Below are 107,241 nucleotides of genomic sequence, written 5' to 3' on the forward strand. Positions count from 1 at the left end.
AAACCCCGTCTGCTGGTTTATGGCAGCTGGAGCAGCACCGAGGGGTTCCGACCCTGGAATGCTGCTGGAGCCCCAAATCCCCAGGAGTTGTTTCCACAAGGATTGGGACCCCGAGATGGATGAGGAAGGTGACCCCAGTGTCTGTCCCCAGATCGCCCGCTGTGCCTAGAGCACTGCAGTGGTCACCCAGCAGTGACACCCAGAGGGAAACTGAGGCAGGGACACGGCACCGTTCCCCGGGACCGGCCGGCGGTGCCCAGGTGGAATATCCGGCGGTACCCGGGACTGCCAGCTCCGCTGTCCCCGGGGCAGGAGCGGGTGGGGGTCTCCCTGCACCACCCCACCCCCCCAAAGAGTACAGATGCCCAGCAGGGGTGAGGTGCAGGGGCTGTGCCCTCCCAGTGTCCCCCCAGGCTTGGGGGGATCCTGTGTGCCCACTCTGCCAGGGGACACAAAAGGGATGCTAAAGGGTTGGGGGGCTCACAACCCATGGAGGATGGGGGGGCTGGCAGCCTCTGCACACCCCAGACCCCCACTCTGGGGGGTAATGGGTGCAAGCAAAGACCCCAAAACAGAGAAAAGTGACACCTGAGGGTGTGTCAGTGCCGGGAGATGTCACCTTCTGGGTCCTGGGGGTGTCACTGCCGGGAAATGTCACCCTGTGGGTCCCTGGGGGTGTCACTGCGGGGAGGTGTCCCCATGAGGGTCCTGGGGTGTGTCACTGCCGGGGGATATGCTGGTGTGGGTCCCTGAGGGGGTCAGCGCCCCCCGGGCCCGGCGGGCGGGGCAGGCCCGGTGCCCGCCATTTCTCCCTCAGGGGAGCTATTCCCCGTCCCATCCGGGCGCTCCCCCGTCCCTCTCCCGTCCCCGTCCCGCCCCATCCCGTCCCTCTCCCGTCCCCGTCCCGCCCCACCGCGGCGCTCCCCGCTCAGGGGCGGTGCCGGTGGCGGCGGGGCCGGAGGAGGCGGCTCTGCTCCCCTCCCTCGCTGCGCCGCCGCTTCCGCCGCCGCCGCCGCCCTGGGCCGGGCGGGCCCGGCGGGGCCGAGGCCGGCCGGGCACCATGAAGCCGGGCGGAGGTGAGCGGGGACGCGGGGGCGCTGGGGATGTGAGGGGTGACGGGGTTTGGTGGGCTCTGTGGGTAACGCGGCCGTCCCGCCGCAGAGGAGCCGGTGCTGCTGGCGGAGCTGAAGCCGGGCCGGCCCCAGCGCTACGATTGGAAATCCAGCTGCGAGACCTGGAGCGTCGCCTTCTCCCCCGACGGGGCCTGGTTCGCCTGGTCCCAGGGACACTGCGTGGTCAAGCTGATCCCCTGGCCCCTCGGGGAGGCCGAGCTGTGAGTGCGGAGTCGTGGAATGGGTTGGGTTGGGGTGGGGTGGGAAGGACCCTAAAGCTCATCCAGTGCCACCCCTGCCATGGATAGGGACACCTTCCACTGTCCCAGGCTGCTCCATGCCCCAGTGTCCAGCCTGGCCTTGGGCACTGCCAGGGATCCAGGGGCAGCCACAGCTGCTCTGCGAATTCCATCCCCACCCTCCCAGGGAACAATTCCTTCCCAACATCCCATCCATCCCTGCCCTCTGGCAGTGAGAAGCCATTCCCTGTGTCCTGTCCCTCCATCCCTTGTCCCCAGTCCCTCTCCAGCTCTTCTGGAGCCCCTTTAGGCCCTGGCAGGGGCTCTGAGCTCTCCCTGGAGCCTTGTCCAGGTGAACACCCCCAGCCTGGCTCCAGAGCAGAGGGGCTCCAGCCCTTGAGCATCTCCTCCTCTGGACTCACTCCAGCAGCTCTACATCCTTCTCATGTTGTGGACCCCAGGGCCAGGGGCAGCACTGCACGTGGGGTCTCACCTGAGCGTGGCAGAGGGGCAGAATTCCCTCCTCCTTTCCTGCTGCCCACATTGAGGGATCAGCTCAGGGAGTTTGTGGGCTGGAGCATGGCCAGCCCTCACCCATCAGCACTGAAGTTCTCCAGTGCTGCTCTCCATCCATTCATTCCCCAGCTTGGATTGATCCCAGGGGTTGTTGAGGGGTGAAGATGGTGCATGGAGCTGGGGTGGGGGTCTGGGGGTGAACACTCCACCCATCCCCGTCTCCCTTCAGCAGCTGCAAAACCTCGGAGCACAAGAGCCGGGGTGGCAAAGCAGAGACCTGGAGCCGTGGGGCAGCCAAGGAGAGGACTCTGGAGTGTGGGCAGATTGTGTGGGGCCTGGCCTTCAGTGCCTGGCCAGCAGCTGAGGATGGGGACACAGATCCTGCCTGTGCCATGGGGCTCCCCTGCCTGGTCCTGGCCACTGGGCTCAACGACGGGCAGATCAAGGTGTGGGAAGTGCAGACAGGTGAGCAGGAGCTCCCATCTCCCTCTTTCCCCAATACCTGTCCCAGGTGAGGCTGCACGAGGGGCTCTGCCTCATTCCCCATGGATGGATGGCACTGAGCACAGCTCCTCTCCCCAGGGCACCTCCTCTTCAGCCTCTTGGGACACCAGGATGTCGTTAGGGACCTGAGCTTTGCTCCCAATGGAAGCCCCATCCTCGTGTCGGCCTCGCGGGACAAGACCTTGCGTGTGTGGGACCTGAGCAGGGATGGTAGGAATGGATCAGGGGAGAGGGAGGAACTCATCTTGGGAGAGAATCTTTGGGGACAGTATTTGAGGCAGAAGGGGACAGCCCTGTGACAGGGAGCAGAGTCTAACCTGGGAGATGCAGAAGGGCATTGCCGTGGGATCTATCCAGGAAATCCCCAGCCCAGTGTGAATTCCCACTGGGGAAAGGGAGGGAGGGCAGAGCCAAGGGGTCCTGTTCCCCTCTGGTGACACATTTCTGCTGTCCCCAGGGCGGCAGGTGCAGGTGCTGTCGGGCCACGTGCAGTGGGTCTATTGCTGCTCCATCTCCCCAGACTGCAGCATGCTCTGCTCTGCTGCCGGTGAGAAGTCGGTGAGTCCTGCAGGATGGGAGCCACCCCTGTGCCTGCTGAATCCAGCCCTCTGTGTCCCCAGAAACGCCCCTGGGAGAAGGGCCAGGCCATCCTGCTGGAATGTGGGAGCAGAGCCCGTGTGGTTTAAACCTTGGGATGCTCCCAGGCTGATCCCCTCCCCAAATCCCGCAGGCACTGCTGTGGAGCATGAGATCCTACACTCTCATCCGGAGGCTGGAGGGCCACCAGAGCAGCGTGGTGTCCTGTGACTTCTCCCCAGACTCTGCACTCCTTGTCACCGCTTCCTACGACGCCTGTGTCATCATGTGGGACCCCTACACCGGGGAGCAGCTCAGGACACTGCGGTACAGACCTCAGAGGGGGCAGAGCAATGCCAGAGAGGCTTTTAGGGCTGGATGTGGCTTTCCCTTCTCGCTGGGCACAGCCATCACCCCTCCTCTGCTTCCAGAGGCAGGATAGGGATCTGGCTTGGCAAGTTTGGCAGCTGTGCCAGCCTCAGCTGGGGAAGGGGCTGGTGGCAGCTCAGAGCTGATGCTGGGATGTTGTTCTCACCCCCAGCCACGTCCCGTTGTACTCCATGCTGGATTCCAGCAGTGAAATCCACACCAGCTCCTTGCGCTCCGTCTGCTTCTCCCCTGAGGGGCTCTACCTGGCCACTGTGGCAGATGACAGGTGAGTGAGCCCCTGTGGGGAGCCAGAGAGGGGCCAGAATGAAGCAAGAGCTCAGGAGGTGGGGAATAAATGTGCCAGTTTCTGGAATAAGTGGAAAGGTCAGATCTGTGGGAACACATGGCTTGGCTGTGACAAGGGGTAGCAAGGCTGTCACCCTGAGCTGAGGTCCTCATCCTGTTGGGTGCTGTGCCACCCTCAGGGACAGTCCTCCCTGGGACACTCCCATGGGAAGAAAATCCTTGTTTGTGTGTCTTCAGGTGATGGCAGAGGCCTTATTTTGGCAACAGGCATTGCATTGTGTCCTCTCCCTTTCTCCACAGGCTCCTGAGGATCTGGGCCTTGGAGCTGCGGTCCCCAGTGGCCTTTGCCCCCATGACCAACGGTCTGTGCTGCATGTACTTCCCACATGGAGGATTTATTGCCACAGGGTGCGTAAACAGGAGAAAAGGGTGGAGAAGCACTGAGCTGCTTCCTTCTCCTGAGCTCAGCAAATTCTGGGCTCCCTTTGGGATAGTTTTCCTGGGCTGGGGAGGGAACATATGCTCTTAGCAAGCTTGGGAATATTTGGGAGCAGTTGGAATTCCTCGTGTCCCTCTGCCCTGTGCTCAGGGTTGTTTGGATGCCATTGCAGGACCAGAGATGGGCACGTGCAGTTCTGGACAGCCCCGAGGGTCCTCTCGTCGCTCAAGCACTTGTGCCGCAAAGCCCTGCGCACCTTCCTCACAACCTACCAGGTGCTGGCGCTGCCCATTCCCAGGAAGCTGAAGGAATTCCTCACTTACAGGACTTTTTAAGGCAGGAGGGAGAGCAGAGCAGGGAGGTGAGCCCTGGAGCTTGGCCTGGGCCGGCAGCGCCGCAGGAACGCCGAGCTGTGAGCCAGGAGCGCTGCTGCTCCCGTGGCTGTGGGGCTGTGGAGGGCTTGTTTTGGTGTCATATAAAAAAACCCAACAAAATCCCGTGCAGAGGGCAAGGGGCAGAGCTGTAGTGGCCCCAGAGGGGACACAGGTCCCCCTGTCCCCTGCTGGGGTTGGGTCAGGTACTTCTGCTTCCAAGTGCAATGGTGTGAGGTGATGGTGGAACAGCTGCTGTGGGAGCAGAGCTGTTGTCACCTGCACAAATGTGGGGCTGACCCCCCCCCCCAAAACACCCACCTGGGAATGTCCCTCCATCTCAGTGGGAGTGTGGGCTCTGCTGCTGTCCCAGCGTGGGCAGGAGCAGGACAAGCCCAAGCAGGTCTCAATAAATAAAAATTGATTCCTCATGATTGCCCTCCTGGCTTGCTCAGGTGACCTGGGAGTGCCTGGCACCGCCCTGGCTGCCAGGGAGGGGTGGCAGAGGTGTCCACCTGTGGGAAGAGGCAGCTTCACTCCACCCCCTGCTCCCATTCCTGTTGTTTTCTCTCCGTGCTGGAGTGTGGCACTCAATCAGCCAAATTCCCAGACGTGCTGAGTATGCAGCAGTGTTTTGTTTGTTCCCATCCTCCAGCTTAGCTGGTGGCTGGAGCAACAGCGCATTCCCTGTGTGCTGGCAGGCTTTGTGGAGCCTCCAAACATCCCCAGGATGCTGTTTTTTTTCCTTGGGAACAGCTAAACACAGAAAGCTGGTGCTTCCCTAACCCCCCACCTCCCTTCAGGAAGGAAAAGCAAGGACCAGTGCAACCTGCTGGGCTTTGGAGGCACCTGTATTTTCCCATGGAGCTTGGGAATAATGCTACTTTTTAACAACCTTTTTAGCCTGCCTGTGCACTCAAGACTTCCAGAAAAGAACTGGGAAGCTGCATGGAATAGCTCTGGGCATGAGGCTGATGGTCCTTCCCAAATCCAGCAGCAGATCCACCTGGCAGGACTCAGGCTTCAGCCACCACCAGGTCCCTGGTGACCTGGAAGGCGGCGATGAGGGAGCTCAGCTGGATCTTCTCACTGGTGCCAGCAGCCAGGCGGTACCTGGAGAGGGGCCAAGGGCAGCTTTGGGGATTTCCATCACTGTGGGTGCCCCCCAAAGACATGGGCTGTGTGCCAGCAGTGCCCAGCAACCACCAGGAGCCACCCCAGGGTGCCCAGAGTGGGGGAGTGACACTTACTCGATGTCTGCCAGCTTGATCAGCAGCTGCATGCGGATGGAGGGGGGGAAGTCGACTGTGGAGAGAAGGAAACACTCGGTGAGGGCCAGGGGCAAGTTTGACCTCTCCAGGACCACCCAGAGCCAGACCCCGTTCCCACCTCTGTGCACAAAGAGATGGATCTCAGTGAGGATGTCCTGCAGGGCCAGGCCCTTCAGCGCCTTCAGCTCTGTGATTTCTGGGATGAGAGCGAGTCAAGGTCTTGCTTCCAGGTGTTTCCCTGCCAGATCCTGCTCCTCATCTCTGCAGCTCCCCAGCGAGCAGCACCTGCCCCAGACAGAGATCACAGAGATCCCTGGGAAGACCAGGATTTATCCCAGCTGGGAATAACCCCCAGGGCAAAGGATACTGCGGTAGGCAGTGGAAAAATCCTGGTTCAGCATCCAGTCGAGGATGTTGGCAATGTCAGCCTTGAGGGGATGTCCCGTACAGGTGTAAACATTCTCCTCTGTCACCTTCCCAAAGGCCATGGAGGTGCTCTGAGGAAGAGGAGGGAACAGGAAGGATGAAGAGGCTCCTCCAGCTCAGCTGGCCAGGGGCTGATGGCCACAGTCCCACCTGCAGGATATTGAGGGCCCTGCGCATGTCCCCGCTCGAGAGCGTCACCAGCGCCTTCATCCCGTCCTCGGTCACATCCACCCTGCAAGGTGGAACCATGGGAATCCAGCCTGCTGCTCCTCCCTGGCAGGGAAGGGGACAGGGGGGTGTGGAGGGTCCCCCACTCACCCCTCCTCCTGGATGACGTGCTGCAGCCGTGGCACCATCAGCTCCGGGGTCAGGGGGCCAAAGCGGAAGCGGGTGCAGCGGGACTGCAGGGCGGGAATGATCTTGGAGAGGTAGTTGCAGATGAGGCAAAAGCGAGTGTTTTCTGTGAACTTCTCGATCACTGCAAAAAGGAGCGAGGGGAGGAGGGTCCTTGGCTGCTGCCCCGTCCTGATTCCCACCCTGTGCAGGGCTGGATGAGGCTGATGGCTGCCCACAGTGTGGGATTCCCGTGGTGTGGGATTCCTAGTGCCACTCACCTCTCCTCAGGGCGTTCTGAGCATCTTGGGTCATGGCATCAGCTTCATCCAGGATGACGAGCTTGAAGCCTTTCCTAGGAAAAGGGTGGGCTTGGTGCTGGAGAAGGAGGAGCTGGAGTGTTTGCTCCCAGCCTGACTCCTGGGAAGCCCATCTTGCATCCTCCTCGCTCCCAAATCCCCTTCCCAATCCAAGTGCCAGGGCAGGAGGGTGCCAAAGAGATGGGGAGCTTTGGGAAGCACAGACCCACCACCTACTTAAAGATGGTCCTGGTGCTGGCAAAGCTCAGGATGGGCCCTCGGACGATGTCGATGCCCCGGTCATCAGAGGCGTTGAGCTGGAAGGGAATGGTGTGGATCTGCATCCCTGCATCCCATCCCAACCTTTCTCTTCCTGCCCATTCTCATCTTGTCCCATCCTGTCCCATCCCATGGCATCCCATCCCACCCCACCCCATCCCGTTCCCGCTCACCTCCAGCACCATGGAGCCGAACTCCCGTTCCCGGTAGAGCTGCCTGGCACAGGCCAGGATGGTGGATGTCTTCCCGGTGCCGGGCGGCCCATAGAGGAGCAGATGGGGGAGCCGGTCCTCGCTGATGAAGCGCTGCACTGCGGGATAACGGGATAATAATGGGATAACAGCGGGATAACGGGGCTGGGGAACACCCGGGACCGGCGGGTTAATTACCGGTGCTGAGGATGTCCCGGTGAGACACCAGCTCGGACAGCGCCTGCGGACGGTACTTCTCCACCCTGCAGCGGGGAAGGAAAGGAGCGAGAAGTCAGCGGCAGGGCACGCCCCGCCGCGGTATCCCGGTATCTATCCCGGTTTCTATCCCGGTATCCCGGTACCCTCCACCCCGCTCCCGCCCGTACCACGGCAGATTCGCGCTGCCCGCCGGCGCCATGTTGGGAAGTCTCGCGAGAGCTGCGCCGAGCGCGGGAGCGGCGGGGCGGGGCGGGGCGGGGCGGTGTGAGGGGCGGGGCGGTGTGAGGGGCGGGGCGGTGTGAGGGGCGGGGCGGTGTGAGGGGCCGGGCGGTGTGAGGGGCGGGGCGGTGTGAGGGGCCGGGCGGGTCCGGCTGCCCCGGGACGGTCCCGACCCTGCCCACACAGCCCGGGCCGGGCCCGGCCCCTCTGGGCGTCTGTGACGGGGTCCCACCCTTCCCGATATCCCATCCTCTGGCAGTGGGAGCCATTCCTGTTTCCTGTCCCTCCAGCCCTTGTCCCCAGTCCCTCTCCAGCTCTCCTGGAGCCCCTTTAGGCCCTGGCAGGGGCTCTGAGCTCTCCCTGGAGCCTTCTCTTCTCCCAGCCTGGTTCCAGCCCTGGGAGCATCTCCATGGCCTCCTCTGGACGCTGAGGAGCACTCCCTGCTTTTGGTTTTCATCCAGTGCTGGACACAACATTCCCACTGGGATCTCACCTGAGCGGATAGGGAGAATCCCCCCCGCATGCTGCTGTCCCTGCCCAGGGCAGGGTGTGGAACGAGGTGACCTTTAAAGTCCCTTCCATCCCATCCCATCCCATCCCATCCCATCCCATCCCATCCCATCCCATCCCATCCCATCCCATCCCATCCCATCCCATCCCATCCCATCCCATCCCATCCCATCCCATCCCATCCCATCCCATCCCATCCCATCCCATCCCATCCCATCCCATCCCATCCCATCCCATCATTCTGTGACTGTGGGAAGAGCACAGTGCTGATTTTGCCAGAGCAGGGTGGTGCTGGTGATCCTGGGGAAACCTGGGCAGCAGGAATTGCTGGGTCAAGGCTGTCAGTAAGGTTTTGGGAAAACACAGTGTCCCTGCCCTTGGAAAGCCTTTGGGGTGAGAGGGGCACCTTTGGGTGTGGGGTTATTTGTGGGGTTATTTGAGGAGAGGAGATGTGGGATCCTCCCAGTGTGGCAGGACCAGCAAACTCCAGAGGTGATGCCAGTGCAAAGCACCTTCATCCCAGTGCCTCTGGAAAACCCCTGGAGCCTCCTTTAGAGAAGGAGCTTAGAGAGGAGAATTAGCCCAGGCTGCTGGAGTGATGCTTGATCCTAGAAATGAAAGCAGGCAGGACTGAGAGGCACCAGCTTGGAAAACACAGGTGGAGTGAGGATGGGAAGCGATCCATTGGGAAGCAGAGGTGCAGGGCAGGCAAAAAATCCCTGGAAAAATATCATTGCTGACAAGGGAAGTGAAAACATCAAGAGCTCTAGGCTGGATCCTATAAAAACCCCACAATCTGCTCGAGGGCAGGTGCTTTCCTGTTTTTCCCCCTTTTTTTCCCCATAAAGGACAGCAGGAGCTGGAAGCTGAGGTCAGCAGGCTCAGCTGTGACAGATGGCCCTTCCCTCCGGAGCCTCCAGGTCCTTCCCAGGCACCTGGGAACAGCCACGAGCTGGGATTTTCCTGCACAGCCAGAGCTGCTGCTCTCCCCCTGCATCTGCCTTTGCCTGGGGCAGCCTCTTGCCCTTCTAAATGGGTTTTTCCAGGCGTTTTCTCTGTCATTAATAAATCCTGAGCTCTGGAGCAGGGAAAACCTTTGGGGTGTTGTTTAATAGGGTTAAAGTTATGGGTGCATCCCCCTGATTTCCCTCTTGAGGGGACAGAGGTGATGGGACAGGGATGACGGGACAGAGGTGATGGTGACAGTTTTGATGGGACAGGGGGATGGTGACAGGAATGATGGTGGTGGAGATCAGGAGACAGATGATGGGACAGGCATGATGGTGACAGGAATGACAGAAGTGACAGGAGAACAGAGATGATGGTGACAGAAGTGATGGGGTGGAGGTGATGGTGACAGGGCTGATGGTGGCAGGGATGATAGGACAGAGGTGATGGGATGGAGGTTAACCAGGTGCTCCCTGAGAGCTGAAATCCGAGGGATCCTCCCACCCCAGAGCTGAAGAACTTTTTTACCATATTAATAACCAAGAAATCCCAATGCTGATATCCAAAGGCTCCTGTGAAGCAGCTCCCCCTGAGCTGGAGCAATGAACCCTCGTGGGGTGATTTTGGGGGAATTTGGTGGGGATCCCCTGCTGTGGTGCAGTGGTGTTGGTTTCCCAGGGTGGGAAATGCCAGGGCATTCCCCCTCCCTTCCCAGCAGGATGTTGTGCCTGGAAGAGCACCTTTGGCACTGAGGGAACATTAACCCAGTTTACAAACTCTGAGTCACTCCAAACTCTTTTCTCCTGGAGAAAACCAACACAAGTAAATTAAAATATCACCAGGTATTTTTATATGGACTGATTGTGCCATTCCCACTGCCTGGAATGTTCATCCACCTCTCAGACCATGGCCAGCTCCAGGCATGGCAACTATCCCACAGGCTGCTGTAGGGTTTTTTGGGAAGCATGAGGTTTGGCAAACATCCAAAATCCCTGCAGCTTTGCTGCTGCAGGTTTTTGGGATGGGTGCTTTTATCCAAGTAGAGTCTCCCTGCTTGCAATTTATTTTCTATTCCCCTTCCCTTCCCTTCCCTTGGTAGAAAAGGGACATCCCAGCTTGGGAACGAGCCTGGAAATGAAAAAAAAAATTAAATTTAAAATTTTGATTTAAAAAAAAGGCAAAAATCAGCAGATTTCCAGCTCTTTTAGCCACATCCCAGCTCGGAGGGAGTCAATCACTGTGAGCATGGATAAAGCTGTTGGTAATTTGGCTTGTGCTCTCCCAGAGCCAAGAGGGACTGGGATGGGGATGCCAGCTGGGAATAAATTCATATTTCCAGAGGCAGGGAGGTCACAGTGAGGACACTGCCTGGAGCAGGTGAAGGGTCTGGGAGCATCATCCTGGCTCCATCTCTCTGGAATAATTCCTGGATATTGGCCAGGTTTGGCCCCCATTGCCCCAAGATCAGCATTCCCTCATTGCCCTAGACCTTCCCATTTCCCCAGAGTCCCCCATTTCCATTCTCCATCAGGCCCCATGATTCCCCATATTCCCCCCATTTCCTCAGGTCCCTCACATTCCCCAGCCATTATCCCCTTCCAATTCCCAACCTCCTCTGTCCCCCATTTCCAACCCCCCTAATTTCCCCAGGTCTCCCTATTGCCCCAGCCCCACAATGTCCAAGCCCACCATTCCTCGCTGACCCCCCCCCCCTTATCCCAGACCCCCCATTTCCAGCCTTCCCGTTGCTCCAGACCCCATTTCAACCCCTTCCCCCCTTCTTCCTGTCTCCCCTCCCTAAAGCAGCATCCCCCCCTTCACCCCTGGTGCTCCCCTCCTGTCCCACTCTCAGGGATCAGAGAGATTGGGATGAGCATGGAAAGAGATGGGGGTGGGGGGGATGGATGGGAATGAGGGGAGGTGGTGGGATGGGAATGGGGAGTTCTCATGAGGATGGGGAGGTGTGGGGATAGGGGAATGGGGGCTAAGGGGGCAGTGATGAGGATAGAGGGATGTGGGGGTTTGTGGGGTGGATGGGGATAGGGATGGGTGGTGATGAGAATTGGGGTGTGTGGGTGGAGGGGGTGGCAGGAAGGTGATGGGGATGGGGTAATGGGGATAGAGGGTAGTGTTGGGGGTGATGAGGGTGGGGGTGTTGATAAGGTTGGGGAGTGTTGATGAGGGGGTGATGGAGATGGCAGGAAGATGATGGGGATGATGAGGATGGGGGTGTTGATACAGTAGGGGGGTGTTGATGAATATGGGAGGTGAATATGAATAGGTGAGGGGGGCACAGGGATGGTGGGAAGGTGATGGGGCTGGGGGTGATGGGATTGAGGTGATGAGGATGGGGACGTTGATAGGGTTGGGGGGGATGTTGAAGATGATGTGGGGGTGATGATGAGGATGGTGATGTGTGGTTGTAGGATGATGATGAGGATGGAGGTGATGAGGATGGCAATGTGTGGCTGTAGGGGTGATGATGAGGATGGCGATGTGTGGGGTGATGAGGATGGCGATGTGTGGCTGTAGGGGTGATGATGAGGATAGGGGTGATGAAGATGGCGATGATGAGGATGGCGATGTGTGGCTGTGGGGCGATGATGAGGATGGCGATGATGAGGATGCGATGATGAGGATGGCGCTGCGCGGCCGCGGGGGCGATGCGGATGCCGCGGCACTGCCGGGGCCGGGGGTGCCGGGCCGGGGGCGTGCGGGGGTTCCCGCGCGGAGCGGCGCGCAGCGAGCGCGGCCCCGCGGAGCCGGAGCGCGCCGCCCCCGCCCCCGCCCCGCCGCGCCCGGGGGGGGTAGCGGCGGCGGCGCCGCGCTGACGGCTCGGTGGGCACCGCGATGCTGCGGGCCGCGGCCGAGCGGGGCTGAGCGGCGGCGGGGGCCGAGAGCCGAGCCCGGGGAAGGGGGGGCCGCGGCGGCGGCGGGCGGAGGGGAGGGCGGGCGGGCGGGGAGGGGGGGGGGCGGCGAGCGATGGATGAGGACAACATGACGAGGAGCGAGGAGCAGGAGCTGAGTCTGCAGAAGGCGCTGCAGCAGTGCGAGCTGGTCCAGAACATGATCGACATCAGCATCTCCAACCTGGAGGGGCTCCGCACCAAGTGCGCCGCCTCCAACGACCTCACGCAGAAGGAGATCCGCACCCTGGAGGTACGGGCCCGCCGACCCCCCCCCAACATCAACATCCCCCCATCGGTCCCCCCCCAACCCCCCCGGGCCGCGGCGGGTTCCCCCGCGGCGCTGCGGTGCGCCCGAGTGAGGCTGCGCGCTCTGCAGGTGGCCCCGAGGTGGGTCCGGGACCACCGAACCCTCCTGCCCGGACCCAAAGAGGGGGCCCGGCCCCGTCCGCAGCGCCCCGCTATCCTCCCGCTATCCCCCGGCATCTCCCGGCCCGGCCGCGTCCCTCTCCCGGCTTCCGCCGCCCGGCAGGCGGCATCTCCCGGCCCACCTGCACCTCCCGGCCCACCTGCATCTCCCGGCCCACCTGCATCCCTTCCCCCTTCCTGCAGCCCCCGGCCCGGCCCCATCCCTTCCTCCCGGCTGCTGCTCCAGCCCGACTGCATCCCTTCCCCCGGGCTGCATCCTATCGGCCCACCTGCACCCCTGACGCCTGCCTCCATCCCCCCAGCCTGGCTGCATCCCTCTCCCTGCACTCCATCCCCTCGGCCCACCTGCTTTCCTTGTGGCAGGCTGCATCCCACGGGCCTGCCTGTATCCCTTCCACCAGGCAGCATCCCCTCAGCCCACCTGCATCCTTCCCTTCCACTGGGCTGCATCCCCTGGGCCTGGCTGAATCCCCTTCCCTGAGCTGCATCCCCTCAGCCCACCTGAATCCCTTCCAGCAGGCTCCAGCTGCCCCAGCTGCCTGCATCCCCCTGACCCACCTGCATCCCCCTGACCCACCTGTATCCCCCTGACTCACCTGTATCCCTCTGACCCACCTGCATCCCTTCTCCCCATCCTGCATCCCCCTGACCCACCTGCATCCCTCCCACCAGGACCAGCCCTCCAGCCCAGCCCAGCTGCCTCCTCCCCTCCCCACTCTTGTCTCCAAGGGGATGAGGCTCCCCTGGAGCACTCTGAGCCCTCACTGGGGTGAATTTATGGTTCAGTGGGAGGCTGGTGGGCTGGGATGGGCAGGGAACAGCCAGGGATTCCCAGGGCTGAGGGGGATCCCTGCAGCTGGCACAGAGTGAGAAGAAGCGAGGCCATGACCCTGGGGAGATGCCAGTGGAGCCGTGCTGGTGCTGTGGGGGTGGCTGACGTGGAGCTGGGGCTGTGGGTGGGGGGATTTCAGAGCCTGATCCCACTCAGCCCTTCCAGCTGGTCCTGCAGCCCCTCTGTGGGGCAGTTGTTGGCTCTGGACCACCCTGTCCTGCTGCTTTTGCTCCAGAGTACTGTGGGAACAATTGGGGCATCCCCATGTCACTGCTGTGCCACTCGTGGGGAGAGCCCAGGTTTGGGGTGCAGCTCCCTGCTCTGCATTCCAACATGTGCTCATCCTGCTGTTACCCCCCCTTTATCCAAGCCCTGTCTCATCCCAGCTCTCTGTGTGAGGGGCCGGAAGCTGCTGGTCCTAGAGCAACCTCGGGGTAGCAGAGGTTTTGGGGTGTGCTGGAGACTCTTTGGGATGCAAGCAGGCTCCAAATCCCAGGAGAACCTGCCAGGAGGTGCAGGACTCCAGGAGCTCATCCCACATGGAGTGATGGCCTTGCTGAGGTCAGCACTGAGGATTCCCTGCCTGTGTCCCATGGACATGGAGGGGAGCAGGGGTGTGTTGTGGAGCCATCCTGGTTGGATGCTCCTTCCCAGCATCCCAGTGCCACTGGGGCAGCCCAGGTGGGACTGGATGAAGGTTTTTGGAAGTTTTTGGGGGGATGCCATCCTGGTGGGATGCTCTTTCCCAGCATCCCAGTGCCACTGGGGCAACTCATCTGGGGTTGGATTAAGGTTTTTTGTAGGTTTTTGGGGGAATGCCATCCTGGTGGGATGCTCCTTCCCAGCATCCCAGTGCCACTGGAGCAGCCCAGCTGGGGCTGGATAAAGGGTCTGGTGGTGGCCAGGAGATGTTTTCCTTCAAATGCTCACAGGGAAGCAGCTCTCCAGTCCCTATGGATCACCCCAGCCACAGGGAGCCCTGGCATTACCATCCCTAAAACTCCCCCAAACTGTGAGCTTGGGCTGCTCCAGCCAAGGACACTGCTGACAATCTCTGGTTGTTTTTACCTCAAACCCAGGGTGATTCCCACAAGGGGAGTGAATCCAGGGCCAGATTCCCAATGCCAGCCCTGTTCTGGCTCCTGCTGTTGTCCTGGGTTGCCACCAGCGTCAGCAGGAGCAGAGCTTGGCCCTGAGTCCCCAAGTCCCTGAGTCTCTGTGTCCCTGAGTCCCTGCTGCCACCACCATGTCCCAAGGATGTGACACAGATTCTGAGGCCTCGCTCAGCACCTCTTCCCCTCCCATCTGGTGGCAGCAGTGCCATGGCACATGGAGTGGTGGCCTGGGATGTGGCACTGAGACAGTGCCCAGCCCTTGTGTCAGCACAAGCCTGGAATAAAACAGGAGAATCCATATTTTTTGGTCAATCTTCACAGGCTAAACCTTGATTTTGCTGGATTAATAGAAGTTTTTCCCTTTTTTTTTTTTTTTTTGGGTTTTTTTTTTTTTTGTTTTTTTGTTTGTTTGGTTTTTTTTTTTTTGTTTTAAGCCATGTTAAGGTAGACGTGAGCTCCCATCCTCCTGCATCCTGCTGTGCAGTATTTTTGGGATGGGTACCACAGCTGCAACCTGGTTTCAGTGACAATCCTTGGAGCTGGGAGGAGTTTTGGGTCTTGCTTATTCCTTGGGACAAGTTCCAGTGGGAACTAAGGCAGCAGCTGGGATAAAACACTTGGAGTGGGAATTGAGACTGGTTTGTTGCCTATGGGGCAGCATCCAGAAGGAGCTGAGTGTCCATCCCTCAGCCCTGCCTGGGCTTTGGGGTTTTATCTCTGCTCAAGGTGTGGCAGTTGGGCTTTATGGCTCTAAATTTGGAGATTTGGGCTTGGGGTGTAAATATAGATAGGCGGCGCTGTGTTTGGTGGAATTTGGAAACAGCAGAAAGAAAATTTGCTCAGATCTGGGTGATTATCCCCAACTGTCCCCAACAGCATTGTTCTGTCTGTGGGGTTAAACCCCATCCCAATGTCAAAATGTGGGACAGGGCTCCCAGGAACCAGTGGATGGCTCCAAGGTAACCCCAGGATCACACTTCCCTCTCCCTGGGCTCCTGCCAGGAACAGGGAGCTCTCCCAGGATTCTTCTGGCTGCTGTGTGGTGAGGATGGGAAGAGGCTCCAAGGAAAGAGCTGTGGCCATTCCCAAATCTCCATGGGCTGTGGAGATGTTGTTCCAGCACTGGGATTTGCCCAGGGGAGCTGTGGCTGCCCCTGGCTCCCTGAAAGTGTCCAAGGCCAGGTTGGAAAAAGCTCAGGGCATCCTGGGCTGGTGGAAGTGTCCCTGCCTATGGAGTGGAACTGATGAGCTTTAAGCTCCTTTCAACCCAAACCATTCCATGATTTTATGATTTTCACTGCCTGAACAACTGGATTCTCTGGTGTCTCATACCACAGTGCCCTTCTCCCAGAGCTGGATCCTCCCAGGATGCTCGATGGAGACTTTTTGGCTCCTGTGTTCCCAGCAAAATCCCCAGGGACCATTAACATGTCCCAAAATAAAGGATGTGCAGAGCCAGAGACATCTCACAAGTCCAACAAGACCCTGAGAGGGAAAACAGAACCATGTCAGGGAATTCCCCTGCCCCAGTCTGCTCCAGGTGCCTCTGGAATAATGAGCCCCTTGGTGGAAGCAGGGAGAGAGTCACTCCACTCTCATCTCTTGTCGTGGAAAAAAGAAATTTTGAGGTGCAGAAGAACTTCTCACCTCATGGCATGTGGCGATCCAGTCGGGATGGGGTGGGGTGGGGTGGGATGAGATGGGATGAGATGGGATGGGATGGGATGGGATGGGATGGGATGGGATGGGATGGGATGGGATGGGATGGGATGGGATGGGATGGGCATTCCCCGCCCTCACCGGGTGCCAGATGAATGACATTCCCTCCCCCTGGATTTTCCGCCGCCTGTCCCGGTCTCCAGGCAGGGCCGGTGCTGTCGCCAGCCCGGCTGACGTCAAGGATCCCATTCCAGGGGGGAGCAGCCGCCCTCTCGCTCCTTGGAGACCGGCTGGGAGCTGCCGGGGCTGGGGCGAGCGCCGTGATGGGTTTGGGATGAGCCGAGGGAAATTCCTGCTCGGGGTGGTGGGAAGGGTTGGGATTGGGAAATCCGGCTCCAGCCCCTCGCCTTGCTGGGGTCACCCAAGGTCCTGTGGAGTGACGTGGGGTGGAACATCCCTCCTGTGCCAGCAGCCGCCCCCGGGGCAGCAGGGACGCTGCTTTCCAAGGAGCTGGGGGGGTTCCAGGAGCTGCTGGATCCTCCAAAAGAAGAGAATCACTCCTTCACAGCAGAACATCGTTCCTGCCTTTCCCCCGGACAGAGCTGGAGCAGGGAGAGGCGCTGGAAAGGTGGGAAAACAACCCCAGCTCCACAGGGAAAGTTTGGATCCCCTCCAGCAGCATCCCCAGCTGGAACAGCAGCAAATTCCAGCAGCAGGAAGAGGGAGATCCGCGGGATTCCCACCCACCTCCCTGTGCCCCCTGCCCGCTTCCAGGTGGGGAAACTGAGGCACGGAGGAGTGGGGGAGAGGCTGTGCCTCAACAGGAGCGCAGCATTTCCCGCATTTTCTCCATCCCGGGATGAGCGGGACGCAGAGCGGCGCCGCAGCCGCGGGATGCGGGATGGGGCCGCCTCCGACCCTCCCCTTTCCAGCCCCAGCAAAACAACGGGGGCTGTCGGATTTTGGAAAGGTTTTTGGGGCTTCTTTTTCCCTGGCTGGAGCAAATCCATGGATCAGAGCACCTGGGGGTCCCGATGGGAGATAAAAATGACCCCTCCTGTCACTCAAGGGCTCTGTGGGGGTGTTTCCTTCACCTGGAAATCGATTTTTCTCCGTTTTTCTCAGTCTTTCCCCATTCCCAGCTCACTTCTGTATGATGGTGGTGGGGGCTGTCCTGTTCCCAGCTCCGTTCCCACCCTGATTTTGGCGCTGCTGATGCCGTGGTGGCTCAGAAATCACCTTTGTTCTTTTTGGGACCCCACCTGGAGAGGCAGAATTGTGAACAGACAGGGAGCATCATGTGGATTTTTTTGGAATTTCTTTTCCTGGTGTTTTGCTGCAGTCGTTTACATACAAAGACATTTTTTGGGAGGCAGGAGCTGCCTCTGGGCTGATCCTTAAACCTTAGATTGTCTGTTTTGGGAGTATTTGTCCTTAAAAATAGGTCCTGGAAGTGTAGCAGGGTTCTGCAGAGCTGAGAGCTCCCTGCAGCCCCTCAGGTCCAGCTTTACCATTCCTGCCTCATTTTCGGGGGTCAATTTTCAGGAATTACTCTCTGATTAATTAATCCAAGGTGAAGATGAGGAGAAGTTGCAGGGGGGGGGGGACAACCCTGTCCCCAGCTCCTGGCAGGGCCATCACCCAGATGGGGGAAGATTTTGGGGGTGATGCATCACGAGGGAAAGGAGAGGGAGAGATGGGAAAACTCCCAAATCCCACAGTGGGGTTCTCCCCTCTTGTACATCCCAAACCATCCCGTCTATTTTTGGGGTGTGCAGGAGCACAGCACCATCTAGTGCTGCCGGTGCCGGGGAATCTCCCGGCTGGAAAAGCAGGAGCAGGAAATCCCAGCAGCTCCCCAGCCCTGCTCTATATTCCCGGGAAAGGAGGGCAGGAGCTCAGCAGCTTTATTTTGGGAGCTGCTGGGCTGTGCCTGGGAACGGCTTCAGCCTCGGGGTGGGAGGATTTGGGGGATGATCCGAGCAGGGATGGGGTACAAGGGAGCAGAGAGGGCTCTGGATAGAGGAAGGAAAGAGGAAGATTTGGTTTGGTGAAGGAGGAATAAGGAAAAAATGCCACATGCCAGCCTTGGGATGTGATGGGATGTGATGCTGTGGCTGGTCCCCTTGTAGGGTTTTTGTGGGGAGTAAAAGAGGGGAATGTGGTTTTTGAGGGATGTTTGGGGCATCCTTGGCATCGAACCTGGGTGTAAAAGAGGGGACTGTGTCCTTTAGGGGTCCCTTGGCCCTGAGGCTGGGAGTAAAAGTGGGAAAAATGTCCTGTGGGATGGGACAGTGTTTGTGGGAGAAGTGATGCCTGTACCTTCTGTCCCACCTGTCCCACACCCTCGAAGGCTACCAAGGGCTGTCCACCCCCTGAACGAGACCCCAGCACAGATAAAGGGATTTTTTGGGAGCAAAACTCCCTCTTGGACACCAAACCTCTATGCTCTTGGCTGCAGGAGCTCAGCAGGGGGATTTTGGGGCAGATTTTGAGCTTTGGGATGGGGCAGAGAGAGAGCTGAGCTGCAGATGCCTGTGGGGGATCCCATGAGGGTTTTCCCTTTTCTTTCCAGAGCAAACTGGTGAAGTATTTCAGCAGGCAGCTGTCCTGTAAGAGGAAGGTGGCCCTGCAGGAGCGCAATGCCAAACTGGAGGGTTTCCCCCAGCTGCTGCACTGGTTCCGCATTGTCGACATCCGTAAGGAGGTGATGGAGGTAAGAGCTGCCTTTCCCTCCTGGAAAAAAAAAAAAGGGGCTTTTCCCAGGAGTCTGTGGATTTCTGACCTCACCCAACAGCCAGGACACACCCATCCATGGGTGTCCTCTGCAGTGGGGACATCCCTCATGTCCCCATCAATGTCCTCTGCAGCTGTTGGGGGTGGCACCCAAAGGCAATCCCACTTCCAGGGAAAAGGGAATTCTGCAGTGCAGCTCCCAGCCCTGCATGTTTCCAGTCATGGGATGGAGTTTCCTGGTGCTCCTAGATGTTGAACTGGGTCTGGATGTACCTAAAACAGGATGAAACTGAAGTTCCTCCAGGTTTTTTTGGAGATTCAAGCGGAAAATGGATGATTTGGTCCATGGCCTAAAGAAAATGGATTCTCACTGGTGTTCCCTGAGGTTTAGAGGATAGTCCAGGGTAGTTTATTGTTCCTTCCTCATTCCTGACCCATTCCTGCCCCATTCCTCCCTCAGGAAATCGCCCCTGGGCAGCTCAGCCTGGAGGATCTGCTGGACATGACCGATGACCAGGTCTGTGCCACTGTGGAGAAGTTTGGGGCCAATAGTGAGGAGTGTGCCCGGCTGAACGCATCCCTGTCCTGCCTGCGCAGCGTGCACAAGTCTGGTGAGTGACCTCTGTCCCTCTGTCTCTGTGTCCCCATATCCCTCTGTCATTCTGTCCCTGTGTCCCCGTGTCCCTATGTCCCCATGTGCCTGTGTGCCTCTGTCCCTGTATCACTATGTCACTGTGTCCCTGTGTGCCTCTGTCCCTTTTTCACTGTGTTCCTGTGTGCCTGTGTCCCTCTGTCCCCGTGTCCCCGTGTCCCTCTGTCCCCATGTGCCTGTGTCCTTGTGTGTCCCTGTGTACCTCTGTCCCTGTGTCCCTGTGTCCCTCCAGGCTGGGTGGCACCATCCTGTTGTAGTGGCATCAGGACTGTGGCTTTAATGCAGGTGCTGGCAGAACTCCTGCACCCTTGGGGCTGCCTGGGAACTCCTTCCCTTCAGGGAACATTTTGAGAGTGGCACTGGGAAAAGGATGTGGGGGTGTTGGTGGGTGAGAGCTGGGACCCCAAACCCCGCTTTCCTGGGCTGAGCCCCCAGCAGGGGCAGCAGGAAAGGAGGAGGGGATTCTGCCCTCTGCCCCACTCGGGTGAGTCCCCACCTGCAGAGCTGCCCCCAACTCTGGGGTCCCCAACATGAGAGGGATGTGGAGCTGCTGAGTCCAGAGGAGATGCTCCAAAGGCTGGAGGCCCTCTGCTCTGGAGCCAGGCTGGGGGTGTTCACCTGGAGAAGGATTCAGGGACAGCTCAGAGCCCCCTCCAGGGCCTAAAGGGGCTCCAGGAGAGCTGGAGAGGGACTGGGGACAAGGGATGGAGGGACAGGACACAGGGAATGGCTCCCACTGCCAGAGGGCAGGGCTGGATGGGCTGGATTGGGAAGGAATTGTTCCCTGGGAGTGTGGGCAGGCCCTGGCACAGGGTGCCCAGAGAAGCTGTGGCTGCCCCTGGATCCCTGGCAGTGTCCAAGGCCAGGCTGGACAGGGTTTGGAGCACCCTGGGATGGCTGAAGGTGTCCCTGCCCATGGCAGGGGTGGCAGTGGATGAGGGCCCCTCCAAATCCATCCCATTCCACGGCTCTTACAGGGTCCCTGACCCCCCGTGCCTGCAGGAGCTCAGTCAGGAGGCTCAGGGCAAAGCTCTGGCACCCGGCAGCTCCAGCATCGCTGGCTCAGGGCGGAGTCCCCCATTCCCAGACCCTTCCCCGGGAATGCCCCCAAAATAGCAGGTGCGCGGTCCCGGTGCCGCGCGGTGCGGGATGCGCGGCTCCCCGGGCGGTGGCAGCAGAGCTCCGCAGTTCCATCGCTGCAAGAACCGCTGCGGCTGCAGGGCGCCGGCACCGGGACAGAGCGGGACCAGAGCGGGGCCAGAACGGGGAGAGAGCGGGGCCAGAGCGGGGACAGAGCGGGATCAGAGCAGGGACAGAGCGGGACCGGGGCCGCCCCTGCCCGGGGACTGCGCAGGGTCCAGCTGTGCCGGAACCGTGTCCCAGCCGAGCCCTGATGGGTCCAACAGAACCTTTTGAGTTGGAAAAGATCCTTTAAGAGTGAACTCAGCCATTCCCCAGCGCTGCCAATGCCACCACTGACCTACGTCCCCAGGTGCCACATCCACAGATCTGTTAAACCCCTCCAGGGATGGGGACTCCAGCACTGCCCTGGGCAGCTGTGCCAGTGCCTGACCACCCTTTCCATGATGTAATTTTCCCAAAATCCACCCTGAGCCTCCCCTGGCCCACCCTGAGGCCGTTCCCTCTCCTCCTGTCCCTGTTCCCTGGAGCAGAGCCCGACCGCCCCCGGCTGTCCCCTCCTGTCAGGGAGTTGTGCAGAGCCACAAGGGCCCCCTGAGCCTCCTTTGCTCCAGGCTGAGCCCCTTTCCAGCTCCCTCAGCCTCTCCTGGGGCTGCAGCCCCTTCCCCAGCTCTGTCCCTGCCCTGGACACGCCGCAGCCCCTCTGGCACAGCCCATGCCCATTGGGGGCACCACAGAACCGGAGCTGCCAACTCAGGAGGTGCCTCCGGGGCATCAGCAAACTGATTAGGGGACCCCCAGACCCCCCTCCCTGCTCCTGTCCCCTCTAGAGGGGCTCCCCCAGCGCAGCTGCATCCCGGGGTTTGGGGGGCTGGAAATGAGCCCTGCTGGGTTTTCATCTGGAGTGGAAGAGCCCTTGGGGACAGCAGGGGACAGTGCAGGTGATGTGACATGTTTTCAAGGAGTGGCAGCTTTGAGGGACCTGCAGTGTCCCCAGGGCACGGAATGTCCCAGAGAGGAATCCCAGCTCCTGTCTGAAGAGACCTTGGTCACATCCACCAGTTTTGGCTATGGGATCTTCTCCAGGCTTCCCACACGGGACAGAGTGGCAGTGCCACCCCGTGCTGGGGACAGTGGCAGTGGGGCGAGGTGGGGCTGTCTGAGCCCAGCCTGCTGTTCCCTAGGGAGCATCCCCCCACCCCAGCTCCCTAATCCCAGCTCCCGACCCCTTCCCTTCGGCATTTCACTTGATAGAGCCCCGGGGAAGATCTCAGCTGCTCTTTGTTTAAACACCTCTGACTTTTAAAGGCTGCTCTGCCCGCTCGGCCAGGGGAATTCCCTGCTTGGGAAAATCCTCCTTGGCCTTTGGCTCGGCAGCTGCAGGGAAGTTTCTCTGCTTGCTCCGGAGTTTTCCGGCTGGAGAAGATGGAAGCAGCGGAGGTCTGTGGGATGCCGCTGCTCCATTTGCTCCTTAATGGGGCAGCTGATGGGGCTGCCAGCATTCTTGGTGGTCCATTGGGTCCCGGCAGGAGGAGCCAGCCGGGCATGGAGTGTTTGTCTTTCCCGGTGCTCCATTTAACTCCATCCATCATCCCTGCTGCTCTGCAGTCCTTGCGGTGCTGCCGTGGCCATTCCTGCTCTGCCAGAGCTGCAGGATCAGGATCTTGGGAATGCCAGCTGCTGTGGGTCCGTGCTGTGATGGGGATGTCCCATGGATGACACAACCTTGGGGATAGGGGGTGACAGGCAGAGCCCTGAGGGGTGCAGGAAATTGCAGGAAATCCCAGGCAGTGGAGGAGACCAAATCTCTCTGAATTTCTGGAGGATTTGGGTGCGGGAAGCACCACCTGCGATGCCAGATGGGCTCCCTGTTCCCTGCCTCTGCCAAGCAAATGGCTGCATCCCAGGAATTTCCTCTCTTTTTATCCCCTGGGAGAGCAGGAGCAGAGTCCCTGTCCCTCTCCTGGGAGCTGGAAACAGTGGATTTTCTGGCCAGGATACTCCCTGGATCTCAGCCTTGGGCTGAGGGTGGGTGGTGGGAGCCGAGCATCCCTCCCAGCCAGGCTGGCTCCAGATTCCCTACGGTCCAGGCAGCGTGTTTTGGTGGGATGTGGGATTGGGATAAGCAGAGCAGCATGGCTGGGACCTTGGGAATGTCCCCCTGGGCTGGTGGGGAGTGAGCAGTGATGGGGTTGTGGCTTTGGGGGTGCTGTGCTGCTTTTATCCATCCATCCATCCATCCATCCATCCATCCATCCATCCATCCATCCATCCATCCATTCATCCATCCATCCATCCATCTTCCATCCTTCCATCCATCCACTGGATTGCAAGGATTTTGAGCACTGGCTGGCTCCGTGACAGTGATGCTGTCTGGGAGTTTCTGGGATGGGGATAGAAAAGCATCCCAGGACAGCAGTGATGCTCACTTTGGATGCAGTGTTGGGATTTTAAATCCATTGGGAAATGACACCCCCCCTAAAAGGAGCTCCAGATGCACCAACTACCCCAGAAATGCCTTTTAATCTGTGTTTTAGCTTCATTTTATCTCCTGGTGAAGCAAGAGATTGCCCTCATCCTAAAAATGTAATTAATGAACAAGTTGCATCCTCCTTAAAAGCTGGAATTCCTTGGCAGGAGCCACAGCAGCCAATTCCAAGATGCCAAGATTTGTATTCATAAAGCAGGAATGAGGTTCAGGTTTAACCTTCCCCATCCATCTTTATTTATTGAGCCATTAATTAGAAGCCTTTAATTTCCCAGGCTGCCCCTGTCTGGGAGAGGCTGTTCCATGGAGATGGATTTTGCCAGGATGGGCTTGGAAAAGGACAAACATCCTGGGGGTAGCAGGGAAAACCCTGGAGCATCCCATAAATCAGAGTGGCAAACCCACATTTACCCCCCTGCTTTGTGGATTGGATTTTCCTTGGATGTGGATCCTTGGGAGGGGGGTTTTGTTATCAGAGCTGGATTAATTTAATATCAAATCTGAGGAGTTGATGGGATGTGACTGCTGAGGGATGTGTGGAGCTTATTAAGTGTCCTGCTGGGAAAAAGGAGCTGGGATGGAATTTTTATGAGCCCTGGGAAGGCTGAGGGTGGCTTGGGGACAGCTCAGAGTCAGGCAGGGTCAGGAGCAATGAGGGAAAAGCAGGAAAAATCCCAGTTTGGAGGGAATTTGGTGTGATGGGGAGGAGGGAAGAGTTGACTTTCCCAATATCCCTGCACTGGGGTATTCCAGAGTTTATTCCAGAGGCTGTTGTCCTGGGACCCTGGGAGCTCCCAAAAAACCTTGGGCATCCCAAAATCTCCAACTCTCCCAGGGTCACCTGGAAGCAGCTTTTGGGAAGGGAAGGAGCTCTCAGAGCATCCCAAGGAGCAGCTGGGATTCAGGGGTGCCCCAGCAGCTCCCATGGGAACATCCAATAATTCCCAGTAATTCCCAATATTTCCCTAATTTGGAGGAAAACAAAGCAAACTTTGCTGTTTGTTGTTTGGAGCAGATGGAATTTTTCCATCTCTGGATCCATGAGCTGCATCCCAGTGCTGCCTCCTCTTCCCAGGAGTTTGTTTTCCTGTTGGTTTTCCATGGAGCAGTTTGGGAAAAGTTTCCCTGATGAAACGGGGTGGGGGGAGGGGTCTGAGGGGATCCATGAAACACAAAGGGAGAATCCACAGGGACAGGACAGGGACTGGGGGGCAGCTGTGACTGATACCCAAAAATTAACTCATAATTTGGGATGGAAAAAACCCAAAAAATCTGTGAGGAGCAATCAGAGGACAAAGGGGCAGAGGGAATTTTCCAGCAGCCTTTGGAGCAAGAGGAGCTTTGGGATATTTTTGATGATTTTTTTTTCCCTCTTGATTTCCAGTTTAAGCTGATCCCATCAATGCTTGCTCCCTGCTGGAATAGTGTTTATTTTATTTTATTTTATTTTATTTTATTTTATTTTATTTTATTTTATTTTATTTTATTTTATTTTATTTTATATTTTATATTTTATATTTTATTACAGGGACATTCTCACCCCAATCTTCATTAACGCTGCTAATTAGCCCCGGGCCGGCTCGGCGTTATGCAAATCAAGCGGCCAATAGGAAGATCCTAATTTGCTTAAGGACGCTCTGATTTGCATACGCGAGATTTTTCAGATGTTTAAAATTTGTTTTTAGCAAATATTTTTGTTATTCTTATTTTTCGTTTCAATTATTTTTATGTATTCATATCTCTAATTAATTGTTTTATTTTTACATATCTATAATTTTTATTTTAATTTCTTATATATTCTAATTCATTTTAATTTATAATATTTTTACTTCTTTCATTTATTTGTACTTCTTATTAATTCTAATTAATTTGTTTTGTTTTCTAGAGTTCTTTATTATTATTTTTACTTTATTTTGCTTTATTTTAAATTTCAGTTAAATAATTTTAAAACATTTTAATTATTATTTTAATTATTATTTTAATTCTATTTTATTCCAATTAATTAATTCTAATTCCTAAAATTATTTATTGAATTTCTTATTCATTTTAAACGTTAAGATTTTAATATTATTTTTTCTTATTATTCTTTTGTTATTTATATTTTTATATTTTTAAACATTTTAAAATAATTTGGGAATTGTTTATTGCGATTTTAAAAATATTTTACCATTATTTGGGAACTGTTTATTGTTATTTAAAAATATGCTACAATTATTTGGGATCTTTTACTGCTATTTTTGTCATATTTTAATTATTTGGGGATTTTTGCTGTTAATTTTTTCACCTTTTAATTATTTGGGAATTTTCACTGTTAATTTTTTCATATTTTTCGTAATTATTTTTGGGTTTTTTAACATTTTATTTTGATGTTCTGCTCCTAGAAAATGATTCCAGCAAACTGCTCATGCCCCATCCTCCACCTTTTGACTCAAAGCATGTTTTCAACCCAAAATCTTTTCCTTTTCCTCTGGAGCTGGAACTGAAACATTCCTGTGAAAAAGGAGAGACTCCAATTCCAACCCAAGCAGGGAGTGGGAAGGAGGCGCTGGAAAATGAAATTTCCCAGATTTCCAAATGAAATTTGGGGTTTCAAGGGGCCCTGAGCTGGGATGGAGGCCCAGACTCCACCCGGATCATCCCTGGGATGCTGCCAAGGGCTCTTTGCCCCTGGTGCTGACGGATAATTAGGAGTGCAGAGGAGCCTCTGTTAATTACAGCCCCTTGTTATGCAAATGAGGGTGGGGCAGCAGCCTGGGCCACGTCAGGGGTGTCACTGTCCCAGGGGGTGTCACTGTCCCGGGGGGATGTCACCATCCCAGTGCCGCCGTTTGGGGTGGCACTAAGAGGATGAGGGGGCACATGGGGACACCTCCAGCCCTGGCAAATCCCCTGCTGGGAGTGGTGAGGGCTCCACTGGGGCATCTCCAGAGAAGATCTGGGGGTCTCATCCCTGGCAGTGTCCCAGGCCAGGCTGGAGGGGGTTTGGAGCAGCCTGGGACAGTGGGAGGTGTCCCTGCCCATGGCAGGGGTGGCACTGGATGATCCAATGGGAATCTCTGGGGTCTTCAAGCCACCCATCCCTCTGCTCTGGAGCCAGGCTGGGAGAGCTGGGGGAAGAAAAGGATCCAGGGAGAGCTCAGAGAGGGACTGGGGACAAGGGATGGAGGGACAGGACACAGGGAATGGCTCCCACTGCCAGAGGGCAGGGCTGGATGGGATATTGGGAAGGAATTGTTCCCTGGCACAGGGTGCCCAGAGCAGCTGTGGCTGCCCCTGAATCCCTGGCAGTGCCCAAGGCCAGGTTGGATGGGGTTTGGAGCAGCCTGGGATGGTGGAAAGTGTCCACTTGGAATGAAATGATGCTTAAGGTCCCTTCCCACCCAAACCATTCCAAGATTCCATAAGACAGAGAAGCCCCTTGCTGTTCAAGTGCTTGGATAGAATCAATCATGGAATAATTTGGGTGGGAAGGGACCTTTAGGATCCTCTCACTCCACGGGCAAGGACACACCTTCCACTAAACCCAACCCTCAAACCCTTCCAGGCACGGGATCTTTTACCCCTCCTGGGCCGAGCAGGGAATTCCCAGCTCACGGCCATGTCTCTGTGCTCTCTCCAGGCGGGAGCCTCTCCAAGCAGGACTGGACCATCCAGTGGCCGAGCACGGAGCCGGGCAAGGAGAACAGCCCGGGTTTATCCCCGGAGCCGGGCCCCTGGGGCAGGACGCACCCGAGCCCCAAGGTGCAGCCCAAGTGCGGGCAGCACCACTGCCACTCGGGCTCTGTGTACACCCACGTGGACCGCCTGACCGTGGAGGGTCACCCGGGGCTGTGCCCACCGCTGGAGTCCGGCCACCGCTCGCTGCCGCCGTCCCCTCGGCAGCGCCACGCCGCGCACACCCCACCGCGCACCCCCAACATCGTCACCACCATGACCCCGCCGGGGACACCCCCCGTGCGCCGCAGGAACAAACTGAAGCCCCCCGGGACCCCCCCGCCCTCCTCCAGGAAGCTGATCCACCTCATCCCGGGATTCACGGCGCTGCACCGCAGCAAATCGCACGAGTTCCAGCTGGGGCACCGCGTGGATGAGGCGCACACTCCCAAGTAAGTGGTGTAGCTGCCTGGGCTAGGGCGGTTCTAGCTTCGGGCTGCCATGGGGTCTGGATAGCTCCAGGCAGAAGCTCAGCTTCTCATCTAGCCAGGAATGAGACTTTGGGAGCTGCCGTAGAGGTTCCAAAAGTAGCTTTATTTCTTTGAAGGGTTCTACCAGCAAAATCTGGATATATAGCACAGCAAGGGGTTTTTATAGGTTTTAGGAGGATTGAAATTCTAACCAGTAAAATTACAAGTTAAGAACTGTCCGATTACTTTAAGAATCTAGGTGAGAAAAGACCAATCATCTAGTAAAGGGCAATAGAAATCATAAATGATAACAGGGTTTTCAGTAGGGAGGGGGAGCATTTCTCAGGTTTCATTGTCTCAGGGTATAAGATCCCGAGGGCCTTTTTCAGGGACAGTTGTATCATCCACAAGTGGTGCCCCGGGTGCTCCCAGCCCCTTGGGAAAAGCACATTTATCCCTAAATGTCCGTGTCTTGTTTGGAGGTTTCGTGTGGAAATTCCTTTTCGCGGCTCCTTGCAGCGGGGATGTTGTGGGATGGTGTCGGTTCTGCCCCCCCAGTCTCATTTTGGGGTGCGTGGTGAGCACCCAGCGGCTCCAGGATCGTTGGCTGGCACACCCCGGCATGCGGGAATGTGCGATTGTGGAGAGCTGGATTTTTGGATTTTCCAGCAGCTGCACGGGAATGGCCGCGAGAGCTGCGCGGGGGAGCGAGTGCGAGGTGGAGAGAGGTGGGGATAATACCCTTCCAGCTGAAAAGTGGACACAGGGATTTATAAATCCTTATGGAAAGGACAGTTTATGTTCCGTAGCCCCCCGGGATCTTTCCCATCCCTGGCGGCGCTCGGAGCGCTCTCCGGGCCCTGCCTCATCCCCGCCGCTCCTGCTCTGCGGCTCCGGTGCCGGCAGAGGCTGCTGCTGCGCAGGGAAAGGATTCCCTGGCATCACCACATCCCCTCTCCATCCCTTTCCACCCCTTCCGCTGGCCCTGCTCGGAGAATCTTCCTCCTGCATGGCATGGGGTGGCAGAGGGGAGTGGTGGCCACTTTGGGACATCACCTCCTCTCCCTGAGGGTGTTTTGGGATGGAGCTGGTCCATGCTGGCTCTCAAAACAGGACCCCAGGACAAATTGCTCTTTCTGTCCCAAAATTTGGGGTTCTTGAGGGTAAAAAGGCTGTGCCAGAATCATGGGAAGAGTCACCTGAGGGCTGTGGAGGGAGCGTGGATGGCACAGCACAGACCCTCTGGCCTGTCCATGATATTTGAGCAGCTCCAGGTGGGACATGCAAGGGTTAAATCCATGGGGGTGCTCCCAGTGCCTGACCTGGAGCTCCTCCTGTTGGGGCAGAGGGAACCAGAGTGGATTTGGGGGTGGCAGATGTGTCTGGTGTCACTTGTCCCCTGGTCTGTGGCAGCCTCTGTTGCACAAGCTGAGGTTGATCATCCACCCTCCTTTTCCTCTGAGCTGGGAATTTTTGGTCTCCAGAGGCTTTTAGCTTTTGGAAACAAAGCCATTTCAGCTGGAAAATATCTCCTGGAAGGCCACCCTCCCCCTTGTGCTCAGGCACTGGGAAAAAGTGTTTGCTCTGTTGGGTCCCCAAGAGCACCCCAGTGTCCCCAAGGGTCAGCCTCTCCCTGCTCCTGATTTTGTCACCATTCCAGCCCCCAAACCATGCTCTGCCCTCAGCTGGAGAAAGTCTCACTTAGGGCAGAGCTTCCCCAGGTTGGTCATTGGATATTCCCTGATGATCCTGAATTGAAATTCCCAGCACCACAGGGAAATGAGCACTGGGAAAACTGGCTGCAGTCGGGCAATGATCAAAGAAATCCAGATTTGGGCTGGAAGAGACCTTAAAGCTCATCTCATTCCCAGGGCAGGGACACCTTCCAGCCCTCATGGTCACCCTGACACGGAGCTGGGGCCAGGTTTGGGCACATCAGATCTTCTGGCCACTGCTTCTCCCTATGGAGATGGGAAATGTCAGGCAGGGTGACACAAACACAGTGATGTCCCCTCTGCCTTTGTTGCTCTCCACTTTCCTGGCACAGAGCAGCTGTGGCTGCCCCTGGATTCCCTGGAATGTCCAAGGCCAGGCAGGACAGGGCTTGGAGCAGCAGGGACAGTGGGAGGTGTCCCTGCCCATGGCAGGGGTGGCACTGGATGAGCTTTAAGCTCCCTTCCCACCCACCCCATTCCATGATTCCTCTTCCTGACTGCAGCCAGTTATCCCAGTTCCTCCAGTGCTCTCTTCCCAGTGCTGCTGGGCAATTTCAACTCCCGATTAGGGAATTAATCAAGGAAAGATCTAATATTGACAGGACCCCATTGTGCTCCAGGGGCTGCTGGGGTTGGATCCGGATTCCTGCAAACCTCTTGGAGAAGCAGGGAAGTTCATTTTCTCTAATGGCACTTAATGATTTTGCAGCAGACAACCACTAAATCCTGCCTGCTAATCCCATTAGCGCTTCGGGATTGTAATTAGTGCATTAAAGAGGCAGCTTCTTCTTTTTTCCCCTCTTTTTTTCCAGCACAGCCCTGTTGGAGTGGGAGCTGTTTATTAGCCTGGGTGAGGTGGAAAATGCCTGGCGTAGATAAAAAGTGAATTAAAATTGAAATATTTTCAGGCCCTTCTCAGCTAATTGTTACTGTATGACTGTGGCCATGGAATTTGAGGATGGGGGTTTTTTTCAATGCCACAGTTCCGTGGTGTACCTAAAGTCTGAGCCCTCTGTGCTTCCTGAAGGAGCTCATGCCTGGAAGAGGATTTGGAGCCTTCCCTGATCAACCTCTTCTGTTTTAGTTGTGGATTCTTGGGCTCCTTTGGATTGGGGCTTTCTGTTCCCCATGGAAGGGAACATGTCCAGTTCCAGTGTGGAAGGAAGGGCTGGATGTGGGGAGCTGAGAGTTTGAGAACACTCCTGGGGATCCCAAGTGCTGGGTGGGATCTCCTGGGGTGATTTAGGGTGGAGATTTAACCCCATCCTGCCTGTTCTCTTCAAGGACCCTTCAGAGACCCTCCCAGGAGAGAGCCTGGTGTCCCTCAGGCTGATATTTGGAATGGTTTGGGTGGGCGGGGACATTAAGGACCATCTTGTGGGATCATCCCTACCATGGACAGGGACACCTTCCACCATCCCAGTCTGCTCCAAGCGCCATCCAACTGGCCTTGGGCACTGCCAGGGATCCAGGGGCAGCCACAGCTGCTCTGGGCACCCTGTGCTCCCACCCCCCCAGGGAGCAATTCCATCCCAATATCCCAATATTCCACCCATCCCAAAATCCCAATATCCCATCCATCCCTGCCCCCTGGCAGTGGGAAGCCATTCCCTGTGTCCTGTCCCTTGTCCCAAGTCCCCCTCTCTCCTCTCCAGCTCAGGACAGGGTGAAATGGGCTCTGGGGAGCCAGGGGTGACTTGGGCAGGAGGAGAAATCTCCCTCCCTGTGAGCTGTGGGTCAGGATTGATACAGTGGAACCCTCAGGGTTCTCTGGGGCTGCTCCCCCTGGATTTTTCCCCCTAGGCACAGAGAGAAAATAAACCAACACCATTTATTTGTGACAGCAGCAGCAGTGACCGGGTCCCCTCCAGAGCAAGGCCACCGTGTACTGCTTGATTCCTGATGACAGCTCATAAACTCCTTTGAATATTGTGCTTCAGATCTTATTCCCAGCATTTAATCCATCATTTCTGTGTGCCAGGGGTTAAATTTGCTGGCTTTTATTTTATTTATTTTTTGGAGCTCCTAGCCTCCAATTTTCCTGCCTGGAGTCTCCAGCTGCTGACCGTGACTCCAAGGTATGGAACATTACTCCTGAAAAGATCCCCTGGCTTCCATAAATCCACAGCCCATAAACATCTCAGGAAGGCTCCTGAAAAGGAAACCAAACATTGAGAGTGGCTGATAATGTAATGCCCATTTAATTCCTCATGAATTCCACGGGCCATTGGAATCTCTCATGGGTAGTTAATGATTATCCATCAGCCAGGAAAGAAACAAACTCAGAATGGGAGGTCTTAAAAACTCATTAGCTGGGGAGCAAAAGTCCAGCTGGCTAAGGGGGTGTTTAACCCTTGCAGGGGATGGTCAGTGGGTCTCTGGAGGCAGGATCTGCCCTGACTGGGAGGTCTTTACCCTTAGACCCATTCTTTGGCCTTTGACCTCTGCCTGGACCCACCCATCATCCTTGGACCCATCCTTCATCTTTAAACCTGCTCTTGAATCCATCCTTTATGCTTGGACCCCTCTTTAGACTTGTCTTTCATCTTTAGACCTGCTCTTGAGCCCATCCTTCATTCTTGGACCCATTCTTAGACCCATCCTTCATCTTCAGAACCTGCTCTTGAACCCATCCTTCATCCTTGGACCCATTCTTAGACCTGTCCTTTGGCCCATCCTTGATCCTTTGACCTGTACTTAGATGCACCCATCATCCTTGAACCTTAGACCTGTCCTTCTTCCTTAGACCTGCTCTTGAACCCATCCTTCATCTCTAGACCCCTCTTTAGACCTGTCCTTTGGCCTGTCCTTTGTCCTTTGGTTCATCCTTCATCCTTTGGCCCGTGCTTAGACTTTTCCTTTGTACTTAGAACCATTCTCCATTTTTAGACCCATCCTCTGGAAAGCAGCTGGAAATTGTGGATGGGAGCTTGACCCAGCTGGGCTGAACCTGAAGCAGCTGCTGGACAGGACAGGACATTTTTCTGCTGCACCTTGGTCAGGTTTGGGCTGGGATGAGGCTCCTCCTGCTCAGGGCAGCTGGACTTTGCCTAAATTTCCCATTAATTCATCTTATCCTGTGGTGTTGCAGTGACATTCCAGGTGTGGATTTTCCTGGTGGAAAAACCTGTTGGTTCAAAGGCTTTGGAGGTTTCATTTCCTTCCCTTTTGCCCCACTGGGGAAAAGGTGGTTTTTTGGTGGGATTTTTCCAGACTGTGATGAGGATTTCCTAGGTGAAGTTCAGATGTGAAGTTCAGATGTGAACTGGTGATTGAGCACACCTCCATTTTCTTATTTTCCTTTTTCCTTGTATTATTTCCAACTTTAACTTCAGACACTTTCTGTCCTGGAGGTGTTTTTCTCCATCCCACATTACAAATTCCAGACAAAGGAATATTCCCTGTGGTACTTGGCCAAGTCTTGCACCCAACTGGGGCCATCAAGGCAAAAAGGTGAAAAACTGAATCCCAAAACCTGGGAGCAGAGTTCTTCACCATCCCCACCCCACTGAGCAGCCCATGCTTAGACTGTGCCTCAGATTTCATCATTTAATCTGCTCCTAAATAGGCCCTGATAGGTCATTAATTCTACCTTGATAATAATGATGTTTTCCCTTGTAGCAGTTCCCATGCACCTGGTGGATCGATGACTTGATGTTCCACACGAGTGGGATTTGGGGAGAGAGGTGTCCAGGCAGCTCCTCTGACATTCCCCAGCTTTGGAAGGGCAGGTGGGCTCCTGGCACTGGGGATGAGCAGGAGGTGGATGTTTGCAAAGCAGGTGGAGGCAGCAGGATGTTGCCAGCACGTGGAAATATTCCATATGGAGCATGTTCCCAAGGTGGGACTGGCAGCTGGGCTGTGCCAGCTCTGGGGTGGCAGCAGGAGCAGGGCAGTGCCCATCCCTGTGACCCACCTCAAATCCTGCGTCCAGTTCTGGGCCCTTTATGACAAAAGAGGCTGGAGGGGCTGCAGTGTGTCCAGGGCAGGGACAGAGCTGGGGAAGGGGCTGCAGCCCCAGGAGAGGCTGAGGGAGCTGGAAAGGGGCTCAGCCTGGAGCAAAGGAGGCTCAGGGGGCCCTTGTGACAGGAGGGGACAGCCGGGGGGGTCAGGCTCTGGGAACAGGGAACAAGGACAGGAGGAGAGGGAACAGCCTCAGAGGAGGCTCAGGGTGGATTTTGGGAACATTCCTCCATGGGAAGGGTGGTCAGGCACTGGCACAGCTGCCCAGGGCAATGCTGGAGTTCCCATTCCTGGAGAGATTGAAAAATGTGGTACTTGAGGCCACATGGATGGACTCCTTGATTTCAAAGGTCCTTTCCAACCAAAAGGATGCCATGATTCCATGATCTGTGTTATTTATCCTGAAAACAGAGCACCAACCTGGAACTTCTGCCAGGGGGAGAATGAGGAAAGGCAGGAATTTGGAGAGCAAAACGAGCAGCATTTCTCCCTGTGCTTCCAAATCCTCCCGCTGATCAATCTGGCTGCCAGGGCTGAGGACCACAGCCCCTGGAATGTGCCCAGCTCCCTCACAGGATGCTTTACACACCAGGAGGTGACAGTGATGAGTGGCCCCCGTACCAACCTGGCTCGGTGCTGGAATTATCCCACTGCTCCGGGCTCTGATGCTGCTTAGGAGTGTCATTAATGTTAATTACAGCCCTGCTATTCCATCCAGAGGCGCTGGAGCTTTACAGTGCTCAGAGGAGAAACTTCTCACCGTGTCCTTTAATGAGCAGTTGAGGGTCCTTTCAAAGCCAGACGGGCGTGAGGAGGAATTTAGATAAGGATTAACATCCTGAGAGAGGTGGCACCGCATTCCCGGTGCCTGGTGTGGAGAGGAGGGCACAGAGCAGGCAGGGGATGGGATGGTGGCCAGGACAGGGGTGACCACTGCTGGTCACTTCTCTCCCTCCTGCCATCCCACCCCTGGCCTGCTGTGGTGGCTCAAGCACTATTCCTTGGCAATAATGGGGTGAAAACCAAAAGCAGGGAGTGCTCTCAGAGTCCAGAGGAGGACACAGAGACACTCCAAGGGCTGGAGCCCCTCTGCTCTGGAGCCAGACTGGGGGTGCTCACCTGGAGAGGAGAAGGTTCCAGGGAGAGCTCAGAGCCCCTGCCAGGGCCTGAAGGGGCTCCAGGAGAGCTGGAGAGGGACTGGGGACAAGGGATGGAGGGACAGGACACAGGGAATGGCTCCCACTGCCAGAGGGCAGGGCTGGAGGGGATATTGGGAAGGAATTGTTCCCTGGGAGGGTGCGGAGACTCTGGCACAGGGTGCCCAAGGCCAGGCTGGACATTGGGCTTGGAGCAGCCTGGGACAGTGGAAAGTGTCCCTGCCCATGGTAGAAGGTGGAATTGGATGAGCTTTAAGGTCCCTTCCATCCCAACCCATTCCGTGATGTCCCAGTTTGGCGGCAGATCTGCCCCACCTGGCTGAGACTGTGTTGTCTGGAGATGTTTTAGGGTGTCCCAGGGGGGCTGAATCCCTGTGGAAGCTTCTCCATCTAAAGGATCTCCACCCGCCCAGCCCTGGCTGGCCCCAGCTCACCCTCCCTGCCCTGGTGTGGCCCTCAAAGAAACGTAACGGTGGCAACCAAGAAAACAGAAAGGGCTTAATGAGAAACAGCTCCAGCTCCAGGATCCTGGCAATTACCTCCTACAGCTCCTTCCCCCCCTGTGTCTGCTCCCAGAGCTGTTCCTGCAGCCCCCTCTCCCATCCCAGGGGATGGGGGGGAACCTGTTTGCCTCCAACTCCCTTCAAAGAATCCCTCAGCTTTCTAATTTGCAGCTGTAATAAAAAAGTTCCACTTGGTGCTTGGAAAAGTGAATAATAGATCAGTCAGACTCCAGCCTGGAAATTCAGGCATCCAGGGAAGTGGGGACAGGCACTTGGATAAATATTTAACTGCTGAGGCTTTGATTTGAAGGAGCTGCTTTTCCTCTGGCCAGGGAGGAGAGGGTTTGCTGCCTCTTTATGGGGATGAGGAGGATAAATGACACATCTGGAGTATTTTCTGTGTTTATTTCTTTACCTCAAGCCCAGCATTGTGTGGAGCTTGCTCACGTTTGGGTGGAGAATGAAGAAATTTCAGGTCCTCAGGCAGGTTCAAAAAATCCACTGCCTTGAATCCTGGAAATCTTACAGAAGCTGCACAAGGATTTGGGGTGTGACATTGGGCACAGGAGCTGTGTGTTTATTCTGGTGTCAAAGGTGGCCTGGTGCCTTCTTTCCTGGCTGAGATGGCTCCAGCTGTGCTGGTTTAGATCCCAACTCCCCAAGGCTGTTTGGGAATGCTCAGACTCCTTAGCCGGGGTTGGGTTTTTTTATGGTTTATTTAGGAATCTTTGAAGAAAAAGGTCAGATTTTGCCATTTATGTGCCAATATGGGAACTGGAAGGGACAAGTGCCAGAAGTTCTGGAGAGGGACTGGGGACAAGGGATGGAGGGACAGGACACAGGGAATGGCTCCCACTGCCAGAGGGCAGGGCTGGATGGGATATTGGGAAGGAATTGTTCCCTGGCACAGGGTGCCCAGAGCAGCTATGGCTGCCCCTGGATCCCTGGAAGTGCCCAAGGCCAGGTTGGAGCACCCTGGGACAGTGGGAGGTGTGGGATGAATAAAATGATCATCAAGCTCCCTTCCCACTAAATCATTTTTACATGAAAAAACTCCAGAGTGAATCTGAGGGGTTTAATCCTTTTTTTTTTTTTTTTTTTTTTTGCCATTCCAATGGATGCTGCTGGAGCCTCCTGCCCGTGGTGGAGGGGGCAGCACTTCACCTGCTCCTTGCTCTGATTTAATCAGGAATATTATGCAATTAAACCACTCCAAAAGCCATAAACCTTCGGGTTTATGATTCCCAGCCAGGCAGCAGCGATCCTTAATCCTTTGCAGCTGAAATACCGATGAGAGGATTTTATTTTCTTTTTTCTCCCACTCTATTTCCCTTCCTTTTAGAGCAACGCTTGTGTGGAAATTGGTGTGTGCTGACGAGGAGCAAAGTGGTGAATAAAACATCACCTGGCTCTGGCGGCTGCAGGGGCAGCTCCTGCCTTGTGGTTAAATTTTAAATTAAACCCCTTTTAATTTTTTTTTTTTTTAATGGCAATAAGAATGTGACAACAAATGCCTGCAGAGCAGGTTGTTACTACTCAATTTCCAGGTTTTTTAAGAGTTGGGAATGGAGGGTGATCTCTGCCAGGGGCTGGGAAATGGCTGGGGTGTCCCCTTTGGAACACTTTTTGGGATGAACCACATTCCAGGCGCATCACAGCCCTGTGACTATGGGATTTTTGCTCCGTGTGACATGCAGATCCCACTGTGCCCATCCCCATATCCCAGCTTCTCCCAGCCCATCCTGCTCTTTCCCATCATCCCAGCAGGGCAAACCTCCTCGCCGGGTCCTTTCTGTGGAAATCCTTTAAATCCCACGCCCTCCCCGCCCCGCACGCTGCCCAATCCCGCGCTCCCTCCGGCTCCTGAAAGGACTGACGGGCCCTTTGTCCCGGTGTCTGCTCCTGTTTTTCACCGCCTGTTGAAACCCTCTATTTTTTCCTCTTTTTTTTTTTCCCCCAAAGCGGGTGATAAGCGTTTGACTGATCCCACCGAGCAGGCGGGGATGAGCCATTCAGGCGGGATTGACACCTCAAGGGATTTGCATTAAACGCTTCAAACTCGCTCCGCTTTTTTTTTCCACCTTTTTTTTATTTTTTATTTTTTTTTTTAATCCATCATTATATATTTAGCGAAATTCCTGCATGAAATCACGGCCCTCCTCTTTGGCATTCACTTATCTGAGAAGGAGTCTCTCCCTGTGAGCTGCACTGATTTTCCCGAGGCAGGAATTAGCCCCAGGGCTCCACGAATTTTGCCTTGGGGGGTTGGTTTGGGCTCTCCCTACCAAGGGGTGCACGGGATAAAGAGGGAAAATAAGAAATTGTGGAAATCGGTTCTCTCTGCTCCCTGAAAAACCTTTGGAGCCAAAATAGGAAATATTTACTCCATAAGCATCTACCCACCCTTCCCTCACCTGGAGACTCGTGATGGATGATGGATGGATGATGGATGGAGGATGGATGGATAGATGAATGATGGATGGATGGATGGATGGATGATGGATGGATAGATGAATGATGGATGGATGGATGGATGATGGATGGATGGATGGATGGATGGATGGATGGATGGATGGATGGATGATGGATGATGGATGGAGGATGGATGGAGGATGGATGGATGATGGATGGATGATGGATGGATGGATGGATGGATGGATGGATGGATGGATGGATGGATGGATGGATGGATAGATGAATGATGGATGATGGATGGATGATGGATGGATGGATGATGGATGGATGGATGGATGATGGATGGAGGATGGATGATGGATGATGGATGGATGGATGGATGATGGATGGATGATGGACGGATGGGATGGAAGGATGGATGGATGATGGATGGATGATGGATGGATGATGGATGGATGGATGAATGATGAATGGATGGATGGATGGATGATGGATGGATGATGGATGGATGATGGATGGATGATGGATGGATGGATGGATGATGGATGATGGATGGATGATGGATGATGGATGGATGGATGGATGATGGATGGATGATGGACGGATGGGATGGAAGGATGGATGATGGATGGATGGATGATGGATGGATGATGGATGGATGGATGATGGATGGATGGATGGATGATGGATGGAGGATGGATGGATGGATGATGGATGGAGGATGGATGGATGGATGGATGGATGGATGGATGGATGGATGGATGGATGGATGGGTGATGGATGGATGGATGAATGATGGATGAATGATGCATGAATAGATGACCCCTCATGGCACCAAGTCCTTTATGAGCCCATGACTGGCCTCATTTTCCATCCCTGCCCCAAGGATGGTTTTTGACCCATTTTTGCCCAAGCAGCCCCAAACAGGACTTGTTTTGCTCCATGTCTCTCAGGCACTCCTTGTCCCCACCCAGAGGATGGGATCCCTGTGCCAGGGGTTTTTCTGTGGGTGAGGATGCTCCTGTTCCTCTCCACACTTCAGTTCCTGCTCCCCTTCCCTCAGGATTGGGATCCAGGCCATGGGTAGGCAGGCAGCCAGCCCAGTCACCCACTTGGATCCTGCTGTTTATTATTCTTTATTATTTTTTCTCCTTCTGAAGAAACAGAGAGAGGAAAAAAAAAAATCTCTCTGTCCAAAATCACTCATCCTTCCTAATAATGAGAGCTGTCAGCAGCTCTGCTTGGCGAGGAAATGATGCTCACAGTAAATATTTGGTCTGGAACTGATTTATGGGTGGAAAAAAACGAGATCAGTGCTTAATCACTGCCTTTCAGGAAGGGCTTTGGGCTGGGGTTGAGCTCAGGGGGACCTGGGTCCATGCCAGGGGAGCAGCACTGGGCTTTTGGTGGTGACCCTGTGATTTTGTTGGGATTGAACAGCAGCAGTGGAGGGGATGGACTGGATTTGGGGCCACCAGGAAGGGATAGATGGGATTTTGGGAAGGAATTGTTCCCTGGGAGGGTGGGCAGGCCCTGGCACAGGGTGCCCAGAACAGCTGTGGCTGCCCCTGGATCCCTGGCAGAGTCCAAGGCCAGGCTGGATGGGGCTTGGAGCAGCCTGGGATGGTGGGAGCTGTCCCTGCCCATGTCCTTTAATGAGCTGTGGTGTCCCTTGCCACCCAGCCTATTCCATGACTCTGTGACCATCAGCTGTGGGGGTGACCCCAGGGAGTTCCATCCCAGCCAGGAGAACCATTCAGCTGGACCAGCCTGGAATCATCCACCCCATCCTGAGCCCAGCACACCCAGAGGTCCTTGCAGCCACCCTAAACACAGCAGTAGCTTTCCTGTGTGAGGAAATAATTAACTTATTAGAGGATGGTTTAATTTTCTTCATTAAAGAGGCCATTTCCTACAGCCTGGCAGGGCCAGATGCCCCTGGCACTGCTGGGAGAGGTGGGAGATGCTCAGCTCTGCAGCCTCCCCACCCTCCCAGGGAACAATTCCTTCCCAATATCCCATCCATCCCTGCCCTCTGGCCGTGGGAGCCATTCCCTGTGTCCTGTCCCTCCATCCCTTGTCCCCAGTCCCTCTCCAGCTCTCCTGGAGCCCCTTTAGGCCCTGGCAGGGGCTCTGAGCTCTCCCTGGAACCTTCTCCTCTCCAGGTGAGCACCCCCAGCTCTCCCAGCCTGGCTCCAGAGCAGAGGGGCTCCAGCCCTTGCAGTGTCTCTGTGGCCTCCTCTGGACTCTCTCAGCAGCTCCAGGTCCCTCCTGTGCTGGGACAGAGTTGGGTGCAGTGTTCCAGCTGGGATGCATGAATTATGGATGGACCATTCCTTGATCACCATGAGCTGCCAGGATGTTCCTGAAGGATCCCAAATAGTCCAAGGGCTGATCTGCCTTTCCCAGGGCTCTCTCCTCACTCCATGGCAGCTGGAGTGGGAGCAGCTCCTCAGTGCCAGGATCCTGCAGCCCAGCCCATCTGAGCTGCCAGTGTCACTCTGCATCCCAAATCCTCCCAGTCTGCTGCAGCTTTGGGATCCTCTGAGCCAGCAGAACGATGGCTGGGCCTTTTCCCAGAGTGGAAAAATGGGCTGAGGTGGAGAGGCAGGCAGCTCCTGCCCCCTGTTCTGCAGAATTTCATTTCTGAGGAACTTCTCCCAGTGTATTGGGCTGTCCACACCACAGCCCTGTGCTGTGACAAGCTGATTCCTGGGAATCTCTTGGGGTCCCTCACATTCCCCACTGCAGCCCACCCTTGCTTGGGCCCTCTATTGGATGCAGTGACATTAAATGTGATCATTTAGGGGATTTGACAAGGTCAGCAAGGCTAGGACTGATGAGCTTGTGGACCAAATAATTTTTTTTCACACAGGTTCTCAAGAGGAAAAGCTTTGGAATGCTCCTTAATGAAAATTGGCAGGGAGGGATTGGGAATTCTCATGGGGAAGTGGAATCAATTACCACATGGGAGATGATACAGCAACCCCCCCATCCCACGGGTGCCACCAACCCATCCCCATCTCCTTTCCCTTCACTTTTTCCTCCTTTTTCCTCTCTCCCCTCCCAGAGTCAAGAAGAAGAACAAGCCCCTGAACCTCAAGATCCACAACAGCGTGGGGAGCTGTGAGAACATCCCAGCCCAGCGCTCCCCTCTCCTGTCCGAGCGTTCCCTGCGCTCTTTCTTCGTGGGGTACCCGCCCTTCCTGCCCTCCACCCCGCCCGTTCACACCGACTCTGCCACCTTCTCAGCAAGTAAGTGCCCTGCCCCCCCTGATCCCTCCTCCCAGGGCTGGGAGATGGCCAGGAGAGGATGGGACTGGGGAGTTTTGGAGTCAGTGGTTTGGAGGATGTTGCTTGAGCACAACCCTTGTGGAGGTGCCTCGTGTTGGTGTTTTGAGATCTGTGGGTGTTTCTGGGCAAAGATAACCCCAAAAACTTGATTATTTCTGTTTTTTGGGAAAGCCACGAAGTTTCTGTGCTGTCTGGGTGGGTGGCTGTGCCAAAAGTGACTTTTCTGAGGGTTGTAGTTTTACCTCTGTGTTTAAACCTCTCCTGCTACCTGTATTTGGGGCCGATGTGGAGTTTTGGGAAGCCAGTCCTAGTGCACATCCCATGGAGCTGATCCCAGCAGCCAGCCTTGATCCTACCAGACAGGGGTTTGTCCTCTCCCAGGAGCTGCTGGTGGTGACACTCACTGAGCTCCATGAGCTCACCCACCTCTGGGAGGAACAGCCTGACCCTCATTTCCTAGTCCCAGACCAGTGCTGGGATTAATTCCAAAGAGATTGAAACTTTTCCAAGCCAGGAGTGGCTCTTGGCCCAAGAAGAACTTCCCTGGAAACACGTGGCAGCTGCTGGGAGCAATTTCCAGTCAAGCTGAGGTCCCCTCACCTCTTGTTCCTCAGCTAAAGCTTCCTCCAGCTCCACATCCAGGCTGGGTTTCTATCACCTTCCCTCCCCTGGATTTTTCCATTGTTTCCTTTCTGGAAATGTCTTCCTGGCTTGTTCTGGGGTCTTCCACTCATTCTTCCTGCTCACCTCTTGGCTGAAGAAGGGTTTGCAGCCAACTCCCTTTCCCTTTCCCTTTCCCTTTCCCTTTCCCTTTCCCTTTCCCTTTCCCTTTCCCTTTCCCTTTCCCTTTCCCTTTCCCTTTCCCTTTCCCTTTCCCTTTCCCTTTCCCTTTCCCTTTCCCTTTCCCTTTCCCTTTCCCTTTCCCTTCTCCCTTTCCTTTCCCTGCCCTGCAGTTTGGGATCACTGAGGACTCATCCAGCCCATCCTGCTGCCCTTTTCCTCCTGTCCCTTTGGTTTTGGGGGGCAGTGGCACCTGGCAGGAGGTCTGCAGGAGGACGATTCAATTCCCAGAAAGATCCAATACCCAGATTTCAGAATTCCCAGAGCAGAGATGATTTCTACCTTGCTGTTTCCCACATGGAATTGTCTGTGCCCAACTCACAGCCTGGACCAGCAGAGCAGACACCACAGCCCAAACCCCACTCCCAGCCACCCCAGAGTGTCTCTTTGGATTAGTTTTCCCCACGCCTCAGTGTTGGATTGCATTCCATGGTGTGACACCCTGATGGAACATGGCAGGGGGATGCCATGGGAAGTGATGGGCTGGCAAGTGACTAATGCTGCTGGAGAGGTGTCTCCTCTCATTTCCCTCTGGCTTCCCTGGCTGCTGGGGATGTTTTCCAGGCTGGATGGGAGCTGTCTTTGCCCAGCTGGTTGATCCTTGCCTGGAGGTTTTGCTATCAATGGAGCTGTTTGGTCCTTGCAGGATCGCCATCCTTGTGGGAGCTTTGCCAAGCATGGCAGACATTTGTTTGCAGGGAGTAGAATCCTGGAATGATTTGGACTGGAAGGGAGCTCAAAGATCCACTTCACACTAGAGCACGTTGCTCTAAGCTTTCCCTGCATCCCAAGGATTCCCTGTCCCCATCCTCGTGGTGTTCAACAGCTGAGCTCTCCCCAATATCCCATCTCTATGGGCTTTTCTAATAACCCTTCTTGCCTTTTCCCCCTGTGGGAGTAGCACAGCAGCACCCACACGCTCTGGATTGATGTGGAATTACTTCCCCAAACACAGAAACACAAAAATTGCTGTTGTCAGCTGGAGATGGGTGAAGGGAGCCCTCCCTGGCTGTCTCTCCATGATTTCCTTCCCACAGCCTTGCTGCTCCTGGCAGGAGCACGTTCCCACCTGAGTCATCCCTGGCCTAAGTCAGGAGAGGGTTTGCATGCTTCCCTCTGATTTTTAACATCCCTTTGTCCTGATGGGAATGAATTTTCACACACGACTGGGGTGAAGGAACCTCTTCCTCTGGCAGAACAAATCTGGCTGGGCTAATCACAGGATCATGGAATATCCTGAGTTAATCCACAAGGATTATGGATCCAACCCCTGTCCCTGTACAGACACCCCAAAATCCCACTCTGTGCATCCCTGGCAGCTCTGGAAGCTCTGGCAGCCTCGGGCTGTGCCCATTCCCTGGGGAGCCTGGGCAGTGCCAGCACCCTCTGTGGTAGGGAAGAACCTTTCCCTGAGCTCCACTTAAACCTCCCTGACACAGCTCCAGCCATTCCCTTTCCCTGTCCTGAGCTGCCCCTCATAAAGAATTTGTAGAATTTGTAGGTTTAATGTGGTCTCCAGGGATGTCCCCTCCCTGCCCAGCCCTGAGTGACAACTCCATCACATCCACTGTGCTGCTCTGGCTCCTAATTCTCCTGAATCCCAGTTCTGCCTCTTCCTCTTGGCTTTGTGAGTGAGGAATTTGCAGTTTATGGTGTTGAGCATCAGCCAGGGATGGCCAAGTGATGAGTGCTGAGATGCCACCAGAGCTCATTGAGCTCCTGAACCATCTGTGCAAGAGCCCCTGCAGGGCTGAGCTCAGGTGGGTTTGGTGGGCAGGGATCCAGGATAACGTCCAGTGGGTCAGGGTGGGAGTCCTGCAGCCCCAAATCCAGAATTTCTGCTGGAAAGCACCAGGCTGGACCCAAGGACGTGACAGTTGTGATGGCGACATGGGGAGGTAGCCAGTGCCACCCAAACCATGGCCCCTCTCTGTGACCATCCCCTTCTCAGTGCTGGGGTGGCTTTTTGGGGGGACACTTCTTCCTAACTCTGTCCCAGCCCCACCCACCACCTCCAGGAGGGGCCTTCCCAAAGGGAACCTCCTTTCTTGGGGAGCACCGGTGGTTCTCTCCTCCCTGGACCTGCTCTGCATGAGCAGGAGCACTCCCCAGCTGTGTTGTTGCAGCCACAGCTGGCCACAGCTGGCAGCAAGGCTGTTTCCCACCCCAGCAGAGGAGGGCACAGCTTTGTCTGGATAAGCCCAACTGAGCCTGCAAGTCTGGGAACTGGGGGGGGAAATCCCACTGTGAGACTTTGAGCCAGCTGAATATGATATTTGAGCTGGATAAATGGGATTGCCATGCTGGAAAGGGGAACTGCCCAGATTAGAAAGGGACTCTCCTTACTGGAGAGATGCTCCTGCTTTGGATGATTCCCTCTGCTCCAGCTCAGGTTTGGATCCATCCTGGATCATTCTTCCACCCTCTGGACCTGGCTGTGATCCACAGGGTTGGAAGGGACCTTAAAGACCATCCCATTCCAACTCCTTGTACAGACAGGGACACTTCCCACCAGATCAAACTCCATGTGGAATATTTGCCACCTGCACTAATGGAGGGAGCAGGTGACTGCCTTTGTAGCTTGAATGCTGCATGGATTTCTATCCTGGGGAGGGAAAGCTGCTGAAGCAGCTGCTCTGGGATCTCTTCCATCCTGTTTCAGCTCTAAAAGCAGCACGAGCAAGGCCTGAGATGTCTCATGAAGGACTTTGCTGCAGAGCACCTCCCTGGGGTGCTTGGTTCCCAGCTGGGAGCTCAGGATGGTGGGGAGACACTGGGACAGTGTCCCTGGAACTGCCACAGGCTGAGACATTGGAATTCTGGCACTGGAGCTGGCACAGGGTTCTCAGAGCAGCTGTGGCTGCCCCTGGGTCCCTGGAAGTGTCCAAGGCCAGGCTGGACAGGGCTTGGAGCAGCCTGGGATGGTGGAGCTGTCCCTGGCCTCGGCAGGGGGTGGAACAAGTTCATCTTTAGGGTTCTTTCCCACTCAAACCATTCCATGGATATTATGTTTTGCCTGGTGGTAGAGATATTCCTGATCCTGGATATCTGTTGCTGTTGAACTCCTTTGGGAAGAGGCTCCACCCCTTAAACTCTCCATGGGACTCACCCACCTTGGGAGCATTTTGGTGATAGTCTGGCATGTTTGGGAAAGGTGCAGAGCCTCCTGGCCATTTCTTGGCTTTGCAGTGACTCATCCCAGGACTCTTACCACTTCCACTGATTTTATTTGTCCCATTCATAATTGAACATCTGTTTGCTGTAGTAGAGAAGGGGATTTGCTTATCAGGCTGTCTCCATGATGGATAATGTGCTCCCACCAACTCCAGGGGCCAGGAGCTGAGGAAGGGGCACTTGGGACAAAACACAGACCCCACCCGAGTGGTTCAGCACTGCTGCCACCCCTGGAAGATGCTCCAGGTGTGCTCGGCGAGGCTTTGGAGCTCTCTGAGGGCCCTGCCCAAGGAGGGTGGCACCCCAAACAATGAAACAGCCAAGCTTTTCTCCATGCAGGACACGCCCAGGCATCCCAGCCGGCATTCACCGGGATGGCAGCGGGGGCAGCCAGGGCGTCACGGCAGCGCTGTCCCTGTCACCTCGGAGGCGCGGGTGCCACTCAGGAGCTGTCACAGCTGCCTGTCACCGCCGGGGTGCCGGCGCTCCGCTGCCGTGTCGCCTGTCACGGACACGCCGGAGGTGGCTGTCACCCTTCCCCTGCTCCGTTCCCCCCTTGCCGGCTCTCCTGGCACAGCTGATCCCATCAAGCGCCGCTGTTGATTTTGGGATGAGCTGTGCAGGAGCCTTGACCTTTGCTGGAGCGGCGGAGGAAAAGGCGGAGGCGGTGGAAGGAAGGTGGCATTCCTTGGCACCACATCGGGAAGCGGGGTTTGGCTTTTGGGACCCCCTCGGGAGGCAGGAATGGGGTGGGTGAGCGGGAGAAGTGTCCGTGGGGCTGCTCAGTGCGAGCCACCCGTCGAAATTCCACCTGTGCCCTGTTAAATGCCAGCTCGGAGCGGGAGAGGGGGAATTACGCCAGGGGAAAAGTTTGGATTTTGGAGGCAGGCAGGAGGTTGCTGGTGATAAAGGTTCAAGTAATGACTGGCACAGGGGCAGCGGAGATCGGGAGACATCAATGGGCAGAAGGAGGGAACAGAGAGAGAGGGAAGGAAGAAGAGAAAGAAGGAGGATGGGGGAGAGGCAGCCGCTGGCACACTTCAGATCTTTCGAGGATCAACCGATCCCCACGGAATCCCCCCGACAAAGCCTGACCCTCCACCTTGAAACAAGATATGCTCGTGGGTTTTTTGGTTTTTTTTGCCTTGTAATTAACGCTAGTTCTGGCAATTTATATCAGAATATTCCTCCTGTGCTGGGCAGAGGCTGCTCCATCTCCACCTTCCCTCTGGGCATCCCCCCGAATTAACACTGCCAGCTTTTCCTCCGGCTGGGAATCCGGGAAAAGGGCAGAACCCCACTTAACTCCGGAGCCCCCCAGCCCTCGGGGCTGATCCCCGGTGCCTCTCCCTGCCCTCCTGCCCCGCTCCGCTGCTTTTCCCTCCTGCCGACAGCGGCTCTATTGTTAAACGCCATGATCCTACGTGGCTCGCTGCCGCTAATGAAGGTAATTAGCAGTGAGTCACGTCGGGCTCATTTATGTTACGAGGTCAAAATCCCCGCTACACTTCAATACATTTTTGCAGCGAGCACATTTAGAAAGTAATTAAAAGGCTCAGCAGCCACCGTTGCCTCCATCCCCTCTCCCCCTCGCCAGGCTGGCAGGATTTAATTGAGGCCAGCCGAAAGTTAGTGGGAATAAATTGTGGCTGATAACGCGGAGGTTGTAATTTAATTCCGGCAGAGGAGCAGTTCTGGCCCGGGTGTTTGGTTCTTCAGGGAGCGGCGTTGGAGGGGGGATGATGATGATGATGACAACTCAGTTCTGTAACGCGATTTAGGGAGGGGGAATGGCACACAGGGAGGATTCAGGCTGTGCAGGGAGGGGTCACTCGTTAGAGCCTCACTTCTGGGATTTGTGGACCAAATTATCACCCCTGGGAGGTTGTGGGTGTGGAGGTGGTGGAGGGATGCTGGTCCAGCAGCCCAGGGTGAGTTGTCACGAAGACAGGTGAGAAAATACCAAAATATTGGCAATGTGGTGCTGGGGACATGAATTCCCCTCCTCGGCTTTGAAGGGAGCTTATAAAAAACAGGGAGAGTGACTTTTTACACAGGTGGATAAAGCCAGGACACAGGGAATGGCTTCCCACTGCCAGAGGGAAGGGATGGATGGGATATTGGGAAGTAATTGTTCCCTGGCACAGAATTCCCAGAGAAGCTGTGGCTGCCCCTGGATCCCTGGAAGTGTCCAAGGCCAGGCTGGACAGGGCTTGGAGCAACCTGGGATGGTGGAAGGTGTCCCTGCCCACGGGAATGAGATTATTTTAATGTCCCTTCCACCCCAAACATTCCATGATTCCGTGATTCTGACATCTCATTTGCTGCCTGTGGAATGACCAGAAGAAGAGAAGCATCCAGAGCTGCTGCTGCTGCTCGGAGATGCTGGAGCAGGATGAGCTTGGGATGCTCCCAGGATTTCTAACCCAGGGTGGGATGTAAATGTAACCTTCAGCTGGCGAGTGCAATTAGAGCCCCGTGCCTGGCGCTATATTAAAATGGGATCTGAGAGCAAACAGCGGCTCTCCCGCTCCCAGGGATAATATCCAGCGCCTGTTTAGCCAGGGATTTACCGGCACTCTGAGCAAACAGCCGGGAGCCACCGCCGGGGCCCGGGAAACCTCTCAAACCCCCGAGTGAAAATCCAGCCTTTGGATCCCGGCACGGATCCGCTCCCGGGGCTGAGCATCCTGTGGGGCAGGACCTTTCCCGTGGCCAGGAGGAGGAGGAGGAGCTTTTCCACCCTTGCTGAGGCTGAAGGAGGATGTGGAATCCAAGCATGGCCGTGCTCCTGATTACCCTCCTGCTCCAGGAACTTCCCTCCTTTTCCTCATCCCTCCTTCCCTTGGAAGGAGAGCACTGGGACTGCTTTTAACTCTATTCTTACCTTGGAATATGAATGGAATCACCTTGGGAGTGGCTCAGTTTTTCCTCAGCTGCCACCCCAAGCTGTGATGTCTTATTAAAATCTGGAGATGAGGCTATTCCAGCTTTATTTTCTCTTTCTTGTTTGGACATCGTGATGTGATTCCAAAAATTTTGCAATCCCACCCTGCCTGCACATGGATGCACCCTCTGCTCTCCCCTCCCTGGTCCAAACTGGGTGATAAGATCCGGTACAGGAGACCCACAAAACCCAAAGGTCTCCTGCTTTCCAAACAGTGAGGCATTCCAGGGGGAAACAGCAGGACAATCCCATTTTTTGTGCACATCCTTAGCTCCTCTTCCCAAAAAACTCGAATGGCAGCTGTTGATGTTGTCACCAGTGCTGCTTTTCCTGGTCTCTCCCTGCAGATACGCTGTCAGTGCCTCGCTGGTCCCCGCAGATCCCTCGTCGGGATTTAGGAAACTCCATAAAACACAGGTACCCACCCTGCTGCCACGGGGATGAGGGATGGGCATCTCCCTTCCCATCTCTGCTCCAGGACACCGAGACTGGGGACATTCCCCCTCTTCCCCATGCTGGACTGTGCTGTCCTCCGAGCCCATTTCAATTCCATTTCAGTTCAGATCCGGTTTAGATAAGGCTCCAGTCGCTATCAATAAAAGCTGGGTATTATCTGTGACCTTGCCAGTGGATTATAACCCTTCCATATCTCCCTGAGGAGGGAGGAGTGCTGCTGCTTCTCAAGGGGCTCCAAATGTCAGTCCCCAGGGCAGGGAGAGATTTTGGGGGGTGCCTGGGGTGGGCAAAGCTGGGGAATCACGGGGAGCTGGGATTGGATTCCCTTCAGAACAAGCTTCCAGAATCAAAGGATGGCTCAGGGTTATGTTTTGGCATCCCTAGAAAAATTCCTCAACACCTGCAGGGGAGTTTGAGGGCAGCAGAGAGAGGATAAAGCAGAGCTTGAGAGATAAGTGAGGCTTCAGCTCTCCCTGGCCACTCTCTCCGTGTTTCTCTCCACAGGTTTTCCACCAAGTACTGGATGTCTCAGACCTGCACCGTCTGCGGGAAAGGAATGTTGTTCGGCTTAAAATGCAAAAACTGCAAGTATGGCACCAGCCCGGAGCTCTTTGTGTCCCTCCTTAAAATCGTGAGGGGATAATCGGGGTTTGGGAGCAGGGATTTGGGCATGGAGAGACCAACCAGGCTCTCGCTAGCTCATCCTCACAGGAAGCTTTAATGAGATGTGAATTGGGTGAATAACACCCCAAAGCAGGGCTGGGATCGTGTCTAGGATGGGATCAGGCTCCTCGGGGAGGATGTGCCTGCCAGACCTCGGCTCTGCTGGCTCCAGAGCTCTGAGTCAGATCCTGACAGCCCCCCTGCCCTAAGCCTGGTTTAGATGCCCATGTTAGGGAGATTCCCTGTGGAATTATCTGCAGGACATGGGGGATGGATCTGCTGGACCAGGCAGGGTCAGCTCTGGGCATCAGGTGAGTTTTGCCCACGGTTTTGGGCTTTAGGCTCTATTTCTGCCAAGTTTTGGGAACCTCTGCATCCTGGCAGGGTCGTGGCCCCGAGAAGCCAACCCACCCCAAATCAATTAATCCGTGGTGAAAGGGAGGGGGGAATAAAACGGGACAGGACCGGGAAAACAGCGAGGCAGAGGTTCAGGAAGCTGCTGCTGGAGCCGGGAATGCCTTAGCTAGGGCTGGGAGCTGGGAAAGTGTGATTGTCTGCGGGTAACGGAGCGATAACATCGCTGCTGCCGCTGATTAAGCGCTGATGAGTTGGTAAATTGGGATTTAAACCTGCCGAGAAGCGCTCGGTTACTCCACAGCTGGTGGGGCTTTTCTGGAAGGGATGTTATCAAATAGAGGGATTTTAAAGGGGTGATTCCCGTTGTATCCATGCTCAAGGAACTGGAGGCTTTTCCTGTGAGCTCTCCGTGCTAGAGGAGGGATGTTGTGCCTGCTCCCTGACCAGGATCAGGGATGCTGTGGCTCTGGCTGTGCAAATCCTGCTCCCTGCAATCCTACAGACAAGAACAAATCCATTTCCTGCCAGTCAAAAGTTGGGAGCCAACACAAGGCATTTAGGTTTTTCCAGCCTTGCCCTGGCGCTGCTTTCCCCGGAAAGCAGAGGGGAACCAACAGGTAAAACAAACAACTAGACCCCAAACCCCCCGAATTAATTCCTGCCTTTCCCTCAAGGAACAGCTTTGTAATAAAAGCTAACACGGGCAGCTCCTGAATTTTCATTACCCAGCTCATTGGCTTGAAGCTGCCGTTCTTTTTTTTTTCCCCCCATCATTTCCCCTTGTTTTGATAAATCCTTTGCTCCTTCTTCCCTTTTTCCCCGTGGCTTTCTGCCGACCTGGCAGAGCGTGAGCTGGGGATGAGTTTCCATCCTTAATTAAAGAGGAGTGGGAAGGATTTGGGAGTCTGCCTATGCATGACCCGGGGGTGAAGCCCTCCAGACTCCTGCCCTGTCTCCACACACCGAGAAAAGCTCTGCAGAATATCCAGAGGCTGTAAATAATCTCTTTATTTTGTCTAAATGTCCTTAATAAAGCCAGGAGAGGAGGACACAGTGACAGGGACATATCAGGCACCAGGGCAGCCACTTCCTCCCCCTTTGCTGCTCCTGAGTTTAATAAACATCCAGCAGCAGGATGGTGGGAACGGGGATTTCATGGAATCATGGAATGGTTTGGGCTGGAAAGGACCTTAAAGCTCATCCTGTCCCATCCCTTCCAGCAAACCCTTTCCCCAGTGCAGAGCTCTGCTCCTTTTATTGCAGCCAACTCCAGCAGAGGTGACAATTTGGGGTGTCCTCAAGCCTGGCTGGTCCCCCCAGCTGGCAGAGGAAGGGGTAGCTGGGCAGAGACCCCAGGTTTGGGAATTTCTGTGCTGCTCCATTGGGATGGATGTTTTCCATGTGTCCTGCCAGTCAGCCCCTTCTGATTTTCCAGGATGTGCATCCTATACTGTTCCTAATCCCTGAGTCTACTGCTTGGGAATTGCAGGAAGCAGGGAGCCAGGAAGGTTCACTCAGAATGAACAACCAAACCTTGTGTCAGGAAAGTTAATCCACAAACACCAGAAGTTTATGTCCAAAAAGGAGACAGAGGAGTCCTTTTTGCTTTATTCCAATAAAGGGAGAGGCCATGGGATTTTCCCGTGGGATCTCTCAATTTTTTGGAGGACACAGCCCCCCTTTTCATCCTAATTTCTCTCTCTCTCTCTTTCCCCATTGTCTCAGGTGCTTGAGAGGCATAGACTTCCCTGAACACCTGATACCTAAGATTCCCCTCTAATGTATAACTCTCCCTTTTAATTTTTAATTCTTATAGAATTCATAATTTTCCCCCTTGCTTCTTTCATCTTCCAATATCCAGTTTCATTTATCAGCAAACCTGCAGTTTGTTTGTAAAGGCAAATCTCTTTTTCCATTCATCAATCAGTGGAATCCATCCTTTGTTTCTTTTCTCTCTCTCAATGCTTGCCTTATCTACCAGCAGACCCACAGCTCGTTTGTAAAGACAAATCTGACATTGCTCTCACTTGCATCCAGGGAAAAGGGGGAAAAAGCCCTGAGCTGCATCACAGAATCCAGAATGGCCTGGATGGGAAGGGACCTTAAAGCCCATCCCATTCCATCTCTGCCGTGGGCAGGGACACCTCCCACTACCCCAGGCTGCTCCGAGCCTCAATGTCCAACCTTCCTTGGACACTTCCAGGGATCCAGGAGCCTCCACAGCTCCAACCTCCCTCACAAGGAGCAATTCCTTCCCCAAACCCCACCTAATTCCGTCCGGCAGTGGGAAGAAGCTCCCCCTTATCCTGTCTCTCCATCCATCCATGTCCCGTTCTCACTCCTTTCTCTGTCCCCCGCCAGGCTCAAGTGCCACAACAAATGCACCAAAGAGGCCCCTCCGTGTCACCTGCTGATCATCCACCGCGGAGGTAAGGGCTCTCTCCTCCCAGCTCCGTGCCTCCGGGGATGTTGCCAGCGGGTAAATCTTTCAAAAGCCCCCCGGGCGATTCGGGAGCCGGACCCAGGCGGGGTCCCCGGCGGGACGGAGGCTCCCGAACCGCTTGGGCGCTCCGGGGAAATGTTACCCACCGTTTTTTCCGCTTGTAGGGAGACGAGCCGGTCGGGGCGAGGCAGATTTGCATTGCAAACCACTTCCACCCACCCTCCCCCTGCCTCCTTTTCTTTTCAGATTCCCCACCGCACGGGGTAAGTCCAACCAGGTTTTAGCCTTTTGCTTCTGTCGAGAGCTCAGGGCGGCTGTGGGACCCCGAACCTCCCGGTGCATGCGGGGTCCCCGCGCCGGGGATGCTCGTGGTGCTTTCGGAGCTGCGGGCCTAGAATCCACACAGAGACAGGCAGACGCGCAAGGAAATGTGAAATTATTGTCTGGAGCATTCCAGGATTCTGTTACAAACTGGAGATCTTGTCGTTACCAACTCTTAGCAGGACGGCGGGGCGGAGCTTCCCACCTCTTTTCTTCCAGATTTTGGCTCCCTTGCTGCCCAGAGGACCGCGGCTTCCAATCGCTCTTGCCTTGAATTTTGAGCCCTTTAAGCTGTTCCTTTGTGTTAAATATCCCACCCTAGACCCCCTCCGTGGTTTAATCCCCGGGAAAAGGATTGTGCTGGTGACACTTCATAGGGGGCGATTTTTACAGCCTCCAGCCCCTCGCTTGCAGCAAATTTTGGGGATGAGGTTGAAGACCCCCCCCCACCCCGCCCCACGTCAGGCTGTCAGGCTCGGAGCTGCTGCAAACCCTGCCCGGGAGGCAGGGAAGGGCTCCTGGGCTAGGCAGGAATTGGGATTTAGGATGTTGCAAGAGCCGGAGCTGCCCGCTGTGTGTTTTAGGGGCAGCATGGCTTGGGGGTGGCCTCAGCATCACTGAAATGCCTCCCCACCCCCCCAAAAAACCCCAAACCCAGCTTTTAATCCATTATATTTGAGTCAAAGCATTCCTGAGCCCCCCAGTCTCCAGGCTGGTTTCCCCCCCCAAAAAAATCCTTGTTAAGAGTGTTGTGAGTCGGCTCCTTCCCTTCACCCCAAAAAGCTCCGGCAAGAAACAGTACTGTGCTGGCTGAGCAGCGGCTCACAGCGGGGCCGTGGCAGCTGCTGGACCCCCCCAAATTGCTGCCTCACACCCCGGGGGGGTTGGCAGTGGCCGGGGTGCAGGAGGATCCCGAAGTTCAGCCGCCATCCCAGGCTGGAAGTGCCGCGGGAGTCGCTTTGGAGAGCGGTTTGCAAGCACGGGGTGACCCTGAGAGCTCCTGCTGATCTTTGATGTCCTTCCCTCTCTCTTCCCATCCTCTCCATCCCCTTGTCCCTCTCTCCCTTCTTAATCCAGCAAGGTTAGTCCGGACAGAGTCGGTGCCCTGCGACATCAACAATCCCCTGAGGAAGCCCCCGAGGTATTCGGACCTGCACGTCAGCCAAACGCTCCCCAAAACCAACAAACTCAACAAGGTGAGCCCCGAGCCCCCTGTGTCCACACCCTGTCACAGGGACAGGACCCCTGCACCCAAATATCCACAGCTTTGCAGAGAATCGTGAAATTCTTCAGGCTGGAAAAGATCTTGTAAGAAAATTGAGTGTGATTGCTCCTCCAGCACTGCCAGGACCACCACTGCCCCATGTCCCCAAGTGCCACATCGCTGCTGAATGATCCCACCCCTGCCAGGGCTGGACAGCTCTTTGCATGAAGAAATGTTCCCAAAATCCACCCTGAGCCTCCCCTGAGGCCGTTCCCTCTCCTCCTGTCCCTGTTCCCTGTTCCCAGAGCCCGACCCCCCCGGCTGTCCCCTCCTGTCAGGGAGCTGTGCAGAGCCACAAGGGCCCCCTGAGCCTCCTTTGCTCCAGGCTGAGCCCCTTTCCAGCTCCCTCAGCCTCTCCTGGGGCTCCAGTCCCTTCCCCAACTCCATTCCCTTCCCTGGCCATATATCCAATGAAGTTATTTCTTTTAAAAATTAAATGGGATCAGCTCTTCCAGAACAGCCTGGATCCTGCTGTCCCAATCCTGCTCCATTTTGACCTCTGAATCTCCAAGTCCAAGCTGAATTTGGGGTGATTTGAGGTCTCTGCTCCCAGTGGAGACTTCAATAAATAACAAATTTATTGTTGCAAATAAAACAAGCCTGGGATTTGATTGTTCCTGGCAAAGCTGCTCAAGCCAGACCTGACAGAGCACCTGGCTCACTCCTGCTCTGCCTTGATACAATAAACCCATCACAGGGTTGGTTCTGATGGAATTTAAAGCCTGTGTGCCTCCAGTGGAAAATTCCTTGGAGGAAGGGCAGGGTGAGGGGTTGGCAGGCTAGAAGTGCTTAGAAAGAGGAATATCACTGATGTGATGGGGAATGGATCAACAAAACCCTGAATTCCCAAAGCCTGGCTCAGCTCCTCCAGCCCTCAGCATCTTCTGTCATTGGGAAAAATCTGGGTACCAAGATGTTCCTGGAATTGCTGATTTTAAACCTAAATCTTTTTAGGAATTTCTTAGTTTAGGGATTCACTCTGGTTTTGTTGTTTTGGGATGGTACTTTTTTCCTAAACATTCCCATCCAAGTTGAAATTTCCTCTATAAATATTCTCATTTTAGCAAGATTCCCTTCTTATTTTGGTATTTCTAAAAGCATTTCTTTAAAGGTACCCTAAATAAAAATCACAGAATGGCCTGGGTTGGAAGAGACCTTAAATTCCTCTAATTCCAATGCCCCAGAAAACCTTATTTTTGTGACCTTCACTAGTTGCTTAAAAAAGAATTTGCCTGACCAAGGTGATTGAGCATGGAATGATGACCAATATGGGTTTCCTGGAAAGCCCAGCTCATTCAGGAATTAATTAATTAGGACAAAATTACCTGATGGGGAAGGCTTGTGCAGATTTTTTAACCTTGGAGGGAGATTCTGTGGGGGGGAGGGTTCCCTTCCCACCCATCCCAGTGGGCACTCAAAATCGGAGACCTTGACTGGGAATTGTTGAGGAATGTTATGGGATGCACTGGCTGCTCCTTCCAGATCCCCCTGCTCCCTGCAAGGCCCTGGGGTTTGGCTCCAAGGAGCTCAGCAGGAACTTCCAGGACCTTGTTGTCCCCAAGGTGGTGGCCCTAATTGTGGCCTTGGTGGCCATGGCTGTGCAGAGCCAGAAGATTTCTGGAAAGTAAAGGAGCCAATTTATGGTGGGAATTTGGGGGAATTGGGCCTTGGAGAATACAAGCAGCTTTGGAAGAAGCTCTGGGTGTTTTCTAGGACATGTGGAAGAAAGGGGAGGTGTGGCTGCCAGGGCTCTGCCCCAGGCTGCCACAAGCCCAGATTAATTAATAGAACAGATCTAAAGGCAGAAATCAGCTGCAGAGTGCTCCAATGCAAGCCAGGCCTAGTCTTAGGCCATCAGCTCTTTTGTGATTTCATTTTGCTTGCAGCACTCTCTTAGCCAGCAAGAGAAATAAATCTGGGAATGCTGCACAGAAATTCCACAGGCAACTTTAATTCTGCTAAGGGGTCAGACAGCAAATCCAAGTACACAGAATATCAAAGGGGTTTATAGGGTTGGGGTGGATTGAGAAGTCACCAATAGTTATAAGTTGAAAGCTACCCAATTACTTTAAGGTTTTAGGTAGAAAATGACCAATTACCTAAAAGAGTTAAAGATCAATTATAACTCTAAAAGATAACACGGGGGTCTGCAGGCGGGTGAACATTCTCTAGCATGAGTCATCCTAAGGAAGGATTTCTTATCTTAGGGGGGAAGATTCCAAGGGGGCCCTAAAGGGCAGGGTGAAATTGTTAGGAAAATTAATCCACAAACACCAGAGGTTTATGTCCAAAAAGGAGACAGAGGAGTCCTTTTTGCTTTATTCCAATAAAGGGAGAGGCCATGGCGCATTCCCCTGGGATCTCTCAGTTTTTGGAGGACACAGCCTCCTTTTCATCCCAATTTCCCTCTCTCTTTCCCCATTGTCTGAGGTACTTGAGAGGCACAGACTTCCCAGAACACCTGATACCTGATTCCCCTCTAATGTACAACCCTCCCTTTGAATTTTTAATTCTTACACAATTCATAATTTCCCCCCATTTCTTCTGTCATCTTCCAATATCCAATTTCATTCATCAGCAAACCTACAGTTTGTTTGTGAAGGCAAATCTCTTTTTCCATTCATCAATCAGTGGAATCCATAAATTGTTTCTTTTACCTCTCGGTGCTAGTGTTACTTGCCAGCAGATCTCTTTTGTAATGACAAAACGCGACATTGCTCTCAGGATGAGGTGGCTGTCACTTGTCACCTTTACACCTCGGGGTGGCACCATCCAGCGCTGCTCTCACCGTGCCCTCTCTTGTCCCTCAGGACCACATTCCGGTGCCCTACCAGCCCGATTCCAGCAGCAACCCCTCGTCCACCACATCCTCCACGCCGTCCTCGCCGGCGCCGCCGCTGCCGCCCAGCGCCACCCCGCCCTCCCCGCTGCATCCCTCCCCGCAGTGCCCGCGGCAGCAGAAACAGTTCAACCTGCCAGGTACTGCCACCCCTGCCCGTGTCCCCACTGCCCCAGACAGCCTCTGGGGTGTCCTTGGCATGTGGAGCAGCTCCGTCTAATTCCCTCCCTTTTTTTGAGCTGGGTTTGCGCTGGGGCGGGGAGAAGGTGGGAGGGAATCAGGGGGAAAGATGAGTTTGGGATAGTTCAGGTTGGGAGTGTCAGGACAAACCTGCTTGATCCAGTCCTGGAAACCTCCAGGGTGGGAGCCAGCACAACTTCTGCAGCTCTTGAGGCTGCTAAACATCTCTAGGAATGGATTTTCCGTGGCGTTTCACCTCAGGTGCAAACAGGAACCAAGGGCTGACCCCTCCATAAGGGCAAACTGGGGTGACCCTGCCGTGTTTTTGGGGTGATGGGTCCCCAGCAGGCTTGCTGGCAGCACGTGTGGGGTGACAGATGACTCTGGGAGTGTCTGATGTGGCTTGTCCTGTGGAATCTGGACCTGGGATCTACCTGCTTTGGGAGGTTTGTCTCCCCAGGGATGGTGGGAGAGGCAGAGTGGTCACAGTGGCTGCAGCACACAGAAGTTATGGAAGATGGCGCAAGAAGCTCCTCCTGGGCTGGGGATGTATCAAAGCCTGTCCCTGCATATCTGCCCTCCTTTGGGATGCCCTGCTGCTCCAGGAAAGGTGCTTCCAGGAGGAAATGGCTCAGCATCACTCCTGGAAATGTGTCCACCTGCTCCCAGAACAGAGCTGGTGAGGAGAGAGATCTCTGGGATGCTGAAGCATTCCTGGCTGTGCTGGAGGCACTGCTCCATTTCGCTGGAGGAGCTGGAAGGTTGAGGGCCCCAAAATCCCAGGATTAATGAACTGGTGGGGTGGGAAGGAAGGTCAGGATGGCTTCTCCAGAGGAACCAGGCAGAATCTTTGTGCTCCACTGTGGTGCTTCCATCCTGACAAGCCTTCAACTAGAGAGGAGCAGGCAGATGAGGAGGAGGAGGCTGCCTGCTAGAATCCATCACCACAACAAACACTTCCAAAAGCTGGGAAACCCCCCAGCAACCTGTCCTTGTGTGCCTGGAGAGCTGGCAGTGCTTTGGAGTGCCTGGGATTCTGGCATAATCCTGGGATGGCGTGAGGAAGACAGCAGAGGAGCTGGGAGGGAGCCCTGAGCACTCCCAGGAGTGCTGTGACCCATCCAGAGGGTCAGGATTTCACCAGGCACAGCCCTGGAGCCTCTAAGAACTTGTGACCCAGTCCAAGGAGTCCTTCCAAAGCTGAAGTATCCTGGTGTCTCAGCATCCCAATCCACCTGGAGGATCCAGCCTTTGGTAACCCCACCATGGGGCACTTCTGGAGCAGACACCGCCCTCTGGGGTTTTTTTGGGACATCATTTCATGTGGTTTGAAGCAGAAACTATGGATTTCACCCCCACTTTGGGGGCCTGGAGCACATTCCCATCTGGCAGAGATAGAGCAGGGCAGGATCAGACCCTGGCATCCCTGGGGGCTGTTTTCTCCCTGATCTATTCCTGTGAGGAGCAGAATGGGATCTAAAGCAGGACTTGCCCTGCTTTCATCTTCCCAGCCAGGAAGTTTGCTGTGGTTTATCCCATCAAGGTGGACATCTCAGGGATTAGGATTTGAGCTTGGAAACTGTGACATGATGACCCTCTCCTGCTGGGATTACCATCCAAGCTCCTTTGATGTTGTCTCAGGTCCTGCTGCAGGGCTGAGGTCAGGCTGTGGGGTCTCCAAACTGGAGGGGGAAGCTGAGGATGGCCTTGGAGATAAGAAGGTGACTTCTGAGCTGGTGCCAACCTCTGGTGGCCTCAGCAGCTCTGAGTTCCTCACACCCATGACCTGCCTGCCCATGGAATTGGATCAATCCTTGGCTGGAGCTGGGAGCCAGTGGATGTTCCCAGCACCCAGAGCCTCTCTGAGCTCTGGCATTGGACAGCAGCCCCTTCCAGGGACTCCTTCCAGAGCTCCAGAGCATGGAAAAAAGCTGGAATGTGGCACAAATGGTTCCAAACCCATCACTTGGCGTCTCCATGGTGCCAAGAGGTTCCCAAATTCCACCTGAGGGCCAGCACTCAAAGCCTGCTGGCAAACTGGTGTCCAGACCCCTGCAGTGACTTCATGGATGGCATTGACACCCTCCAAAGGGTGCTGGAAAGTTGATGTGGGGAGAAAAATCAAATTATAATCCAGGAAAGGTCTTAATGTTTTGGCCTGGGCATCCCATGTGCCATTTTGGAATATTCCATCTGGGAATTATGGAATATTCCATCGGGGGATGTGGGAGTGGGGGAGGTTGGATCACACAGGAGGGGTTCCCCCAACTGGGGTTGAGGTTTCCTGCTGAAGAACTGGGCACAGGTTGGAGCTTTCCCAGCTCCACAGGTCAATGTTGGACCCCTTTTTCCTCTTTTCCAGCCTCCCATTACTACAAGTACAAGCAGCAGTTCATTTTCCCAGGTAAGGCTCTCCAGAAGGTTTTCCTGGGATGCTGGGATTTCTTTTGGTGAGGATGGGTGCATGGCCAGCTCTTCAAACCCCTGGATTTGTGCCAGTGCTGGGGTGGGATTTCTCCTCAAAACCTATTGATGCTGCAGGATTGGGTGGCCCTGAGTGACACCCAGCCCTACTCAGGTGTCTTGGTTGGAAGGACAGGTGTCTGCCAATAAAGGCAGAAGTTTCTCTTTGAAATGGAGAATGTAAACCCTCTCCCTCCAAATTATTATAATTCTGAAATTAAGGGGCTCTCAGGCAAAAAGATGGGATTTAGGAATAACAGTTCTTTACTAGGAAAATTAAAACAGAAATACAGTATTACAAAGAACAATCCCAAACCCTCTCAGAGTCAGAATCCAAGCTGACACCCATCAGTCAGTCAGGGTGGTGGTACAGCCCCATTCAATGGTGGCTGCATCCTCCTGCAGTGGCAGATGTGGTTCAGCTGGAGCAGTGCTCCTGGACAAGGTGCAGTTTTCCTCTGAAGGTGCAGGGATGATGTGGAAGGGTCTGGTTTTCCTCTGGAATCCAGTGGGAAAGGCTGCTCTGATGTTCCAAATCTCAGTTTTTCTCTGGGTAGGAAAGGCTTGGCTCCTGCCCTGGCTGGAGCATCTCCCAGTGGGATGATGGAATTTTATCAGCCATGCACTGGGACTCACTGGCCATGAACAGGAGATATCTCCTGGAGGGAGGATGGGCTGTGGGAAGATAAAGATGATTGCCCCAGCTGGTTTAAAGATGGCCCATTAGCAGATAATATGTGCCAGGAGATCAGGGTCACTGCCTCACCTGGTTTAACATATGGGGACAGAATCCACATTTCTGGCCACATCAACCCAACACATCAGGGTGTCACTGAATGGGCCCTGGGAGTGAAGGGTGGGGAATTCAGTTCCCAGAGCTCTCTGACTCCTCTCTCTTGCTCCTAGATGTGGTGCCTGAGACGCCGACCCGAGCCCCACAGGTCGTCCTGCACCCCGTCACCTCCAACCCCATGTGAGTGACTCCCCCTCCCACCCCTTTCCCTCTGCACCCCAAATCCTCCAGGCCCCAGGGGTGCTCAGGTGGTCCTGGTGATATCCTGGAGCACTGGAAGGTTGAGAAGGATGGCAGGGTTTCATTTATAACCCATGTCTCTTCACTAGGAAAGAAAAAAAAAAAAAATTCAGTCTCAGTCCAAAAAGCCCAAGGGATTAATTAAATTATAATTAAATTAAAAGCAGATAACCAGGACACCTTTACCACTTCCAATATTTCAAGCCCAATAAACTTTGAGCTGAAAATTGGGAAAAGCAGCATCTAATCAGTATTAGAACCATCCCTCCTCAGCAGGTTGAACCCAAATCCATCATTCCTTGATGTCCTGGTGCTGCTCCAGCAGCAGATTCCACTGCTGTGCCCTTCCTCATCCTTTCTCCAAAGGCCATTTTTGAAGGATTTCACAAGCAGGGGTTTAAGGGATCAGGTCTGGCTCCAGTTTGTGGCTGGCTAATCCACACTCTCCAAATTCCACTGGGGTTCCTGAGAAGCAACAGGTGGAACCACTGTCCCTTGAGAATTCATGGAAAAATGGGGAAGTCAAAGCCTGTTTTTTCCCCCCTGCCTAAAGGAAGGTCAAGGCATAAGATTTTTTGAGGGGAACAGCTTCCAATATCCAAAATCTGTGATTCCCTCTGGCTTTCCCCACTGAAAAGATCCCATGGGAGCCATCCTGGGCTTGGCTGGGTTAAACACCTCTGGATCCTTGGGAGACAGGAATTTGTGCCTGGGATGGCAATGAGGAGCTGGCTCTTCCTGCAAACCTCCATCCAGGGAGATGTTTGGCAGCCACCTGGGCTTCCCAAGCTGCTCAAAATACCAGGACTGACTCCTTTTGTGTAGGATCCTGGGATGTGGAGTCTTTCATGGCTGTGGAATGGGATGGGACTTGCAGGATCACTGTGTCTGAGTGAGGAGCAGAATTCCTCTGGGAAGGGATTTTGTTATTTATGCGAGCAATAATAATTATTTATAATATATTTATATGGTTTTTGAAACTACCCAAGCTGTTCCAGCTGATCCCTCATTCAGAATTTCCCAAATTCCCTGTTAATTGTCAGGAGCAATGAGACTCCAGTCATGGGTGAGAGGTGCTGAGTGAACAGGGAAGGAAAAGAACAGGAAAACCAGTCAGGACTGGGTGCTTGACTGCAGGGAGAGGACCTTTGAACCCTTCACTTCTCCAAAATGATTGAAAAACTCTTTTTTTTTTTCCCTTTTGCCTTTCTGCTTTGGCTGGTGTTGGTTGTGAAGAAATCTTTGAAATCCCTGAAAGCGCCTCGAGTGTGTGGGGGGGTAAATCTGTCCCTTTCCCTGGGTTGGTGACACCTTCTCCTCTCTGATGCCTTTGTCCCTGGGGCAGGAAGAGGGACTGCTCCCCAGATCCCAGTGCTTTTCCATGGTGTTAATTCCATAATTCTTTTAACAGCCTGGAAGGAAACCCATTGCTTCAAATTGAAGTGGAGCCCACCTCGGAGGTGAGATGGCTCCTGTGCTTAATGGGCCTTGGTTTTAAGGATATCTTGGGGCACATTTCCTAGGAAATGGTAACATTTCCCATCTGTGCAGTGGAATTGCTGATAATTGAATTAAAGTCCAGGCATCCGTGTCCCCACCCCATGGAGAGGGACCCTCCTGGGCTTCGAGTTTGGAATTCAATGAGGTTTTTCAGGATGCATTAAAATGCACTGAGAGGGAAGGAGGGGAGAGGGAAGATGAGGATGGAGCTTTTAAAGGGTGCTGTAAATCCTGTAGGAAGTCTAAATGGACCATCAAGGGGTCTTGGAATAATGGGAATTAACAGAGCACAGCTCAGCCAGGGGAGGATGAAACTGTTTAAAGACAAATTAATTAAATCTCTGATGAGTCACAATCTTAAATTTAGCCCCGGGGTAAATAAATAGCTTCACAGGGAAGCAATGGAGTCCCAAAATCTGCAGGGATTGAAAACTTGGGGATGTGGGTTTGTGGTGGGGTCAGTCTCAGAAATCTGGGAATGGAAATCTGGGATTTTTCCAGTTCTGTGGAGAGCGAGGCTTCTCCATTGGCGTTGGGAGGCGCCTGCCTGGTTCCTGTGGGCCTGGATCAGTGTATTCTCCCCCACTCTGTCCCCGTTTCATTGCCCCCTCACCCTCTGCCCCCCGCAGAACGAGGAAGGCGCCGAGGAGGCGCAGGAATCCGAGGACGACTTCGAGGAGATGAACCTGTCGCTGCTGTCGGCGCGCAACTTCCCGCGCAAGGCCAGCCAGACCAGCATCTTCCTGCAGGAGTGGGACATCCCCTTCGAGCAGCTGGAGGTGGGCGAGCTGATCGGCAAGGGCCGCTTCGGGCAGGTGTTCCACGGCCGCTGGCACGGCGAGGTGGCCATCCGCCTCATCGACATCGAGCGCGACAACGAGGAGCAGCTCAAGGCCTTCAAGAGGGAGGTCATGGCCTACAGGCAGACCCGGCACGAGAACGTGGTGCTGTTCATGGGGGCCTGCATGAGCCCTCCCCACCTCGCCATCATCACCAGGTTGGAATCGTTGCTTCTGTTCAAACTACAGAATTTTGGCGTTTTTTCCCCGTTGGTTTTTTCCGCCAGTCCAATGGTGCTGTTGGGTTGAGTTTTCCACCCTAAGGAAGGGATGTTCTCCTTGTTCTCCTTGAGTTGTGGTTTGTGGTATGGAGGACACAGCAAATCCAAAAGTATGTCCAGACAGGTCATTGTTCTGTAGGAGGGGGGCTCTGGACAGGAATGGTTTGTTTTATCCGGCTGCTGGAAGCATCATGGAATCATGGAATTGGTTTGGCTTGGCTTGGGAGGGACACCTTCCTCTATTCCAGGTAATTCCAGCCTGACCTTGAGCACTGCCAGGGATCCAGGGGCAGCCACAGCTTGCCTGGGCACCCTGTGCCAGGGAACAATTCCTTCCCAATATCCCATCCAGCCCTGCCCTCTGGCACTGGGAGCCATTCCCTGTGTCCTGTCCATCCACCCCTTGTCCCCAGTCCCTCTCCAGCTCTCCTGGAGCCCCTTTAGGAGCTACAAGATTAGGAGGCTCCTTGCAGCTTTCAGGGGAGCAATTTGGGATTTGGGGGCTCCCAGACCATCCAACACCTCCATGGATTTCTTGGTCCCAAGGCATTCCCAAATACCTGCCCTCACCCCATTCCCAATGGGAATGCAGCACTGAGTCTCCCAGTGCAATCCATGCTTGGTTGGGCAAAAAATCCCACCTGGTCTGGAGGTAAAGAGGCTGCAACTGCTCCTAGAGCAGCTGTTGTCATGGGAAATACATTTATTCCAGGGAATTCCATGATTTCCTTCACCTCCAGACCGTGCTTTCAGCCATGGGACTGGACATGGTCCTGCTTTTCATCCCACCCCAAGAAGTTTCCCCAAGGTGAGGTTGAATTTTCCTCCTGGCAGCATTTCAAAAAGCAATGGAATGGCACTGCTTCCAACAGCCATCAGTGATGAAATATTGCATCATCTTTTCCTAATGCTCCTAATTTTCCCCTGAAAGTGGCACCTCCCAGATGGGCTCTGCAGGTGCTCTGCTCCCTCCTTGTCCTAAACAAAAGGATTTCACCCCAAATTTGTGTTACCTCATCCCTTGCTCCCTGCTCTGGTGGGTTCATGGATTGGGAATTTCACCCTCTGGGGTCAGGGTGACTCCAGAGTGGGGCTGGCTCTCCCCAGCTGGCAACTGGAAAAAATGCCTTTTATTCAGGACCAAAAATGAGCCATCTGGGGGAAAATTCTGCAGCATTTCCATCTATTGGGTAGCTCCAGGCCAAAAGCTTTTGGAAAAGTGTGCAAACACATGTATTGATGGATGAGTCAGAGCCCCATCCATGTGTCACACTGTGTTCCCAGAGGAAAGGTGGTGTCTCCATCCCCTCTGCAGCCCCCATTTTCTATTCAACAGCAAAACCTGGGAAATTTATTCCTGGAGGTTTTAATTATTTTTTTTCTGAGCCATGGGATGTTTTCTCTTCTATTTTCTGTTCTAATGGGTCTTTCTATAAAAGCAGAAAGGTGCCATTTTTGACAGCTGGACAAAATCAGTCTGTGTGCTGGTGAATTAATGTGAGGAACGTGGAGCTCTGCTCATCCTGTTCCTCTTCCACCTGCACTTGGTCCTATTATTTTTAAGGTCAAAATGTAAATTTTTTTAATTGCCCAAAATATTACCCAAGCTCACAACATTTCCAGGCACCATTTGTTTGTTCCTACAACACACTTTCATCTCCACCCTTCAAAAACTGAACCAATATCAGCTTTAAACCAAAGGACAGTAGGGATGGATGGGATTTTGGGAAGGATTGTTCCCTGGAAGGGTGGGCAGGCCCTGGCACAGGGTGCCCAGAGCAGCTGTGGCTGCCCCTGGATCCCTGAAAGTGTCCAAGAAGGGCTTGGAGCACTGTGGAAAACTTTTTCTTATGTCAAATCTAATCCCTGTATCCAAGGATGCTTCCCTGCTCTTGTGCTGGCACTCCTTGTCTGGTCAATCCTCGGCTGAACATTTTTGGGAAGTCTCTGGCCAAACACTTGGCTTTCTCCTGTGGGGAGAAACCTTCTCACCACGTGGAGGTTTCCCTCCCATCCACATTTCAGGTTTTTTCTAAGGAATAGGACGATCCTGGGGACTTTACTACACTGAGAGCTGCTGCTCAGGTGTTGTAGGGAATGAGGCTGGGAAGAGAGGTCAGTGTAGCCTGGGTGGGAAGGTCCAGGATATTGGGAATGGTATGGGATGCTGATAATGGTCCAGGATATTGGGAATGGTATGGGATACTGAGAATGGTCTAGGATACTGGGAATGATATGGGTTACTATAGAATGGTCCAGGATACTGGGAATGGTCCAGGATATTGGGCATGTTCCAGGATATTTGGAATGGCATGGGATGCTGAGAATGGCCCAGGATATTGGGAATGGTATGGGATACTGAGAATGGCCCAGGAGGTGGCACTGGGGGAGCACTGCTCTTCCAACCAGACTTTCCCAAAGGGACCCAAGTTTTCCTCACAAGTTTATGGGAATAACTTTAAACCAGGCTTTGCTTGGAGTGGGGGAAAAATTATTCCCAGCTGCCTGAGGAAGGGATTATGCCTCTAAACCCAGAATATCAGGATTTCCTCACCCTCCCCGTGCCCATTCCCAGGGCAGCACTTCCTGTGTGTGGAAAAGGCCACTTTTCTACTGGGAGCCCACAAGTGGCCACTCGAGGCTGTTTTATCCACAAAATCCCAGCAATTCCTTGTAGTTGGTAGAGAAATCTCTGTTTCCCTGCACGTCTGGAGCAGCTGTGTGTCCCTGGGAAGGGGCTTCACCACTCTGTGCCACCGGAAGGGCGTTATTTATAGCCGGGTTTATTTTTGCTTTTCCCCATCCCGATGTTTTCCTTCCTGATTGCCTGTGTGATATTCAGGGATGGTCTCGTTAGCAGAAAGAAATTTCCCCATCCAAATGGCACAACCCACAGGGAGAAAAAAAAAAAAAATGGAAGGGGAAACTGAGGCAGCAGCTGGCTGAGGGTGGGATGGTTTGGGATAAAAATCTGATTTTCCTTGTATTAAACATTTTTGTGGATAAATGGGACCAGCAGCCCCAACGATGAAAACAATGGGATTGAGACTGGAAAAGAGAAGGATCCAGGGAGAGCTCAGAGCCCCTTCCAGTGCCTAAAGCTGCTCCAGGAGAGCTGGAGAGGGACTGGGGATGAGGGATGGAGGGACAGAACACAGGGAATGGCTCCCACTGCCAGAGGGCAGGGCTGGGTGGGATTTTGGGAAGGAATTCCTGGCTGTGAGGTGCTGCAATGGATATTCCAGAGGATGCTCCATCCCTGGCAGTGTCCATGGCCAGGTTGGACAGGGCTTGGAGCAGCCTGGGACAGTGGAAGGTCCATGGCAGGGGTGGCACTGGATGGGATTTAAGGTCCCTTTCCACCCAACCCATTCCATGATTCCTGAGTTGTCTCTTAATGCGACAGAAAATCAGAAATCCGGCATTTTTCAGCAGTGGGAGGTGGTTCCATCAGAGCCACTAATGGGTTTTCTCTTGGGTAATGAGTACTGGGGACAATTAAAATCCATCTTAATTGGAGCAGGAGCGGGTGTGAGCCTCGGTGCTCTGAGCGCTGCTTAATGGAGGGCGGGAACGGCAGCGAAACCTCGGGAATGAAAGGGCTGCAAAAACTCCCTGATTGTTGGAATCACGAGTTGTTTTTGTCGGTGGGAAATGTGACAAAGCCAGGCCTGGGTAAACCCAGCACCATGGAGCTCCTGGTCCTGCCCTCAGAGCAGGAACAGAAGTAAAGCCTCAGCCACCCGGGGGCCCTTCCAAGGATAAAATCCTTTCCTAATCCTGCTAAAATTACTCCAGCCACCCATGAAAGCAGAAACTCCCACATTTTAGGATTATGGGTGTTCCTCCTGGAGAGAAAAAAGGGGGATTGGAATCTTATTGATGCTTCCCAAGGCTGCAGGTGCTGCCTGAGTCTGGCATGGAAGCAGGGAATCAGCACTGCAGGCAGCTTCTCGGGGCTCCTGTTGGTTGGAATATTTTTTGGGAGAGGGGAGTGAGGTTATCCTGGGTGGGAGAAGATCTGGAGTTTGCCTGGGCTTTGAGCTCACTCTGGCTTGTGAGGGGGATTTGGTGCAGCTTTTCCAGGATTCCTTGGGTTTTATTAAAAGCCCCAACGTGGCTCTCAGAGTTTGTGCCAGGAGTCTGGAATTTGCTCCCTGGGATTTGCTCCAGACTGGGTTTTGTCCCTTCTCTTGTCATGCCAGGGTGATGCCACCAGGCCTGTGTGACCATGATTTATGTCCCTGCTGGGAAGACCAAGGAGAACATTGAGGAACATTTGGAATTAACCTGACCTTGGGCAGAACTGTGTAAAGAGAATTAATTTGTGGAAGGTGCCTTTGGAGCAGAGGATTCTGGAATGTTTCTGCTGGAGAGGGAGCATCTCCTAAACCCTTCCCTGGAGCTGTTGGTGGGGGGAGGGTGGAGATAAACCCAGTCCCTGTCCTTACCTGAGACAGCAAAGATGAAATAAGAGTTTGCTCTTTTTTCTCTGTGGAAAACAGGTTTTAATGACAGGAATATATTCCCTGGCACCAATTAATAGGGAAGGCATGAGAGCAAGGGATGGGGAAAAAACATCCAAGGCACTTCAGCTGTTTATTCATGGATAACTTCAGTGCATGGACTAAATATTGGGCTTTACTTTGATTTTATAGTAGATTTCCATGCTGGGTTTTGCCAATATTTAATGTTTGGCTCTGCTACTGGGAGGAACAAGCCCTTCACAAGGGAAACTCTCCCACCCCTCACCTTGTGTCTGGTGGGCACAGAAGAGCTCTGGACAAAGCTTGGCTTTAAACTCTGCCAGTGCCAGATCTCCTGACATTTACAGGCACAGCCCAGCTGGGAAGGATTTGAGGCTTGTAAATCTTAATGCTTGAGAGGCTGGGCATATTTAACCTGATCTGAAGGATGGGAGGAAAGGGGAAAGGTGGAAACCAAACACTTAAGATGGAGCAGATTGGGAGGGTCTGGTTTTTCCCTGTTGTCATGGTTTGAAGGGCAGGTGTCTGCTGGGGGAGGCAGGATCAGAGAATGCAAACCCCCCTCCCTCTGAATTATGATAATTTTGAAATTAAGGGGCAAAGATATGAGGGTAGAAATAACAGATTTTCTTGTATTCGTGCTTGGTTGTTTATTAAATCTTATTTGAAGTACTGAGAGTTCAGCACCACTTCTAGCTACCAGCTAAAAGTGAGCAAAATGGAGCTGAATCTAGCTAGTTACAAGGTCTCTTAAAGCTAAACAGTCCAACAGAAAATTAATATTTATACTATTTACACTTTTAACCCAGTAACAAAACTCCTGTGACCTGTAGTGCAGCACTGTCCAGCCAAAAACTACTGCCTGAAACCATGAAGGAGGAGGAAGAAAACAAAAAGGAGATAACACCCAAAATCCTCCATATTATCCCATGATTATTGCTACATTATAAAAACCTCAAATTTAATTCCCTTCTCCATGTGAAATCACACACTTCTATTTAACTATACACCTCTGATTTTAACTCCATCACTAAAATTTGGAAGCTTCTCCAAGGCCTTAGGTCAAAAGCAGTGTTCTTCAAGGGGTCAGTGCCAGAAAGCACAGAAAGCTCAAAAATCCCATGTTTCTGGGATCTGACAGGGTGTGTCAGGAGTTCCCAGGATGGCAGGGGGTGAGGGTAGAAACCCAGAACAACAGAGAATAAACAGCGTGTTGGGCCAGCAGGGCAGGGAGAGGCAACATTCAGGATTCCCGGGCACAGAGCAGAGGGTGACAGGTCCCTCCCGTGCTGGTGACACCCTGGCCGCCCTTCTGTGGTGCCAAAGATCCAGAGCAAAAAGACCCACAGCTGCCCCAACCCCTGTCTGGTGGCTCTTCCTCCAGAGAAACTCCCAAAAAACAGAGGAGTTGCCCCTCCCCGATGTCTCAAGCAGTCAGCCATCAGTGCCTCTTAGCAGCTCAATGGGAAAAAGTTCCACAAGTAACAAGGAATGAAAAAGGAAAAACCAATCCCCAGCACTTGTGGGTGCTCCGTGGTGCTGGCAGCAGCTCCTTGGCCCCTCCAAGGCATCCAAATTGTCCTTCGAGTTTAATTAATCACAAATTGAAGGAACAAAGTCAGGTGGGATGGAGCCCTGGGCAAGCCGAGTGGCATCACTGCCCATGGCAAGGATTGGAATTGAGAGGATCTTTAAGGTCTCAATTCCATAAAATTGGATCTTTCTCCTCAATGGACCTTAACTGCATCCTCTCAGCCTTCCTGCCTGTGCTGGGAATTGAAGGAGAAGCTCTAAATCCTGTTCAGTGGGAGGGAAACTGAGGCACAGAATCACCACCCTGTTTTCCTCCATGCCAGGCTGGAGCCATGCACTGATAGGACACAGGGAATGGCTTCCCACGGACAGAGGGCAGGGTTAGATGGGATTTTGGGGAGAGATTCTTTGCTGTGAGGCCTTGGGACAGGCTGCCCCATCCCTGGAAGTGTCCAAGGCCAGGCTGGATGGGGCTTGGAGGAACCTGGGATAGTGGAAGGTGTCCCTGCCCATGGCAGGGGGTGGGATGAAATAATCTTTAAAGTTCCTTCCCAATCAAACAATTCCAAGATTCTCTGATTCTGGAACATTTCCAAAGTGCCTTTCAGGTCCTTGTCTCTCCACTCTTTGCTGTATTTTGGGAAGGGAAGCCATGGATTCCTGCATCCCCAACCCCATCCGTGTTCAAACACTTCCTTTGGGAACCAGACCCTTCTGTTGTGCCTCTGTTCTCCCTTTTCCTGCTTTTCTGCCACATTCCCTTCCCTGGCAGTTAAATAATGGAACTCGTAGATCATATAATAAATAGGGATCGACTTCATGCCAGGAGCTGGATCAGAATGGATTGACCCGTGGGAATACACTCCCTCCCGATCGATGCCAGGCCATCAGGCCGGATAAATCTTGATAACGACTGACAACAGCAAAGTCAATACGTGGATTAATACACACATTAAACCTGGATCTATCTTCCACCGGCAGGCAGCAGCCTGGGGAGGGGCCTGGAATATCCCGAGCCAAGAGGGTGGCTGGGAATGGGGAACAGCAGCAGAGTGATCTCCGTGTTTGATGTGGAAACAGCGGGGCTGGCTGAGCTTTTCTCACCCTAAAGTTTTCCTTTGTGTTTTAAGGGTGTTTCCAAATGCCATGGAAATTTTGCTGGTTTGGCCCTGATTTCTCTGGGAAAGTGCTTAACACAGTGGGATTCATTTTGCTGGAGGGGAAGGGATTTAGGGAAATGCCTTTGATTAAGTGTCCTGCTGAGAGATTGTCCCAAGAAATCCTTCCCTTGTGCCAGCTCTTCCTATCCCTGTTGAGTGACATCCCTGCATCATTCCTGATTTTTTCTGAGCACCCTCAATACCTGGGATCATCTCTGGAACAGACCAGAGCTGCCTGTGGGGAATCCATGTGCTGACACCCTGCCTAGCCACAGCAACAGATCCTTCCTGTGACAGCAGCATTCACTTTCCATTAATAACAATCATTGCTGCTATTCCAAAGTGGAGCTGTGTTCCAGGGAAGCAGCCAGCTCAATCCAAAGTTTCTTTCCTTTCTCCAAAAGGATTTTAAAAAAAACACCTTCTGAATTTCAAAGCAGCCAGAGGAGCAGGGTGCAGGGAATATATCAGAGACGAGGAGGTGGAGGTGCCTGCACTCATCCCTGTGCACCCAGCCTTCCCTCCCGGAGCCGATCCTTTCCAAAGGCAGCGAGTGGCACCTGGAGCATGGAGTTTTTTCGGATGACTTGTTTGCAAGCCTGGCTTTAGCTAAGCCCCAGGGGCTGCTTTGCATTCACCTGGCTCCGAGCTCTTCTCCCTGCAGCTGGAGAAGAGCTCTGTCTCTTCTATTTCCTCCAAATAAAAATGCATGGAGTTGGCTTTTTCCAAAGGACTTGTTTTTTTCCGAGGCGACGATGGAGTTGGAGCTACTTTTCGGGGAGGCTGATCCCCCTCCTCCTCCTTTTCCTCCTCCTCCTCCTCCTGCAGCCCTTGTGGGTTGGCTGTAGTTATCTTGTGTGCCAGCTGCTGGCAGGAAAATTTTGCTGCCTAAGTAATATCCATCAAAAGCGGGTGCTTCCATCGGCAGGAGATAACGGGATGAGGGGAGCGTTGGCTCTCCAGGGCTTTTCTGTTTCCTCCTGCTGGTTTGGCTCTGCAGAGGCTCCTCCATGAGGAGCAGGAGGGTCTCTCCCATCTCTCAGTTTGGGATATGGGCTGTGCTTGAAACGGCAGGAATTGAATTCCCTGGCTGCCCGTTGGGTCTGCTCTGGGTTAATTTGGAATGGGGTTGGATGGGATGAGTATTTCCAGCCTGGAGGGGCTGGCAGCTGCTGGATGCTGGTGCCTTTCTTGGCACTGAGTTTTGGCTGTTGCTTCCATACAACCACAGAATTGTTTAAATTGGAAAAGATCCTTAAGATTGTCAATTCCAGCCATTTCCCCAGCTCTGTCAAGGCCACCACTGATCTGTGTCCCCAAATGCCACATCCACATAACTGTTAAATCCTTCAGAGGTGGGGACTCCAGGCATGTGCCAATCCTTTCAGTGAAGGAATTTTCCCTCATATCCTGATTTTTCCTCCCTGATCATGGCATTTGGATGTTGAGGGCTGAGGAATTTCAGGATGGATGGTGCCAGTCCTCTCTCTGGCATTGGCAGGGAATCAAGGGGGTGAAATTCCTTATCTATTTAGAGGAAAACAAAACCCTGGGATAAAAATGAACCCAAAGCTCTCCGTTTACTGCTCTTCCAGCCTTGTTCAATTTTCCTCTCTGTGAAACACCTCAAGAGCTGTTGAGTTCTAAAAGTACCACTGCCAGACACTGGGAAAAAGAGAAAAACAAGCCAATATATGGTAACAAACAGCTGAAAAACTTCCCAGTCAGGAATGTTCAGAGCTCCTTCTTTTCCTCTGCTCAAATGAAATCAAATAAGTCCCGGCTCAGTGGTTCCTGTTGCTGTTTCTTTCTTAACATTCCCCAAAGGGTCCTTTTTCCATGAAAATCTCAAAGTGGGTAAACTGCTGGGGATTGTGGGAGCATCCAAGCATCCTTTGCTGTGTCTTTCTTCCAGCACAGATGTAAGCTGGGAGCAGAGGTATTTTTATATTAAAGCATTTTTTATTAATTCCCCACCTTGCTCTCTTCTCCAGAGTCTCCCCTGGGTCTGTAGTGCTGGCTGTCTCCATGGTATCCAAGCTGCTTCCCTATAAATCCATATCCAGGCAAGGAATGAACTTCCCTGGCTCTGGCATTTATCACCTCTTTAATTGAATGGGCTTTTATGTGGATGGGAAGAGGGAAGCACAAAGCTCCTGGAGTGTTGAAATGTGCCCTACAACTGCCAGGCCTTTGGGTCAGGATGATCCCTGCTCCTGAGCTGCAGCCAGGATGGAGTCTCCACTGATGGAGAGCTGTTGGCCCTGAATGTAGCACCATGGCCATCAGTATAGGGGTGGTGGCCATCAGTGTGGAGACAATGACCATCAGTGTAGAGACAATGGCCATCAATGTAGAGGCAATGACCATCGTTGTAATGTCCACCAGTGTAGAGGTGTTGGTCACCAATGTAGAGGCAATGACCATTGATGTAGAGGTGATGGTCACCAGGACAGAGGTGATGGCCATCAAGGTAAAGGCAATGGCCACCAATGTAGAGGTGTTGGCTACCAGTGTAGAGGCAATGACCATCAGTGTAGAGGTGATGACCATCAGTGTTGAGACAATGGCCATCAGTGTAGAGACAACGACCATCAGTGTAGAGGTGATGACCATTAGTGTTGAGACAATGGCCATCAGTGTAGAGACAATGACCATCAATGTAGAGACAATGACCATCAGTGTAATGTCCACCAGTGTAGAGGTGTTGGCTACCAGTGTAGAGACAATGACCATCGGTGGCTCTCAATGTAGAGGTGATGGTGTAGTGGTTTTGATTCACCAATTTGAGAGTTTCCCAGCCAAGGTACTAATTTATATGGTGGGTTTAGTGTTGGTTAAATAGCTCGTGTACCTACCACAATTATTTACCAATTTCCTGCTGTGAGATAGGATTAGGAGAAAGGCAAAAGTAGGGTCAAACTTTGAAGGGTATAAAGTAAACTTTATTAACAGAAAGTAAACCCCAAAATAATAATCATCAGAATAAAACTGAACATTTTCTCCTCCCCCCACACCTTTTTTCTTTCACACTTACAACATATAGAAACAAATCAGTCTGTTTACCATCTCTGAAATAGTCTTTCTCAAATTTACTTAGGGAGAGGAGTTTCTCTCCTCAGTCTTTGGAGACTTCTCCACAAGAAACTGTTCTCTTGTGGTTTCAATGTCTCAGTGAATCAGCCTCCTAGGAGAATGGAAATCTGATCACTGTGTAAAAATCCCTTCCTCAACTAACAGTCTTCCCACAACTGCTATCAAGGGCCATGTCAACTTCTGGGGTACCATTTTTTAAGGATGAAAACTATTCAAAAGCACATGTTCTCTTCATCTAACTCTGAGATCATTTTCAGCTTTAGAAATAGAGATCTTCTTCCCTGGGGTCAAAGGGTCTCCATCACTCTCCTCTCTCTCACTCTGTTCAAACTTCTCATGGGATCACATCTACTTCAACATCTGCTTACTTCAGCACTGGTGCTTCTGCTCATGACTGTGCTTAGAACACTTTGATGCCTTGGGATGATCTCTTTTCCAGGCATCAACTTCATCCCCCCAAAATGCATTCCATGAGTTACAGGGAAACAAGAGTCTGACTTATCAACCATATCTTCCCCATAGCTTACAAGAGAATTTCAGTCCAAGACATCTCCTCATCCCCTCCCATCAGAGACCTGACTGTTCCTTCTTGTCTGACCTCCATGTCACCATGCTGTTTCTGTGTGTGTTTTCATCTTGGTCCTTTTCTTTCACTCAAGAGAGAGAATGAAAGGTCTGCAAGTCTCATTTGTGCAGTGAAAGAATCAATATCTCACCTGCAGGGAGACTGGACCAGGTTGTTACCTGGATTGAGGCTGGAAGGGAAAGAGAACTTCCCAGGCTTTGTTAGTTTCTAAAATGCATGTTCATCTTTCTCAATGGTTTAACAGGTTGTCAGTTCTAAAAACTAATCCCTGATTGGTTTTTGTCAGACATAGAGGAAGCTCTCAGCACCTGCTCTAAAAAAGTCACTTCCATGGGTGTCTTCTTTCCTCACTAAATGTCACATGTGCTAAACCAGCACAGATGGCCACCAATGTAGAGGTGTTGGCCATCAATGTAGAGACAATGACCATCAATGTAGAGGTGTTGGCCACCAGTGCAGAGTTGATGACCATCAATATTGCAGAGAGGGGTAAAAAAATCCCAAAGAATGGAAAACAGATGAGACTGTTTTCCCATGGAACAGCAAAAACACCCAGAGGCAGCACTCCAGCGCTTCCTCCCTCATCCCAAATTGTTCCTCTGCGAGCTGCCTTGGCTTTGCTCCCGCTGCTGATGTCTCCAGCCCACGTTGGGAATGCAGAGTGTTTATAAAGCAATTTGGGATTTGGCTTGCTTGGCTGAACACTTCAAAAACTCATTTTGAATTAAGAGTGGCATCTGCAGCAGGATGGGGCCGGGCCTGTCCTAATGCTGGGAAAGGCACTGGAATGTGGATGTGGATGTGCCATGGGATGAGCTGCACTCCTGAGGACTCCCAGAAGGATCTCAGCATCTCTGTCCCAGCCACTCCTCAGCTCTGGATGGCGTTTGGTCACCTCGTGGCACTGGGGCATGTCTCATCAACCTGCTCTGCTGCCAGGTGGGACAGAAAAGTTTGGGAGAAGACAAGAATTCCTTACGATTTCTCACTTCAGCGCTGAATAACCCGGGATCCATCCGAAGATGCAAATTACCTGCCTTGTGTTTGGCGTCAGGCGTAGGCGTTTTGTGGCCTTGTCATCCACATCCATCATCAAAGCCGTGCTCTGCAGGGACCTCTCCAAGTGGAAAGGCAGAAGACTCCGAGCGTGCCCCGGGCGCCGCTCTTTGTCCTGCCGGAATGGGGAGCGATTGAGGGATGAGGAGGAGCGGAATTGTTGAGCTCTGCTGTGAAAAGGTTCTGCAGGTGGTGGCTGAATGGGCTCAGGTGCTGCATAAAAGGTATCAACCAGGCTTTATCTGCAGGTTGGCAGCTCCTTATCCAGCGGGAAAAGTCGGATGCGCCGGTGCAGCGGGTGAATTCGTTCGGAGCTGTTATTCACGGAGCGGAGGGGAGAAGCACCTGGGCTGCTTTGATGGCTCTGCCGGGGTCTGGGGAGCAGAGGTGACAGTGACATGTCCTGGTGCAGCCACCCCGAGTCTGGCTGCCCTCCTGCAGCGGCTCCATCCGCTGAGATGGATGTGGAAATCCTGTAAATGAAGTGGAAAGATGGGAATCTCAGCAGCGAAGGGCCGCGAGCTCCGCTCCCGGGGTTATCTCAGCACTTCAGATAGGCAGAAATGGGAGGATTTTACTCTAAACAACCCTTTCCCAGGAAAACAGCTGATCTTAACTGGCTTTAGGGCTGGAATCCAGCCCCGTTCCAGTGCTAATCCACTCATTGCATTTCCAGTGTCAATTTGTGACTAATTCAGATCAGGCAACTGACTCTGAAATGGTTTTCTCTGGTTTTCGGTGGATTGGGAAAGGCTGGGGGAACTCCTGGGTATGCAGACAGGTCATGGAAGTGGCAAAAGGCTGTTGTGTGACAGAGCTTAAAGCTTGGTGGGTTTATGTAGCAAATTAGTGCTGAAAGATAAAGGTGCTGGAAGGAGAATTTGTGCCCACTGTTATTCTGCACGATTTGATTCGTTCCAGCTACAGAAACCAGGGATTTTATCGCAGATTTCCAAGTGCTTGGGTCCTAATCTCCAGAAAATTCTTATTTGACTGCAGTAGAAGTGTTGAGGAGATGGGAAGATAGTTCAGGGGGAGTGTGTTTGTGCCGCAGCTGCCTCGGAGCTAAATCCAGCTGGGATTCTCAGGGGTGTGCTGGGACACCTGAGCAAGGAAAACCATCCCTGAGGAGGCACTTGCTGCCCTAAATCCCCACTGCAGTCACTCGTGTCCAGCAGGACAATTCCTAACACTCCCAGTGAGAAAATATTTGGAAGGGTGCTGTTGTCTTCCCAAAAACCCGTGGGATGTGGGATTGATCCCATTCCTGTTTCACTGCTTGTCCCGAAAATTCTGCTGCCCATGGAGTAATGTGGAGTTTCTGGCTTAGGAGCAGGAGGATCCTTTGTGTTTGTGAGCTTCTGGAGTTTGGGGTTCTTCTGGGTTTCATGGATTCATGGAATGGTTTGGGGAGGAAGGGACCTTAAAGCTCATCCCATTCCACCCTCTGCCATGGGCAGGGGCACCTTCCATTACCTCAGGGTGCTCCAGGCCCCATTCAAGGTCTCCCTGCCCATGGCAAAGGGCTGGAATTATATGGCCCTTGAAGTCCTTTCCAACCCAAACCATTCTGTCATTCTCTTTTGTGATTCTGTGATAATTTTAACACAAAAAGGACAAAACCTCTCCCAGGGGATGATTCCAAACCAGTGCGTGCTGGAATTCCCAGGGCAGGAGGAACTGGGCACTGAGAAAGTGGTGGAGCCAAGCTGGGGGAGAGCAGCAGAAATGAAACCCCAGAACTTTTAATTTGTTAATCAGAACAGAATCAAATAAACATCTGCAGTCACCAGACCTCTTTAACAAGCTGTGTGTTGGGTGTTTTATTTCCCAGGCACAGGTATCCAGTCTCATCTTTCCAAAGTTGCCTGGAATGAGCGTGGGTGGATAGAGAAAAGCAAAAAAAAAAGCTCTTTTTTTGTGGGCGGGAGTCGAGGCAGCAGCCACCCACGTCCTCCATTATGATATTCAAATGTCAATATATTTTTAATTGGTTTATATCCAACCCCCCTCCCCCCCTCCCCATCCAGCTGCCTTTGGTAATTAAGGCTCTGTAAATAGATTTTACTGTAATTGGTACGAGAAGGAAAATTGGAGGACATTGTACATGGGATTGGGTTGGGGGATTTTTTTTTTTTCCCTCTCTGTCTTTCCTCTTTTGACTTTATTTTACATCTGTGAGCTTTGCACCCCGAGGGAGGAGGAGAAGGGAGCCATGGCCAGTTCTGCACACTTCTGGAGAACCAGGTAGATTGCTCTGGGCTGGGATACAGTGAAAAACCAGGAGCCAGCCCAGCTTGTCCCTTGGGGCACCACAGTGCTGCCACCAGGACACATAAGGAGCAGAGAGAGCTCCCAGTGCCAAACTGGGAGAGCCCCAGTTCCCTGCAGAATCTCCAACCTGCCTCCAGCCAAGAGGCCAAAATCTGGCCAAAATCCTCGGATGATTTACACTCATACAGTTCCCTGCTTTATCATTTGGGGCTGTTTCTCCAGCAGGGTTTGTAACTTCTCTTTCCTTTCTCCTCTTCTTCCAGCCTGTGTAAAGGACGGACTCTCTACTCCGTGGTGAGGGATGCCAAAATCGTCCTGGATGTCAACAAGACGAGGCAGATAGCACAAGAAATTGTGAAGGTATGCTCTGGTGTGGTCTGGATCCAGCAAAAAAACCAGCCAAGAGCCCAGCCCAGTCATTCTGGGGAGTGGGAGAGGAGCAGCCAAGGATTCTGGGCAGGATGGAAATCCTTGGTTTTAAAATCCAAGGATTCTGGGCAGGATGGAAATCCTTGGTTTTAAAATCCAAGGATTCTGGGCAGGATGGAACTCCTTGATTTTAAAATCCAAGGATTCTGGGCAGGATGGAACTCCTTGGTTTTAAAATCCAGGTCTCTTTGACCTCTCTCATGTGGCTGAATTGAGATGGCACCAAAGCTTCCATGGGTTCCCCATGCTTGGGCATCTTTCTGGCCACTGTTCCTCTCTCCTGCTGGAATTTCAGGTGTTTAAATCCAGTATTGCTGCTGTGAAGGAGTTCCTGGTGGGATATTCCTCTCCTCTTGGAAAAAGCTGTAATAAACATGGAATACAAGAATGGTTTGGGTTGGAAGGGACCTTAAAGCTCATCCCATTCCTCCCCTTGCCAAGGGCAGGGACACCTCCCACTATCCCAGGTTGGTCCAAGCCCCATTCAACCTGGTCTTGGACATTTCCAACTTTCTCAGGATTCCCATAAAACATTCCCAGGGATGAGGCTCTTGGAGAAATCCATTCTGTGGGGTCACAAGGCTGAGCTCACATACATTTTCCAGAGCTAAAAATGCTTTGAATTTCCCAGGGATGACTTCAAGTCACATCTTCCACACTCCGGAAGGGATCCTTCAGACAATCCTGGGGAGGATCCACCTGTGGCAGGGTGGAGTGGCTGGTCCTGAGCCCTCACAGCTCCCCATGGAATGCCAGCAGCAGCACTGAGGTGTTGACCTGTCAGCCAGAACAGGGTTGTGCTGTGATTCCAAACATATTTATCACCAAAAATATTTGGCACATGCTGTGCTGTGGGAGCTGCCCCCATGTCCTGCTCAAGGTCAGCCAACACTTCCACCCCAGAGCCCAAACCTTGAGCTGATCCCACATTTAACTGTGGGAAAACAACAGAAATCAGATTTTCTGGCAGATCTCAGCCCCCCTTAAACAGTCAAACTCAGCAGAATATTAAAAGCAGAATATGTTCTGCAATATTTCCTGCATGATACTTAGGCTGTGTGTTATTAAATTCCTTATTTTGTGTTTATTTGCACCTGGTTTTAAGTTTAAATTCCTTCAATTCTCCTGATTGGACTCAGTCAGGAGCTGAAAGATGAGCACAGCCTGAACCTTTTGCTACCTTGGAGCCATGGCCTGAGCTGGAGGTGCCTGAGGCAACCCAAAACCTCTCCCTTCTCAATTCCTGCTTCTGATTCGTGTTTTCCACCTTCTAGACATGGATTTTTCCCGCTGAGCAAACACTTGAAGCATCACAGTTTAGCCTTGTATTTCCCCTCATTTTTGTGCTCAGGGCTTTTGCTTTCCAGATGTTCCCAGCAGGAAGGATGGCTCTGTTCAGCCCCTTTCCCTGCGTGGGTTCATTGCTCTGTGTGGCTTTCCAGGATGAGCCTGAGAGGATTTTCTGCAGCTGGTGCCTGTTAGGAACAAGTTGGAAACCTCCAACTCAGTGGTGTTGAGAGGCAGAGGGACTTTGTACCTGCCCCAGATCCCTGGAGGAATTAGCAGAGCTCCCAAAGCTCTCCCCCAGCAGCAAAGGGAATTCCTGGAGAGCTCCAGCCCTGCCACAATGCCATGACACAACCCTGTGGCCCATTCCTGCTGAGCAGCAGCATCCCAGGCTTCCCATCTTACCCCACCAATCCCCAGATGATGTTGTGGTGGATGTGGAAGTGGCAGGTGTTGGGAAGAGAAGGAAAATCCCAACACCTTGGTTTGGGTGGGCTCAGAGCTGCATTGTCCAGAGGCTTTGGATTTGCTGTGCAGTTTGATTTTATCCTTTGAGCCCTGGAATGTGCTGGGGGAGCTGCTGAGCTCCTTTGTTCAGTGGGTGCAAGGTGACCCTCGGGAGGGGAAGGATGATTTATCCTGGCAGAGGGAGCTGCCTTTTCACAGGGCTGAGCAGATGAAGGCATGGCTTGGCCCAGAGTGTTTCCTCACGGATCATCCCAGGGCTGGGCAGGGCTGGAATTCGCAGCAGGGATCGAGGTGAGGGATTTGGGTGTGCCCAAAGAAATTCCTTCACAAAGGCTGGGCTGTGTTGGATGATTCCATGGAGATGAACTTCCCTCTGGATGTGGGAGCAGGCAGGAGCAAGGTCCTGATGCCATCCTGGGATCCTGCCACCCTCAAATGATGGGAAGGGGCTGCAGAGCATTCCCGTGGCACTGGGGCTCATCCATGGATGCTCGGGGCCCTGTGCTGCACCTGGCCAGAGAAACATTGGAATGTTGTTCCTTGCTCCACCTTGGCACTTTCTGGAGGTGACAGTGACATTTGAAAGCTGATTTTTAAACCTCATCATTATTTCATGTGCTGGGAACTGGAGACCCCTAATTAATGCCCGTGCCTGGAATGGTCCTGGCATCCAGCCCCAAATCCTTGCCTTCCTCCAGCATCCTTTGGCAGAAACTATTTAGGATTTGCTCTCTGCAGGGTGCAGTGAAACCCCCATATCTTGCTGGGTTGGGGTGTTTTTCCGTTTGTTTCCCCACTTTTTTCCAGATGGTGGAATTTGGATTAGGTCTTCTGGCTCCACATCAGCCGCCAGCTTAAAAATAAATTCTTCTCGCACAGCCTGCGTGGTTAATGATGATAGATGAAAAGATGAGATGATGATCAGGATGGATGGATCCCCGTGGAATCCCAGTTAATAAATCCCCCTTTTCCAGTGACAGACAACCAATATTCCCTCTTAAGCAACAGTTTGCCGGCCTGTTGGGCATTGATCCTTCAGCAGCACCCTGCAGATCAAGTTTTCCCTGAGTCTGCTTAGGAGAGTGAAAAGTGGGACAGCATCAAAACCCCTGCTGAAGTTGGGATAAATGTGCTTTATCCCCCTCCCCATTCCCAGAATTATCCCACGGAGCTGAACATCCGGAGCTGCCGGCAGTCTGCTTGATTTGCCGACGCTAAACAGGAGAGTTTGGATTTCCCACCCATGGCCTTTTTGTGCCTCATTAGCGCTAATTTTAATTAACTGCCGAGCAGTTTTTCCTGGGGGAAAGGAATTAAGGCAGGACTCCTGCGAGGCGCGGATGGGGCCGTCGGAAGCGCCGATGGCTCCGCCAGGGCTGTGGGGAGCGGTGACTTATTACCCTGCTCTCCCAGCCCCCAAAAACACGGAGGAGGAAACATCATCACCATCCATTTCCCAGCGGAGCATTCCCGGGAAGCGGCTGCCGGGCGGGTTTGGCGCTAATTTTCCCTGCAGAATCAATTAATCAGGAAGATGAGTGGGGGGCTGTGGCAGCTGGGACACCCACACCGCAATCCCATCTCCCTCCCAGAGTCCATCCCAAACCAGGGGACCCCTCCAGAGGCTTTCCCTTCCTGCAGGGACCTTTGGGGATGTGGTGCAGCTTGGATGGGCTGTGGTGGCTCGTGGATGCTCCCAGCAAACAAAGGCAGTGTGTCCTGGTTTGAAGGACAGGTGTCTGCCAATAAAGGCAGAAGCTTCTTTTTGAAATGGAGAATGTAAACCCTCTCCCTCCAAATTATTATAATTCTGAAATTAAGGGGCTCTCAGGCAAAGATATGGGAATTAGGAATAACAGTTCTTTACTAGGAAAATTAAAATAGAAATACAGTGTTACAAAGAACAATCCCAAACCCTGCCAGAGTCAGAATCCAAGCTGACACCCGTCAGTCAGTCAGGGTGGTGGCACAGTCCCATTCAATGGTGGCTGCATCCTCCTGCAGTGGCAGATGTGGTTCAGCTGGAGCAGTGCTCCTGGACAAGGTGCAGTTTTCCTCTGAAGGTCCAGGAATGATGTGGAATGATCTGGTTTTCCTCTGGAATCCAGTGGAAAGAAGGTTCCTTGCTGTCCAAAATCTCAGTTTTTCTCTGGGTAGGAGAGGCTTGGCTCCTGCCCTGGCTGGAGCATCTCCCAGTGGGATGATGGAATTTTATCAGTCATACAGTAGAACTTAATGACCCATTAACAAGAGATATCTCCTGGAGGGAGGATGGGCTGTGGAAAGATAAAGATGATTGCCCCAGCTGGTTAAAAATGGCCCATTAACAGATAGTGTGTGTCAGGAGATCAGGGTCACTGCCCCACCTGGTTTTAACAGATGGGGACAGAATATACCTGTCTGGCCACATCAGCCCAGCACACAATACCACCACTCCATGGATGTTATCCCTTTTTGTAACTTGGGGGTGTTTTCCTCTCTCTGTTCCATCCCAGGGAATGGGCTACCTGCATGCCAAGGGTATTCTCCACAAGGACCTCAAGTCCAAGAATGTTTTCTATGACAATGGGAAGGTGGTGATCACCGACTTCGGACTCTTCAGCATCTCTGGAGTTCTCCAAGCAGGCAGGTAGGACATACTGGAGTTGTTCCCCATGCCCTGAAGCTGGAAACATGGGGGGAAATATCCCAAAAATCCCTCTCCAAGTGCCATTTTGTGTCCCCAGCCTTGGCAGACTGGAGTTCAAGAGGCCTTTGAGTGTTGTGGGGCTGCTCTGTTGGAAGGGAGTTGGTTTTGGTCCATGTGTGAGCCTGTGGAATTTTGGTTCAGAGAGGCAAACTCTGCCTCTTGGGCCAACCTCTTGCCATGGGATGCATCATTCCCATGGCCAAACCACCCTGTAACCACCCAGGAGATGCTCCTGTGGCAGCAGGGCTGGTTCATTCCTTCATTTTCTCTTTCCATTGTTATAATTCCCTGTCATCTGCTTCACCTCCTGCCTGGATTGAATGATGCCATCCCCGTGCTGTCCCTACTCTGCTGACATTTTGGGAATTACAGACATCTGGCCATGGTGTCTGTGCTGGGCATGGAGCAAGACATGGAAAATGAGAGCCAAGCTTGGGACTTTCACAACATTGTGACATTTTGAGGTCTCTGAGGGCTTAAATCTGAAGGTTTTGGTAAATGTTCCTTATTAAATTTCTTTTCTCCCTGCTCTGGGAGGTTTTCCAGCCATAGGAATGGCAAGGCAGAAAGTTCCACCAGCTGTGGAAAGGGGGAAAAGCAAAGCTGGAGGGGAAAGGAAACAGAAGTGGGGAAGGAAGAACAGAAATAATATCTTCCTTTTTTTTTTGCAAGTGAAAATAAGAATGTTGCTGACTTTCCCCACATTTCCCACTAAATCCTTTGTGTTGGATTTCCCACTAAACCTTTTGTGTTGGGAGCAGCACAGCCCAAGCTTGGTCAGTTTTCTCCTGGTCCTTCCATCTCCATGGCAAAGATGCTCAGGAGATAAAAATCATTTTGGAAATAAGAGATTTTCCCCCAATTTCCCAGTGATGAGCTCACAGGATTGGAGAAAATGGCAGTGACTGTCTCTCTCCATCCCTCACTGTGCACTCCCAGATTTTCCACTCTGCCTGGAGAAATATCAATGGATTTTAGCACAAACTTGACCAAAAATCTTTGGAAGGCCAGGAAATCAGGATGTCCCACTGTGGCAAAGTGGGGTTTGCCTCTGATTCTGGAGCTGGGTGGGGGTTTGGGATTCAGGGCCTGCCAGGAGGAAGGGACAGCTCATTCCACCAGGGAATGAGGATTTGGGCTAAACTGGCCAAGTTTTGCCAGGAATCTTTGCTGGGAAGGTCAGGGATGTTCCAGAGATGGAATTAGAAATGGGGGGGAGGGGGTTTTTGATGAGGTGGCTGATGTGTGGCCACCTCTGCCCAAGATTGAGATTTGTTCTGTGGGGTTAGAATCCAGGAGATGACTCAGGAGAGGAAGGGTGTCCAGGAAAGCAAGACTGGATAGAAATGAGCAGGGTTTTGCTGAAAAAATGGAGAAAATCAGAAAATGTGTGCCCTGGGCTGCTGGTGGCAGATGTTTTCTGCTGGAGGAGAGCTGAGAGAAGAGCAGAGATCCATGACCACAATGGATTTTGGAACAGGAAGTGTCTGCAGCACTGATCTCCCCTCTTCAGGATGGGTTTTTGCTGGTTTTGGTGTCTCTCAGATGAAAACAGGAGATAAACCTCAATTTTGGGTCCTTAGAGGCTTAGAAAAACATCTATTGGGAAGGAAGCAAGTTTTTGGAGGTCAGCTTACGGATGGTGACATCTCTTCAGCTGGTTTCTCTGGGGTTAAAACACTTCCTGCAGAGACCTGGTGACTTGGGGTCTCATCCTGCTGAAATAAGATTGATTCCTTCTTTTTTAAAATGTTCTTGGGCTCGGTGGGGCTGTTCTGGAATTAGAAGGAGCATGAGATGGGTCTTGAGGAGTCTGAGGAACTCTTCTGCTCCTTCTTTTGCCCTGTGGGTGGCTTGGAAGATGCTCAGCTGGGTGTGGTTGTGAAGTTAGGTAAACTTTGGTCATAAACCCTCCAGTTGCTGTAAGGGACATTCCTGGTTTGAAGGACAGGTGTCTGCCAATAAAAGGCAGAATCTTCTCTTTGAAATGGAGAATGTATACCCCCTCCCTCCAAATTATTATAATTCTGAAATTAAGGTGCTCTCAGGGAAAGATATGGGAATTAGGAATAACAGTTCTTTACTAGGAAAATTAAAATAGAAATGCAGTATTACAAAGAACAATCCCAAATCACTCCTAGAGTCAGAATCCAAGCTGACACCCGTCAGTCAGTCAGGGTGGTGGCACAGTCCCATTCAATGGTGGCTGCATCCTCCTGCAGGGGCAGATGTGGTTCACCTGGAGCAGTGCTCCTGGACAAGGTGCAGTTTTCCTCTGAAGGTGCAGGGATGATGTGGAAGGGTCTGGTTTTCCTCTGGAATCCAGTGGGAAAGGCTGCTCTGATGTTCCAAATCTCAGTTTTTCTCTGGGTAGGAAAGGCTTGGCTCCTGCCCTGGCTGGAGCATCTCCCAGTGGGATGATGGAATTTTATCAGTCGTGCACTGGGACTCACTGGCCATGAACAGGAGATATCTCCTGGAGGGAGGATGGGCTGTGGGAAGATAAAGATGATTGCCCAGCTGGTTTAAAGATGGCCCATTAGCAGATAATATGTGCCAAGAGATCAGGGGCGCTGCTCCACTGGTCCCCAACACAGGGACCCACTCTGGGATCATTGCTGGGAGCTCCTAACCCACAGAGGCTTTGCCAGGGACGAGCTGTTTCCCAGTTCAGTCCCTGGAGCATCCTGAGGCTGCCTGTGGAATGTCACAGCCCTGAGGCACTTCAAGGAGCAGAAACAAAAGCCCCAGGAGCAAACCCAGCTTTGCTGAATGTGCTGGAGCAGATCCAAGCATGGCCTGCTGCATCCTGGGAGGGACAGGGGAGGACCAGCGAGCCCAAGCCTTTTAAATTGCCCAGGTGCTTAATGCTGGCTTGTAATTAAGAGCTGGAGGGTGGAGGGAGGTGGCTGGGCAGTTGAAAGCCTCCCCTCTGTGCCCAAGTGCTTTTCCTGCTGCTACTGATGGTCTGAGCTGCGCCGGAGCCGCTGATTGCGGTGGAGACTCAACAGCGGAGTGTTGGAGCCATTGACACCCAGAGGGGACAGGGAGCCTTCATCAGACACTCCTGGGAGTGGCAGTGCCCTTCCCTGGGGAAGGGGTTCCCTGATCACTGCCAGACTGGGAATGGGAATGGGGAGGGCTTTGCAGATGGTGGAATCTAGATTGTGCCACTTTGGGATGATTAGTCAGTTTTGAGGTGGGACCCCATCCCTGGATGGTCCCATGGGGTTTTTGCCCCAGGCTGGCATTCAAGAGGACAGATGACCCCACAGCCATCCCTTAGCACTGCTCATCCCCATTTTTGGGAGAATTCCAAGCACAAACAGGGAGAAATTCCTGGCAGGAGCCAGCGGGCTCTTCCTTCTCCAGCCCAGTGTGATGTGGGATGGTTTTATTCCCTCCTGATGCTGAACTTGGGCTCAGACACATGATGAAGTTGCTTCAGGTTAACCCAGGGATTTTTGAAGCCAGCAGTGTATCCCAGGTGCCTGCTGGAGGATGTAGAGGATGGAGAAATCACCAATGTCATCCTCAGCCATTGGCCAAAGGATTCCAACACGTTTATCCCATGCTGGGGAACCTGGAGATGTGGAGGAAGGAGAGATGAGGAGAAATGAGGTTGTTATAAAGCCAGGCTGCTCCCATGAGAGATGCCAGTGGAGGCTGGAACTTGAAGGGGCTGTTTTGGGGCCAAACACCTGAAAACACCAATTCCCAGGCTGTTCCTTTAGGGTTTGCTGGGAAGGAGCATTTTGTGATCCCCAATCCAACTTGCTGCTGCAGCCACAGTGGGGCTGCTGGGGGAATTTATCCCCACTTTATCCCTGGATAAGGGATAAGGGGTTTTGGTGCAAAGGGCAGAGCAGGAGCCCCAGCAGATCCCAAATCCCCATCACCAGCCTGGATGAGCTGAAGTTCCCCTAAAGCACCATCCTGTGCCCCAATTTTGTCCTGCTATCTGGCAGGGTTAAATCCTGACTTTGCAAGGATGACGTGGGAGAAACCAGGCTTAAAAGCCTTGTGAAGAGGGTGGGAAGCTGGGAGCTGCTCTCTGGGAACGTGGGGATACTGTCCCCCAGTAACACCCACAGCTCCAGCTCCATGTTCTGGCAGGATCCACCATCCTGTGCTCCAGCTGTGTCCTGTTGCATGGCAGGCACAACCTTCCTAGAGCAGGGATAAAACCTGACTTTGCAAGGATGATGTGGAGAAAACCAAGCTTGGGAAGAGTGTGGGAAGCTGGGGGCTGCTCTGGGGATGTGGGGTGCTGTCCCAGGGGCACCCAGGGCTCCTTGTCTGCAGGAGGGAGAACAAGCTGCGGATCCAGAATGGCTGGCTGTGCCACCTGGCTCCCGAGATCATCCGCCAGCTCTCCCCGGACACCGAGGAGGACAAGCTGCCCTTCTCCAAGCACTCGGATGTCTTTGCACTGGGGTGAGTCCTGGGGCACTGGAAGCAGGGAGCTGGCGTGCTGGGGTCAGGTGGGAGCTGCTCTGGGCACAGGAGGAGGATGGGGATGCTGTTGGCTTGCCCCAAATCCAGGGGGGTGCTGGCAGATGGAATTCCCATCGCTGCGTTGGGAGAACCTGCTGTGAGAAATTTTGAGTGAAACCATCTCTAAATGACCAGCCTGGGTAATGGGATCCAAAGGATGCCAGCCTGGGGATGATGGGGTTGGGGTGGGAACACAGGTCTGGGAGTCCCTGGACAGCCCAATTCTCCCCAAATTAACAAATCCTCCTCTTCTGGACCAGAGTGGTACTGGACAATGGGATCTGGAGTATCCAACCTGACATCATCTCTCTCCTGCACCCTCCTGGGGCAGGTACCAGTGAGAAGGTGCTTGGATGATGGATAGAGATATCAAAGGCTGGGGACACAGCTCTGGGAGCCCCTGGACACCTCAATTCTCTCTAAATTATCAAATCTTCCTATTTTGGCCATAGATCAGGGTGGCTCCAGGCAATGGGATCCAGAATATCCTGGGAATGCGAGCCTGGCATCATCTCTCCCCTGCACCTTCCTGGGGTGGGAGCTGATGAGAAGGTGCTTGGATGATAGATGGGGATGCCAGAGGATCGGGACACAGCTTTGGAGCCCCTGGACACCCCAGTTCCCCCCTCCAGCCCTATACAGGGGGCTGATGCTGGTACCAGCTCTATGAGGAATTGCCAAGAGCCAAGAAAATGAGAATTCATAACTTTTGCTCAGCAAACCAGTTCATTCCTCCTGCCCTTTTTCTGCCCACAAAGCTCCCTGAGGGCACGAGCCCAATTCCACCTCTCTAAACCTTCCCGGGGCGGACACAGATTTTACCCAGAGGATTAATTTTCTCATGGATACCTTGAAGGCTGTGGGATTAGGGAGCGTGGGCCCGTTATCCAAGGCAATATTCCCATCAAACCCACAGTAATTACAGCTGGAAGGGTCTGGCTCTTTTTTTTTTTTTTTTTTTTTCCCTCCCTGGGGTACAGCTTCAGCACAGAAATAAAGAGGTAATTAAAGGATCATATCCTACTAAGTGAGAGTGGGTGGGGAGACGTAATTTTCCCCTTTTTTTCCTCAAGTATGAGCTCTGACCTTATGGAAAGCGTGAGTTTCCTGAAAAGATGAAAAGGTTTCTCCACATTTGCCATCTTTCTTGTTTCTGCTGCCCTCCATCAAGCCCAGAAGGCTCAGGGAGGATCTGGAGGGGTCACTTCCCTCTAGGGATTTGGGGATCAGGGATCAGCAAGAGGAAAAGATCTTTTAAAGATCACAAAAATCCCAGTGAGAAACTGAATTAATGCATTGGATGTGTTAAATCCAATCTGAGGGCATTTGAATGCTCCTTCTGAGGATTTTGTCCTGTGCCCACAGGGCCTGTCCCTCTCCAAGCCCTCTATTCCTCTGCACCCACATAATTGTCCCCTTATCCAATATTTTAATTGAGATTTCGAACCAAACTGTGCAAAATCAGAAAAATTCCAATTCCCAAAATTGGGGAGCTTCCCTAACCAGGAAGAATCTTCTGTTTATCAGGCAGGTTTTTCCACCCTGGGTTTTTTAACCTTGGGTTTTGCTGCTTTAAGTGGTCACGAGGGCATCTCTGGGAGGCAAAAGCAAGTCCAGGGAATTTGCCTTGGACAGTGGGGCTGGCATGGTGGGAATCCAGGCTCATCCAAGCTCCAGGTGCCAGAAAATGATGATGCAAAACTTCCAGGCAGTAGCGGGGGCGGAAAACCACAGGGGTGCCCACCAGTTCCATCAGTGATGCCCTTGTTTTGGGATATTCCCTTGGATTTGGGATTCCTCACAGCAAAGAGGGACTGGCTTAGCAATGAGGGCAGGACCAGATGGCCAGGGCTTCACGTGGCCATCACCTGGTGAGGACACCTGGGAGGGTCTATGGCATGGATTTTTGGAGCTTGGAGAGCTTTTTTGGAGGAGAAAAAGAGAAAAGCTGGAATTAAGGTGAATTCTTGGGTTCATCCCTTCCCAGAAATCTGCTGGAGTGGTGGCAGAGGGTTCCCTACCATCCTATCTTCAGCTGCTCCATGGCCAGCCCTGTCACATCCAGGTGGGACATTCCCACTTGAAGGCTCTGCCTGGGCCTCCATCTGTGGGATACAGGGTACTTCCCTGGCTCCTCTGGGGATGCAAAAACCCCCCTGGCAGACCCCTCTGAGACCCCTGAGTGTTGTCCAGGAGCCGCAGGGGCTGGATTTGGCTCCTTGGGAGAATTTGCCAAGGCTGAGGGAAGAGACACAGAAAATGATGACAAGTAGAGTGTAAATTAGAATATTAGAATGTAGTATAAGTAGGTTTTTGGATCGTTTATATTAAGAGCCATGTGGCCAAGTGGAGGATCCTGGGTGTGGTGGGCTTCTTCCTCCTTCTTCTTCATGTCATCCATGTTGAAGTTGCACCCTGGGAACCACAAATTGGATGGGGAAAGAACTGAAACATCTGGCGTCCCTGGGTGGGCACGAACCACTAACCTTTCCGTTAACAGACTCTGTCCTCCTTCCCATGGGCTGGGATCACCCCTGGTGGGAATCAGGGCTCGCTCCAGGTCACATTCCTCCCTCTGCAATGAGGGCTGAGCACCTCTGGTGTCACGTGGGATGAGGTGGTTCTGGGACAGGGACAAATGCTGGATGTGGGTGCAGTGACCTGCCCATCCTGACCCCCCTCCTGGCTGCTCCTCTCTGATCCCCAGTGTCTCCCCACAGCACCATCTGGTACGAGCTGCACGCCCGGGAATGGCCCTTCAAGACACAGCCAGCAGAGGCAATCATCTGGCAGGTGGGGAGAGGGATGAAACCCAACCTCAGCCAGATCGGGATGGGCAAGGAGATCTCGGTAGGTGATGTGGGGGCCTGGCTGGGTGTGCATGGACTGGGACATGGCTTGGAAAAACCCTCTGGATGTGCCCATCTCATTCAGCCAGGCTTGGTCCTGCCGGCTGTGCTCAGCTCCAATGTTCCCTTTGCTTCAGCCCTTCCCAAGGATGTGGGGATGGAGATGGGTGCTTGTGGGATGGACACCCCTCACCGCATCCCAGCCTTTCCCAATAATCCAGTCATGGAGATGAGTCCTCCTGAGATGGACACATTCCCTCCATCCCAATCCTTCCCAATGTGGGGAGATGACTCCTCATGGGATGGACACATCTCCTTCATCCCAACCCTTCCCAAGGATCCAGTGATGGAGATGGGTGCTCATGGGATGGACATGTCCCCTCCATCCCAACTCTTCCCAGTGTGGGGATGGAGATCATGGATATATGGTGCTCATGGAATTGATACACCCCCCCCCCCCCACTTCATCCCAGCCTTTCCCAAGAATCCAGTGATGGAGATGAGTCCTCCTGGGATGGACACATTCCCTCCATCCCAATCCCTCCCAATGTGGGGATGGAGATCATGGATGTGGTTGTCATGGGATGGCAACCCCCCCATTCATCCAAGCTTTTCCCAAGAATCCAGTGATGGGGATGAGTTCTCCTGGGATGGACACATTCCCCTCCATCCCAACCCTTCCCAGTGTGGGAATGGAGATGACTCTTCATGGGATGGACACATCTCCTTCATCCCAACCCTTCCCAAGGATCCAGTGATGGAGATGGGCTCATGGGATGGAAGCCCCCTGTTCATCCCAGCCTTTTGTGAGGATGTGGGGGATGCAAATGGGATCCTTGTGGGCTGGGCACATTCCCTCCATCCCAGCCCTTCACAAGGATATGGGATGGACACATCCCCCCATCCCAGCCCTTCACAAGGATCCAGTGATGGAGATGGGATCCTTGTGGTGTGGCCGTTGGGGTGAGGGTTGTGCTGGGAGAGGGACTGGCTCAATTCCTGCTGGGAGAGGGCTTGGCTGGATTTGCTCACGTGCTCTCCTGTGGCACCAGGACATCCTCCTGTTCTGCTGGGCCTACGAGCAGGAGGAGAGACCCACCTTCACCAAGCTCATGGACATGCTGGAGAAACTGCCAAAGCGCAACCGTCGCCTTTCCCACCCCGGGCACTTCTGGAAGTCAGCAGAGTGAGTCTGATCCCTGCCCATCCTCCCTGTTCCTGGGTTTAATGGATGGGGGAATGCCCTGCCCAGGGACCTTCCCAGACTGCCACTGCAGCCTCCAGCCTGGTCCCTTCTTCTCCCATGGCCAAATCCTGCTCTGTTCCCTTGCTTGGCTTAGTCACATCCCTCTGCTCCAGGAAACGGCATCACTGGGTCCCCAGTTGGGATTTCAGGATCTGCCCTGTTGGGAACAGCAGGCAAAATGCAGAGCAATCACTTAGAAACTCATTTTCCTCCCTGGAATTTGTCATATTGTGACAAATAGAATCAAAGTCTCGCCTGTGCGGGGGTGGCATTCACGGAGGGGAGTTTTCCTCCTCCCAGCGTGCATCCCCGGAGGCTGGAAATGGGAATGGATGGAGGGAAGGAGATGTGAGCTCAGGGAGACAAGTGAGGACATTTGGGAGCTTCAGGAACCGGTCCTTATAGAGAGTTGGAGATGCCGATTTCTCCTGCTGCTGATAACAAACTGCCTTTCTTCCCTTCTGGGCGGCCCCAGGAGTGACTGGAATGTCCCCTGTGCCACTCCCTGTCCCCGGGGAGCTGCCGGGAGCAGCGCAAAGCCCGCGGTCAGCGGCCCCCAAAACAGCCGGAACGGGAGATGTTAATCAGGAGCGGAGTTAACTCCCAAGCCAGCTCCAAGCAGGCACCAGGGCGGCTCCGGCAGCCGGGCAGGGAATGCTGAAGGATTCTGGGCCCCAAGGCAGCTGCGGGATTGCTCCGCTGGCTTTGGGAATATTTTCCCAATCACTGAGCCACGCTCTGCTCGCCCCGGGCTGGGGCTGCCCCGCAGCTCCCTGTTAATTACCGGCCCAGTCTTTTGCTAATCACGATGTTCCAGCTCAGCTTTCCACAGAGCTGATTCCTTCCACAGGGACGCAGCTCTGGTTGTTCCTGTTAGGTTCTGGCTTCCCCGCGGAGCCCAGGAATCCTGGCTGGGGCACCCTCAGGCTCTGCCATCCCTGGATCCAAGAGCGCGGGATCCTGGATGGGAGTGGTACCCAAGGAGTTCTTTCCCCTCTGGACGATGCTCCAGGAGCCAGGCAGGCCTGGCAGGGAGGTGCAGGAGCTCACGGCTTCCCCCGGTGCCGCTGCTTTTGGGAGCAGCTCCGTGGTAAAGCTGTTCCAGGAGGTTTTTTTCCCCAAGATCTTCCCTGCAAACCCGCCCGTTTCCACGGGAGGAGGCGCCCGGTGCTGACTCTGCTCGTTGTGTCCCTTCCAGGCTGTGACGGGAGGAGTTAAGGGACGGTGCCTTCCTCCCCCAGCGGGTCTCCTCTTCCTCTCCGCTTCCCACCCTAAGGAGGAGCAGCGGGACAGACGGCGGGCCGGGAACGAGACTCTTCCCCCGCAGCGTTCCGTCATCCCGGGAATCCTGTCTGCGCAGGCGGAGCAGCCCCGGGAACGCCCGGCTGCGGTGGGATGGGGACAGGCTCTGGGGACAGTCCCCAGCCCCCCCGAGCAGGGGTGACCCACAGGACAATGACTCCAGCTCATCACCAGGGCTCCTCTGATCCCCATCCAGTGCTCACGATGACGCTCGGCTGGGGAGGGCTCGTTCTCGGTTCTCTGTGGGTTTATTTAATTCCCTTTATTTATTTCTTTGCGGTTTTGTCTTGAAAAAAAGAAGGGGGAACGCCGCTGATTCACGAGTTTATCCCCTCGGGGATCCTGCGGGGCCAGGGAGCGCCACTGCCATTAGCTGCCCCCCGGGGGGAAATGCATCTGTCCCGCTGCCCCCGCAGCCCCTGTGGGCAGCGCTGACCTTTCACAAGTGGCTTCTCTCCCTCCACTTCTGCGTCCCCCCGCGGGTCTCCCTCCCAGCGGGGCACATCCCACATTCCCGGTAATTTATCCTCTTTTCCCGTGTCTCATCAGCCAGCCCTGCTCTCTTGCTCTCCCCGTCACTGCCCTGCTCCTGGCTTTGCTCCCCACTGTCAAAACCCCCAGTTTGGGGATGCTCTGGGGCTGGGGACAACAGGGCAGCTGGGATTGGGATCCATCCTCTCCCCCATGGCCTTCCTGGGCTCATTCCTTCAGCTGGGCATGCAGACAGGCTCTGGTTGTACAGAGCATTCCTGCCACATCTCAGCCATGCCTGGCACCATTCCCCCCCATCAGCCAAATCCCAGAGTTTCCCAAAAAATCCTCTTTGGGAGCTGCTGTTGCCACCTGAATTCCTGGTGCTGGTATTTCCCTCTCCCCCCAGCTCGGATGGGCCCTCCAGCCCCTCGGATGAGCTGTCAGAGGAGAGCAAATAGCATTCCCAGGCTCTCATGGAGCATAATTGCTTGACAGGAACCATCCTGGATAATTCAATTGTAGTCTCAGCTCGCTTTAATTTGGAGCCTGACGAGGCTTTGCAAACTGAACCAGCCCTGGTTTGTCTGGCTGCTCCTGCAACTCCTCCTTGCTGCTGTGGGAAGTGCTTTAGCATAAGTAAATGAAGATTAGAAACTTAATTGCAGCTGGGATGAGATGGGATTTTAATTGTGAGGGTATTAAAATCCTCACACGTGCATGTGTGAGAATTCCAAGGTGGGCAGGAGCAGGGAGGGGTGGATCCAGCCCCCAGCAGGATCCAGAGGAGTCTTCTGCTGATGTTTTTGGGGTGTGCAGCACTCCTGTGGGGCAGGATGGCTTTTGGGACTGAGGCTGAGTGGGATGGGCAGGCTGAGTGTGGGAGAAATTACTCCCTGCTCCAGCAGCACAGTTTGGGATCCCTGAGTCAGGGCTCCTCCCAGGTCTCATCCCACATTTCCCCTGCCTTTCAGCCCAGCCCAGCCCCAGCACTGACGGCCCTGCCCCGCTGCCATGGCCCTGCTCCCCTCCCAGCTCTCCCTGCTGCACACACATGTGCCATGAACGTTGCACTAAAACCTCGGAGTCTCTCTGAGCTTTCACCAATGCCTTCACCTGTGCTGCTCCTGGGCTCTGGGGGAAGCAGAAAATCCCCTTTCCCTGAGGTTTGGGGTGCTGGGGGTGTCTCCAAACCCCAAATCCCATCCAGAGGGAGCGATGATGTCCTGGCTGTGTGGGTCTGGGTTCTGAGCAGGTGTGAACTTCTCAGGTGAGCAGGAGAGAAGGGAAGGTTCTGGAAGGAGGAAAGGGAACACAGGGGTGTTGCCCATCACCTGGGCTGCACAGGGCTGGAGCTGGGATGTTGTGTGGGTTTATGGGCCTGCCTTGGGGTCATTGTGGGTTTGCTCCCTGTGCCCCAAGTCCTCGCCTGGCCTGGAAAGTCTCACCCTGATGTGTCCCCCATCGGGTCTCCCTGCTGCTGGCAGACCCCTGGTGGATTCTGTTGGCCTGGAGTTGAGGGAACTTCATGGGTGCTGGATTGGTTCCCATTTGGAGCCAGGACTGCAGCCTCAGCCCCAGAATCATGGAATGGGTTGGGTGGGAAGGGACCTTAAATCCCATCCCACCCCTCCCACTGTCCCAGCTGCTCCCAGCCCCCTCCAGCCTGGCCTTGGACACTGCCAGAGATCCAGGGGCAGCCACAGCTGCTCTGGGAATTCCATCCCAGCCCCTCCCCACCCTCACAGGGAACAATTCCTTCCTAATATCCCATTTAACTCTGCCTTCATTCTATTTAAAGCCTTTCCCCTTGTCCTATCTCATTCCCCCTTGGCCACATCTTTCTCCACTGAATTTTGGGCATCTGGAAGAAACAAAATATTCCCACAGCCAACCTCTCCCTCCTCTCCACCCTCTGGCTCCCCTCTCCCTTTGCCTTGGTGTCTCAGCCACAGGCACAGCACAATGGTATTGATGGAAAAAGAGCTGTCCTGAATTTATCCCAAACGAGGAGCAGCTCCTTCCATTCCACTTGCTCAGGCATCCACATTATTTCCATCATTCCTTCTTATTTTTAACGTCTTCATTATTAAAAAAAAAAAAAAAAAAACCAACAAACCACCCACCAAACCAACAAATCTTATTTTTGTTGTTGTTGTTGTTTGGGGCTTTTTTTTACTCTGCCTTTGTGAAGGATTTTTTTTTTCATTTTTTGGCCCAGTTTAAAAATACCCAGCGCCTCAGTGGGGAGGGATTGCGGGAGAAGCTCTCCACAATAGCCTCTAATGGGAGCTCCGAAGGAGGGAGAGGGTCCATCCGGAGGCTCGGTTTAGCAGAGAGCCAGGGCTATTTCCAGCCCTGGGCTTAGCTCGGCGCTGCTTTTGAGATGCAGGAGCCGCCCCCAGCCCCAGGGCGCTCCTCCCATCTCCCTGCCCGGCTCTTCCAGAGCTCCCCGATTTCCTGCTGCCAGAGGCTTTTCCAGCATTTTGGTGCTGATGGGGACACCCCTGTGGGGACTGAAGGACATTCCCTGCTCTGCCTTTTTCTTCTCTTTCCCTTTCCTCACAAATTCCCAAATTCTTGCTGAGCCCTGACCGGGCAATTTCTGGGAATGACGAGCTCAGAGTTTGTCCCCCCATGACTTTTATCCAGGCAGGAGCTGGGATGATGCAGATTTTGAATGTTTGGAGGCAGAGGAGCTGCTCAGCCTTTCCTAGAGCATGGAATTATGGAATGGCTTGGCTTGGACCTTAAACCCTTCCACTTCCACTGCTCCAAGCCCAGTGTCCAACCTTGGGCACTGCCAGGGATCCAGGGGCAGCCACAGCTGCTCTGGGAATCTGTGCCAGGTCCTCACCAGGAAAAATCCCTCCCAACACCCAGCCCAACCCCTGGCTGTGCCAATTTAGGATTCTGTGGAAGAGCTGGTGCCTGGAACTCGGCCTCTTTGGCTGTGTGAGGAGAAGGGCTCTGTGCCAGTGCTGCCACGAGCCTCTCTCTGCCCCCCAAGTGCCCTGGGTCGAGCCTTCCTCCTTTCTTCACCCTTTATTTATTTTAAATTATTTTATTTTAATGGAATTTCTACTAATTTATTTGAATCTCTAGGAATTTATTTGAATTTTGTTGCCAACAGCAAATTCTTTTGGGGGGAAGCTTGGTCAGCTGCGAGCTCTGCCTTTATTTTCAGGTCCCTGTAAATTCCCACCTTCCATTGCCTTGTACATAAGGTATATATGGATATATATACATATCTCTATATGTATGTATATAGATATATACAGACCTCAATCCTGTACAGTTTCCAACTGAACTCGCTGGCCTGCTTTGTTTTTCTCTGTGGTAGTTCTGCAGAATGAGCTGATTTTCAGTTCCTTTTTCCTCCCCAACCTTCTTTTTTTCTTTTTATAAATATATATATAAATATATATATATATATATATATTTTGTTGTTGTCGTTGCAAAAAACACCTCTGGAAAAAAAATTAAAAACAAAAAAGAAGCTGGTGAGAAATCAAGATACAAATCACCCCCACAAACCACTGACAGAAAAATAAAAAAAAAGGAATTTCTGAGAAAGGCATGATGGATTCTCCCCGCTGTAAATTTGTACAGGAACATTTCTAACGTTTTCTACACTTGAAGAAAGTAATTTCTAATTTCTGCTGTCTGGCTGGGTGCAAATCTCTGGGACCTGCAGACCTGGATAGCCATTTGTTCCCGTGGTTTCTCGTGCAGTGTTTGGTGAGGTGACAGTGTATGAATTATTTATGCCAATTAAATAAAAAAAAACAAACAAAAAAATAAAAACAAAAACCAAAACACGTTTGAAAAAAACGTTGCCCTGCCCTGTGCTGAGTCCTCTCATCGTATCCTGGGATTTTTTATCCATCTGGATGAGTCCATCAGAGCCTTGGGAGCATCTCTGCCTGGTCCAGCACTGCCAAGTAAATCCCTTTTTCCCTCCCTCCCTCCTGCTGTGCCAGCTCCCAGCCCGGCCCTTGGGGGATTATAACTCCCAGCAAACACTCAGCTGGGAGCTGCAGGATGGAAAACGTGGGAATTGGGCACATTCAGACAAATTTCCAGGCAGCTGTGCTCAGCAGAGGGGCTGGGGTGGGCTGAGCCCGGTGATGGAGTACTGGAGTCTCCCGGCAGCTGCTGCTCCGTTTGTTCGCCTCTCCCATGCTGTTTTCCCGGGATGCCACCATCAATCTGCCGAGCAGCCCCTCTGGAAAGCGGCGGTGGTGGCTGCTGGGGGCACCCAGGAGATGGAGAAGAAAATCACGGGAAGTTCACACGGTTCCCCCCCCCTCCTCCTTCCCTCCTCGCCATTGCCCGAGCACTTGAAAGGTAAAATAATGATGGCGCGCCATTAATAAACCATGAACGCTCCACACTTCTCCTGTCGAGGGCTTTTCATCTCTCAAAGCCTGCAGGAGCTGGAACCAATTAAACCACGCTCAGCCCGGGCGGGGAGCGGGGATGGAGCCATCCAGGGGGATTTTGTGGGAAGGGGCTGCTCTGATGGATCCTCCCAGCAGGAGAATTTGGGATTTGGGGGGGTGAAGAGTCACCACTCGATGCCCTCTGTGCCTCCCTCGCTGGGTGCACTGTGGGGTCACCATCTCCTGGATGTGTGATAATCATGGGGCTCTTGGTAAAGCTGGAGGGCTGCCACCAGTCTGGAGAGGAACTGGGTGACACTGGTGTGTAACTGGGAGCCCTGGTGACTCCAGCTCCGGGGACAGAGCTGCTGGTGGCACCGCAGAGCCCAGGGCAGGCAGGCTGAGCTCGCTCCTGGCTCGTGGTTAATGAGATGCCAGCACCAGGACAGTCAGAAATGTCACCAGTATTCCCCAAACCAGCTCTAATGGCAGCTGTGGAGGGTTGGGACTTCAGGGAGAAGCACAGCGATGCTCACACGTGGTTGTCACCTCCTGCTTGCTGGGGATGAATCACGGGCCATTAATATTTCACAGGATAAACGCCGGCAGTGACAGAGGAGCTCAACCCCCAGGCCAGCAGCTCCAGCTCTCCTGTCACTGCTGGGTGAGCCCACGGCGTCATTCCCGCCTGGATGCTCTTGGTGTGGGCACAGCATCCAACAGGTCTTGTTTTGGGGTACTGAAACTTTTGGGGTCAGTTCTGACGCTGCAGATAACAAACAAAAAAAGGAATGGTGGCTCTAAATATGACCCACCCTCCCTCCGGCCACTTGTTAGAGAAACAAATCTGCCTTGATTGGTTTAATTCTGCCCCCCGATGTGACACCGTGGCTGTCAGACCCGGCCGGCGGCCACCAGGCTGTCCCAGGTTCGGGCTCCCCTTTCCGCCCCGCAGCAGCAGAAGAAAAGGCTGGCGAGGAGCCGGCAGGGTGAGACCCAGCAGCCAGGGCTGTTGCCAGTCCCGGGGGGTCCTGGGGGGTCCCGGGAGGGCAGGGGGGGCAATCGGCAGCTGAAGGCGCCGCTGGGAGCCGGGCCGGGATCCCGCAGCCCCATCCCGCCCGTGCCGGCGCTGCCCCACAATGGAGCATTGTTCCAGCTCTGATTGATGTTTCCTCCCCGGGCTGCTCTGGGCTTTCTCAGGAGCACAGAGCCGGTCCTTTCGGGGGGGTCGGGGTGGGCTGAGCCCCCCGCAGCCACCCCAGCACGGCCCCGGGGGGGTCCTGCCTGCGGAAAGCTCCAGTTCTTCATTAGGGCTTGATTAGCTCATTAAGGGCTGCCCTGCGCCAGGAGCGGGACTCGCTGGGACAGCTCAAACCTGGGGGAGCCCCGGGCAGCCAACAGCCCAAGCCCGGGCTAATTGGCCACTTGTGTCGTGGCCACCCGGCCCTTAACAGGATTGTCGCTTGAGCCAGCGCCGAGCTGATCCCGCTTTACATAGAGCCCCAGCGGGATTAATTCCAGCCACGGGCGGCCCCCGGGGGTTTCCAGCATCTCCCTCCCGCTGGGAAGGGGCTGCCCCGCTCCAGGTTCCCCGCTCCTGCTGTCCCATTGCTCAGCAGATTCTCTTTTCTCACCTCTATTTTTACGCTGCCCTCGGGTTCAGAAACCCGAGCCCTGTGACTGCAGACACTGCGTGAGCTCCTGCCGGGCTCGCAGCGCAGGACCCTTCCTTCCCTCCAGCAGCTCTGGTAAGGGGGAGAGATTCCCTATTCCCAGCTTCTTGCCCTAAACTTGACACCTGCAGCCTCCTCCAGAGAGCTGAGCCATGTGCTGGGCAGCAGCAGGTAAAAAAACTGGCTGAAGGTTTTCCTGGGTCCCACAGTTTTTTTATTTATCCCTGAGTTTTTTGGGACAGCGTGGCTTTCTGTGCCTGGATTGAGGGGTGGGAGGGGGGCAGGGGACTCTGGGTGTGCTGGGGGGGGTCCCTGTGGGGTGGGAAAGGGTCTGTGATGCTGAAGGAAAATCATCCCATACTCAGGGTTTGTGCCCGAGCACCTGGAGGGGAGAAGTCCAAGAGGGGCATTGTCCCACCAGGGTGTGGGAATTGTCACACTCGGGGTGCCAGCCATCCCTGGAAGCTCTGGAGAGTGTGAGGAAATCCCTGTGCCCCCATCCTAGGGACAGCCATGGGGTGGGGGTGCTCTGTGCTACCCCCTGGCCCCATGTTCCCAGTTCCAGCTGGTGGAGAGACACGTTCCAGCATGCTGGAAAGTGCCAGGCACTGTGGACGAGCCTGCAGCCTGTCCTGCCATCCTCAGCCACCAGCTCCTGTGGCACAGCTCAGCTCCAGCCTCCTCCAGCCCCACGGCCACGGGGCAGAACCCAGCAATTCCCAGTGCCAGAACCAAGGAATTCCCACTGCCAGAATAAAGGAATTCCCACTGCCAGAGCCCAGCAATTCCCATTGCCAGAACCAAGGAATTCCCACTGCCAGAACCAAGGAATTCCCACTGCCAGAACCAAGGAATTCCCACTGCCAGAATAAAGGAATTCCCACTGCCAGAGCCCAGCAATTCCCATTGCCAGAACCAAGGAATTCCCACTGCCAGAACCAAGGAATTCCCACTGCCAGAATAAAGGAATTCCCACTGCCAGAGCCCAGCAATTCCCATTGCCAGAATCAAGGAATTCCCAGTGCCAGAACCAGAGAATTCCCAGTGCCAGAACCAAGGAATTCCCACTGCCAGAACCCAGCAATTCCCAATGCCAGAACTAGGAATTCCCACTGCCAGAACCTTTCCCTTCCCAGCTCTCCAGACATTCCCTGCATCCCTGTGGAGATCCTTGATGTGCAGAGCCATTCCCACCTGGCAGAGCTGCTCCCAAAGCATGGATGCACTGCTGGAGATGCAAAATGAGCTGGGAAGCAGCCAAATGGTTTGGGGGGCTCAGGGGCTGATCCCCACAAAATTCCAGCAGCAAATTCCCCGTGGAAGGGGTGAGCAAGGAGCCATCCCCATCCAGGGAACTGGGCTGGCAGCTGGAGCAGGGCAGAGCCTGGAGTGGATTCCACACTGATTCCATGTGGGATTGCAGTCTGAGAGTGTTGGGATGCTGCAAGGAGGGACTGGAAACCATTTTGTCCATTTTTTCCAATCTTCTTCTGTACCACTCCTGCCAAATTCCCCCCAGCTGGGCTGCAGTGGTGGGAGCTCCTGGCAGCATTCCTGAAGGAAAATCTCACTCCAGGAGTACCTGTTTCTCTCCAGAGGTTTTCCCAGGGGTTGTTTTGCTGGCTGCAGTGGCCCTGCTGTCCCTCTGGGTCTGGTGACTCTGCCCCAAGAGCCTCTCATGGCCTTGGCTGCAGCTCAGGGACAGGGGCAGCAGGAGGGGACAGCCACCCCCGACCTCATGGACACTGGGATTGGTGTCCCTGGATTGGGTTTCAGGTATTTTTGGTCCTGCAAATCCCATGGTGATAATGCTCAGCACGATGAGTCCTTCCTCCATGTGGCCAAGCTCTTTTCTGGGATTTAACCTCCCTTAACTCTTATTCCCAGCTGTGAGCTCCATTCATCCCCAATCCCAGTTCCCTGGATGGGGATGGCTCCTTGCTCACCCCTTCCACGGGGAATTTGCTGCTGGAATTTTGTGGGGATCAGCCCCTGAGCCCTCCAAACCATTTGGCTGCTTCCCAGCTCATTTTGCATCTCCAGCAGTGCATCCATGCTTTGGGAGCAGCTCTGCCAGGTGGGAATGGCTCTGCACATCAGGGATCTCCACAGGGATGCAAAGGGGAAGGTTCTGGCATTGGGAATTCCTTGGTTCTATCAGTGGGAATTCCTAGTTCTGGGAGTGGGAATTCCTTGGTTCTGGTAGTGGGAATTCTTCTGTTCTGACAGTGGGAACTCTGTGTTTCTGGCAATGGTTATTCTTTGGTTCTGGCACTGGGAATTTCTGGATTCTGGCACTGGGAATTTCTGGGTTCTGACAGTGGGAACTCTTTGGTTCTGGCAATGGGAATTTCTTGCTTCTGGTAGTTTGAATTCCTTGGTTCTGGCTGTGGGAATTCCCTGGTTTTGGCAGTGGAAATTCCTTGGCTCTGGTAGTTTGAATTCCCTGGCTCTGGCTGTGGGAATTCCTTGCTCCATGACTGTGCAGACACCACCAGTGCCTTTCCCCAGGTCCTGCCCCCAGGCTTGGCTGGCACAGACCTGGGAGGAAAATGGATTGATTGTCTCATTATCCCTGTTCAATCCCACACCTTAAATACAAAACACCTGGCCCTGGGAGCTGCTCCCACACCTCCCACGGAGCACCCTGGGGCTGATTTCCTGGGAAACAGCAACGTGGCCATCCCTGGATGCAGCAGTGAGTGAGAGCTGTGCTGTGCTGGGGCTGGGGGGGATCCTCAGGCTGGATCCGTGTGCCAGGGGTTTGGGATGCTGCTGGATGGGATGATGGGCTCTGTTGTGGGGGGAATTTGGGGGATGAGTGGCTGGGAAGGGTGTGATGTGCTCCTGAAGGGAGATGGGAATTGTTGTGGATCCACTACTCTTCTTGTGAGAATAAGGAGGGAAAGGCAAAGGGTTTGCTTTCAAATATTTGGGAAGCTGCAAAACCAGCAGTTTCCCTGGTGGGAGTTACCTGTTCCTGCCTGGCTGCAGGTCCAGGGCATCCATCCATCCATCCATCCATCCATCCATCCATCCATCCATCCATCCATCCATCCATCCATCCATCCGTGGCTTCCTCCAGTGCTGCTGGAGATGTCCATGCCCCTTTTAAATTCGAATATAAAAATGGAAAAACTCCCTGTCCATCAGCCACAGCTCCTTTTCCTACTGCTGCCTCCTTGTTTTCATGAATCTGGTTGGTGTGTGGGGATGGATCCTGGCAATCTGGGATTTGGAAACCACAACTGGGGACTCACAACCACTGAACTGCCCCGATGCCTTTGCTGGGAAGTGACTGCTCAAAATTCCTTCAAGTGGAGATTTGTTGGTTAAATGGGCCTGGAGAAAACAGCGGGGATGGATTCTGGTTTTGGGAAAAGGAAATGCTGTGTGAAATGGCTCCCAGATGGATAAAAGTGGAGTTTGGAGTGAGGGCACGCAGGGTTCCTGCTCTCAGGAGCTGTGTCTGAGTCACCTCAGGATGGGAAGGATCGTGTGAAGTGTGGCAGGGACCTGCTCTGAAGGTGTTGACAGCAGCGATGTGACATCAAAACCCTTTTTTTATTTTCTTTTCTTTTTATTTTATTTGGCTCCTTGGAGTTAAACTGAGGCTTTTGGGCGAGAGAGCCACGTCCGTGTTGGTGCAATAGGCGGGTCAAGCTCGTTTCTCCCGGCTCAGGGCTCTCGTTGGGGTTAAAATCTCTTCAATTTAAAGAAGAAAATTGCTTCTGGGGATGTTCAGGGGCACTGCAGCAGAACCTGAGGCTGAACTGAGGTGCAACTTGTCCTGCCGGATGGGACAATTAGAGGGGAGAGGAACAACGGGGTCCCTGGAGATGATTTTATCTCCAAGGACTCCTTTAATTAAGGCAGCAGCCCTTGGATGCCTCCTAATTGTCTGGGCACGCCTGACTTTGCAGCAGACAGGGGCTGAGGTTATGGTGAGGAGCCGGGATGTGCCTTTCTGCTCTCCCTCCCTTTGGAGCTGAGAAAAATCAATGGAAAACCCTTCCAAACGCCCGGAGAGTTCCGTTATCTCTCGATCAACCTCAAACAAAACCCCAGTGCCTCGTCAAGGACAAGAACTCCTCTGGAGCGGGTTAAAAATTCAACCTCTCCTTCTAGATGGATAAAATTCCTGTGGTTTAGAGCAGAAAGAGTCGCACTTGGCCCGGCTGTGGGGTGGAAACGCCCTTTGGGAAAAGCATTTTGGGGAAGGGAAGCTCCTCATCCCCTGTCCCCGTGGTCCCGAAGGACTGTTGGGCTTTTCCTGCTTTTCCCGTGAGTTGGATGTTTGGAACTCAACCCCGGAGCTTCTCCCATCATGGTCCTCCTTCCCAACCCCACCCGGGAAACACAGCCCCCCAGAACACCCGAAAATCAGCTGCGAGCCGTGCTTAGGCAGGCGTGGAGCAGCTTCCAGCCGGCAGAGATTAGAAGTTACTGAATAACCCGATTCCTCGGGCAGCCCCGGGGGCTGTGGCCGGTGCCAGGTGCGCCGTGCCCGGCGGACATTCCATTCCGGTCACCCCAAAACCAGCTGCGATTTCCCCCATGCCAAAAGCCTGGCGAGCCGCGGGGGGTGTGCTGGCTGGAGCGATGAGCTGGGTGGGTCCCGGGCACGAGCTGGCGAGGGGATAAGGACACTGCCGGACCCGCCGAGTGGCAATGCCACCGTGGGAAGGGCGGCGGGCAGCGCGCAGCCGGCTGGGCACGGCTCACGCAGCCCTCCCGCAGCTCCAGCGCCGGCTGAGCCCTTTTCCAGCGCCTCCTTCCCTGGCTCCGGCCAGCCCTGCCTCTGGACGAGCCATGGCCTCGGTGTGTGCCTTTTGTTTGCTCTTCCTTTCGGGACCCGCGGCCCGGGGCGGGGGGAGCGGGGCCCCGGCCGAGCGGCAGCTGCGGCGGGGGCGAGCGGGGAGCGATGCCCGGTGGCCTCTGTGCGGCTCTCTCCGGACACAAGTAAGGCTGGGGACACTCCGGGGACGCGGCTCAGGGTGGCCCCGAGGGTGGGAATGTCTTTGGCTGCTGGGTGTGTTCAGATTCCTGCTGGGAATCGCAGGGGGATCATTCGTGCTCTCCAAGCGTCTCCACTTGTTCCTCGCCTTGGACACGCCTTTGGCCTGGGCAGGGTGGGCTGGGGATGCCGTCAGCGCCCGGAACAGCTCGGCAGAGCGCTCCTCCTGCCCTTTTGGGCACCGACAGCCTTAGCATCCCCTCCCAGGTGCACCTTTGTCCACCTGGGGAACCTCCAGCTTCTCCTCCGTGCGTGGGCTGGCAGGGCCGTGCTCTGCCTTGGGTAAAGCGCAACAGATTTTGGGCACCTGCAGAGATGTGGGGTGCGGCTGTGGGCAAGGGAGAAGGAAAAGCATCCAAGGGAAGGGAAGGGAAGCATCTCCTGCGGGGAGGCGTGCGCTCCTTCCCCCAGCGCCGAGCTCATCCTGCAAACTGCGTCGGCTCCGCAGCTGCTCCGGCTTCCTGGGAAGTCCTATTGATGCCAAAGCAATCCTGGAGAGGGAGGGGGAATGACTAAAGTTATCCGCGGCCGTGTGCTGCTGCAGATGCGGGGTCCTTCCCCCCCTTCTCCCTGTTTTTTTGGGGAGGGGTTCCGAGCCTGTGATCAAAAGCTGGAGCTGGCGTCCATCTGCTTCTGACAACCTGAGCGCTCGCTGGCAGCTTCTGCATTCAGAGCCTTGAATTCCTCAATAATTAGAGGAGTTTTTTCGGAGAAAAATCCCCATCTGGGCTTTTTCATGATGGGAATGAAAAGCCAAGGTGGGTGTGGGAGTGGGGCAGGTGGATTTTCAGCCTTAGCAACCCAAATCTTGAAATATTACATCAGCATCGAAGAGGTGTAATTAAGTAGGAAACAAATGAGCCCAGCTAATCTGTTTTGCTTGTTTGAGCTTAGCGGAGTGCAGAAAACAAACAGAGGCTGAATGATGAATGGGACTTTTTTTAATTTATTTTTTTAAAGGGTTTTTCTTTCCCGGAGCCCCGAGGGGGGGTTGGGATGTGGGTCAGGAAACGCGGCCGCTCTCCCCCGCGGCTCCGAGGTCACCCGGACGTGGCAGCCGGAGTTCTGTGCTGCAGCTCGCCCGCTCCTCGCTTTAGTCGCCAGCTCTGCCGAGCCGGCTCCCTTTGGACGCCTTCCCGGAGGGATGGGGATGCAGCTCCGAGCTGCTCATCCCCGCGCCTGGGGTGCCATAAAATCTTAGTGATGTTTTCCAAACTAAATCTGCTGCTCATTGTTATTTCAAATAAATTGGATTTCGGACCGAGCCCTAAAATTTCCTAAAATTTTCAAATCTTTTCTGTGGCGCTTCAAAATGAAACATTTTGTGCCCGCGGGTCGCCACTCGGGTGCCCTTTACGGTGGCACTGCCACCTCTCCCCTCCCTCCGCGGGTCCTGGGGACACGAGCATCGCTCGGGGCTGGGATCCCTGCGGGGAATTCTTGCTCTCTTGGGTGCCAGAAGTCAGGAAATGCTTTATGGGAGCCCCAAACCCTCCCGCTGCCTCCCTGTCCCCGGCCGCCCCACAAAGGACAGGGGGACACGTCCCGGCTGTGAAGCTTTCACAGATCTCTGAACACTCAGCAGCTTGGATGTGTCCCTGCGTGTCCCTCTGGTGGCATCTCCCCGCTCCCTGTCGCGCTTCCCCGGCGGGGCTGGGGCTGTTTTGGGGCTGCCCGGGCTTTGGGGTTGTTTTGTCCCCGCTCCCGGGCGCTGTCGGGCTCCGGCAGTGACACGAGGTGCCAGGAGCAGATGGCAGCCATCGGCCGGGCTGCCTCTCAAATCCCTGTGGCTCCCGGCACCGTGCTGGGCAGCGGCTCCTCGTAACCCCCTCGCTCCCACGCTGCTCTCTGGGGAAAAACTGGGGGGATTTGGGGCTTCTCCGTTGAGTATTTTGCGTTTAAGCTCCGTGCTCAACCCGCCGAGGAGTTTCTCGCTGCTCTTCCTGGTGTGATGCCCTGAACTGGGCATGGGAGGGAAAGAAGTTTGTGATCAGTCAGTGGTGACAGCGACCCTGTTCCCCCCCACCCCTCCTGCCAAACCTCCCAGAAATGGGTTTGAAACCAGAGAAAGGAGCAGCTTTTTGGGTAGGGTGCTGTGCCATCGGTGGGACTCGGGGGTGCTGTGGCTGTGGCATGTGGGGTCACCCTGGGATGGGGATCCTGGTGCTGGGGTCCTTCCTGACACCACAGTGCCCCAAAACCTTGCAGGGCAGTGGAGATGCTCCCAGAAAGGGAGAACCCCAAAACCTTGCAGGGCACAGGAAATGCTCCCAAAAGGAGAGAGCCCCACAACCTTGCAGGGCACAGGAGATGCTCCCAAACCCCAAAATCTTGCAGGGAGCAGGAGGTGCTCTCAAAAGGAGAGTCCCAAAAAGGGAGAGCCCCAAAACCTTGCAGGGCACAGAAAATGCTCCCAAAAGGAGAGAGCCCCAAAACCTTGCAGAGCACAGGAGATGCTCCCACCGTGCCCATCCTGGTCAGCGCCCCCAAACCCCCCAGGAGCCCCTCTTGCCCCCCACTCGCTTGTTCCTGCCCTCGAAGCCCCCTCGGTGAAGCTGTGCCCCCCCAGGAACCCCCCACACCCTGGCTCTCCCCTCCTCTCCCCGGAGCCGCCGGGAAATTGGGCAGCGGCCAAAATGAAACAAGTTTTCCCCTTCCCTCCTGGGCGACAATTCCAAGCCCGCGGGAGCTCAGTGGCCACCAGCCAGCTCTCGAATCCACACCCCCCAGGGGAGCAGCAGCCCCAGCTCCTGCCAGAACCAGCACCAGCGCTTGTGTCGGTATTAGCGTAATTATTATTATATTTATTTTAAATTCTGTTTCTCCTCGGCGAGGGAAAGGCTGGAGCGATTTATTCGCGGGCGTTGCAGGGGCTGCCTGGTTTCAGCGCTGCTGCCTTTTCTCCCTCCGAGTAATCAGAACAGCTCTGGAAGAGAAAATTGAGCAACTCGGTAGCGGGCGGGGTCTTCCTCACCGAGCGAGGCTGTTTATCCTCCTCGTTCGGGTTTCAGATGAATAAATTTGCCAGACAACAATGATATTACCCTCATCTCGAAGTCTTTATCAATTTGCAGTTGTCTCTCCGCTGATAGTTTTTTATTGAGCTGTCTGAGATGATTTCCAAAGAGAGGACTGCAATTTCAACTATTAAGTAATTTGGGAGAGCAATTAGTGTGAATCTGGAAACTCCCTGTGTTGCTCCTGAATAAATCAACCTCTCTGCGAGAGCCGTGCTGAAAGAGCCTGGGCTGATTTATGGAAAGGAGGGGTTTGGCCAGGGAGACAGCAGGGAGAGAGATCCTTGCCTGGAAAACTTGAATACTTTGGTGGTGCTGTGGTTCTGAGGGTGCTGGGGACTCCTGGGAGCTGGGATTTCCTCTGGGGGTGTCCCCTCTTCACTCCCATCTCCTGAAGGATTCTCTGCTGCCTGAAGAGGTCCCGGTTCTGCTTCTGCTTTGGTTCTCCTGGGGGAGATGGAGAAGGGGTGGAAGGGATGGGGAGCAAGGAAATGAGGGAGGCCAGAGCAGATCCCAAATCCTGCCTTGCCCCAGGATTTCATGGGACTGGACCCAGCTCATAACTCCCAGTTTTAAACTGGAGAGACTTGATTTGGATGAAATACAAGGAGAACTTTTTTAGGATGAGAGGGGTGAGGTGTGGCTGCTCTATCCCTGGCAGTGTCCAAGGCCAGGCTTGACAGGGCTTGGAGCAACCTAGGACAGTGGAAGATGGAGTGGGATGGGCTTTAAGGGTCCTTTCCAGCCCAAACCATTCCAGAATTCCATTCTCTGATACCACAGGACTGTCAAAGGCAGTGAGGTCTCAGCCTGAACTGCTGCTCCTGATCCACAGAGCCCAAAGAGATCAGGGCCCCTGGCCACACTTTACACCTGATAAATCCCTGCTGGCAGCTCCCAGTGACTCCCACATCCATCATGGGTGGAATCCTGTCAGGGGATTTGCTCCATCACCTGCTCAGTGCAGCCTGTGCTTTCCTGGATCATCCAGGGTGACATTTCCCTTTTCCCTGTGCTCAGGGAGCTCCCCTGCTCCCCACTGTCACCCAGGGGCAGGAGCAGCTCAGGTGATGAGGGGTGAAGCACAGGAGCCATGGCAGCCCTCCCCTCCCACTCCAAGGTCATCCCAGGGAAGTTATTCCTGGCTGCAGGAGCCTGGAGAGCCTCCACCTCTCCAGACAGTTGCTCCTGTTTGGAGCTTTTTCCCTCTGCTTCCCCCTCCAAATCCCTCTGTAATCCACTAAGGGACCTCACATCTCCCTTTCTTTCTCCTCTTTTTTTCAGTTCCTAAAACAATTAGCTTGGCTCAAACCCTCTGCAATCCATCAATTAATACAAGCTGCAGCAGTAAATTAAAGGGAAACAGGAACAACTATGCTGGGATTAGGTCACTGAAACTATAAACTTTGGAACAAATCAGATTTCCTTGGGAAGGGAAATGGACAGCAGAGATATGTCAAGCCCTGAGATGAGACAGGCTCAGAGCAACTTTCCAGAGTCTCCTGACTTGGCCACTGGATGCCAGAACTTCTTCCCCAGGGGAAGTTTTGGGTTGCCAGACCCTGTTGCTGCTGCTGCAAGCTTGGATGGCCAAATAAACAAACAAGGAGAGAGGGGAAATGGGAAAGGGGTGGGGGGGAAGCTGCAGGGACACTTTGGGTATCAGGACCTGCTGCCAGCCCGGTGTCCTTTCTACCCCCTGGCTTGTTGTGCCCCTCTGAAAGGTTGGATTTGTTCATTCCCAGTTCTCCCAGTGGCATTCCTGTCCTGCCAGTGGAGGTGATGGCTGGAAAGGCTAAGCTGGAACAGAGCAAAAGGGATAAAATAGTTATTTATTGAAAGGATGCACCCTGGGCTGTGCAAGAGCTTGGCAGGGACTACACCAAAACAAATCCAGGATGGATTCTGGTCATGAGTTTTACAG

At 53.7% G+C, this 107,241-nt stretch overlaps 3 protein-coding genes across 7 annotated transcripts; 2 read left to right on the forward strand and 1 right to left on the reverse strand.

The window, feature by feature from the left end:
- The first annotated feature begins 886 nt into the window (after positions 1-886).
- On the forward strand, positions 887-4,868 carry WSB2 (WD repeat and SOCS box containing 2). 2 transcript variants are annotated; one of them, XM_079322841.1, is made up of 9 exons: positions 887-1,076; positions 1,162-1,333; positions 2,100-2,332; positions 2,450-2,581; positions 2,829-2,929; positions 3,102-3,274; positions 3,489-3,602; positions 3,923-4,030; positions 4,234-4,868. In XM_079322841.1, exons 1-9 carry the CDS (start codon positions 1,061-1,063, stop codon positions 4,394-4,396), a joined length of 1,212 nt encoding a protein of 403 aa, XP_079178967.1. In that variant the 5' UTR covers positions 887-1,060; the 3' UTR covers positions 4,397-4,868. The 2 variants fall into 2 exon arrangements, with proteins under 2 accessions (XP_079178967.1, XP_079178966.1); XM_079322840.1 differs by having other exon boundaries at positions 888-1,076; positions 2,097-2,332.
- Positions 4,869-5,265: 397 nt separating this feature from the next.
- Positions 5,266-7,704, reverse strand: RFC5 (replication factor C subunit 5). 2 transcript variants are annotated; one of them, XM_079322845.1, is made up of 11 exons: positions 7,618-7,704; positions 7,430-7,494; positions 7,214-7,350; positions 6,999-7,078; positions 6,744-6,817; positions 6,448-6,607; positions 6,280-6,361; positions 6,071-6,200; positions 5,822-5,899; positions 5,683-5,737; positions 5,266-5,545 (listed from the first exon to the last, which is right to left on the reverse strand). In XM_079322845.1, exons 1-11 carry the CDS (start codon positions 7,647-7,649, stop codon positions 5,449-5,451), a joined length of 990 nt encoding a protein of 329 aa, XP_079178971.1. In that variant the 5' UTR covers positions 7,650-7,704; the 3' UTR covers positions 5,266-5,448. The 2 variants fall into 2 exon arrangements, with proteins under 2 accessions (XP_079178971.1, XP_079178970.1); XM_079322844.1 differs by having other exon boundaries at positions 5,683-5,899.
- A 4,405-nt stretch (positions 7,705-12,109) lies between these two features.
- Positions 12,110-90,776, forward strand: KSR2 (kinase suppressor of ras 2; the record flags this gene model as incomplete). 3 transcript variants are annotated; one of them, XM_079322781.1, is made up of 21 exons in its annotated part: positions 12,124-12,286; positions 18,644-18,784; positions 19,265-19,415; positions 26,704-27,190; positions 40,032-40,216; positions 47,564-47,633; positions 48,177-48,260; positions 51,054-51,121; positions 51,300-51,398; positions 52,534-52,652; positions 55,531-55,699; positions 58,102-58,143; positions 59,109-59,175; positions 60,647-60,695; positions 61,365-61,732; positions 76,251-76,347; positions 80,667-80,800; positions 85,166-85,297; positions 88,078-88,207; positions 89,259-89,392; positions 90,651-90,776. In XM_079322781.1, 21 exons carry the CDS (start codon positions 12,125-12,127, stop codon positions 90,655-90,657), a joined length of 2,895 nt encoding a protein of 964 aa, XP_079178907.1. The 3 variants fall into 3 exon arrangements, with proteins under 3 accessions (XP_079178906.1, XP_079178908.1, XP_079178907.1); XM_079322780.1 differs by lacking the exon at positions 90,651-90,776 and having other exon boundaries at positions 12,110-12,286; positions 89,259-89,396; XM_079322782.1 differs by lacking the exons at positions 51,300-51,398; positions 90,651-90,776 and having other exon boundaries at positions 12,110-12,286; positions 89,259-89,396.
- Positions 90,777-107,241: the final 16,465 nt, after the last annotated feature.

Source organism: Erithacus rubecula, assembly GCF_903797595.1.
Source record: "Erithacus rubecula genome assembly, chromosome: 19".
Lineage (NCBI taxonomy): Eukaryota > Metazoa > Chordata > Aves > Passeriformes > Muscicapidae > Erithacus > Erithacus rubecula.

Excerpts from the sequence above, each read along its gene's own strand:
- WSB2 (XM_079322840.1), top strand. Across the intron at positions 2,333-2,449 it reads GGTGTGGGAAGTGCAGACAG|GGCACCTCCTCTTCAGCCTC; the intron begins GTGAGCAGGAGC and ends TCCTCTCCCCAG. Across the intron at positions 3,603-3,922 it reads GCCACTGTGGCAGATGACAG|GCTCCTGAGGATCTGGGCCT; the intron begins GTGAGTGAGCCC and ends CTTTCTCCACAG.
- RFC5 (XM_079322844.1), bottom strand. The coding sequence starts at position 7,649 with ATGGCGCCGGCGGGCAGCGCGAATCTGCCGTG. Across the intron at positions 7,079-7,213 it reads TCGGCTCCATGGTGCTGGAG|CTCAACGCCTCTGATGACCG; the intron begins GTGAGCGGGAAC and ends ATTCCCTTCCAG. Across the intron at positions 6,818-6,998 it reads AGCACCAGGACCATCTTTAA|GAAAGGCTTCAAGCTCGTCA; the intron begins GTAGGTGGTGGG and ends CCCTTTTCCTAG.